The following is a 135251-nucleotide window of genomic DNA, read 5'->3' on the forward strand; positions in this document are numbered from 1 at the left end:
GGAAGACTTTGACTACCATGCTAATAAGTTCAGTAAGCTCTAGGGAGCCTTAGTCCTTAACTCCAATCTTAGCCCTACTCTTGGTTGCATTAAGCATCCAGACATTTATCAGGCACTGACTGTCTGCCGTTTATCTTGATATCCCTCATATTCTCTGTAGCATCAGCCAACAGCTCTGTAGCCCAGTCTTATGATGCACGCCCAACCGAGGTGCCCTGTCACGGCACTCACTTTCCTCACCCCGACCCCATAGCAGGAGAGCCTCACCCAGGGGCAGTCAGCTAAGGATAACCCACAGGAGTGAGAGATGCAGCAGGTTTGGGGGTGAAGGGAGGACCAAGGAAGAGAGGTGCTCAAGAAGAGAGAAAGGGCACTAATGGGGTGGGGGAAGGGCTCAGAAACCAGCTTCATGGCCTGCCCTTAGCCCAAGCTGGCCTTGACCTGTTCCCCCTATCTGTGCTATTAAAATCCACCCCCTGATCAATCTCAGTTCAGTTCAGTTCAGTCACTCAGTCCGACTTTTTGCCACCCCATGGACTGCAGCACGCCAGGCCTCCCTGTCCATCACCAACTCCCGGAGTTTGCCGAAACTCATGTCCATTGAGTCGGTGATGCCATCCAACCATCTCATCCTCTGTCGGCCCCTTCTCCTCCTGCCTTCAATCTTTCCCAGCATCAGGATCTTTTCAAATGAGTCAGCTCTTCACATCAGGTGGCCAAAGTATTGGAGCTTCAGTTTCAACATCAGTCCTTCCAGTGAACACCCAGGACTGATATCCTTTAGGATGGACTGGTTGGATCCCCTTGCAGTCCAAGGGACTCTCAAGAGTCTTCTCCAACACCACAGTTCAAAAGCATCAATTCTTTGATGCTCAGCTTTCTTTACAGTCCAACTCTCACATCCATACATGACCACTGGAAAAACCATAGCATTGACTAGACGGATCTTTGTTGGCAAAGTGACCATTCTTAGGGCTAAACTAAAACCTTAAATCCTGCTTAAAGTCTGAATGCTGGCTAGCCATGTGCTACTGTCCCCTGGCTCCAGAAACCTTTCACCTTAGCACTGACTGGCTGGTCCCCTCTGGGGATCTATTTCCCACTTGAAGAGAATGTGTGCCATTGTAAAAAATGAATAAATGTCCTAGAATATATTTCTTAGTTTTAATTACAAAAATAAGGGATTTCCTTGGTAGTTCAGTGATTAAGATTCCAAGCTTCCAATGCAGGGGACATGGGTTTGATCCCTGGTCAGGGAACTAAGATCTGGCAGGGTGCCAGATGCAGCCAAAAATAATAATAATACTCTAGATAAGTCAAATAACAGAAAAATGTGTTTAAAAAGTGAAACTTGGGAGTTCCCTGGTGGTCTACTGGTTAGGATTCTAGGCTTTCACTACCGTGGCCAGGGATCAATCCCTGGTCAGGGAACTGAGATCTCACAAGCCAAGGTGTACAGCCAAAAAAGTACAAAAAAAAAAAAAAAGAAGGGAAATTGATCATCACAGTGCTCCCATGCCTATTGATTGTCTGGAAGTAATACTTTTCTATAAAAGTAGTAATTTCTAGGTATAAACCTTCTGTACCCTGTTTCTGTGACTATACATACATATAGAATATATATTTATAAATATATATTACATATATGTGGGTAGCCATTCCTTTCTCCAGGAGCTCTTCCTAACTGAGGGATTGAACCTGGATCTCCTTCATTGCAGGCAGATTCTTTACCATCTGAGACACCAAGGAAGCCCATTATATAATACAAATATATATAAATAATATATGTATATATTTTAAAAAGGAGAAGGGGGCAGCAGAGGATGGGATGGTTAGATAGCATCACCAACTCAATGGACATGAATTTGAGCAAACCCTGGGAGATAGTGAAGGACAAAGGACCCTGGTATGCTGCATCCCATGGGGTTGCAAAGAATAGGATACAACTTAGCAAACAACAACAACAACAATTAATATATATGCACACAGAGTACCATATTGTTTGAAACTTTTTATCTTCATTTAATATACCAAGGACATTTTTTCATATCATGTCATTTAAGTATAACTCATTCTTTTTATTTCATTTTTTAAAATATTTATTTATTTGGCTGTGCTGGGTCTTAGTTGTAGCACACAGGGTCTTCCATCTTCCTTGCAGCATGCAGGATCTTTAGTTGTGGCATGTGGGATCTAGTTCCCCAACCAGGAATCAAGTCCAGGCCCTCTCCATTGGGAGCATGGAGTCTTAGACACTGGACCACCGGCAAGTCCCTAACTCATTCTTTGTAAAAACTGGATAGTATTCCTTAATATGATTAAACCCAATTTATCTAACCTTCCTCTATTGATGAATACTTAGGTTTTCCCCAATTATGTGACAAATTTTATGACAAACTACACAAAATTTGGTGACAACTGTACTAGAAACCAGGCTTCCCTGATAGGCTCAGATGGTAAAGAATCTGCCTTCAATGCAGGAGTCCTGGGTTCGATCCCTGGGTTGGGACGATCCCCTGGAGGAGGGCATGGCAACGCACTCCAGTATTCTTATCTGGAGAATCCCCGTGGACAGAGGAACCTAGTGGGCTATAGTCCATAGAGTCACAAAGAGTTGGACACAACTGAGCGACTAAGTACATCACTTACTAGAACCCACATCTTTATACATGTATTTGTGTGCCTGTGTTTATTTCAAAAGGAATTAGCATTGCTCAGAGAAAATGCAGTGCCTCAGAATGAAAGCCAAGCCTTCCTCCCCACATCACCCTCAGAGTCAGCATGAAGAGTCTGACCAGCGTGAGAGATGAGGCTCAGTGTGAGATTAGGCAATGGCATTCAGGGTATTAAGTGCAACGCTTAACAGTCTAATTTTTAAGCAAATACATATTAGGCTTCCCGAAGAATACAAAGATGGATGTGATGTTGACCCTGACCTCAAAGGCTCACTTTGGAGTTTATAACCTCCAGGAGGCTCGAGCCTCCTCTTGGACTCTTCATCCTGAGGCTAGAGCCATCTCCCTATTCTCCAGAGGAGGCAGGGAGGTGGGAGAATGACAAAGGAGGCCAAGTTTCCCAGCCAACTCAGCCCTCTTCCCTGGGTCCAGGTCTGCTTTAGGTTAGGCGGGATTGGGCTGGAGAGGCAGCCCTTAGTACAATCCCCCCTCCCCTTCCTGGCTTCATTTCAGTTCAATGTCTCAATCATGTCCGACTCTTTGCAACCCCATGGACTGCAACACGCCAGACTTCCCTGTTCATCACCAACTCTTGGAGCTTGCTCAAACTCATGTCCATTGAGTCAGTGTGCCATCCAACAATCTCATCCTCTGTTGTCCCCTTCTCCTCCTGCCTTCAATCTTTCTCAGCATCAGGGTCTTTTCCAATGAGTTACTTCTCATCAGGTGGCCAAAGTATTGGAGTTTCAGCTTCAGCATCAGTCCTTCCAATGAATATTCAGGACTGATTTCCTTTAGGATGGACTGATTGGATCTCCTTGCAGTCCAAGGGACTCTGAAGAGTCTTCTCACAACACCACAGTTCAAAAGCATCAATTCTTCAGCACTCAGCTTTCTTTACAGTCCAATTCTCACATCCATACATGACTACTGGAAAAACCATAGCTTTGACTAGATAGACCTTTGTTGGCAAAGTAATGTCTCTGCTTTTGAATATGCTGTCTAGGTTTGTCATAGCTTTTCTTTCAAGGAGCAAGTGTCTTTTAATTTCATGGCTGCAGTGATTTTGGAGCCTCCAAAAAATAGTCTGTCACTGTTTCCATTGTTTCTCCATCTATCTGCCATAAAGTGATGGGACCGGATGCCATGATCTTAGTTTTCTGAATGTTGAGCTTTAAGCCAACTTTTTCACTCTCCTTTTTCACGTTCATCAAGAGACTCTTTAGTTCTTCAATTTCTGCCATAAGGGCGGTGTTATCTGCATATCTGAGGTTATTGATATTTCTCCCAGCAATCTTGATTCCAGCTTGTGCTTCATCCAGCCTGGCATTTTGCATGATAGACTCTGCATAAGTTAAATAAGCAGGGTGACAATATACAGTCTTCACGTACTCCTTTCCCGATTTGGAACCAGTCTGTTGTTCCATGTCCGGTTCTAACTGTTGCTTCCTGACCTGCATACAGATTTCTCGGGAGGCAGGTAAGGTGGTCTGGTATTCCCATCTCTTGATGAATTTGCCACAGTTTGTTGTGATCCACACAGTCAAAGGCTTGGCATAGCCAATAAAGCAGAAGTAGATGTTTTTCTGGAACTCTCTTGCTTTTTCGATGATCCAACAGATGTTGGCAATTTGATCTCTGGTTCCTCTGCTTTTTCTAAATCCAGCTTGAACATCTGGAAGTTCACAGTTCATGAAGCCTGGCTTGGAGAATTTTGAGCATTACTTTCCTTGTGTGTGAGATGAGTGCAGTTGTGCAGTAGTTTGAGCATTCTTTGGCATTGCTGTTCTTTGGGATTGAAATGAAAACTGACCTTTTCCAGTCCTATGGCCACTGCTGAGTTTTCCAAATTTGCTGGTATATTGAGTGCAGCACTTTCACAGCATCACCTTTTAGAGTTTGAAATAGCTCAACTGGAATTCCATCACCTCCACTAGCTTTGTTCCTACTGATGCTTCCTAAGGCCCACCTGACTTCACATTCCAGGATGTCTGGCTCTAGGTGAGTGATCACACTATTGTGGCTTCCTCTGTGCCACATCATTGTGGCACCATTCCTGGCTTCTCGCTGCCTAAATCACAGCTCCACCCACAATGCTCACTCAGGGACCTCCCAATCCAGAGTTTGCCACCCACCACCAGGCACTCTACACCTCCCTCCTTCTTCCTCTCCTGACTCTGATGGGCAGAGCCTCTCATCTGCAGGACACACCTGCTCTGTTTCGGAGCACTCCCCTGCCCTCCACCCTCATAGCCAGAAGACTAGCTTCCTATCCTGAAGTCTCTGTCTTCTCACCCACCCCATACTCTCCTTCTCTGAGAGCTCTTTCATCTGCTCTCCATATGAGTCTCCCCTAACCTGCTTCCTAATACCATCCTCCATCAGAAGTCTCTCCACGGAACTTCCCTGGTGGTCCAGTGGTTAAGACGCCTTGCTCCACTGGAGCAGGCACAGATTCCATCCCTGGTTGAGGAAGTTCCATATGCCAAGGGGCAGCCAAAGAGAAAAATAAATGCATAAAGTAAAATACACCCAATGGAAACTAAATACCATTAGCAATTTGATAGCATCACCACCACAATCACACCTTTAAAAAAAAAAAAGAATAATAAATAAACATTTGGAAATTTACATCGTTCTTAAAAAATAATAATTCTCTCCACTGCATCTACTCTGCTTTTGTCTCCCTGCATTTATGCCTCTGTCTGCGTCCCGGGGGAATGACCCATCTCCCTCTTGGGCAGGAGATGCTGCTGTCTCTTCCTTCTTTCTGCTGACCCTCCCTCCACCTCCCGGTGCACAGAGTGGGTCTCTGCACTCACGGTGCCCCTGCAGGCAGTCAGGCAGTGACAGGTTAGGAGGGGAGCACCCCAAAGGAAAAGCCAGTCCTGTCTCTCCATCTTATTTCTGGTAAAGAGTTTGTTGGATGCTTTTCAACTGAAAGCAGATGATTAATTCAGCCCTGGCCTTGTTCTGTCTTTGATCACAGATAAATTAGTTTACCTGAAAAGAAACCTTTTCATTTATGTTTCCATGTCACCTGTGATTTCCCCTGCCTTTCACCCACAGCCCTGCCAGCTGGCAGGAAGAAGGTCAGCAAAGCTGCTGATAAGAGGAGTATAAAGAGGGCTTGGCTCATGGCAAGGGGGCAGTGGTCTACTCGCTGGCAACATGCTGCGCCTGCTGGTGTTCGCCTCCCTCGTCCTTTATGGTAAGTGGGTCATCTGGCCGGAGATCTGTAGGGAGGGAGATAGAGCAGGAGGGTCCGAAAGCTTTCACTGAGCCCAGGTCTTATCCTGGGGCAGGCAGGAGACTCTGCCTGTGTGTCTAGCAAAAACTTTACTCTCCTGGAGCTCGTGATAGAAAAGGTCAGGAACCCCTGGCTGACAGGTTCCTGAAGCAGAGAGGAGCCTCTTCCAGGCCCCAGGCTTCCCCATCATCCCCGAAGACAGGAAGACATCCTCAGCAGGTGCCTCGGGGCGTGTGTACTGCTGTCCCTGCTCCCTGGGGAATCCAGCTAACGCTCTGTGTGCGGGCAGGTGGGGGTGAGGTGAAGGGTAGAGGCCCTGAGTGAGGCTGAGACCACTGGGTCCTGTCCGCTGTGTGAAATGGGTCAGAGTTCTGGGGACACGTAGGGGAAGCAGAAGGCACTTGGACTTCCCTGCTTTCAAAAGGGACCCAGAGAACTCACAGCTGGGCCCCTCATTTGCTAGGGAGGAACTGTGAGTTTGCAGACAAAGCACAACCGCCATCCGCCCTCCCACCCTGAGCTGACCCCATGCTTAGTCATCACTCACTTTTCTTCTGCTCCACAAAGGACACAGCACCCAGGACTTTCCAGAAACCAACGCCAGGGTAGTTGGAGGGACTGCGGTCTCGAAGAATTCTTGGCCCTCTCAGGTGGGTGTTCCTTCACAGCCCCAGACTGCCGAGGAAATAAGAGTTGTTTGTGCCCAGATATACATTGTTATGTATATTTGTGCATATCCTTATCGAAAGGAAGTTCTCCAACTGCTTAGATTCTAAATGTTGACAAATGGGACCAGGCTTAGGAGTTTTTCTCTAAATGCAAAAACACCAACCACACTCACTTTCCCAGGCACACACCCAAACACAAACCTCATGTATACTCCCAGCGATACCACTTTGACCACACTAGCAAGATTGTATGCCAGGCTCACACAGATGCAACGCACCTTCACACACACACACACACACACACAGCCCTATCCATGCAGTGTGTGTCACACGTTTGGACACACCCTGCCCCCAAATAGAGCACCTTGTTCATGTGGCTATTTAAAGAGTTTCCACTTTCAAAATAAGGCAGCTAGGCTTTGATGCAAGCAATTCTAATTGTGGAAAACTGGCAAATTGACTGGTGAATAGCCATACTTTGAGAGGAATCACTGCAACTAATTCTGAATTAAACCCAATTTACAAAAGTTTGCGCCTCCATTTTCAGGAGTAGAGTTATTGTGTGATGAGAGCCACTGAAGGAGGAGGCGTGAACTGAAGAAAATGAACGCTCCAGTGGTGTTTCTAAACATCCGCTGAATGAAGGGCCAGGGTGTAACTTGAAAACACTGGAGGGGAGTTCTGGGGACCTCGGCTTGTGAATTAGGTGACAGAGCAATTCCATGGCTACATTTCCTTCCCAAGAGGCAATGGAGGTAGAAGGACCTGGGTTCTTGGCCCTTTGCAACAACCTAGTGTAACGATGCTAAATGCACTGTATGTTTAGCCCAGATAGTTGGCGGGTGTTTTGAGGGACGGCAGGAATTTAAGGAGACCTTGGTCTGGGACAAAGTTTTTTTAAAAACACCAGCCTACCCCTCTTTTCTTCTCTCCCCATCTAGATTTCCCTCCAGTACAAATCTGGAAGTTCTTGGTATCACACCTGTGGAGGCACCCTCATCAAACAGAACTGGGTGATGACAGCTGCTCACTGTGTGGATAGGTGAGAAAAACAAACCAGCTTTTCTGAGGCCCTGGGAGGGGAAGAATCTGGTCCTTCTAGAGGAATATGTATCCTGGACCACTCAGGACAAGACTTAAGAAGGGGTTTGGGGGCCTGCAGGGAGGTAGTAAGATGAAAAGTACAAACTATGTACTTTTCAAAGCCTGGCATCAGACAAGTTCACATTCAAATCCACCCTTCTTCTAGCTATGTGAACGTGGACGGCTTACTTAACTCCCTAAGCGCTCACTCTCTTATCTCCAAAATGGGCTAATAATACCTACTTTGTAGAATTATTGTGAGGATTAAGTAGATAAATATTTAAGTACCTAGTCAATGCCTGACCGGTAACCATTTTTTCATATTTATCTTGAGCAATGGTTCTTAAATTTGAGCATGTATCAGAATCACCTACAAGGCACAGATTGCTGGGCCCCACCCAGTAGAGTTTCTGATAGAGAACTCCAGGCTGAGTCCTGATAATCGGCGTTTCTAGCAAGTTCCCAGGTTCTACTGATGCTGCCGGTCCAGGGGCCATGTTTTAAGAACTCTTGGTCTAGAAGTTTATATACCTCTCAACATCCCTCTGTGGTCTGAGAGACATTCTTTCATTTATGCCCACCACACTTCTCCCAAGTTATGAGATATTCAGCCTCTGATGTTTAACTTAGTATATTGGGGAAATGAAGTTGATGGTAGTTTTTGTCACTTCCACAAGTTAGCAAATTGGGGATGAGAGGGCTGGTTACTTTTTCATCTGCCAGTGTTTTCCATATTCCCTCTGCTTGGGCCAGAAAAGATGAGTTCCTGTCCTAAAAATGAGATGGAAGATGCCTTCCCAACTTTTCTCTGAGAGGAGAAAGAGAAGGATCACTCAGGGGTTCCCTCTCTCCCTTCAGCCAAATGACCTTCCGTGTGGTGCTGGGAGACCACAACCTGAGCCAGGACGATGGCACCGAGCAGTACATAAGCGTGCAGAAGATCGTGGTGCACCCATCCTGGAACAGCAATAACGTGGCCGCAGGGTAGGGCAAGGTGGGGCTGGCCCGGGGCTGGGAGGTGGAGGGCTAGCTGCCCAGCCACAGGGTCTGGGCTTCCTTCATATTCATCCAGGAGGACTTTGAGAATTAAGATGTTGGGGGCTTCCCCAATGGCTCAAGTGGTAAAGAATCTGCCTGCAATACAGGAGACACAGGAGACCTGGGTTCCATACCTGGGTCAGCAAGATCCCCTGGAAGAGGAAATGGCAACCCACTTCAGTATTCTTGCCTGAAAAATTCCATGGACAGAGGAGTCTGACGGGCTACCGTTTATGGGGTTGCAAAGAGTCAGACACGAGTGAGCACACACTAGGGCTTGAGAACATTTGAAGGTCTTTGGGATTTGTTCGATCTGGACTGGTCTGCATCATTGGATCCCCTGAAGCTCCTTCTCTGCGGAGTTTAATGTTCCTGTTTCTGTTGTTATTTATTATTCATTTTATGGCACAGACTCCATTAGCAAAGGGCTTTCCTTGTAACTCAGTTGGTAAAAACTCCACCTGCAATGCAGGAGACCTGGGTTCCATCCCTGGGTCAGGAAGATCCCCTGGAGGAGGAAATGGCAACCCACTCCAGTATTCTTGCCTGGAGAATCCCATGGACAGAGGAGTCTGACAGGCTACAGTCCATGGGGTCATGAGAGTCAGACACGACTTAGCCACTATACCACCACCATTAGCAAAAACAGATTTCCTAAAATGAATCTTACAGTAAGAAAACTTCTGCAAGACTGATCTGTAAACTTCTGGAAAAGAAGTAGTTAAAAGGGTGGCCAGTCTATAGAGTGTGGGAGTGGGGATGGGCTCCAGTAACTGGGGTATACCTGCAGAGCATTTATGTCTTTCTTATTTGAGAACTCTTCTCCGCTACCAAGATCACAGCCCTCCACTCCTTTCTAAGCTTCACTCCCCGGGACTGCAAATCAGACCTAGTGACCATGCCAAGACCTCACCAGCAGGGGCTGCTATTACACATAGAATATCCTAGACTCCAAATGCGCAATTCCTCAAGTTTGAAGCTTGTTGAGTCCCCTCCTTCTTCGAAGTCACTGGTTTCAGATCCTGTGGGGATACAAGGCTTAGGGAGGGCCTGTCCCTATGCTGAGCTGAAGGCACTTCCGGTCGCGCGAGCGAGCAGTCTCCTTTCCACCCGCAGTTACGACATCGCCGTGCTGCGCCTGGCCCAGAGCGCTACCCTCAACAGCTATGTCAAGCTGGGTGTTCTGCCACAGTCGGGAACCATCCTGGCTAACAACACGCCCTGCTACATCACAGGCTGGGGCAGGACTAAGAGTAAGTCGCCTGTACGGGCACCATCCATCCCCCACATGGATACTGGTTAGGCAGCTGAGCTTCTGCAGCCCTTGTTTTGCGGTCCTAAGTGTTCAGAGCCGGAGGCCAGGAACCAGAGGAACCACCAGAAATAAAATAACTGGTGTGTGAAATCAACCTAAGAACAAGTCATGGAACAGTCAATTCAGAGATTCACAGATTCTTAGCAACAAAAGAAATAAGGCCTTATCTCAGAGAGTATTTTTCACTAGCCTCTCATTTTATATATGAGGAAACTGAGGCCCAAAGAAAGTAAAGACCTTGATCAAGATCACATGACTAGTTAGTGACTAGTTAGTACCTGGTTAGCTGGGGCCAGAACACAGGTATCTTGGCTCCCACTTTGGTGGTCACTACAGCATCATGCTACCTCCATAGACACATCACCAGGCTGTGGGTTTGAGTGAATGAGCCAGGGGAGGTTGCAGGTCCAATGAAGTCAAGGCAGAAGAGGCCTCAGCCCTCTTCTGGTCAATCATGGGAGGATTACTGGAAGGGAAAGTCACTGGATGACATGGAAAGGTGGGAGAGGCTATGAGCAGAGATGGTTAGCAAGGGTAGAGACAGCAGGCCTGGTGCAGAAGGCTGAGAGCCACTGGGCAGGATCTGAACTCTGCAGGAGAGGAGAGGTCTTGCTGTGAGCAGCAGGCTATTGGGAAAACCTGGGGCTGAGACAGACATGCTTCTAATCCAGCTCTGCTCTCGGTTCACTTAATGTCATTGTGGTTCAATTTCTTGATCTGAATATAACATGAAAGGGTTGTTGTAAGTATCAAAAAAAAAAAAAAAATCAGATAAAGGAAAACTGCACTAAGTTCTTAAGAAATGGAAAGAAGGCTGCCAGATCCAGTTCTACTCCATGGTTTTATGGTGTAAGGAAGAAGCAGGGCAGATAGGTAAGTTATTAACAAATAAGATCATTCTAGTTACTTAACTAAAGTAGTCATGAGTTAGTGGTTTGGAATCTGGGAATACCAGTCAAGGAAGGTGCCTGTACCTTTCATCTAAAGAGAAACAAGAGGACAATCTATGACATGGCAGAGAAAAGGAGCTTCCCCTGACTTCAGCTTTCATCAGAACTTGGGGAAGCTTGGTCAGGTGTGGGAGGTTTTCCCTGCACAGCATCGGGAGCTGACCTCTAAAGTTGTGTGTGATGTTCAGCCAATGGGCAGCTGGCCCAGACCCTGCAGCAGGCTTACCTCCCCTCCGTGGACTACGCCACCTGCTCCAGCTCCTCCTACTGGGGCTCCACCGTGAAGAACACCATGGTGTGCGCTGGAGGAGACGGAGTTCGTGCTGGATGCCAGGTGAACACAGGCTCAGAGTGTCAGAAGTCTCACCCCAGCTCCCTCTCTTCTCTGCCTCTCACCCCCTACCTTTTCCCCACCTCCTATTCCTCACCTACTCCCACCCTTATATACAGACTCAACTTTCTAGTCTAGTGTCTGGATGAGAATTATTCTGTGCTGGTAAGTCTGTATTCAAGGAATTTCAAAGTTGAAAGGAAACTTAAAATTCATCTTGCCTGCCTGATGCCCCCACCTCAAAAGTTTGTGTGTGGCCTAACATTTGTGTTAGTATATGTGAGTGTTCTTTAGAAGTTATTTGTGCCTTAGATGTTTAATGGCTGCAGTAGGGCTAGGCCTGGAGTGGTGGTTGTAACTGTGTATAAGGTAGCTTCCCTCCCATCAACTCCAATTTTTCTTTTTTTTTAATATTCTTTTTATTTATTTGACTGACCCAGGTCTCAGTTGTAACACGTGAGCTCTTCTGTCTGGGATCTCTAGTTGTGGCATGTGAACTCCCAGTTGCAGTATGTGGGATCTAGTTCCCTGACCAGGGATCAAACCCAGGCCCCCTACATTGGGAGCACAGAGTCTTAGCCACTGGACAACCAGGGAAGTCCCGACCCTAATTTTTCTTATAGCTCCTCTACCACCACCCTTTTGACCCAGTAGTATTGATAGCAATATATATACAGGTGAATACAGCAGGGGAAAGTATACTAAATAGCTTTATAATAGTATATATATAAACTATTATAAAATTATGTATATGTATAAATCATCTTCTATTTACACGAGATCAATCAGCAATACACCATCTTATAGAATTGGTAATGCAGCCCAATAAAATTTCTTGATTATCTGCTAAATGCTAGGCACTGTGTTTGATTCATCTTTGTATCAAAAATACAAAAGATACAAAGATGAACATAAAACACAGTCTAATGGAGGAATGGAAGGAGCAGACATAGGACAGAATATCTACATCGTGGCTAAGTGTTATAATAAAGACTTGCCTAAGGTGATACAGGAATCCAAAAAACAGGTCCTCCCCTCTCTACCTGCTGGTGTCAGAAAAGACCTGCCTTCCCTGAGAAGCTAGTGTTCGTAGTGAGTCACGAAGGTTAAACAGAAAGCCAAGCAAGAAAGAAGAGGAAAAAATATTCAGAGAGAGAGAGAACATGAAGAACGACACGGGCTAAGAACCTAGAACACACAGAGAATTGTAAGGCATTCCCTACAACTAGAGCAGCAGGCTACAGTCCATGGAAAGAATCAGACATGACTGAGCGACTAAGCATAGCACCGCACAGCCAGATCCCAGAGGAGAAGGAAGCGATGAACCAAGAACGCAGGTGGAGCTGGCTTTGAACAGAAGAGGGACACAGAAACATGCGTGGACATGAAAGGATGTACAGGCTGAGTAGCTCAAAGTTGGTGGGTGTTCTGTAATTGCTTCTACTTACTCATGAACTAGGAGTCAAATTAAATGCAGAAAATGAAGGGATAAAAAGGTCGTACCGATTTGGATTAATTAAGATGAATGGAGAAAGACTGGCCTCCATGATGTTGCTGATAGGCTGAGGTTAGAGACCATGCAATAATCATATGGGTAAATGATTCACTCCATTCAAAGATCTACTTGTAGGGAATGGATTAGTTCAGGGCTGGGTTTTCATGCATTATTGAAACATAAAGACAGTATTGCAGATCAAATGCAAGCTTTAAGCTAGGTGGAGGAGGAAGAGAAGTCAGAAGGAGACTGGTAGGCTGGCTGAAATAGCAGAATCAAAAATTAAAGGTTTTTTTTTTTTATGAGCACTTAGTACTGTGAAAGTAAAGTGACCAACTCATCCCAGTTTTCCCAGGACTTCCCCAGGGTCAGCTGAAAAAAAAACCCCAAACCACACAACCTAAAAGTTAAGAGTTTTGTTCTATTCAATGAACTTACTGAGGACTGGAAGACACCCTCTCAGACAGCTCAGAGGAACAGTTTCAAAGAGGTAAGAGAGGAACCATGGGATGTTAGAATTTTTGCTGGGAAAAAAAAAAAAAAACCACAAAGAGTCACCCATCAAAGATTACTGCTTATAACAAGAAACAAACATCTCAAGTGAATGGTTTCAAGTGCTTTTCTCTGTATGGGAAGATGCAAGAGCCTGGGCTCACAGAAATCAGCCCTTTGATAGTCATTTGTAACTATCTAGGGTCAGTCTCATTTTTCTCCATCCTGAAATCCCTTCAGGATGTGGAGAGCAGCTTCAGAGGCAGGTGGCTTGATAGTGGGCAACATTCACTGTTTCCCAGAATAGCAGGCAACACTTTGTTTACTGACAAAGCAGGCAACATTTTTTTGTCCACATCTAAAAGTCCTGTATCCTTGGAACGCTACCTGCAAGTTAGGGCAAAAAAAAAACCAACAACAATGATGCGGGACTTCCCTGGTGGTTTAGTGGCTAAGGCTCAGCGCTCTGAATACAGGGAGCTCTGGGTTCGATCCTTGGTCAGAGAACTAGATTCCACATGTCACAACTAAGACCCAGTGCAGTCAAATGAATAAATAAATGAAGACAAACACATAAGTCAAATTCTTCCAAGTCCTCACCAGCCAACCTCGCCTATAACCTCTTAAGGTTTAACCTTTCTGAGTTTAATTCACTTTCCCCTGCTCTCTCTCAAAGTCTTGAACTCTGAAAAACTAGAGTTCTTTCTTCTGGCTGACACTGCAAATCAGATATTCTCTGAGGCCATTGTGTCTCCACAGTCTCTTCCCACTGGAATTTCCCAAATATTGTGTCTTGGTTTGGGGGCTTTCAGATTTCTGTGTCCCCAGCCAGTCTCCTCAGAGGGGATTCATTAAACGCCTCTCACCTCAATCCACCCACTCCCACTGAGCTGTCTCCCAGCTCTTTCTTCTGCCCTAAAATCCTGAGCCATATCCTTCTTCACTACAGAGCTTTTGTTTCTTTTCAGGTCAATTAGCATAAGACAGTAATACGGTACACAATTCAATTACCTTCCATTCCTCTAGTTTAGAAATACTCTCAAATTCCTATTAGAATTTAAGTGGAAGATATTTAAACTGTTTTGTATTGAGTACAATAACCTAAAGGAATATATATCTTTCTTTTTATAAAAAGAATGACCATCTTTTTTTCCCAAATATAGTTAGGGTGGAGTATAGCTACTTCCTTTAAAAAAAAAAAAAATTAGCCCCAATTTGAACTTTTGGTCTCTTTCCCTAGTTCTTCTTTTCTTAAGTTTTAATTTTCATTGAATGATTACTTTGTTTAAGGTGGCAAATAAAACTCTGAGGCTTGATAGTGGGAAAGAACAGTCATTGTGTTTCTTCTACCACCTCGAGTTCTCCCTCCCTAGAGGGGACTGCTTTTAATTCTTGAGTTGATTTCTTTTATGTCTACCTCCAGCTCTCTAAAAGCATGTACTTATATTGCTACTTAATTTTTTCACTTCAGGCATTATGCAAGATATGGAACTTCTCTTCCTTTACATATTTATACTTGCCCCTCAAGCATGAATTTTTCTGATCCCCACCCCAACCTCCCTAAATAATTTCTGTTAAACTAACGTTTAGCATTTATTATAATTATGTAAAATGCTATTCCCTGAATAATTTTGTTTTCCCTGGAGTTAATAATTGTCTTTTAAAATTTGCATAATATATACTCATGGCAAATAGATGGGGAAAAAATGGAAACTGGCAGATTTTATTTTCTTGTGCTTAAAAATCACTGCAGATGATGACAGCAGCCATGAAATCAAAAGACACTTGCTTCTTGGAAAAAAAGCTATGACAAACCTAGACAGCATATTAAGAAGCAGAGGCATTACTTTGCTGACAGAGGTCCATATAGTCAAAACTGTGGCTTTTTCCATAGTCATGTACAGATGTGAAAGTTGGACAATAAGGAAAGCTGAGTGCCAAAGAAATGATGCTTTCGAACTGTGGTCCTGGAGAAGACTTGAGAGTCCCTTGGACAGCAAGGAGATCAAACCAGTCAGTCCTAAAGGAAATCAACCCTGAATATTCATTGGAAGAACTGAAGCTGAAACTCCCATACTTTGGCCACCTAATGAGAAGAGCAGACTCGATGGAAAAGACCCTGATGCTGGGAAAGATTGAGGGCAGAAGGAGAAGGAGATGACAGTGGATGAGATGGTTGGATGGCATCACCAACTCAGTTGACATGAGTTTGAGCAAACTCTGGGAGATAGTGAAGGACAGGGAAGTGTGACATGCTGCAGTCCATGGGGTCACAAAGAGTTGGATAAGACTTAATTGAATGAACAACAACCAAGCACATACTCAACTCATCACCAGTTCAGCCTTAAACTCTTCACTAATTTATAACTGACCTATTTTATCTTCTCTTGACCTTAGTGTTCTGTGTCTTGGTATGGGTCTATTTGCATTCATTTTGAGGGATACTTAGCGAGTTTTTTCATACTGGAAACTCCAGACCTTTGGTTCTGAAAATGTTTATTTATTGATGATTTCCTCCCCTCCATTTTCATTTTTTGTTTCTAGAATTCCTGTTACTCACAATCCACCACCTAAACTGGTTCTATTTTCTTATTTTCTCTCTATATAGTTTGTCTACTTTATCTCCTAGCCTAATATTTCATTTATACTATCACATTCATGTTTCCAAAGGCTTTTTGTTTTCTGAATGCTCTAATAGTTTGCTCTTCTTTTATCATGGATATAATACTAATATAGTTTTATTGTTTATAGTCTTCTCCCTGCATAATCTTGGTTGTCTTCATTTTTGGTTTATTTGTTTCTCTTTATTTTAATCTTTATTTTTTTAATTTTTTAAAAAAATTTTATTGGATATAGGTAATTTACAATGTCATGTGAGTTTCAGGTATACACAAAGTAGAATCAGTTATACATATGCATGTATTCTTTTTTTTTTCATTCTTTTCCCACATAGGCCATTACAGAATATTGAGTAGAAGTTCCCTGTGCTGTACAGTAGGTTCTTATTAGTGACCTATTTTACATATAGTACTGTATATACATCAATCCCTATCTCCCTATTTTTTCCTCCCCGCCCATTTCTCTCTCCCCTGATAATCATAGGTTTGTTTTCTATATCTGTGACTCTACTTCTGTTTTAGATTCCACATGTAAGTGATATCATATGATATTTCTCTTTCTGTGTCTGACTTACTTCACTCAGGATCTTTATTTTTATACTGAGGTTTTCTTCCCTGGTGACTCAGATGGTAAAGAGTCTGCCTGCAATGCAGGAGACCCGGGTTTGATGCTTGGGTCGAGAAGATCCCCTGGAGAAGGAAATGGCAACCCACTCCAGTATTCTTGCCTGGAGAATCTCATGAACAGAGGAGCCTGGAGGGCTACAGTCCATGGGGTCGCAAAGAGTCAGACACGACTGAGCGACTAACACTTTCTTCAGATGTCTGGTCATCCTTGACCATCTGCTCTTATTTCAGAGTAGGACAGTGGCAAGCTGACAGGTCCCTCTGAGCCGTAGGTGGGGTTCATCTATAGGGAACCGCTTTGTCAGGCGATCTGGCTAGGCCGTTTTGTTGGAGGGCTTCTAATGATAGTACCTCAAAGTCTTCCCTCTTGTGCCCGTCAGATTCTTCAGTGAAATAGCTTCCAATTTTATGTCTGGAATCACAGAACTGACATCTGGGAACTGAGTAAGCAAAAGAGTATCAAGGTCATAATCTGTAAACTCAGATTCTTTTGATTCTAAGCCCAAGCACGTAACCACTATCCATTACATTACTTTCTCTTCTCTTTACCTCAGTTTAGTTTAACATGTTTTGACTACCTACCCTGTTATCCAAATACTGTCTAATTAGACCCATTGGTCTGAATGCTGAGGGTAGATAAATCATTAAAACACCCTATTTCCCCCACCGTAGGTTCAATTTAAGTCAGTAACAGCTATTGAGCTTAAGACATTGAAAGTTCTATGCTAGCATTGTAGAGTGGAAATATCAGCAAGATGTAGTTCCTGTCTCAAGAAGCTCACAGATAAGCGTGGGAGTTAGAAACAAATTATGAAACCAAAACACAAGGCAGAACATGACAAATGTGCTGCAAAAGAAAGGAAGAAGTACTATAATTGTTTAGAAAGTGGGGATGCGAAGGAAGTAGGGATTTCAATTGGAGCTTTTATACCATACAGGATTTATAAACAGAGATGTGGGTGGGTAGGGTGTAAGCATAAACAAAGGCCCAAAGATCCAAAGATCTGGAGTTTTAGGACTCTGCTTCTCTTCCCCACAGGGTGATTCTGGGGGCCCCCTTCACTGCTTGGTGAATGGCGAGTATGCTGTCCACGGTGTGACCAGCTTTGTATCCAGCCTGGGCTGTAATGTCGCCAAGAAGCCCACAGTCTTCACCCGGGTCTCTGCTTACATCTCTTGGATAAATAATGTGAGTCCTCTCAAATGATGGAATGAAATAGTCACCTGGAGATTCACGCATTGACTGGGGTAGGGAGCAAAAGTCGGGCAGGAGAAGCCATCATCTTCCTCATCACCTTCAAATATTTATTTACCTCTTTCCCTTCCCCTCTAGTGAACTTTCCCCTGATAGTGTTGCCATCCTGAGTTCCTCTTCCCATACCTACTAAGCAGGCTTCATCATATTGTTTACTACTTAAGAGTAAGGTGGTGGCAATAGCAGACCTGAACCAGGTGCCTATCAGGGCTGTCCAAGTCAAGGCCAAGGGGAAAATGGCTTCAGAAAGGCCTGCACACTCCAGGCAAGGGAAGAGGCACTAACATTCTCCCCTACCAGTTCTTTCTAAGGGCATCATGAGAATTTGCTCTACCCTTTGGCAAGAGGTTTTACCATCTTAAACAATGCTTGAGGGCTAGTAAGAATGTATCTACACTGACCTGGTGGTAGAGCCTCACACCATCCCACCTGTGCCCTCCAACCTTCAAACACATTCTGCAGTCTTGCAGTATGAACCTTGACTTAAAACCAGTTCAAGGTCTGCCACTGAGTTCTGAGTATGTGCCTGTAGCACTGAATTGTCCTAGCCCAGTTAAGAACTGCTTCCTGCCTCCCACCCTCACAACTCCCCATAAACCCAGTACAGGGCCATACTCAAGTAGGAGCCCTGAAGAAAAAAGAAAGGAAGTGAGCAGAAGTTGCTGACTGGATATAACCGGTTTTTCCTTCAGGCCATTGCCAGCAACTGAACATTTTCCTGAGTCCAGAGGCCTTCCCAAGATGATTCTGGGATTGACAGCAGAACTTGAGGCCATCAAGGAAAAAACCATTCTAAGACACTATTGAGCCAGATGCGGAAAAGCAAATAAAATCAAATACACATATCACCCTGTGTCTTTTTATTTGTAATTAAGTTTTCTGAGGAAAGGCAGTTATAGGGCCTGAGTTGGATTTCACCAGATTTCTGGGGTGGTTCTTCCATTTGCTGCCATATCTGTCAGTTCACAAACTAAGCCCAAGTGAAAGTGGCCTTACATTATCCTTTTTGGATTATGTTAGGATCTACCCATCTGTTAATCTGCCTGTCTGCCCCTCTTCCCACGCATATTTGCTATATTCAGAGGCACAGAGGGCTTTAAAAATGTTCCAGAATAACAAAATGTGCCCTGACTCTCCCAGGTAGATTGGGGGCTCATCCTTCTTTTGGTTCTCCCTTCAGTGCCTAGAACAGTGCTCACCCCAAAGTTCTGAGTCATGCAACTGTGGGATACATTAGAGAGAGGAGTATAAGATTATGTGGTAGGTTAGATGCCAGCAGACAGTGAAAGTGAAAAATTAGAAAGGAGATAGAGAGGAAAGAATTGAGAAAATGAGAAAAGAAGATGTGGAACAAAGAAAGGAAAGGATTGAGGGGGAAATAATATGGGGCCTCAAGCTAAGTATGAGTCAGCACTTCAAGGTTGGACTAAAATAGGCAACTGGATCCGGGGTTCTATAAAAAACACAGAACTGGGAAGCTGATGAATCTTCCCTTTCCTGGCCAGGGCTCAGTTGGTTAAGAGTGGCCTATGATAAAGCAAAGAGGGAACTGAAAGGAGAAAGCTAAGGGGATGAGAAACAGTTTTTCATAGCAACTGCTGAGGATCAGACAAGAGGGATCTGGAGAGTTAACATTACATTAGAAGAAACTGTCTAAGACCGGTCTCACAATTTATAGGCTACTTTGTCAGCAGAGGCTTCTAGAACAGTGTGTACAGCAAAAGAAGCTGGGCAAGGGATTTCCCTGGTGGTCTGGTGGCTAAGATGTTGTACCCCCATTGCAGGAGGCCTGGGTTCAATCTCTGGTCAGGGAACTAGATCCCAGATACCACTATTAAGAGTTCACACAAAAAAGAAAAAAAAAAGAGTTCACAGTAACTAAAAGATCCTGCATGCCACAACTAAGACCTTGTGCAGTCAGATAAATCAACTACTTAAATAAATTTTTTCTTTTTAAAAAAAGAAGCTGGGCTTGACAGGACACCTGTATTCCCATCGCTGTTCTACTACTGACAAACGGTGTATGTGCTTGTGCCAAGTCACTTCAGTTGTTTCCGACTCTGTGCGACCCTATGCACTGTAGCCCGCCAGAGGAGCTGGATAACCCTGGACAAGTCACCCTTTCTGTTACTCAGATTCCCAACCTAGTTACATTCCAAAGATTTTTCCTGCTCTAATACTACATGATTTGGTGACTATCAATTTCAGTTCCCAAGGGATTGGCACTGAAGAAGCTTTTTTAGGAGGCAGTGGCTGGGCTGCATTGCTGAGGATGCTGTGAATTCCAGAGAATGACCCAGGTATTGGCCTCCTTCTGCTATTGACACATCTATGGTGATTACCATCTCTCTCAGTGCTCCCACAGCACCATTGTCCTCCCACTTCCCCCCACGTCTTCCCATCCAACATCAAGTCCTTTTGTTTTTTCACTTTGCCCCTTCTAGATCATCCCCACAGCTAGCATTATAACAGAATAAATCCTAATGACCTATTACCCCAAATTTTTGTACCCATCTCTAAAATCATCTGATTAACAACCTATCTCCACTTCCGGACTTTAAGCATTTTTAAGTCAAGAATCACTTTTTAAAAATTCATTCTTGGCTTCCCAACACCCAGCAATACCTGTTACATGGTTGATTCTGAGTGCAATATGGCTGTTTGGGGGAGTGATCTGGAAAATGATAGCAGAGAAGGCCTTCTGATTTTGTTTCAGGCGTTCAGCTTCCTTCTCCAGTCCTTAGGAAGTTTATCTTGACTTCATTTCCTCCTTTTGAGGAATTTTACTTGCAAAATCCTTGAGTAAATAGTTCCTCCAAACCTAGTGTCCTAATTTCCAGCTATCTTCTCAATCAGGTCAGGAAGCAACTTCCATTTGGAAACTTTCTACCTAGAGAAGCAACTGTTATAATCTCAGCAGTCCCATCCCAACTTACACAGTGTATTTTCTGCCTCCATCTAGTATACTATACTAATTCCTCCAGCTAGAAAAATTTGCTCCCCATGCCCAGCACAGGCTGCTATATCCAACTCTTTGGCCTTTTTTCTATAAGGTCCTCTCCTTTTCTAAGCATCTTCATTTCTACTTCTAACTTAGCTGCTCCTCTCTTTCAAGTCTCAAGATTTGGAGTCCTGTCCTCTTTGCTCAACTTACCCCTCCTCCCAGTTTAGGTTTAGAGTCATGAGTGAAAAAATGTTGCCTGACATATCAGTAAACAAAGGATGTTGCAGCCATCAAGTCATCACATTACAGCCCCATCCTCCCCATGGTGAGCACTGAGAGAGCTCAGGAGAGAGATAGGATGCTGGCCCTCAGGCCATCAGCCTCTGCAGCCACCCCTCAGTGTTGTACCCTGAGGAGACTCAGGATGAGAAAGTGCAGGATACTGGCCCCAGATAGTTGAGGTACATATCCAAGGAATGATTTCAGTGAGCCCAGACTCTTGCATCTTCCCCTAAATAGAAAAGTGCCAAATTCCTTGAGATACTTGGTTTTCAATTAACCATAATCTTTTGATGATTACCTATTGGCTCTTCCCTTACCTCTTCTGAGCAGTTTCTCAGAGCTGAGAGGCTGCATCCCAGGCTTAAGTCCTCAGTTTTGTCTGCTAAATAAAACATAATTCTCAACTTTTAGATTGTGCTTTTTTTTCCCCCAGTTGACAGAGCCAACCTCTCCAGTAGAGGGCTTCATCTTTAAAAACTGCACCCTGAAGCAGAAAATCCATTTTACTTGGTCATCCAGTTGTTGTATAGTCACTAAGTCCTGTCTCTGCCTCTCCACGAACCATATCCCACCAGGCTCCTCCATCCATGGGATTTCCCAGGCAAGAATACTGGAGTACGTTGCTCCTGCACACCTATCCATAAACACCCCATTCAACACTCTCACTGAGTGGAAATCACAAAATTTTCTTCCCTCCTGTTCCCGTTATTTTCCCCTGCTGATCGTTACAGCTGGTTAGCTCTCAGGGAACATTGAGTCTTGGCCCAGATTTGAAAACTCTTCGCGGCTTGTGTTCCTCCACTTCACGGGTAGAGGGTTTGAAGCTGGCCTGGAGGAAGCGCCGCCTGAAGGCAGGCCTGCGTCTCCGGCCTCCTGGGAACGGAACCAACCCCAACTTGAGCCCCACAAGTGCCCGCGGGCCCCTCGCCCATGCCCTGGGCCATGTCCGGGGCCGAACAGCCGTGGGCCTCCGGGGAGGGCGCCGGGGAGCGGCCAGCTGGGCTAGGCCGCCACCCTGGGCCTGTGTCGCGCAGGTCTCGGGCTGCGTCCCGCCCGGCCCGGGGCCTCAGGCGGTCCAGGGTGCTTCCCAGGTGACAACGGGGCGGGGTGAGCTGCTCGAGGCCCGCCTGGCCGGATGCGAGGCATGACGGGAACCGCACTTCCTTCTCTGGGGGCCTGGAGAAAACCACAGGGCGCCGGGCCAGGGCAGGCCGCCCCCGGGGGAGCCGGCAGGATGGCTGAGGGCCGGGCGGGCGGCGCTGCCGGCCTTTTCGCCAAGCAGGTGCAGAAGAAGTTCAGCAGGGCCCAAGAGAAGGTAGGCGGCTGGGAGCTGAGGCCGAGGCCCGACGCGGCCACAGGGTGTGCGGGGTGCTCGGGCAGAAGACCTGGGCTGGACGCAGAGGCTGACCTCGGGAAAGGCGGGCAGCGGTTCCCATGAAAACAGGCAGATTTGAGAGAAGGCAGAGAGCCTCGCCCAGTCTCGGACAGGGATGGGGGAAGCTGAGAGACAATTCCCACTGTCTGTCTCTCTTGGAACCTAAACAACGCCCAAGCTGACCCAGAAAAGGGAAAAGAAAGGAACTAAGCGTTGGTGACAGCTCTGTAGCAGATTTTGTCCTCGCCTCCCAGCGAGAGTGGTATTTTTCACAGATGATGAAACTGGAGGTTCAAAGAGGGTCATTTCCCACATAAGACAGCACTCACCAGCTGGGCTGGCAGCGAGTACCACCCATTAGCTGAGACCTGGAGTCCACCAGGACTAGAGTAATTCTGACAGATTCTCTCCATGCCTGACCCAGCCTGGCTGCAGGCTATTGTTTTAGCTGATGTAAGCAGAAACTCATATCTGCTTCCTGTGCCTCCATTTGGTGTTGGCGACTACTTGGTTCAGGGTGGCCTAGGAGCACCTCTTTTTGCACTGTGTCCTAAATTAGCTTTGGGTGGTCCTGCTCCATGGGGCTTCCCTGGTGGCTCAGATGGTAAAGAATCCCCCTGCTATGCGGGAGACCTGGGTTGAATCCCTGGGTTGGGAAGATCCCCTGGAGGGAGGGCATGGCAACCCACTCCAATATTCTTGCCTGGAACATTCCCATGGACAGAGGAGCCTGGAGGGCTGCAGTCCATGGGGTGGCAAAGAGTCGGACAGGACCGAGACTGAGTGATTAAGCATAGCACGGCTCCATCGAGGTAGACTGTCTGTCTATCTGTACCTTGCCCACTTACCTGGATGGTGTGACCATTTCTCCACACATTTCACTGGCATTTTTGTTTCTATGTGTCCAGAGTATTTTCTTTGCTTCTAATCTGAATCCCTGCTCTCCACCCATCGACACCCTGGTAGGTAAGATAGTAAGGAGAAATAAATAGGCTAAAAGGAGAATGGGAGAGAGAGAGATAACCAGGACCTAAGTGAGAATCTTGGTTTTCTAAGGCTTCATGGTCTTAGAAGCATTTGAGTGAACACCATATGCTTAAGAATTTAAATATTTGTATCATCTTCTAAAAGCAGAGCACTAGCTTGGGTGCTGGGAAGGATTAAAGGCAACCAGCTCTCCAAAGTGGGATTATTAATGGAGAATTGATGGAATATAGATTTAGTCTTTAAGAGGCTCACAATGGAAGGGTAGGGGGAATATGTGTGTGTGTGTGTGTGTGTGTGTGTGTGTGTGTGTGTGTGTGTTTCCCCTGTCTTTGTCTGAGGAAGCTGGGTCATGTGAAGGAGCAGAGGAAAAGGGAAAGATTTTTGTGTGGCTAGATTTTGTTACTTCACCTTAACCTAACTTCACCTTGATCGTAGTTTCGATCTCTCCAAAGGTTACAAAGCCTATGGAAAGGTCTAGTTAGAAGTCATTGTGGAGGAAAAGGAGGTACTAGAGAAGAGAAGGCTGGTTACTCTATGGGTTGGAAAAACAAAAAGAAATCGCCAAAGGCCAAAAATTTGTGGACAATAGTTATGTTTTACCTCACTCTCTCACCTTCTATCATCATCCAACCTATCAACACTATGCATGCATGCGTGCTAAGCTACTTTAGTCATGTCTTTGCGACCCTATGGACGTAACCTGCCAGACTCCTCTGTCTGGGATTCTCCAGGCAAGAATACTGGAGTGGGTTGCCATGCCCTCCTCCAGCAGGTCTTCCTGACCCAGGGATCGAACTCGCATCTCTTACATCTCCTGCGTTGGCAGGTGGGTTCTTTACCACTAGTGCCACCTAGGAAGCCCCATCACTATGCTCTTGCTTTAAGATTTTTCTCTCTCTCTTTTTTAAAAGCATGAACTTGAAGCCTCAGGTAAATAACAGCTCTGCTCTAGGCTTCAGATTCTGCATCTGTAAAATGCAGTTGATGTTCAGTGATTTGGAGACTCAATTTGGTAAGGACACTGAAGTGAGAAGGGGAAAGGGTTTCTTGAACCTCAGAGTCAAATACTTCCCAACTATCCAGATACACCCTGTGCTTCTTAGTCTGAGCCCCTAGAAGGCAGAGAGAGGAACAAACTTGAATCTGCCCCGAGAAAGTCCCAGGCTGTTGCAGAAAACACGGAGATACTCTGAACCCAGACTTAGACACAAAGGCAAGCAGACATTGAACTTCAAGCAGTACAGCTTGTACCCTAGAGGCAGTGGGTGTTGTCTGGATAGGATGGAAATGACCTGGGTTAGGAGAAAGAGTTCAGCTCAGTCTGTCAGAGTTTTTCAGTCTTGGGAAGTTATTGAAGGCAAAATAAAGATGGAGAAATTTACAGTCAAAAGAAAGGATTCCCTGGCACACTGCAATTTTACAATACGTGGGTGACTGTAATATGTAACAACTAATGTGTCAAATATCAAGTGCCTGCTATAGACAAAGCACAGGAATATAAGAAGGACATGATCTCTCCCTTTATGGAGCCCACATTCTCGTGATATGATCTCACTTCATCTTTTCAACGCTTTAAGCTTTGTGTTAGTATCCCAAATTTAGAAATGAGGAAATAAGGCTCAAAAGAGATTGGCAAGTGGCAGAATTATCACTGAAACTCAGGTGTCCTGCCTTAGGATCCCAATCTCAGCCTGCTTTCAATAAGGTTCCTGAAAAACCGCTCTAACATCTGTGTCTCCCCACTTCCTGCTGATCTTCTTGCAGAGTAAAGCTGGGAGTGAAGGTCTGGTGACTGTTAAACCAGTGGAGATGAAGCATCATCTTGTTTTATTTCCCAGTTCCTTCTCAGATTCAAGATGAGTCTGGCTTTGTTGTGTTTTTACAGTATGCTACATCTTCACATTTCACACGAATGCTTTCACCATCTGTTTGTGATTTCTCTGTGGCAAGCCTCTCAGATCTCCCCCCAAGAAAGGGCATTCACTGTTTACCACTCCTCTGTTGGTCTTTTTCTCTGTTAACTTTCAGTCAACTTGTGAGGGTTCAGTCAGCAATATTTACAGAAAAATCCCTTTGTCCAAGATATGGGCTGGATAACTCATCTCTGGAACTTAGAGATGGGTTGAGTTAAGAGGCATTCTTGCCTGCTAGAAGCTTACAATCTAGGTTTGTTTTTGTTTTTGTTTTTGTTTTTAAGTAAAATAAGTGACCTGAGAGAAATCCATGGGAATTCAGAAGACTTGAGAACAGAGCAGGGTTTTGTAGTGAAGGCTGAATTTGAGATAGGAATTATGTCTGATTAATAGTTCCTCAGGCAAGTGGTGAGAGAGCATTCCAGCTGAGGATTGCCAACATGAGCAAAGCTAGAATCTGGAAGTCCTTTTAGGCAAACTAGGGAGAAATGCCGCTGAGCTGGAGCTCAGGGATTGGTGGGAGAAAAAGTTGGAAAATATATGAGGGGATAAAGGAGAGCCTCCTTTAGAATATATCTTGACAATAAGGATTCCATAATATCTAATATCCAAGTCCTCTTCAAATTACTCCAATTGACAGAATTAACTAAAATATAATAAATGATTATAGGGAGGGGTCATAGTGAGGAACTACAGCTACCAAACATGTCTGCAGTGGCTTTTTTTTTTTTTAAACTTTATACTTGTAACTCAACTTATGTAAAAGGTAAAATAGGTGAATGAAAATTGCAATATTCTTCACCTATTTCACCAAGGGTTAACATTTTGCCACATTTACTTTTTTTCTTATCCCTGCTCTTTTCTCTTTAAATATCTGTATTCCAACTTCTCAGCTGCTAGGCCAGGCAAATTGGGGCAGAATTCTCAGTGCAGGACTTTAGGGATTAGCATTATATAGGCTTTCATTAGTAAGTGATCCAAAGGTAAAATTATTAATTCTTTCAACAAACATTTTTGGAGCACCCATACATCATCCTTTCTCAAGGAACTCAAGTTGAGGAGGAACATCTACAGCGTAGTTTAAGTGCCCTTAGACACGGCCCTATTGCTTAAGGCAACGAATCCTTTGGCTCCAAGACACTGGGTTATGTTTTCACTGCGATCATACTCATCTTTTCAATTTCAGAATTGAAGGTGGGCGTATTCCTTCAACAAACACACTCCCACACCCTCCAAGCTTTTTTGCCTTGAGCCCTTTGAGGTTTGGGGATATTGGTCTGCTCCCAGGTGTCACATTGACTCTAGACTGAATCGACTCCTCTCTCCTTTCAGCTCCCCACCCCCACCCCCAAGAACCGAGCTCCAGGCAGAGGAAGGGAGGGGTGGCAGGAAGGAAGTGAGAGCTGCGATTACCACTAAGCAAGGTGGTTTTGCAACTTTCTGGTAGAGGACAGTGTTTGGTTGAGGGGAGAGGGTGGAGCTGGGGAAGATGAGTGACTCTGCACACCCAGGGCCCTGTGTTAAAGTGAGGCAGAATAGAGACACTAACACAGATGGCTGCCCTGAAAAGGAAGTAAAGACAGGTATTTATAGGGAATAGAGTGGAACTCAGCACGATGATAGTGGATTTGTATTAACTATTCACCATAGGGCACCACTGTGAAAGCAATTTATGTGTATAATATCATTTAACTCTCCCAACAATTCGAGGAGATAGCATTATCTTAATGGAGGAAAGGGAGTTCTACAAACGGAGGCTCTAGAGTTTAAGTGATTTACCCAAAGGCTTATGGCCAGTAAGTAGAAAAGCCAAGATATAGGCATATATCAGTTTGGCTCCAGAGACCTTGAGCTTAACTGCCATAGCAAAAGCTCCAGAACCTCAGGATTAAGAATGGAGACACCTGAGTCAGAGTCTGCATAGAGCTGGCCTCACCCCCAAGACCTGGGCACTCCTTCATATGATTCAGAGTACTTCACAATGAGACTCCAATCTCCCTTTCTAGTTTCCTTACACATCACTCACTGTAACACACTCTAAACCAGTCATGCTGAACCATCTCATGAAAACTGCTGTGACTTTGCACACTTCTGTGACTTTGCTGATGTTGTCTTTGCCTGAAATCTTCTTTCTACCCTCACCCTTTTTACTTTATTCCAGTCTAGCAAAATCTTAAATTCAAGGCCCAACCTTTAGGTCCCCCCCCGTATCAATCTCGCTCTCCTTCCTGTTATAAGTATTAAGTATCTATTTGCTGGATGCTGAGAAATATAGATAAGTAAGGCAAGTGTCCAATCCTCAAGGAGCTCATAGTTTAGAAAGAGACAAAGATAAATGCAAATAAAAGAGAGGAATTCCTTGGTGATCCAGGGAAAACAGGCAACCAAAGATGAACGGTTTGAATAGAGTACCAATAACTTCCATCAACAACAGGTAATCTGGAGGGTGGGAAAGGGAAGCTTGGAGAAAGAAAGAAGGCATGAGGGCTGAATGGTAGAACAACAGCAGGTTCTGCAAATCACCTGGCAAGTTAAGACTCCATGGTTCCACTGAAAGGAGCTTGGGTTCGATCCCTGGTTGGGGAACTAAGATCCCACAAGCCACACAGTGTGACCAAAAAAAGAACAACAGTAATAGAAGTGTATACAGGTGCAGAAGTTGTAAGTGCTTAGGACAGACTGATTTAGCTTGATTAATGAGATGCAATAGATACAATTAAGTGTCACAAAGAATATAGAGTATGAATTTGGTCATTTTAGATAGTTGCCTGACGATAAGAAAAGAAAGAACATTCCAGAAAGAGGGAATAGCATCTACAACAAGCAACAGTACAGCTGATTAGAAAACTAAAAGCATGAGTAAGAGAGAGACCTGTAGAAAAAAGGAATAGTGAAAGCTGAGGCTTAATGAAGGGTCAGATCCTAGAGACCCATACATATGCTAGAGTTACAACTATAACTTGTAGATATATAATGGACATTTAACTAAAAAATTTGTTGAGCAGATGAATGGAGAATCATTAGAAGGTTTTAAGCAGCAACAAGATAGGTCTATTAGCACAGGCCAAAAAAAAACCAATGAGGCTGTGGACTAAAGCCATGACAGTGAGACTAGAAAACACGGGATGGTTTCCAGAGGTGGACATGGTGAGGGATTCCATGAAGGAATAGTTGAGGGAAACTCCTGATTCTGACTTGGGCCTGGGGGATGGTAGTGCCTCTTTCCAAACTGGGGGTTACAGGTAGAAGAGTCAGGGCTTTCTTACTTGTTATAAGGGAGTGTCCTCTAGGAGAAGAGAAACTGTATCTTTCTCATTTCTGTGTCCTTTGCATCAGCACTGAGACCACTATGATGGTTCTCTGGGTCCCAGGGGAGAGGAGGTAGCTATCGATAGCATTCACTTCTAGCTGAGTTTCAAATGCATAATATCAGAGCTTCTCAGTTTTCCTACAAGGGCCTTCAGAGAAAAGAGTCTCCTACCCACCTCTCTGACTTCATCTATCTAAAGGAATCTGCTGCTATGGCCAGAAGAGGGTGTCTCATGTGAAAAAAAAGTCTTCAAAACTTGTGTTTTTAGCCATGCACATTTTGTATTCTTCTAATTAATCCTTATTTCAATATAATACTCTTCCCCCATCCCCACAGAAAACCATGCTAAATAACAATTTCATACCTTATTTATTCTGAGCTTTATATATACTCTAGCACATTGCTGAATACCCCAAATTGAGAAGAACCATAAAACATAATTGACTTTTCAGCAACATGCTGTATTTCTAATTCTGTTGGGCTAATATATGTACATCCCTTTAGTTGAATCTGAGACTCTGAGAGAAGCCAGGGTCAAATGAGGCCAACAGATAAGAGAGACTTGACTATAACAGTGTGGACCTCTCTGATTTATATTCTCAGGTACTGCAGAAGTTGGGGAAAACTGTGGAGACCAAAGATGAACGGTTTGAACAAAGTGCCAGTAACTTCCACCAACAACAGGTAATCTGGAGGGTGGGAAAGGGAAGCTTAGAGGAAGAAAGAAGATGTGAGGGATGAGTGGCGGAACAACAGCAGGTTCTGCAGATCAGCAAGCATTCCTTCTAACCCATCTAGCCCCAGGAGTCAGGGCCACAGGGTGACCTACCTGCAGCTTATTCTTCCCCTGGGAACCACAGAAAATCACCTTTCCTGTTCCTCCTCACCCTCATTCATAGGGGACTGAGAGTGTTTTTTTCTCATGGTGATTCTCCCAGGGTATAGTGATATCACCAGGTCCTTGGACAAAAATCAAAACAAGTGCCTTCCACTTCAGTTTCTGGCATATTCTTTTCCTCAGGCTGCCTCTCTTCTACCCTAGCATCTTCTCATCGCAGTGGCCCTGTGTCTTGTTGCCTCTTTGTCCATTACATCTACCTCACCAAAGCCTTTTATTCTAAAATAATGCCTCCATCTTTTACCTGTCATTCTCACCAGCAAAACTCCTGCTCTCACTGTTGCATCTGTCTTCACTGGATGCTATGAGTAATTTTATGTAGAAAACTTACATTAAGAAGTGGAAAAGAAGGCACTGCAACCAACTCTGAAAATTCTATAGTGCATATGTGATTAGAACAAGAAACAATATAATTCATATATAGTAACATTAAAAAAAAGAGAAAGTGGGTAACACTTGGTGGCCTATGGATGGGGAGAGGCACCTGGCCAGTCATCAGGCCTTGGGGAGCCGTGCTTCCAGAGCTGCTGGATGTGACACCTTCTCCAGACCCAGCATGTGAGTGCCAGGTGACTGCCATGAACTAGAGAGCCATGAGAATCCATAGCAATTCACATTTCCAGGGTGGAGTCCATGTCAAAAATGAAAAAAAGAACAACCATCTTTGAACTTCCTGAAAACTGGTAACAAACCAGAAAAGTGGGGAAAAGTATTTTACACTGACTTACCTTCTGTCACCATATCTGAAAAATTGCAAAAGGACAAGATCTGGGAGAGTGAGTTGAAGAATTTCTCAGTAAAGATTTCAGTTACCTAATTTCAAAGAAAAAGTACAGATTTCTCCTTTTAGTAGTTGAAAAAACTAGTAATGACTGATTTTATTCCTTCAAATATATTACCAAATGTCATGGGGAGTAAAAATTCTTCATACTGATGACATAACATACTACATGGAACAAAAGAAAAAAAAATGGTATTTACTCAAGAAATCAAGAACTTCTGTAAGAGATGTGTGGAAAAGAGTAGGAACTGGCCCACAAAAAGCAAGAACAAGTAGACTCAAAAAGCCTTTTATAAAGGTAAACGACATGAGGCACATCTTATAAGTGGACAACACAGAAACTTTGCACAGAGTCAGTTCAGTTCAGTCACTCAGTCGTGTCCAACTCTTTGCGACCCCTTGAACTGCAGCACACCAGGCCTTCCTGTCCGTCACCAACTCCCGGAGTTCACCCAAACCCATGTCCATTGTGTCGGTGATGCCATCCAACCATCTCATCCTCTGTCGTCCCCTTCTCCTTCTCCTCCTGCCCTCAATCTTTCCCAGCATCAGGGTCTTTTCAAATGAGTCAGCTCTCCACATCAGGTGGCCAAAGTATTGGAGTTTCAATTTCAACATCAGTCCCTCAAATGAACACCCAGGACTGATCTCCTTTAGGATGGACTGGTTGGATCTTGCAGTCCAAGGGACTCTCAAGAGTCTTCTCCAACACCACAGTTCAAAAGCATCAATTCTTTGGCACTCAACTTTCTTTATAGTCCAACTCTCACATCCATACATGACTACTGGAAAAACCATAGCCTTTGTTGGCAGAGTAATGTCTGCTTTTTAATGTGCTGTCTAGGTTGGTCATAACTTTCCTTGTACAGAGTAATCACTATCAAGTTGTTGATGAAATTGTATCTAAGTTAGTTTTTGACTATAAAAACTGCAAATGTCCCGAAAAAGTCTGAATATAAAGAAAAGCTGGAACTGCAACATACGCCTCAGAAAGATATCAGGGAAAATAATGTATAGGTGCTTGACCAGAGTTTCCTGTATAAAGAAACCCAATAACCGAACAAAACTTTGGGTTTTGTTTCTCTCCCCTTCTTCTATTGAATTGAAAGGACTTGATGAGAAAACATCTAATAAAGGTTCCATTTATGAGAATGACATACAATTTTACCTATCTGCTGCTACATAAAAATGAACAAAAATGCATTCTGGCATTTCCGAGTGGAAATTAATTATACATGAAATGAAGAACTAAGGATAGATCACTGTCTGTGTAGGATACACAAATGTACACAAGTTTCTAATTTCAATATGGAAAAAACTGCATCTCAGCCAAAAGAAAAGTTAGATGCTGTGCACTTGCCAGTGTAGGATCTGAAGGAAAAGGACCATCATTCTGTATTTGGTCAAGATTCTTATTTGTTATCAGTAAGTAGTTCAGGGATGTGTGCTCAGTCGCTCAGTTGTGTCTGCTTCTTGGGACCCTATGGACATAGCCCAGCAGGCTCCTTTGTCCATGGGATTCTCCAGACAAGAATACTGTAGTGGGTTGCCATTTACTTCTCTGGGAGAGCTTCTTGCCCCAGGGATCAAACCTACATCTCTTAGGTCTCCTGCATTGTCAGGTAGGTTCGGGTTCAATCCCTGAATCAGGAAGATCCACTGGAGAAGGAAATGGCAACCCACTCCAGTACTACTCTTGCCTGGAAAATTTCATGGATGGAGGAGCCTGGTAGGGTACAGTCCATGGGATTGCAGAGTCAGACACAACTGAGCGACTTGACTTTCTTTATTTTCTTTACTACTAGCCCCACCTTAGTTCAGAGGAGCACCTACAATTCAGGCAAAGGCTCCAATCCCAGAGTTCTAGGAATCCAATGAATGTGATGTCAAGAATACAGAGCCTTTACCATCTGGTAAAATCCACTGGAGAGTGAAAATATTTTAAGGAAGAAATTTTATTAAAAATCTGGAACCAAAATAAAATAAAAATCTGGAACCAAAAAAAAAATCTGGAACCAAATGTGGAGTTTTATAGGAATACTAAACTTCTTACTATGCAGGAAGAAAACAGAATTTATAGTTCACAAATACAGTCTCATGAATTTGCGCAAGCTCTGGGAGATAGTGGAGGACAGAGGAGCCTGACTTGCTGCAGTCCATGGGGTCGCAATGAATCAGACACGATTTAGTGACTGAAAACAATGGTACAGTCTCTACTGAACTTATTTCAGACTAGTGAGAAGTCAGAATTTTTATGTTACACAGGTTACACTGAAAACAATGGTATATGTGATGTTTTAGATATTTGGGAAGAGGGAAATTCAAATAATCTGTTGTCACTGTTTTTCTCTTCTCTTTCAACCTCTATATTTAGTGGCTTTTAGACTTACAAAACTAAATTGCTTTCAGAAGTGATAAAAACCAAATTCTTGAAATTTTTATAAATTTATATAAAAATTCTTAAGGTTTTCTTTCTCCCCCCAAGTTTGTTTACAGAAAAAAATGTAAATAGTAACAATATTTTGTTTGCATTTTGCTGCAGAATTCAATACCTATTATAGAAAAATTATAGAATAAATTTGTGGTTCATCTTATTAAAAAGGAGAGAGAGAAGTGTGTACAGAGATTTAATCTTCTATGGGATATTGACTTTCTATCTATGTGTACCAGGCCTCACATTTATCTCATTTAATTCTGACATCGGTCCTGGAGCGTGTGATCTTCTCTTTATAATAGAAGGGAATTATTAACTTAAATGAATATCCAATTGCAATGCAATTCTGACACTCAATACCCAGAGTTAGTCCAAACATCACAGGTTGAGGGCGTACGTAGTTCCCCACCAAACAACCTTATTTCAGATACCAGCCACAAAGCTCCAGAATTCCCAGGGTGTTTGCATTTTTGACCAACTGGCTACAAATTTGGGGGTTCTTACTGGCCACTCTCTGTTCGTTTCCAAGGCAAACCATTCAGTATTACAGTAATCCAAGTCTGTGCCCCAACCAGTAATGCTGAAGAAGCTGAAGTTGAACGGTTCTATGAAGAACTACAAGACCTTCTAGAACTAACACTGAAAAAAAGGTATCCTTTTCATTATAGGGAACTGGAGTGCAAAAGTAGAAAGTCAAGAGATACCTGGAGTAACAGGTAAGTTTGGCCTTGGTGTACAAAATGAAGCAGGTCAAAGGATAATAGAGTTTTGCCAACAGAATGCACTGGTCACAGCAAACACCCTCTTCCAACATAACAAAGAAGACTCTACACATGTACTTCACCAGATGGTCAATACCAAAATCAGATTGATTATATTCTTTGCAGCCAAGGATGGAGTAGCTCTATACAGTCAGTAAAAACAAGACGGAGCTAACTGTGGCTCAGACGATAAACTCATTATTGCCAAATTCAGACTTAAATTGAAGAAAGTAGGGAAAAACACCAGACCATTCAGGTATGACCTAAATCAAATCCTTTACTATTATACAGTGGAACTGACAAATAGATTCAAGGAATTAGATCTGATAGGCAGAGTGCCTGAAGAATTATGGATGGAGGTTCGTGACACTGTACAGGAGTCGGTGATCAAGACCATTCCCAAGAAAAAGAAATGCAAAAAGGCAAAATGGTTTTCTGAGGAAGCCTTAAAAATAAAATAGCTGAGAAAAGGAAAGATATAGAATGCAGATTTCTAAAGAATAGCAAGGAGAGATAAGAAAGCCTTCCTCAGTGATCAGTGCAAAGAAATAGAGGAAAGCAATAGAATGGGAAAGACTAGAGATCTCGTCAAGAAAATTAGAGATACCAAGGGAACATTTCATGCAAAGATGGGTACAATAAAGGACAGAAATGTTATGGACCTAACAGAAGCAGAAGATATTAAGAAGAGGTGGTAAGAATACACAGAAGAACTGTACAAAAAAGATATTCATGACCCAGATAACCATGATGGTGTGATCACTCACCTAGAACCAGACATCCTGGAATGCGAAGTCAAGTAGGCCTTAGGAAGCATCACTATGAACAAAGCTAGTGGAGGTGATGGAATTCCAGTTGAGCTATTTCAAACCCTAAAAGATGATGCTGTGAAAGTGCTGCACTCAATATGCCAGCAAATTTGGAAAATCAACAGTGGCCACAAGACTGGAAAAGGTCAGTTTTCATTCCAACCCCAAAGAAAGGCAATACCAAAGAATATTTAAACTACCGCACAATTGCACTCATCTCACAGGCTAGCAAAGTAATGCTCAAAATTCTCCAAGTCAGGCTTCAATAGTACATGAACTGTGAACTTCCAGATGTTCAAGCTGGATTTAGAAAAGGTAGAGGAAACAGAGATCAAATTGCCAACATCTGCTGGATCATTGAAAAAAGCAAGAGAGTTCCAGAAAAACATCTACTTCTGCTTTATTGACTATGCCAAAGCCTTTGGCTGTGTGGATCACAACAAACTGTGGAAAATTCTTCAAGAGATGGGAATTCCAGACCACCTGACCTGCCTCCTGAGAAATCTGTATGCAGGTCAACAAGCAACAGTTAGAATTGGACATGAAACAACAGACTGGTTCCAAATTGGGAAAGGAGTACATCAAGGCTATATATTGTCACCCTGCTTATTTAACTTAAATGCAGATTATATCATGCAAAATGCCATGCTGGATGAAGCACAAGCTGGAATCAAGATTGCTGGGAGAAATAACAATGACCTCAGATATGCAGATAACACCACCCTTGGCAGAAAGTGAAGAAGAACTAAAGAGCCTCTTGATGAAAGTGAAAAAGGAGAGTGAAGAAGTTGGCTTAAAACTCAACATTCAGTAAACTAAGATCATGGCATCCGGTCCCATCACTTCATGGCAGATAAATGGGGAAATAATGGAAACAGTGAGAGACTTTATTTTTGGGGGCTCCAAAATCACTGCAGATGGTGATTGCAGCCATGAAATTAAAAGACGCTTGCTCCTAGGTCAAAAAGCTATGACCAACCTAGACAGCATATTCAAAAGCAGAGACATTACTTTGCCAACAAAGGTCCATCTAATCAAAGCTATGGTTTTTCTAGTACTCATGTATAGATATGAGAGTTGGACTATAAAGAAAGCTGAGTTCTGAAGAATTGATGCTTTTGAACTGTGGTGTTGGAGAAGACTCTTGAGAGTCCCTTGGACTGCAAGGAGATCCAATCAGTCCATCCTAAAGGAAATCAGTCCTGAATATTCATTGGAAGGACTGATGCTGAAGCTGAAACCCCAATATTTTGGCCACCTGATGAGAAGAAGTAACTCATTGGAAAAAACCCTGATGCTGGGAAAGATTGAAGGCGGGAGGAGAAGGGGACAACAGAGGATGAGATGGTTGGATGGCATCACCGACTTAATGGACATGAGTTTGAGTAAGCTCCGGGAGTTGGCAATGGACAGGGAAGCCTGGCGTGCTACAGTCCATGGGGTCAAAGAGTTGGACATGACTGAACTGACTGACTGGCCAGTCAGCTTCCATAATTCACTAGAATGACTCACAGAACTCAGGAAAGTGCTCTACTTACAATTACAGTTTTATTATAAAGGGTATAAACCAGGACCAGCCAAATGAAGAGACACACAAGGGGAGGTCTTGGAGGGTTCCAAGCATGAAACTTCTATGTTCTCAAGACATGTTACTTTCCTGGCCTGTTGATATAGGATTACCAACCAGGGAAGCTTACCTAAACTTCAGATGTCTAGATTTTTTATTGTAATTTCATTACATAGTGAATCATAGGCCATGTGATTGAACTTGATCTCTAACTTCCCTCCTCTCCTTTCCCCTGGAGGTCATGCTAATATCACCTATCTGAAAGCCCTAACCCGCTAATCACATGGTTCACATTTCTGGCCTGACCAGCCACCATCCTGAGTCATTTGTTTAGCATAAACTCATGTATGCTCTGAGAGATCCACCATGAATATCTTGGAAATAACTTGGAAAATCCCAAGAATTTAGAAGTTACTTCTCAGAAACCAGGGCCAAAGACCATTCAAATTCTTTACTGTCCTATATCAGTTAGCTGAATTATATGGAAAATAATTCTTTAAAATTAATTTAAAAGCATATTAGCTATAATCTAATTCAGTAGTTGACTGTGTCAGAATCATTTGAGAAATGATTGTAAATACAACATCTCCAGTAGTAGAGCTTGGGAATCCGTATTTTAAAACTTGTTTTAATGGAAGATTTCAAATATATACTAAGAAAAACCTGTTCCTTTTTTCATCTTGATACAGATGAAATCTTGTTTCTTCTGTATCTGCACCCACTTTCCCCATCCTTGATCATTATGAAGCAGATTCTAGATATTTTATCTATAAAAATTTTATTATCAGTCTCTAAAGATAAGGACTCTTAAAATTTCACCACAAAATCATTATCACACCTAAAAATATATTTTATAAAACACTCATTACAGCAATGAGTTTAAAAAAATTTTTTTGAGATATTTAAATTATAAATATCAAGCGAAAATTCCCTGATGGTCCAGTGTTCTCAGAGCCAAAGGCCCAGGTTCAAGCCCTAGTTGGGAAACTAAAATCCCATGAACCACATGGCCAAAAAAAAGAAAGTATATTAAGAAAAAAAAACGGATTAAAAAATAATGGTTTCACACCGTCCCATGCTACAACTACTGTTTTTTTATACTTACAATTATTTTGCTGTGTGTGTGTATAATCTCTAAATATACCCACAACAAATAAATAGGTTTAGAAAAGTGTTATTATTCCATTCATAAGGTTTTATAACTTGCCTTTTTCACTTAACAATACAAATATCTTTCAAGATATTTCAGGTTAAGTATCTGGCTTAAAACATATTTTAGCAGTATCTTAAAAATATCTAAAAAATTAGCAGTAATTGCTTAATATCATAAAATATATAATGCTCACACTCCTCGATTTGTGTCATTTTAAAAAAATAATTTGTTTAAATCAACAATTTGTTGACCTATTTAACAAATCTCTTAAACTGTAGGTTTCTTATCTCTCCTTTTTGCAGTTTTTTTGTGGATGATACTAGGTGGTTTTTCCTGCAGTTTGTAAATTTTGCTGATTGAATCTCCCTGATACTGTTTAACATGTTACTCTCTCTCTTGTATTTTCTGTAAATTAATAGTTAGATAGAGAGTTGATGAGATTCAGATTTTTGTTTTTGTTTGTTTTGGAAGCAAGAACACTTGTTATTACAGGTGTTACATTCTCCCGTTGGAGACACATAGTATGTGATTGTCTCCTTTTTTGTGTGATATTAACAGCCATAGGTGATCATTAACTAGAGTATCTGTTTTACATTAAGCTTCCTAAGTAATTATGACATAGCAGTGGGAGAACAGCATTTGGCCACCACTGATCTAGTCTAACTCCATCAAGGGGGAATAGGATCTGATTGAGAGGGAGGTAATTTAAATCAAGGTCACGTGACTTAAGAGCTGCAGAGCTAGGATTCAAACTTAAAAGCCTTTGCTTTTTTCCCCCGTACCTCACATGGAGGCCTCCCTGGGCCTCTTCTCAACTGCAGCTGCTGCTCTACTTCCAGCTCCGAGATAGGAAGCATACTTTGAAAGGTTTCTGACTCTCGGCCTATCTGGCCCTCAATTCTTTCTCTGCCTTATAGGGTGGACCTAGAATGGCAGATGTGTGGTTAGAAAAGGTAGGGGATGAAGGAAGAGTCATGAAGAATAAGAGGATCAGATGGGACAACCCCCTCAGTATTCTCTGTGTGAACCCACCAACTAACGGTCACTTGAGTGAGGAAATACATTGGAGAAATGAAATGGAGTTAAATTAGGAATAAGGGAAAGCATTTCTCCTGAGAGAAAGATGCACCTACAGTAACTGGTATTTGAATATACTTGGAAAGTTTAATTAACAACCATTTCACAGGTACTTGCTACATACAAACAATACAGCACACCTGTTCTCAAGGCTTTCACAGTTTAGGGAGAAAAACAGTGAATATACAGTCAGGTCTGAAGCTGGACTTGGGTGTCTAAAATGAACAGGAGGAAAAAGGACAAGCTTAAGGCAGTTGGGCTTCCCTGATAGCTCAGCTGGTAAAGAATCTGCCTGCAATGTGGGAGACCTGGGTTCAATCCCTGGGTTGGGAAGATCCTCTGGAGAAGGGAAAGGCTACCCACTCCAATATTCTGGCCTGGAGAGTTCCATGGACGAGTCGCAAAGAGTTGGACACAACTGAGCGACTTTCACTTTCACTTCCAAGGAAATTGAAAGTGAGTGAAGTTTTCCAGAAGTTGGACCAACTGGTCATGTGCCCTACCTTTCATCTGCAATCAGTTTATAGGTGAACTTTTTATTAATAAATATTACTCTCAAACTACCCAGCCAGAGTTCAAGGCTTTGACACTTGCCTAGGTGCTTGATCAAATTTTCATAAGTAATTTTTCTTTGAGGATTCTGCTTGTTTCCCCCTTTCCCTTTCCTCAAAATGTATCATACAGGAAGAATTATTTTCCTCAAGCAGCATTTTCATCTCTTATTTCTGGTGGTGACAGCTGCTTCCAATTCATTGCCTTTAAAATCACATCTAGGGACTTCCCTGGTGGTCCAATAGTTAAGAATCCCCCTGCCAGTGCAGGGGACACAGGTTTGGTTCCTGATCCAGGAAGATCCCACATGGCACCGGGCAACTAAGTCCGTGTGCCACAACTACTGAGCCCACATGCCTAGAGCCCATGTTCCACAAGAAGAGAAGCCACTGCATTGAGAAGCCCGAGCAACCAGAGAGTAGTGCCTGCTCATCACAACTAGAGGAAGCCCGCACACAGCAGTGAAGACCCAGCCAAAAATAAATAAGTAAATTTAAAATCACGTCTAACAATCTAGCTTCGTCTTTCCCTCCTGGACCTCTATTAGACCAAGAACTGTCAACACTTGCTCAGGATTGGTCATGCTCTTATTTTGCTGAGTGTTTGTGCTTCTCTGAGTCCGTTTTTCTCTAGCAAGTTGGGAACCCCAGGACGGACTTCTCCATCCTCAGAACCCCAGTCTGTTAGGACACAGCTCTGTCTACCTGAGTGCTTAGCACAAGCTTCCAGAGTGAGTGATTCATTAACTGAGGGCTGGGACTGTTTGTTTAAGGGATGGGAAGGACGAACTTGGACTCTTTATGATGCCATCAAGAATTTTGCAAGGATTTAGAGGCTGGGAAAGATTGAAGGCAGCAGGAGAAAGGTATGACAGAGGATGAGATGGCTGGATGGCATCAACGACTCAATGGACATGAGTTTGAGTAAACTCCAGGAGCTGGTGATGGACAGGGAGGCCTGGCGTGCTGCAGTCCATGGGGTCGCAAAGAGTTGGACACAACTGAGCAATTTAACTGAACTGAGAGAGCAGAAGCGATAAAATTATAATATTTAGAGCCAGAATTAACATTTAGAGCTAGGCTTAGTTGATATTTATAGATGAGGAAATTAAAGTCAGAGAAGTAGAATAACTTGCTAGTTGGTGGTAGAAACAAGTTTTTGACTTCCACACAAATGGGAGGCTAAGACTGTCAGAGCCCCATCTGTCCGGAGAGAAAAAAGATGCTGGGATTATTCAGCCTGGAGATATTATTTCAGGTCAAAGAAATAAAATGACACCGGTCCTGTCCCACGTCTCTAGCACCCACTACCACCACCGCACAAACTCTCTCTCTTCATCTCCCCAAAGGAAAGAGCAGGAGCATACAGGAAGAACTTAGACCAAGACACTAGATCTAAAACACAGAAATGGAGTTGGGCTTTTGTGAGGTGCAGTGGAGGGCAGAAGCATTCCCGCCTTAAGGACAATGGTATAAATAGTACCCTTAGTTTTGAACAGTGTACATATAACCTGCATTATCATACATGGTAGCCTTGATTACTGATCTGATTTTTCAGGTCATATAATATCTAATGGGATAAAAAATTAAGAATTTCATTTGTAGAAATTATACAAGATAGTTTAACAGTTTTTATTACTCACATTTGTATTCTGGAGACCAAATCTTCATGGTGAAGTAAAAAGTTGAGACCATGTTGTTTTCTTTCAAAAAAGAAATTAAAATCCTTGTTAACTTATATAATCCTCCAATCTCTTTCAAATCATGGTTATCACGTTTTCAAAACTCTCAAAGTTATACCCACCTACCATATCCATGTTTAAAACATATTACGTACATCTTAGACTGTTTAAACATTTTTCTGTGAATGACAAAGCAAAGAGGAAGTGAGACATCTTTCCTGGTGAATGCTGTTTCTGAATTTTGTTAACTGAATCTGTCTCTATCACGCTATTAAAAGCACTTTCTCAAGGTCACCCATGACCTCCAATTACCAGGTTCAGTGATTTACTGATTCTTCTTGCATTCTAACCTCTCTGTTGCATCTTACCCTTCTGTCAGGATGTTCCCTTGATTCTTGTTTGCTGTGCCACACATATGATCCCAGTTCTTCTCCCATCCATCTGATGGCGCCTCAGATTCCCTTGAGACCATCTGTGTCTTTGTGTCCCTTGAGCCCTGGCATGCAGCCCCTTGAAAAAGACTTTTAGCCTGAGGTATGGTCAAGAGTTTGAACTGGCTTAGAGGTGAGCTCTGGAGGCAAGAAGATGGATGATTATCATCTAGCTTCCTTTGTTTAGTTGACCAAGTAGACCTAGTTTTTCTGCTGCTGAAATTAAGTAATAATGATTTTTCCCACAAACAGTTCCACAGTTTAAAACTTTCAAATTATTAGATAGAATTTTCTGAGTTTTCATCTTTTTTCTCTTAACTTTTTGATACTCTTGGTATACTCAACAGCCTACCTATAATGAACATAAGCGAATAAAACAAGCAAACATGCTCACAAGTATTTTTATGATGTACTGCACAATGCCTCTTAGCTCAGATCATCTGAACGGAGGATCACTGCACGGGTCTGCAGGCCTGGCCCTGTTGGATACCCTTGACGTGGGCTGTCCATCCAGTCCCACACTCCAAATGTTGGGAGTGTCAGTCTCCAAAATGCTGATGGCCTGGGGTCAAAATTCCTTCTCACTCAATTCCTAGAAACTAGAATTCACACGGAGGAAGAAGTTCAGATGGAATGGGTCTCAGACAACACCATGAGGAACAATTGAGGAGGCCTATGAAAAAGAAGACCATGTGAAATATGTCTTCAAAGCTGTGTGCAAGAGAGACTAGTCTGCTCTGAATACAGAAGACCAACCTAGGACCAGTGGGCAGACGTTGTAAGAGAGCTATTTAAAAATGAAGTGCAAATACAACCTTGTAAATCAACCTTACTCCAATAAAAATTAATTAAAAAAAAACAACAACTATACTTTGGATAGTGGTAAACAGTTTGCCTGCCAATGCAGGAGATGTATGAGATGCGAGTTTGATCTCTGGGTAGGGAAGATTCCCTGGAGAAGGATATGGCAACCCACTCCAGTATTCTTGCCTGGGAAATCCCATGGACAGAGGAGCCTGATAGGCTACAGTCCATGAGGTCACAAAGAGTCGAAAACGACTGAGCATCTGAGCACACATGCACATACATTGGTCAAAATCTTCCTGGAGATGACACAGTTTAGTCTCATGACAGTGAACCTAAATTTTCATAAGACCTACATATAATTACACCTGGTAAAGAGTGTTGTTGATTAAAACATAAATACCAAAAGAAAAAAGGAAGTGCGGGGAAGGACAGGAATGGCCTGTGTCAGAGTACAAAGAAAGAAGGGAGCCTGGTGTCTGCAGAAAATGGTAGCAGTTTATCTACCCAGAGAGGACAGAGTCAGCCAGAGGGTCACACAAATAGCGTCACATAGGACCCTTGAATTCCAGTAGAGGAATTTGGGTGGGGGTTCTCGTTCACTGGGGAAAACAAACCAAGGAAAAAAGACATGCCAGTGCAGTGGGAGCAATTTCGCAACTAAAAATTTGTCTCAAAGCAGACAACCTACAACTTCTTGATAAAGAGACTAGAAGCTGATATATAGCATTTGCAAATGTTTGAAGAAATTCCAGGACTGATTTCTGCTTTTAACCTACTTTTCAACCTTGACCCCTAGAGCATATTTCCAGATGTATCTCTTTAGTTATCAGAGGCACTTCTTCCTTTCAGGCAGAAGGTCATAAGCTATACAAGGACCTGAAGAACTTCCTCAGTGCAGTCAAAGGTGAGTATCAGGGAGCACAGGGGGATCCAGATGGTATTTATGCAGCTAAGAGGTCTAGGGGATGGAAAAAAACCAACTGTACTCGGGCTTTTCATCACTTGCCTGTGCCTGACCCCTGGAACTTCGTGGACCAAGGAAGAGTAACTTTTCCTATCCAACCCCACCCAGCTTCCCTCACTGACAGCCCAAATCTATGGAGTTTGCCCTTTTGGATTAGCCCTGTTGATTCGCCTGTCACCTATATGATTATGTCAGACTACTTTATGGTAGCACTGAGTTCTCTCCTTTCAGTGATGCATGAAAGTTCAAAGAGAGTGTCAGAAACCCTGCAGGAGATCTACAGCAGCAAGTGGGATGGTCACGAGGAGCTGAAGGCCATCGTGGCGGTAAGAGTATTCTGGGCTTTACAGTTCTTCAAGTCACCCTACCCTCATCTCAGCCTCATCCCAGCTTCTCTGTCCAAGCAAACAGGAGAACAAAGGAGCCAATTCACACTGTTTATTTGTATAGCCATGGTCACAGGTGGTAGGAAGGAGCTGTAACTATGAAGGTAAAAGCAAGTTTTCTCTTATCTGTGGATTCCTCTTGTTTATCCTCCCCCTCTCTTAAAAACCTTAGAAAGTTTTACCTACACAAAACTCAGTTGGTTGCTTTTGAAAACTAACTTTATGCAGTCATTTGCTCCCAAACTTCCCTATCCAAACTCTAGAGTTCAAGACTGTTCTTCATTCTAAGGATTCTAATCCCTAGAATGTATGTCCAGTCTCTTATAGCTCTTCCCTGAGGAGGAGCTGTTTCTTCATCTGACTTTTCCCCAGAGTTCAAAATGACCTTTTAAAAATATTGGTGCTCCCTAAGGAAGTTTGTTGCAGGAAGAATTGGGATATTTCCCTGGAATGAAGTTGCTGTTGAGAAGCGGGCCCTTACCACTGCCTTCTGCCTCTATCCTACAGAATAATGATCTCCTTTGGGAAGACTATGAAGAGAAACTAGCTGACCAGGCTTTGAGGACCATGGAAAACTATGTGAGCCAGTTCAGTGAGATTAAGGTAATCAGTTTACAGCATCAAGGATGGGTTATGAGTGGCCCATGTAAGTTAGAAGACATGATCTCCAGGGAAGATCCCCTGGAGAAGAGAATGGCAGTCCACTCCAGTATTCTTGCCTAGAGAATTTCATGGACAGAGGAGCCTGGTAGGCACCGGTCCGGGGAATCACAAAGAGTCGGACTTGACTGAGTGACGTTTCTTTCACTTTCACTTGGGTAAAAATACAGGTAGAGTTAGAGCCTGTGGTTAGGAATGAAGTTGGGTAGGTTAGGAAAAAGATTGAAAGTTGAGGGTTTACACAAGAGGTTAGGGTGAAGAATTAGAGATAGTGTAAAGATTACATTTAGCTTTAGATTTCAGTGAACTAGATTTGGGCTGGTTTTGAATTAGATCCAGGTCAGAGCATCCCTTTTTGTTGTGAGAAATAACTGGTGGGACTAAAGATATTTATTGTAGAAAACTTAGAGGAGTCATAATAATTATCTTCAAATATTTGAAAGCCTGTTAGGTAAAAGAGGACTTCAGCCTGTTCTAAACTGTTCCAGAAAGTAGAATTAGAATTCATTAATTCATTGAACTCATATTTATTAAACATCTACTCTGTTGAGCACTGTGCTGGTTTTAGATTAATATAGGAAGAAATTAAAGGAAGCCTCACTTAAATTTCTCATAGCTAAAGCTTTCCAAAAAAGAAATGAAATCTACTGAGAGATAGTGAGTTGTCTATTCTCTGTTCAAGCAGAAGTCTTAACTACTTCTTATCTTGGATATTGTAGATAAGCTCTGTGAACTGAATAGGAAGTTGGGTCAGATAATTAACAAGATCCTTTCAAGTTCTGTGGTTGAGAGAACAAGACAAAGCCATTACCATGGTTTGCCTCTCCCTAGTGTAATTTGTAGTTGATATGAGTTTGAGTAGATAGATGTTCTCTCAGAGCTCATAATAGTTTGCCATTTTTATTATTATGCTTTAGGATTTTCAAACTACTTTATATTCAGCATTTGATCTTTAAAATAACACGATGGGGCAGCTGGGCTTCCCTGGTGTCTCAGTTCAGTCACTCAGTCATGTCTAACTCTTTGCAACCCCATGGACTGCAGCACGCCAGGCCTCCCTGTCCATCACCAACTCCTGGAGTTTACCCAAACTCATGTCCATTGAGTCAGTGATGCATCCAACCATCTCATCCTCTGTTGTCACCTTTTCCTACCACCTTCAATCTTTCCCAGCATCAGGGTCTTTTCAAACAAGTCAGTTCTTCATATCAGGTGGCCAAAGTATTGGAGTTTCAGCTTCAGCATCAGTCCTTCCAATGAGTATTCAGGACTGATATCCTTTAGGATTCTTAAAGAAATGGGAATACCAGACCACCTGACCTGCCTCCTGAGAAATCTGTATGTAACAGTTAGAACCCAACATGGAACAAAAGACTGGTTCCAGACTGGAAAAAGAGTACATCAAGGCTGTATATTGTCACCCTGCTTCTTTAACTTACATGCAGAGTATATCATGAGAAATGCTGGGCTGGATGAAGTCCAAGCTGGAATCAAGATTGCTGGGAGATATAACAATGACCTCAGATATGCATATGACACCACCCTTTTTGCAGAAAGTGAAGAAGAACTAAAGAGCCTCTTGATGAAAGTAAAAGAGGAGAGTGAAAAAGTTGGCTTAAAACTCAACATTCAGAAAACTAAGATCATGGCATCTGGTCCCATCACTTTATGGCGAATAGATGGGAACAGTGACAGACTTTATTTTGGGGGGCTCCAAAATTACTGCAGATGGTGACTGCAGCCATGAAAATAAAAGACACTTGCTCCTTGGAAGAAAAGTTATGACCAACCTAGACAGCATATTAAAAAGCAGAGACATTACTTTGAGAACAAAGGGCCATCTAGTCAAAGCTATGGTTTTTCCAGTAGTCGTGTATGGATGTGAGAGTTGGACTATAAAGAAAACTGAGCACTGAAGAATTGATGCTTTTGAACTGTGGTATTGGAGAAGACTCTTGAGAGTCCCTTGGACTGCAAGGAGATCCAACCAGTCCATCCTAAAGGAAATCAGTCCTTGGTGGCTCAGTGGTAAAGAGTTCACCTGCCAATGCAGGAGACATGAGTTCAATCCCTGGGTCAGGAGGATCCCCTGGAAGAGGAAACGGTATTCTTGCCTGAGAAGTCCTATGGACAGAGGAGCCTGGCGGGCTACAGTCCATGGGGTCACAAAAGTCAGACACGACTGAGCAACTAAACAACAACACAGGGCAGATGAGGCTACTGAGGCTCCAAAAGAGGCATGCCTTGCCCTGGGTGACAAGGCTAATAAATGGTAGTGTTGGGAGTAAAACCCAAAAACTCCTGACCTTCATTTTAGTATGTTTCTCGAGGCCATTTCTTCTGGGTGCTGAACCAGTTTCTAATAGAGTCGTAGGATATGTTGTAGTTCAGTGCAGGCTTCCAGGTGCTCTGGGGGATTGCCCTCTACTCTCTCCCCCTGAGAATTCCCCATTCTTTCCAGGTAATGAGGGAGATCCCTAAGCACAGAACCCTGTTAGAAAGTACAATAAAATTTGATAATAGGACAGGAATGCTGCCTCTGATACTCTGTTACCAACATCCTGGCCACTTAAGAGTACCAAGGTCCTCTGTCTTGACTCTGGGTTAGGAAAGAATTGCCAAGCGGGGCCGGAAGCTCGTGGACTACGACAGTGCCCGACATCACCTGGAGGCGGTACAGAATGCCAAGAAGAAAGATGAGGCCAAGACAGCCAAGGTAAGAAAAATACAAACCCTGGTAAAACCCTTCCTGCCCTCCCTTTCCCCACAATTGTGGCAGGTAATTGAGCCAAGTTCGGTTTAGGAAATGATAAATTCAGCCTCCAGTGTCTTGAAGGAAATCCTGTTTCCTCTGACACCAATGCTTTCAGGATAGTCAGACTCAAGGCTGGAGAGGACACAGGTCTGGGGAAGGAGAGGCATGTTTCCTAGTAAGCCTAGTCCCTGAAAAAATGCAGAAGAGAGAGGAAGCAATCTCTAGCTTTGGGTTCAGGAATAAGGGGAATTGGTCTGTCTCTCTTACTACCTAGGCAGAGGAAGAGTTCAACAAAGCCCAGGTTGTGTTTGAAGATCTGAACCAGGAGCTACTAGAGGAGCTGCCTGTCCTTTATAACAGGTAATGACTGAGTTTCAGAAGAGGGCTGGATCCCAGGCCCTGGGCAGCCCAAACATGTTGCCTCCTGAAAAAAGCCCTGGTTCAAGAATGGAATGTTGGTTCAGCCCTGCTCCTAACTTGCTGGGTTATTAGGCTCACCGCCTTATCTCTGGACCTTGATTCCTTCATCTGCAATTCAGAGATTCTTTGCCCTACCAGCTTTTGCGGGTTTAAAGACAAGATGTCTCTTAGGTAGGAGAGATCTTGGCAAATAAAGTGCTGTCATCATGCTTGCTAGGAGTATCTGATTTTATGCTTGAGTGTGTATTGTTTTAAACAAGCTTGGTTCGTGAACATCTAGATTCACATAGGAGATAAACCATGGGATGAGTGTTAACATTAATGAAGATGTTTTTGCTTCACAGTAGGTAAAAATGTTTTAGATATAAATTTCCCACATTGGAAGAGGAATCTGATCAGAAGTTCTATTTGTATCCAATTTTCTTTTCATTGTACAAGATATGCTTTAATGCAGTTGTAGTCAGAGTATTTTATATTGTCACTTTATATTAGTCTATGAATGAGGGATCCTTTATAATGACTACATGTATTCTAAAATATTAATTATGTGATTCCTAATTTAAACAGAATTGAAATTTAATAGTTTCTTTAAATGTAAACTTCCATAGTTCATTTACAGTAGAATTTCATTAATGTATATACAGCTGCATAGACATCCAAGTACCACATACTGAGAAAGAATACTTATTATAATTATAGCTGTATGGCCTTATACATCACTTCTAAAATTCTTCAAAGCACTTTCACATCTACTTCAGTATCTGAATAGCCTGAATCAGATAACTTCATTCACATATGCTAAGTCACTTTAGTCATGTCCAACTCTTTGCAACCCTATGAATTGTAACCCTTCAGGCTCCTCTGTCCATGGGATTCTCCACACAAGGATACTGGAGTGGGTCACCATGCCCTTCCCAGGGTCTCTTCCCAACCCAGGGTTTGAACCCATGTCTCCTGTGGCTCCTGCATTGCAGGCAGATTCTTTACCTCTGAGCCACCGGGAAACTTCATTCATAGAGATCTGTTATACTTTGGTGTCATGTCTCTGCTGCCTTCCCACTCTTTTGAGTCTAATGTACTCCTGTCCTGGCTCTGACGAATCCAGGTCCCAACATCCTGAGTCTAGGCCATGGAGTGCTTTTCTGTGAGGAGCCCGGCAGTGGCTGGCTTTGGCTGATGCATCTACCTTATACTTCAACAGAGACTTCCTTTACCAGCACTTACTGTATGTGTTTGTTCTTTTGCTTCCTGATAGTCGTATTGGCTGTTATGTGACCATCTTCCAAAACATTTCCAACCTGAGGGATGTCTTCTACAGGGAAATGAGCAAGGTGAGAAACATCTGGCCAATTTAGACACCTGAAAGTGTTAGTCGCTCAGTCATGTCCAACTCTTTGCAACTCCATGGACTGTAGCCTGCCAAGCTCTTCTGTCCATGGAATTCTCCAGACAAGAATACTGGAGTGGGTTGCCATTCCCTTCTCCCAAGGATCTTCCCGACCCAGAGATTGAACTCGGGTCTCCTGCATTGCAGGCAGATTCTTTACCATCTGAGCCACCAGAGAGCCCGTTTAGACACCTAGGAGGGTTTTTCTAATAAATACAAAGGTCACTTTAATTTACATAACTTCATTAAATATCCATATTGGCATCACAGATGTTTACTTTTTTCTCATGGTGAAATAACAACACTTGATGGACTGTGCTGCTCCATTAACAACTGAATGCTCCAAACTTGCTTCAGGAGTTTCAGGTGTACCAAGGAGATTAGGACTATAGAAGGAACAGCTGAAGTGGGGAACTAAATTGTGCAATCTTTTGTCTTCTGTTGCTGGGGAGTGGAGGCGGTGTTTAAACATAGCTCAGTTTCTCAAGTTATTGGTCTTGAAAAGGGCCAGTCCTATGTAGTGATGGGCAGTCATGGAACATGACCTCATGGGGTCTTTTGTAGTCCTGCAATTCCAAGACACCTTGCTGTTACAGTATGAATTATATTCACATCAATATCCACACATGTTCCTCTCCACAGTTTCTTTGGCTAAATTATGGTTTGCCTAGTTGATATTACAATGACTTTTTGTTCCCTGGGTCACCTGAGAGAAGCTAGAACGAATCAACATCAGATATCAAGGACCTAGCCTTGAGAGAACTGCCAGTGTGATGGAGAAGACAGAAATTAAGATACAACTGAGACACTAATGCAAAAGAGATGAGGAATTTTATCATTTAGGGTAGGAAGGTTTTATTTTGGGAGAGAAGGAATTTGTTGGTCCCAGGTTCCCACGTGGCTAATATCTCCTCTCTTGCTTGCTCCAGCTGAACCACAATCTCTACGAGGTGATGAGCAAACTGGAGAAGCAACATTCCGACAAAGTCTTTGTGGTGAAGGGACTCTCAAGGTGAGCTGCTTCTGAGACTCATTTCTGTTTGGTTTGTCCTGTGTGTGAACACATTCAGCACTCTCATCTCTGATCCCAAATCCTGACCTTTCCTTTGTGTCCAAGTATATAATATTGCTTTTTGTTTGTGCTACACCCCTAAATAAATTATTTTTCATTTATGAAATACTTCAATGATAACTAAAGATATAAAAAATAGTACAACAAATAGCCATATACCCATCACCAAATTTAAGAAATCAACTAATGAATTCCCTGGTGGCTCAGTGGATAGGAATCCGCCTGCCAATGAAAGGGACACAGGTTTGATCCCTGGTCCAGGAAGATCCCACATACTGCAGAGCAAGTAAGCCCATGTGCCACAACTACTGAAGCCCACAAACCACAATGAAGAGTAGCCCCCACTTCTCCACAACTAGAGAAAGGCTGTGTGCCGCAGCAAAGACTGAGTGCAACCAAAACTGAATAGATAAATAAAAACTTTTTAAAGGAAAAAAATAGTATATATAATTAAATCTCCCAGTGTCCCTTTCTCATTCACTTTCTCTTCCTGTCCCCCACCAAGAGTAACCACTGTCTTAAATTTTAGTGTTTATTATCCACATGCATGTTTTTTTACTTTGACTATACATATATATGAATACACAAAAATACTATTTTGCATGTTTTAAAATTTTATTTAAATATAATTATACTGTATGTATTCTTTTGTTCTCTTAGTATTGTTTTTGAGATTTACTTATCCTTGTTGCTACATGTTGTTAGCACTGATCTTTCCTTTTCATAATTGCTATGGATGTTACTGTATGGCTAGTTCACAATCTGTTTATCTGAACTGTTAGTGGACATTGACGTTGCCTTCCAGTTTTATGCTATTACAAATAATGGTGCGATGAATGTGTTTTACATTTCTCCTTGTATGAATATTATTAAGAGTTTCTTTAGGATGTACTGGGAGTGGAATTGCTGACTCACAGAATCTGTACATTTGGGTTCCTTCAGCCTTACGAGACATTACCATTGCCAAATTGCTCTCCAAAGCCATTGTCCCAATCTACAGCCCACCGGCAGTGAATTAAAGCCCCCGTTGCCCCATGTTCTTGCTACATGTGACATGTCAGACTTCTTAATTTTTCCAAGGAAATGGGTATGAAATGGAATTTTTTGCAGTTTTAATTACGTCTCCACAATGGCTGGTTAACTTGAATATCTGTTCATGTTATTGACCTTTTAAGGTTCCTGTTCTGTGATTTTCACGTTTATCCTTTATTCACATTTTTCATGTAGATTGTTTACTTTTTTTAAAAAATTGATTTATATGATGTGGGGTTTTTTTTTGTATATTCTGGATATTAATCCTTTAGTGATACACATTGCAAATACCTTTTCTTAACCTGTCATGACCTGCTTTCCTGTGTGTTTCAATGTGGTATGTCTGTTACCTTCATAATGTGATCACTTTCTTATTCTAAAGCCTTTTAAGTTTTATTAAGTTCTTTCTATGCACAAGATTTTATGCTGAGAGTTAGGGATCCAGAGACATAGGTGACTTGTCTTTTCCCTGAAGTGACTTACAAAAGTTGGAAGGACACAAAGTGTACCTAAGAAAACAAGACAATATAAAATTGCACATACTAAGCACCTAAGGAGACCAGTTAGGAATTCCAAGAGTTAAGTGATTGCAATATGCAGATAGATGGTCAGGGAAGACTTTGAGGAGGTGCTGAAATTGAGTTTAAGATTTGAAGAAAGGATGGGGCTCAGTAAGTTGTTTGTATTTGATATTTGTACTACTCATTTAGCAGTCAGTTACAGACTATTAAAAGGAATCACTAACGGGCCAATATAGACTTCCCTTTTCCAAAAACTCTATTTCTTCTCTTCCCAGCATTGAAAACCAGAGTTCTCTCTAAGTGTCCATTCATCTGAAATTAACCGTCACTTACACCAAGATGTCCTAGAACCTTGCAGAGAAATCTGATTTTTCTTGCTATATCCTGGGCCTTCTAAACCTGCTGACCCATAAAATGCTAGTGCTAGAAAGAACCTTATATCACTTAGCTTATCTTACATCAGAAACTCCCACAGGGCTGGAACTAAATTATTCCCTTTCTCTTCCTATCACTCTCTCCCATCCTTGAACCCAGGATACAGCATGTAGTTGCTACACATCAAGCAAATATTTGTGGGTTGCTTAATCAGGTAGTGGCTGGTACCCAGGAGACACTTAAGGAGATGAGTAGGAGTTAAGCTGATGTTGGCTGTAGATACTCAGCACAGTATCCAGCATACTCAATAAATGTTGTAGTCAGTTTTCATTGTTCATGGTAGTTTTGTTCTAGAAATCACCACAAGCACTGAATTAGTAAATACTGACCCACTGCTCCTAGGGAAAACATGGGGTTAGTTTCCTAGGAGCCCCTGGTCCCAATATTTTCATCAAGTGATCCATACAGAACCTTTCTTGTATATTTGTTTAAAGACATCTTATTTAATATATATTGTTGATTCATTCATATTGGAAGAAGGCAATGGCAATGCACTCCAGTATTCTTGCCTGGAGAATCCCAGGGATGGGGGAGCCTGGTGGGCTGCCATCTATGGGGTTGCACAGAGACAGACACGACTGAAGCAACTTAGCAGCAGCAGCCTTCATATTGAACCCACAGCCACCAGCACTATAACTCATGCCTGAATGAAGCTTATCTTAACATATGTATTTTCTCTGGAAGGCACATCACAGACTTTCTGATCTCAAACAGCACTTTGGCACTGTACTTGGAGGCCATTCTAAGTAGCAAAATCACCAAAGAAAAGCACAACAATGTGTAAAAACTTGGCAAACAGGACGTATTTACACTAAGAGAGTTAAAACAGGAAGGCAGAGGCTTGCCTTGTTAGACCTCAGTTGGGAGAGTACTGGTCAGGCAATCATTCTTCATAGCTGGCATGTGTCCGAGAGTGATTCTGAAAGTATCACAAGTATTGATCTTGAGGTGTAAATAAATTTCAGAGGGTAGATGAATTTGCAAATACAGAATCCATGAGGATCAACTGTATTTCACTCATGAACTGGTTTTCCCCGAGAAAAATACTTTAATATATTGACGAGTTTTTTTTCCAGTCTCTTTTTTCTTTATATATTTTTAGATAATCAAGATTGTGATATGGATAAAAATTCTATAGCCTTTTTCCACTTTATAATTTAAGCAGTATTGCAAATTATACAAACTTTCTGATGCCATTTTAAATTGCTTTTTTCTGTTTTATTATTATATGAATGTATCATTATATATTTGGGGTATTGGGGTTACTTCCAGTTTTTAGCTCTTCTGAATCTAAATGCCCTTCCTTTTTTTAGCAGCAACAGACGCTCTTTAGTCATCTCTCCCCCAGTTCGAACATCTACAGTCTCCAGCCCTCTAACCTCACCTACCAGTCCTTCTGCACTTTCCTTGAAGAGTGAGAAGGACTCCAGCTCAGCAAGTGAGGAAGAGCTGGCATCTGATTCAGCCCAGGGAGAAGACAACTCCGAAATTAAAGAAGAGCCCATAAAAGACAAGGAAACAGAGGAGGAGGCGGGGACAAGCTCCTCTGAGGAAGAAGAGCCTCTGCCAGCCTGCAATGGCCCCACCCAGTCCCAGCCCTCACCCCTCACTGAGGATAGAGAGTCCCAGGAGGAAGTTTTCCTTTGCTCCCCAGCTCCACCACCAGGCAGAGCTCTGACCCCTTCAGAGCAGGCTTCATCTTCCTCAGCAGTAGTCCTCCGAACTCGTACCTCAAGCGAAGGATCTGAAGAGCCAAAGAAGAGAGTCTCTGTGCAGAGGGCTTCAGCACCACCTAATAGGCCTCCACCACCCAGAGCCACTCCCAGTCCCAGGGCCTCCTTAGGGAACACGCCCTGCAGCCCTCCAGCCTCACCCACCAGCCCTCGGGCCTCCTCAGAGGCCTCTCCTGACCCACAGCCACCAGAGAAGCCGGGAAGAGCAAAGGAAAACACCGACAGTCTGAACCCAGAAGAGCTCTGCACGTCCCCTACTTTGATGATGTCTCAGGTGAGAACAGATCTGGCTGAGTCTTTATTCCCTTTTATAATCTCCATTTGGACCATTTTTGCTAGGCTCAGGTTACCCCACAGTAGATAGGATTTTACGTCATTATATTACAGTTTCAAGGATAGTCTTGGACACCTTTTTTGGTTCTGGTATTTCTTTCACATCATCATAGCAACTAATTTAGTGATCTGTACTGCTAGGGTAATTGACTTCTGCAAAGGGCTTATCTCTAATATTAGTATAACCAGATTGTTACTAATTCTTACTTTCTTTCTTTTGCTCCAAGTTCTGGGAGTTCCCAATATAAAGTATCTACAACTGACATCCTGATCGTTACCTTTTTTAATGTGGGGTAGGGAGGAAGGTCTCATTTCACTTTGTCATACTTATAACTATGGTAAATAGACCCCAAGCAAAATGGCATCAGCAAATTTCCAAGGCATTGTCTTTGATGAGAGAGGCCTAGAAGGAACTCATAGAGGACTGTAAAGCAAAAGGATGGTCTTTTGAAAAGTGAAAATTTTGATGAGAAAAGCATTGTGTTAAAATAGAGACATAGACCCTCTGTGAAAGATCTGGAAATCAAGTCATATTCTATTCAAATTACATGGAAAGTCTATCTTATAGCAGAGAGATTGACTTGTTCTTAAAGACTCCTTGAGGACAAAAAAAAGGCTCTATGTATAGTTTTTTTTTTTTTTTTAAGTACACTTTGAATCAATGTAGAGGAACTTTCAGCAATTAGCTCTGTTAAAAAATGGCACAGGAAAAAGCTTTTTTTTATTACAGGGAAAGGGGGCACCAGGGGCGTCCAAAAACCAAAGGATGAGCCACCTTGAAAAATAGTTCCTCTTCCTTGATGTTAGAAGCTTAAGCTATATGGTCACCTACCTGTCAGTTACACTGTGGAGAGTGTTATGGTGCAGCATCTGACTAGATGGCATCCAGATTCATTCATTCATTACACAATCATTCATTAAACCCTTCTATGTGCCAGACACTTTTCTAGGAAGTGGGGTTATTAGAGTGAAGCCAAACAAACTTCTCTGCCTTCCTGCATCTTACCTTTTAGTGGAGGGGAAAGAAACAAGAAACAGAATAAGTAAGTAAAATTACAGTTTAGTGTTAATAAGAGTTACAGAGAAAAATTAAGTAGGGGAAGGCACCAGGAGGGAGTGCTGAATTGCGGTTTTAAACAGTGGTCAGAAAAGGTGACACTTGAGCAGTGAAGGAGGCCAGGGCATGAACCATGTAGATATCTGGGAGTGTGAGATGTCTGGTACACCTCAGATCATAGCACACTACTACTGAATATGCCTACCTGAAGGTCGACCCGGCTATCTTGGGAGCTCCCTGCTGTCTGAGAGGAGCTAGCATAGACAAAGGACACAAGGCTGTGATGCCTGGCAAGACAAGGAAGATAGAAGACATGAGGACAATAAGCTTATCGCAACTGACTCCCCTGAGGTACTAAAATCTGAGTCATCAAGGGTGTTATATCCTTGTCTGGGAAGGATATTCACGTGACTCAATGTGAGATATTGAGATATTGAAAATCCTAACACATAGAACATAAAACTTGCCCTTGGCTGGTTTCCGGTCTGAGGTTGCTATTCTGTGTGAGAGAGATATGCAGGACATGTGGATAGTGAATAAGCCCAAGGTCAATGTGGGCTTTTGTGTAGTGAAGAGTAGAGCCACTTTTCTGCACTGAAAAAAAGCAACCCAATGTATGGAAAACCCAAAATTAAATTTGACTTTGTAATGTATGATTTTAGTGTAGAGGCAGCAATAGAATGACCTGTTTGGCTCAGGTGAATAAGTTTGCATTCTTGGAGTAGTTTTACTGAAGGGGAAATTCTGGGGGCTGTGATGCTGCTTGACTGTTTTGAGGAACAGGCTAGTGACACTATCTTCCTAGGGAAAGAGGTACAGGACACAACCTCCTCACATTTGAGATTTATATAATCTTTCCTTACTCCCAGCCTCTCCTGTGGCATTGCTTTGGTCAGTGGCTAAGGAGATATAGTTTTCTTGTGGAATTAAGCAATAGAGCATCTTAGATCCTGGCCTGTCAGCATCATCAGTCCTCTGAAGCTTGTGTCCCTATAAGATTTGTTCACCTCCCTCACAGATACATCATAAATCATATGTTCTCTCAAGCAGAACTATGGACCTATCACATATAAAAGTGGGTAAATAAAAAGATAACTGTGAGAAAATCTGTTCTTGCCCAGCTTTGAATCACCTGAGAGAACATGAAGATTTTGGTAACTTCCTTGGAGGTAGCACTTACTTACTTGGAGGTAGTATTGCTGTTGTTTAGTCACTAAGTCATGTCTGATTCTTTGCGACCCCATGAACTGCAGCCTGCCAGGCTCCTCTGTCTATAGGATTCTCCAAGCACGAATACTGGAGTGGGTTGCCATTTCATTCTCCAGGGGATCTTCCCAACCCAACGATCAAACCCGCGTCATCTGCCTTGCAGGCAGATTCTTTACCAATGAGCCACCATGGAAGCCCAGAGTTAGTATTACCTTTGAGGTAATTCATGGCCTAGAATCAGCAGAGGGATTAAGAATAAGGAAATTTTCCTGAAAGGAGAAATCACAGGATTTCACCTGACTATCATACTGTTAGGTTTTACTTTAAAAGGATGACTTTTATAGTGTATAAATTAAATTTCAATTTTTAAAAATGCTTTTAAAACCTTAGAGTGCCAAGGTCTTCCCCAGCTTAGTAGTTCCATGCCTCAGGCTCCCATCTCAGAACCTAGACCTTTTCCCAAAGAAGACATCAGGCCACTTGGCTCTCCTAACTGCCATGGGTTAGGATCATCTAAGTGTGTGCATTCTTGAGGAGAATTAGTCTAAAAGTGGTAGCTAGTGGTTTTAAGACCTATATTTGTATTCTTACAGACCATCACATAAATACATCTATACAGATGCATGTCACACAAATTATGGAAACAGTTCTGGAATTCAAAGGTCTGGTTGCCTGTCCCAGCAAGGGTCATTTCAGCCTTTAAATCTTGTTTTCCTAATCCAAGAGAGGATGACATAAAGCGTTCCCTGATGCTTTCAGGCTGCAGTGAAACAACTTTATATGTTTGCCCTTAGTATTACCTGTGACCCTTATAAAGTGTAAGGCACAAAAGACCCTTCTAAGCCGACAGGCTGGGAGGCTGAGCCATATCTCACCAATAGAACTCTTCTTTTTGTAGAACCAAAGTCTTCAGCTTCATGACTCTGCAGTTCCAGAAGAGAGCAATGTCATAGCACCTGAGCCTGAAGAAGAGGTAAGGAGGCCAGATGCTCAGAGAACACGGTGGTGAGACTGGGATTGGGGATGGACCAAGGCTTGGTTGCAGGCTGGAATCCTCACTGTGGGCTGCGAGGGGAACCCAGCAGTGAAAAGATTCCTTAGGGCAAAGTCAAGCAGGTAGGAGCTGGAAGAATCAAGAGGACATGAGGCTTCCTTTGTGCCCATTTCGCAACTGGCCTTGGATCTCCTGATCCCTTCTCATAGCCGTCTCCTAAGAATGTATTTAGTTATGCCTAAACTTATTTCAAAAAGGAGTTAAGAGACACAAAAAGCATACAAAAGGTAAATACACACACATACAAAATGTAGTAAAGTAGCGCAGAATTCTGTACATTAGCAATAGTGGCATAAAATGGAGCCATGAATTAGGCAAGTACAAAAATGCATTGTGTAAAATAGACTTACTAACAATAGACCACAAAATTGGTTCCAGACTTTCTAACATCCAAGAAGAAGAGGGAAAACCTGATCACTTCACCCACTTTATGATGCCCCTTCCTTAACAGAACAACTCCTGCTACTAAGATGAAAAGTAATCTCTTCTGGGACTTCCCTGGTGGTCCAGTGGTTGAAGATTTGTTTTCTATTGCTGGGTACATGGGTTCAATCCCTGGTCAGGGAACTAAGATCCCACATGCTGAAGGTAGCCTAAGCCGGAGCACCACAACCAAGACCCAACGCAGCTAGAAATAAGTAATTTTTTAAAAAAGAAAGAAATCTCTTCTGCGAATCCTCATAAAGAGATGGTGAATGAGATAGTGAACAGTCTCTGCAATAAGGCTTTAAAATAATCCCAATAGCCAGTTTCACATCCTCCTCCCCCGCCCCATAAAGGCCAGTGTGTTACACTAAATATATTCAGGAGAGGAAGATTGATTTTTTACTTCCCTTGAGTGGTTGGTGGGAGGGCAGGTCCACATCTAATGCAATCATGTTTACTTTCTAGGTGTCTACCATTCAAAATTCGCAACTCTGAAGAGGAACTGCCAGGACTTCCCCACATACACCTCCCCAGAGAAACTCCACAGCTAGAGGATGTAGGTCATAGGGACTAACGATCCAACATTCATTTCTGGTTTCTCAAACTGTGAATCCTGGCTGTCTCTAAAGACCTAGCATTAATGGAGGCTGAGGAGCAGACTTAAGGGAGGGAGGGAAGCAGGCTTGGGAGAAAAGACTATTGGACTTGGAATATTTAATTCAGGTTTTAGCGTTGTTAGAGTAATAAGACCTTATATACTAATTAAGTGGGGCTAAAATGATAGTGAGACTACAAAAAGCAAAAGCATCTGTAGACATAGACATCTGTCCTCATACAGACATATAACCACATATACTCAGAGACTTATGCACAAATCTTTGATTTACCACTCATTTTGCAGGACTTAAAACCAAAAGAACAGATTTTCAGATTGTTAAATAAAGTATTATTCTGATGTGTATGGGGTTTTTTGGGTTTGTTTTTTTTTCTTTTTGGACACAAGAAGTTGTTCCAGGCCAGCACACTGTTCTCCACTTAGGCAAGGTTATTGACTGTACCCCAGGTACAGAAAGCTTTAGTCACATCCCTGACCTCCAGCTCCCCCTACCTCCTGACTATAACACTTTGCTAATGCCTGGGGCCACAGGCTCCTCTCCTCAGTCTAGATGCATTATTGCCTACCTCCTCTACCCTTTATTAGTAAGCAAATATCCTTGGAAAGGGGTTTTATTTTAGAGCTGTGTCTAGTGTCTACAGATTGGTACTTGATGTAAGTAAGGCTCTGACCAGGATGGAAGAAGAAACAGAACTCCAAGTGAAGGGGAAGGATACATGATATAGGTACAAAGTGTAATGGAAATGTATGGAATTTGGAATCAGAAGTCTTAGATTCAAGTCCTATCATTTGCTTCTGTGAAAACATTAAAAACTAACTTTGAGCACTTCCCAGATGGTCCACTGGTTAAAAATACGCCTGCCAGTGCTTGGGACATGGGTTGAATCCTGGTCTGGGAAGATTCCACATGCCAAGGGGCAACTGCTGAGCCCAAGCACCCTAGCCCATGCTCTGCAACAAGAGAAGCCACCGCAATGAGAAGCCTTCATACCACAACTAGAGAAAACCCAGTGCAGCCAAAAGTAAATAAATAAATAATAAATTAAAAAAAAATTTTCACTTTGAAGTCCTGCCACCCTGATAAATATGCATACATATACAAGCGCTCATCCATTTTGGCTTTTGTTTCTGGGGGTGAAGGATGATGTTACTATTCGTTCAGTCATTCAGCAAGAATTTATTGAGTAGTCTGCCAAGCACTGCGCTGAGTACTAGAGACACAGTGATGCGGAGCGGGGCGGAGTGAGAACTTTGCAGAGACAGAATACTCAGCAGGGAGCAGAATAGGCGGGATTTAGCAATGAGTTGAGAGGGGACATGTGAGGAAGACTGAAGTTTTAAGGAGTTATTTTAGGTTAGGCTTGAGAGAGTAGAATTGGTGGTAACATTTCCTGGAATGGTGACTACAGGAGGAAGTGCATTATATATGAGTTTTCTAGTTTCAGGCAACAAACTAACACAATTCAGCACTAAAGGATGTGATGGAAGGATATTACGCAGCTCACAGAACTGAAGGACAGCCAGGCTGCAGAAAGAACCAGTCTATGGATGTCTGCAGCAGGAATGCATGGACTGCCCCTCCTGGCTGCTGTCATTGGAATACTCAGCTTCAGCTGCCTCCTGCCACCGTGTTCTTTCCCTGGAGAAAGACTCTGACTGACCCAGTTTGGGAGGAGGCATGTTAGTGTCTACAGGAATGACAGGAAGACCTGTGGTGACGGTGGTAGAGGGTGGGAGTAGTAAGGAGGGTGGATTACAAAGAAGGGCAAAGAAACTTTGGGGTGATTTGATTGGGATAGTGGTGATAATTTAACGTGTGTCCATTTGTCAAAACTGATCAAATTGTACCCTTTATGTGCAGTTTATTGGGTGTCTCATACAAACATTGATACAAAGAGCTTGAGAACTTGCAGGACTTTTCAGTAGACATATCGCTTAGGGAGCTGGAAATGCATATTCGTACTTAGGAGTCATTTTTCTAAGATCTAATCCTGTTATTCTTCCATTTAAAAAACTTCAAAGGATCTCTAATGGAGTGAGGTTGCATATCCCCCTATAAACGTCCTCCTGCCTATATTTTAATTCCTCTCCTAGAAGGCATCCCACTCCCCTGGCACTCAGTCACTGCTGTGGGTGATACTCCAGGACTAATGGAAGGGGTGGGGGAATGCTAGGAATACAGGCCTCCTGGCTGTCCAAGGCCCTCTAGGACCTGCTTAGAATGCTCCTCCCAAGGCAAAACCCCAGTTTAAGCCTTTTCTCTACTGTGCTTTCCCTGACCCTCATCTCCTAGGAAACTGATCCTCTTCGGAGAGTATGCCAGAGAGGACTTCTGGGGTCCTTGGTCTATTGGTGGGGAGATGAGCACTCAAGGTAACTTCCACAAAAGAGGCACAGATGAAGTGGAAAACTGTACTATGTGAGACTGACCCTCCACTTGCATATGGCGCTCCTGGAGGCTTCAGAAAGACTGGGGAGAGGGCTAGTAAGCTGGGCATGAGTAATCATTTCGCCTATCTAGGGCAGATGGTCCCAGTTAAGAATCAAATTGTTTATCCTAATTTGAAAAATGGTGAAGTTGTGGCTGGTTCAAAGGTAGTGCTTTGACAGAACTTATTAGACTAGGACTTAGAAGACCGCCATCCTGGCAGCAGCACAGGAAGGGGCTGAAAACTGGGCAGAGATGAATATGTCTTACCCTCTACCCGGAGGCCGCTGGAGGTCTGTTGCCATAGGATGGCTGCTCCAGCTTCTGAAGTCTGGCATTTAATACTTGGAGAACGCTAGTAGCTCACCACCACCTGAGGCATCATTCATCACCTATCTGTATGCATCTAGAATAATTGCAAGACCATCACTCAATCCCTGACTTCCAGCAATGTGAAGGAGACTATTGACAGACCAGGTAAAATATTCAGAGAATACTAGAGACAAGACATATCCAGGATATACGGGATACACCAGAGAGCAGAGGACACACTGCTTACAGTATTGTTTATTTTATGCTAAAGTGGGTGCTGAGCATGTGCATACATGTTGTTGTTCAGTCAATTGTGTCCGGCTTTTTGAGACCCCATACACTGCAGCACACCAGGCTTTCCTGTCCTTCACCATCTCCTGGAGTTTTCTCAAATTCGTGTCCATTGCGTTGGTGATGCCATCCAACCATCTCATCCTCTGTCGTCCCCTTCTCCTCCTGCCTTCAATTTTTCTCAACATCAGGGTCTTTTCCAATGAGTCGGCTCTTCGCATCAGGTGGCCAAAGTATTGGAGTTTCAGCTTCAGCATCAATCCTTCCAATGAATATTCAGGGTTGATTTCCTTTAGGACTGACTGGTTTGATCTCCTTGCTGTCCAAGGGACTCTCAAGTCTTCAACACCACAGTTCGAAGGCATCAGTTCTTCGGTGCTTAGCCTTTTTTATTGTCCAACTATCACATCCATATATGACAACTGGAAAAACCATAGCTTTAACTAGATGGACATTTGTAGGCAAAGTAATGTCTCTGCTTTTTAATATGCTGTCTAGGCTTGTCATTGCTTTTTCTTTCAAGAAGCAAGCGTCTTTTAATTTCATGGTTGCAATCACCTTCCATACTGATTTTGGAGTCCAAGAAAATAAAGTCTGTCACTGTTTCCATTGTTTCCCCATCTATTTGCTGTGAAGTGATGGGACTAGATGCCCTGATCTTAGTTTTCTGAATGTTGAGTTTTAAACCAACTTTTTCACGCTCCTCTTTCACCTTCATCAAGAGGCTCGTTAATTCCTTAAATTCTTCTTTGCTTTCTGACATAAGGGTATCATCTGCATATCTGAAGTTATTGATATTTCTCCCCACAATCTTGATTCTAGCTTGTGCTTCATCCAGCCCTGCATTTTGCACTATGTACTCTCTATATAAGTTAAATAAGCAGGGTGACAATATATAGCCTTGACATACTCCTTTCCCAATTTGGAACCAGTCTGTGCATGCATATGGATCCTATTTTTCTGCATGTTTACACTTTAAAATGAATGGCATGTACCTACATGGATAAAATCAGGTACCAGCAAACCTTTTAAGGTTACATTTTAAACAGAAAAAAAGATGCTTCTGAGAGACTATGAACCTTCACATTAAATTGTAAAAGTAACAGCAAATCAGTAGTCAGTTAGACTGGATGGTTTCTGAGAGTCTGTGGTTCTAACAATCTTCAAACATAGTGGAGGGACTTCCTTGGTGGTCCGGTGGTTAAGAAACCGCCTGCCACTGTGGGTTCAATTCCTGGTCTAGGAAGATCCACATGCCTTGAGGCAACTAAGCCCATGTGCCATAACTACTGAGCCCATGCCCCACAGGAGAAGCCCCACAATGAGAAGCCCGCAGAGCACAAGGAAGGGTAGTCCCCGCTTGCCGCAATTAGAGAAAGACCAAGCTAAGCCATGAAGACACAGCACAGCCAAAAATAAATGAATAAAAAAAAAATAATTTTTAAAGTATTAGGAAAAAAGTATAATGGAATATGCCATGGGGGAGACTGACCCAGATACAAGAAAAATCTCAACTTTCTCTGTAATTCATTGTCAGTTTGTCAATAAAAGCAAGTAGTTGTCCACCTCTGCAATTAACCCTTAGGATTTGAGTTTCCTTTTCTCTTCTATTCTTTTATCTGAGGACTGACCAGGCTTACCTTTTTATTAACTTACATACATCTTGCCTACGTGTTAACTTTCTTTGCCTTTCTTGGTTGGATTGGTAGTTTTCTCACACGTGGACTTTCTTTTTCCTCACTGACAACTGCTGTATCTTTGAATATATATTTAAGTAAATGAATTTAATCAACTTATTTTGTTTTTTCCTTTTTTTAACCAATCAAATTGTATCTTTGGGAATAAAAGCAACTATCTTTGCTTACTTATTATTTTATTTATTCTTTGCTTTTTTCCCCCCAAAACTTATTTATTTTTAACTGAAGGAAAATTGCTTCACAATATCATGTTGGTCTCTGCCATACATCAACACGAATCAGTCATAGGTATACATGTGTCCCCTCCCTCTTTAACCCCCCCCCCACCTCCCACCCATTCCCACCCCTCCAGATTGTTAGGGTATTCTTTGCTTTTTTCCCTCACTCTATGCCCCTATTCATGCTTTTGAACTGTGATGTTGGAAAAGACTCTTGAGAGTCCCTTGGACTGCAAGGAGATCCAACCAGTCCATCCTAAAAGAGATCAGTCCAGGGTGTTCATTGGAAGGACTGATGCTGAAGCTGGAACTCCACTACTTTGGCCACCTGATGTGAAGAGCTGACTCATCTGAAAAGACCCTGATGCTGGGAAAGATGGAGGGCAGGAGGAGAAGGGGACGACAGAGGATGAGATGGTTGGATAGCATCACCGACTCGATGGACATGGGTTTGGGTGGACTCCGGGAGTTGGTGATGGACAGGGAGGCCTGGCATGCTGAGGTTCACGGGGTCGCAAAGAGTCAGACACGACTGAGCGACTGAACTGAACTGAACTGATGGCCCTAATTCTCTGAGACTCTGTCTTTCAGTCCTTGTTTCCCAAATGAACAAGTACAATTCCTGTCTCTATCTGATTTATATAATATTGATTCCCAAAGCTAAAGAACTCCTTCCAGGAATAAGAAGCAAGCACAGAAGTCCGTAACACTGAGAGGGAAGATGAGTAACAGAGTTCTAACTCTTAAGTAGGAAGCCAAGATAACATTTACTGAGCACTTAGTACTGTGCCAGGTAAGCTTCTAATGCTTTAAATATATGAACTCATTCCATCCCCACAGTAATTCTGTGAGACAGGTACTGCTCCAGATAAGAGAAATGAAACAGAACTGTCCCAAGATCAAACAGCAGTGCAGATTCCAGAGCCCGCGTTAATACTAACATTACAGCCTTACTCATCGAGCTCCTCATTAACTGGGAACATTTCCTGCCACAAAGAAGTGAGTCAAGAGGTGACTAGAGTCTGGCATTAAGTCTCAAATGGAGGTGTTTCCCAGGTGGTAGAACCACACTGAAACGGCATGATTTTTCAGTCCCCCATTACAGCGATTAGGGATCAGATTTTAGAGATGTTAACTAATCTGCCCAAAGTCACACGGCTGAGAAGCAGCGGAGTTGGGACTGTTTGAGTCCAAAGTCCACGAGGCTCTTAACCTCTGCACTACATCACCTCAGAAGAATTCGGCATCGTTCCTCTCCCCACCGCACCCCACCTGCTCCCCGACCCGAGGTGTGCCCACTACGTTAGCTTGGGTTCCAAGCTTCTGCACACAGACCTATTTACGTAAATGACATGCAAACGCCAGTGAAATGTAACTTTTCATCTGCCGAAAATTCAAATAATGTCGGTGGCGGGGAAAGCGGATGGATCGCACTAACCCCGGGGCTCATCACATCCCGTGCCCTCCGGATCCTCGAGGCAGGCGGGGGAGGAAGCGGCTCCGGATGGAGAGTAAAGTGACAATCGGACGAGGAAAAACAGCCTTTCCTCCCGGGGGAGCAAGAGGCGGCCCGGCGGGCAGAGGGAACCTGCAGAGGGCGGTTTCTCTCCTCTTTTCCTGTCCCACCCAGTCGGCCGCCCCCACCCCACCCCCACCCCTACTCCCGCCGGCCTCGGCAGCTAACTCTGCGCGTCCCTGCTCGCTTCCTCGGCTCCGAGTCCCCAGCGGGTCCCCACGTTGCCTGCGGTGCCCACCCCCGTCGAGTTGAGAGGGACGCGCGGCGCCCGCCCGTCCCCGCCGCCCGTCCGACTGGTAAGGTGAGCACGCGGGGGAGGGGACTGCGCAGGGCGGGAGGGCCGGGCGCGCCGGGCGCCCACACTCACACCGCAGTCACCGCGGCCGCGGAGGAACTGAAACGCAGAGCGGCCGACCTTGGGCCTCGGCTGGAGCCTCCCGTCGCGGCGGCTCGGAACCGGTGCCCGGGACGGGCCGCCCTCGGAGCGCAGCGAGCCCTGCCTGGCGCGGTAAAGGGGGCCGGGGCGGGGCGGGGGGCGCGAGCCCCGACGATCGTGGACGCGGCGAGGGCCCCAGGGTGTCCCAGTCTCGGCAGGGCCAGGTGGGGGGCGGGCCCGGGGGCCCGGCCAACGGGGGTCGGTAGACCGCGCGGACGGCGCAGCGCACGACCGAGGGGCACTGGGGGGCGGCGAGCCGAGCCCCGACAACCGGCCGTCTCGGACGGGCCGGGGGACGGCGGAGGAGCCTCCCTCCGGTGCCCCGCGCCTGGCTCCCCCAGCGGGGCCGGTCCCTGCCCCCGCGCCGCCGCCAAGCCTGGGCCGGGGGCCTGCCCGCCCTGCGCTCTCCTGACACCTAGCGGACGGCTCCCCCCACTCGCGGGCTGGGAGAGAGCCGGTGGTAGGGGGGGAACCTGTCAACCGCGCCTGGGCGAACCCGGGCCCGTTGCTAATTTGCAGACTTTTACCTAACTTTCTCAGGCCTTGATAAACCTCCTAGGTAAATGTGCTGGCCCAGTGAGAGGATCTCGGGATAGGCGCTCAAAGGGGAAAGGGGTAGGGGAGGGGGAGGGGTTCCGGAAAACCTGGCCCCAGAGGCTTTCTTGGGATTTCCGGTCGTTTTCAGCCCCAGGCACGGGCCCACCCACCTCACGCTGGGCTTTGTCCCTTTTCCTGCAGGCCCGCACCTCCTACCGGTGCCCGTCCACCTGCCGCGATGGCTAGCTTCCCAACCACGCCTCCTCCACCAGGTGGGTGAGCGTCTCTCCCAGTTCAAGCCCCTCACCCCCAGCCGTGTTCCGGAATTCCCTGAGGCCTCAGCCCAGAAGGGAAGACTCTTCTACCAGTCTCCACCTGCCTGACAGCACAAAACCCGGGAGGAAGCCAAAGGCGACCTGATGCACACTTCAGTAGAGTTTGAATCTGGAGTTTCATGGACCTGGGCCGGTTCCTGGTACCACTTAGAGCTTTGAGACCTTGAGTGAATTATCTACCCTCTCAGTGCCAGTCTACTCGCTTGTAAAATGGGGGAAATAGTACATTAAGAGATTATCTGTGTGGGTGAAATGAGATAATCCATGTAAAACAGCACAGCGTCTGGTATTTAGTAAGCGCTCAAAAACGTGGGTTATTATTACTGGGTGCTTGTAAGAAAGTCCATCTATTCCAGGGAAGGAATTCTGCTTGTTTTTCTCCCCCTGGTCCTGTGTGGGATTTCTCCAAATCTCTGCCATGTGTCATCCTAGTTCCTTCACCAGGTACTGAACCTGGCCCCCGAGAGTGGAGGCGCAGATTCTTAACCACAGGACGGCCAGGGAAGTCCCTCTGCCTGCTTTCTAATTCCACTCCTCTGATGATTCACTCCAGCTTCAAAAACCCCTTGTTCCCTGGAACTGTTGTTAGCCCTTGTTCCTCAGGCCAGTTCTTCCGCTTCACATTGAGAATGGAGTCCCACTTTTCATTTCATAACCAAGCTTAGCTGGACAAACTGAGCTTGTTTTCATTGCATGTTAATTAGGATGAGGGAAGAATGAAACCTTGGTTAGTGTATATACGTTTGTTTTCATATACGGTCTCATTTGTCATGAGCACAGACATTCTCTGCTTTTCTGTTGTGGAAGTGAGTGAGAAGCCCAGGGGAGGTTGAAGACGCTGTCCTGTGTGGTGATGAACACGATTCAGACCTTTAGTTGTCTGCTGAGAGATAAGAAAAGGGAAAAGTGGGTAGCCAGCTAGATTAGTCAGTACAAGCTTCATGAGTGGGGAAGGGGATGAAGCGCTAACGCTTGAAGGATGCGTGAGGTTTATACAGGCCAAGAGGGGTGCAGCGGGGATTCCAGACGAAGGCAATGCCTCCTCTCGTGAGCCGCAGAGCCTGTGCTTCCCCTGGAGCGTATCCTGAGGGAGAGGACAGAGGGCCTCCAGAGTATACCTGCCTGTAGGGAAGAAAAGAGGTGCTTGCCTGGCAGCTAAGAAATTAAGACTTGGGCAAAAGGAGAACTATATACATTCTTCTTTTTTTTTTTTTTAAGTTTGTGGTAAGATAAACATAAATATTACCATTTTGATTATTTTTTGGCCTGTTGTTCAGTGCTGTTAGTATTGATTGACATTCACGTTGCTCTGCAATTATCACCACCATCCATCTCCAGAACTTTTCACCTTCTCAAACTGAACCTCCGTATCTATTAAATAATAACTCTTCATTCCACTTCCCCCACAGCCCCTGGCTACCACCATTATACTTTCAATCTGTTTGTATTTGACTAAGTACGTAGTGTAAGTGGAATCACACAAAATTTGTCCTTTTGTGTCTGGCTTATTTCAGTTAGCATTACATTTCCGAGACACATCCATTTTGTAGCATGTGTCAGAATTTCCTTCCTTTTTAAGGCTAAATAATATTATATACATATATATATGTATATATCTTTTTTTTATCCATTCATTCATCAATAGATACTTGGTTTGCTTCCATCTTTTGACTGTTGTGAATACTGCTGCTGCGAACGTGGTTTTACAAATATCTCTTTGAGTCCCTGCTTTCAATTCTTTTGGATTTATACCTGGAAGTGGAATTGCAAGAATGTGTGGTAATTCTGTTTAATTTTTTGAAGACCTGTCATACTGTTTCCCAGGGTAGCTGTACACTTCACGTTCTTACCAGCAATGCATAGGGTTCCAATTTCTCTACATCTCTACAACACTTGTTATTGGATCCTAGCATGTTGCCTGTTGTACATAGGGTGTAAGTTTCTTGACATTGTGGGCTCTGCCCACCCCACCAGATAAAGCCCAATCCCTTGCCACCTAATCACACTAGGTTGTCCTCACTCTAGATTAGACGCTCAGGGTTTTTCATCTTGCTTATTCTTCATCACAGTCCTGTGAGCACTTATTAAAAATTTATTTATTTGTTTATTTTTGGCTACACTGGGTGCTCATTGCTGTGCACGGGCTTTCTCTAGTTGCAGCAGGTGGGTGCCACTCTTTGTTGCTATGCACAGACTTCTCTTTGCGATGACTTCTCTTGTTGCAGACCATGGGCTCTAGTGTGAGTGGGCTTCATTAACTGTGGTGCATGGACTTAGTAGCCCTGAGGCATGTGGGATCTTCCCAGACTAGGGATCAGTCCTGTGTCCCCTGTATTGGCAGGCAGATTCCCAACCACTGGACCATCAGGAAAGTCCTGTGAGAATGTTTCATTCTCATTTTAAAGAAGCAAAAACAGGTTCAGAGAAGTTAAATGTTCAGAGGTTAAGAAATTCTCCCAAGGTTAAGCAACTGATAATGGCAGAGGCAGGATATTGAGCCAAGTCTGATTTATTCTAAAGCCTGTATTCTTTCCATCATAGTGTACTGTTCTTAGCCACTCCACCCCGTGGCTGGGGCACATGAAAAAGAAGGAAGAAGAAAGGAAGCAGAATTCCAGGGCGGGTTCCCATGGAAAGGAGAACTGGGGGAGCCGCCCTGTGCTGGGCAGGGCTAGAGCAAATAAGTAGGTTGGTAGACTCAGGTGGCAAAGGATCTGATGTCTCAGTGATAAGAGATTTAGCCCAGGAACAAGGGCCACAAAGAAACCAACCAGTATCTAGGTTAACTATAACAACAAAGAAAAAAGGTAGGTGAGCCAAATAGATCTTAAAGTTCATTTACTGTAGGTTAGGATTTGGGTGGAGCCTCAAATCTCAAATCTTGTGGTCCTCAGCCCCAGGCCTCCCTCCTTAAAGAAAATCAGTGCTACAGTCTTTCCATGTCTAAGAAGGGAAGGGACAAAGTAGCATTCTTATTCCTTTGTTTGGAAGAGGAGACAGGAGAGAAACCGGAGAGGAAAAGGAGATCATGGAAGTAAACCGTTCCTTCCACTTAATGCCAGGTTTCCTGAACTTAGTTTATTTCGTTGTTGTTGTTTTTTCATTACAAAGCTATTACATCCCCCTCAGGGAATAACCTTCTAGACTTCTGTGTGTGTGTGTGTGTGTGTGTGTGTGTGTGTGTGTGTGTGTTTATAGTTTTATTTTAACTTGCTTTTTCTTTACAAACATGTAATCATAATACACATACTGCCCTAGCAATTTGCTTTTTTTGTCTAACCATATATTCTGTTCCAGTAATTGCAGATCTACCACATTCTTTTTAACAACTGTGTACTATTTCCAGAGTGAATGACCTGTCATTTATTTAATCATTCCTCTGCTGATGGACATTCAGATATGTGTCACTCTTGCAAACAGTGCTTTTGAACACCCTTTCCATCCTGCAGTCAAGCTCTTGAGAACCAAACCCAGTGGACAGTTCAACAAAATGTTCAGGCTGGAGTGAACAGGGATGGTTCCAGACTTTGGAGAGAACCTTGAAGTGAGGAGACAGATTTGTAGCCTGGCCCAGCCAACTGCTGAGTGACTTGGGGCTGGTGGATGAAGCTTGCTGAGCTGCCTCAGTTTTTTGGCTTGTCCGTAGTGATAACATGAACCCTAGTTACATCACATTCTTGGGGTGGAGATAAAATAGCGTATGTTTTGTGAACTCTAAGTCATAAATATAGATTACCATTGTGATACTTGGGCTTCCCAAGTAGCACTAGTGGTAAAGAACCCGACTGCCCATGCAGGAGACATAAGAGACATGGGTTCAAGTCTTGTGTCAGCCCAAAGGCCCCAGCTCATTCACTTGAACACCCTGTGACCTGTAGTCTGAGAAAAATTCTTCTGCAGAGAGTTGAGTTCAAATTTTGGTGGTTTTTTTTGGCTACACGACCTGACGTGTGGAATCTTAGTTCCCTGACAAGGGATCCAACCTCTGCCTCATGCAGTGGAAGCTCAAAAGTTTTAACCACTGAAGCGGAAGCAGAGTCCCTGATTTTTTTTTTTTTTGAAGTATAGTTGATTTACACTGTTGTGTTAGTTTCTGCTGTATAGTAAAGTGAACCAGTTATATACATAAACATATACCCAGTCTTTTTTAGATTCCTTAAAATTTTTTTATGTTTTTAATAGACATTTTACTTTGGAATAATTTTAAGTTTATAGAAAAGTTGGAAAAATAGTACAATACCCTTCAGTTACTTCAAATGTCGTTGGTACATTTGACATTGATACAGAGGACCACAGTATGTTTGTGAAGACCAAGAAATTAACACTGGCATGATACTATTAACAAACTACAGATTTCACTGAGATGTCACCAGTGTGAAAATTTGATTTTGAAGAGAATTCTGATAAAACACTTCAAATTTTCAAAAATTCTAACATTAAGACTGAGAAAAATCTTGGAGGGTCAGCTAGTTCAGCTGCCCTTTCTGAGCTGGAATTCTCTTTCCCGTTCCCCATGAAGCATCTGTCCAGCTTTGCCCTTCATTCTCTGGGGGAGACACCCATCTCCCATTAGTTTCTGCCACTAGTCCTCTTGTACAAGTTGATATATTCAAAGACAGAACTCAGGTCCTAGTCTTTGCTTCCTGACCAGCTTTTCACTCTGAGCTTTCTTTTGCAAGCTTTCCTTATCTGATGTGGTTTCCAAGCCATTCACTGTGTTGGCTGCTCAACTCAAAGACACCCAGACACAACTCAGCAGCCTCGGAGTAGCACAGAGTGGAACTACACTGCTGATATCATTATTAGAGGCCATATTTATATTCAGGGTGCCTAAAATAAGAGCAAGTTTTAAATATTTCAGGATTATAAAAGTCATTATCATCATGAGAAATTTGAAAGATAAAGGAAAAGATATAGAAGGAATTAAAAAGCGTCCAAAATCCTACCATCTCCCTGTCGCTTTCACTGCTGTTTTGAGGTCTGTGCTTCCAGCATCAATGAGTTTCTAGTGATCCCACTGTAAGTCTTTTATAGATGCTGCCACTCAGCTGTGGCTTCCCCCTGCTTTATTTGTGAGTAGTTGATTTCCTGGACCTAAGAGCAAGGAGTCTGTTGAATTCTCCTCTTGTTAAATCTGGCCCATTTCTCCAGTCATTTTTAATCTCTGTTTATCAACTTATCAGTGGCTCCTCTAACTTTGTGTCTTTCACAAATTTGCCAAAACTTCCCTGGGTCTACTGGGATCTATATTTACCCAAAGGACACTAAGCCGTCCATTCTAAGCCTGTGTGGAAGGCCACCAATAAGGCAGAACACTAAAACAAAAGCTCTTGCAAAGAATTTGATATTTACTTTTTGGGGGGCTGCACTGCCCAACCCGTGGGCTCTTAATTCCCTGAGCAGGGATTGAACCTGGGCCCTCAGGAGCAAGAACACAGAGTCCTAGCCACTCATTTATGTATATTTTTTAAAATATTTGTTTATTTTTATTTATTTGGCTGTGCTGGGTCTTAGTTGTGGCATGTGGGGTCTAGTTCCCTGACCAAGGATCTAACCCAGGCCCCCCAGCATTGGGAGCATGGACTCCCAGCCACTGGACCGCCAGGGAAGTCCCCCTCACTATTTTTTAAACACTAGCAAAAAAGCTGAGTTGTTACCATTGGGGAAAATGTATTATTGGACTTTGTTATATCTGTCTTTGGATTTAACAGTTTTATTTTGAATTACATTAAGGCCTTAATTTGGCCCTGGCATGGTCTGTCATAATAATATCAATTCAAAAAGAACTAAGGTCAAATCCTAGCGGAAGAAGCTCTGTTTAGACTGGCATCACTCTGTTCCTTGATGGCCAATTACTACCCCACTTAGTCCTTAATAAAGCCAGGCTGTGTTAGTCCACAGAGATATCGTAAACACTCTTATGTGTTCTGGGATGAGATGCTAGCTACTCAGACAGCACCTTCAACTCCCCTAACCCACCCCCTCCCCATCCTTACTCTTAAGCTGATGACCTTCTATTTTCTGGAGCCAATTAGAGTTCTCAGAACTACCAAAGGCTCCCCTGCCCCCATCTACATACTACCCGCCTCTGTGCCCACGTGCACATTCATCATGAGTGATCTCTGCTGTCCGCAGCCAATCGCTCCATCTGTGCCCTGGATCCTGTCCCTTCAAGAACATGGCTCCAGCCGTCAATTGTTCCCTCTCATCTGAGTCATTCGTATCCATACATAAACATTCTGTCATTTCTCCCATCCAAAAAGCAAAACCAAAAACTTGAACTCTCTTCCCCCCTCCAGCTATTGCTCTATTTCCCTGCTCACCTTTGCAAAAAATGAGTTTATATTCTGCCTTCAATGCCTTTCCTTCCCCTTTTTTCTTTCTTTCTTTTTTTTTTCCCCTTTTTTCTTTTTTACTGAAGTGTAATTATTGACTTACACATTGTGTTAGTTTCAGGTATATAGCAAAATGATTCAATGATTCAGTTATTCAGTAGATACATATATATCTATTCTTTTTCAGGTTCTTTTCCCTTATAGGTTATTAAAAAATACTGAATATAGTTCCCTGTGTTATACAGTAGCCCCTTGTTGGTTAATTATTTTATGGATAGTTGCATGAATATGTTAATCCCAAGCTCCTAATTTCCCCCTCTCCCCTTTGGTGGCCATAAATTTGTTTTCTGTGTCTGGGTTTATTTCTGTTTTATAAATAAGTTCATTTATTTTTTTTTAGATTCCACGTATAAGCAACATCATATCATGTTTGTCTTTGGCTCACTTAGTGTGATAATCTCTAGGTCCATCCATGTTGCTGCAAATGACATTATTTCATTCCTTTTATGGCTGAGTAATATTCCACTGTGTGTGTGTGTGTGTGTGTGTGTGTGTGTGTACGTACCACATCTTCTCATCCATTCATCTGTCAAGTGACATTTAGGTTGCCTTCTCTCTTTTTTTTGAACCCCCTGTAAACCAGGGATTTATACTCAGCACTTGCCCAAACTTCTCTTGTCAAAGTGACTCATGACCTTTGCACGACAAAGCCTGGTAGTCCTTCTACTTGGTCTGTTTGGCTGCTACTCCTCAGCCTCCTGACCCTCCCTGGGCTCAGTCCTTGGTCCTCTTCATCTATACTTACTCTCTTGGTGATCTCATTCAGTCTCATGTTTGTAAATATGCTGACTTTTTATTTATTTATTTATTTATTAAATTTTTAAAAAATTATTTATTTATGACTGTGCTGGGTCTTGGTTGCTGTGAAGGCTCTTCTCTAGTTGTGCTGAGTACTCTTCATTGCAGTGCTCGGGCTTCTTGTTGCAGTGGCTTTTCTTGTTGCAGAGCACGGGCTCGAGGGTATGCAGGCTTCAGTAGTTGTGACTCCTGGGCTCTAGAACACAGACTCTGAGTTGTTTTCTGCAGCATGCAGGATTTTTCCGGGTCAGGGATCGAACCTGTATCTCCTGCATTGGCAAGCAGATTCTTTACTACTAAACCACCAAGGAAGCCCTGTGCTGACTTTTTAAATCTCCAGTCCAGACCTCTTCCCCAGATTCCAGTTTTTTTATTTATTTATGGTTGTCCTAGGTCTTTGTTGCTTTGCTTGGGCTTTCTCTAGTCACAGTGAGCGGGGTCTGCTCTTTGGTTGGGGTTCTTGGGCTTCTCATTGTGGTGGCTCCTCTTGTTGCAGAGCACAGGCTATAGAGCATGGGGTCAGTAGTTGTGAAGTTGCCCCAAGGCTTGTGGAATCTTCTCAGACCAGGGATTGAACCCATGTCCCCTGCATTGGCACGTGGACTCCCAGGCACTGGACCACCAGGAAATCTCAGTTGTTGGGTTTTTTTTGGTGCACCATGCAGCTTGTGGGATCTTGGTTCCCTGACCAGGGATTGAACCTGCACTCTCAGCAGTGAAAACTTCGTCACCTCCCTGGTCACCCCATTCACAGTCCAACTCCTGATTCCCTTTCCTACTTTTATTTTCTACATAGCACTAACCAAAGTCTAATATAGTACAATCTTTACTTCTTTATCTGTTTGTGCTCCATCTTCCTCCAATCAGGATGTAAATTGTATGACAAAATGTTTTTTTTTTAATTGTGGTAAAATTAGACACAACATAAAATTTACCATTTTAAAGGATGCAGTTCAATGGCATTCTGTGCATTCACATTGTTCTGCAGTCATCACCATCATCCATCTCTAGAACTTTCTTGTCATCCCGAACTGAACTCAGTACCTGTTAAACAGTATCCCCTCATTCTCCTCTCAGCTGCTGATAACTACTTTCTGGAACCCAGAATTTGACTATTCTGGGTACCTCAAATAAGTAGAATCATGTTGTATTTGTCCTTTTGTGACTGGCTTACTTCAGTTAGCTTGATATCTTCAAAATTCATCCATATTGTAGCATGTGTCAGAACACCCTTCCTTTTTAATGCTTCGTAATATTCCATCATGTGTGTGTGTGTGTGTATACACGTACACATGTATGTGTGTGTTAGTTGCGCAGTCATTTCTGACTCTTTGCAACTCCATGGACTGTAGCCCACCAGGCTCCTCTGTCCTTGGAATTCTCCAGGCAAGAATATAGGAGTGGATAGCCATTCTCTTCTCCATGGGATTTTCCCAATGCAGAGATCAAACCCAGGTCTCTTGTGTTGTACCATTTGAGGTACCAGGGAAGCACGCGCGCGTGCGCGCGCGCACACACACACACACATACACACACACACACACACACACACACACACACACACACAAACAACTATGCCATCTTTTGTTTATCTGTTCATCTGTTGATGGACATTTGAGTTGTTTCACTCAATAATGCTGCTGTTAACATTGGTATACAAATAGCTGTCCCAGTTCCTGCCACACACACACACACACACACACACACACACACAACTATGCCATCTTTTGTTTATCTGTTCATCTGTTGATGGACATTTGAGTTGTTTCACTCAATAATGCTGCTGTTAACATTGGTATACAAATAGCTGTCCCAGTTCCTGCCTTATTTCTTTTGGATAAATACCCAGAAGTGGAATTGCTGGATCATGTGATAATTCTATTTAATTTTTTTAAGGAACTGAATGCATGAGTTTTTGCCTGTTGTGTTCACTAATCTATAACCTAACTAATCTATAATCGAACAGAGGCTGGTCCAAAGTACACACTCCATAAATACTTGTTGAATTAACTTTTTAATTTCTCATTCTCTGGACAGTCTAAAAAGGCTCTGCGACTTGTCTGACCTAGCTTGCTCCTAGTGGTCTCACGCTAACTCTTAATGCTTGTGGTTTCAAGTTCAAGACCCCCAAAGCAGTCCCTTATAACTGGTACTAGAATTTTGCTGGGAATGATAAGTTTCACCAGTTGTTTATAGAACCCACCCCATTCTGTGGCCCTTCAGGCTTCTGGCCCCTCTGTCTTTCTCAAAAGCTCCTATGTCGCCAATAACTGTCCCATGTACGTACTCTTCCAGTGCCCTTGACTGTCACCTAACTGAATCCCTTTTAGATTAGCCTGGTGCTTTTTGCTTCGCTTCTCTTGAACTCACTTCCCCATGTCGCCAAGGCTCCTACTACTCTTTTAGTGCAAAAATCTCTCGCTTTGATAGACAGAGGCAAAAGGGGCTGAGAGAGTTCTAATCTCTCTGTTACCTCCAACCTCTTAGCTTCAGTGCCAGACAGCAGACATGTCCCATTTCCTTGTTTTTGCTCCAAATGTAACACTTTTTAAATTGTCCTTCCAGTGTCCTTTGCCAGCTGGAGCTGTGTAGAGTTTCCTGACACGGTTCTCCAAGTTTCTGCTATTAGCTTTTATGTGCATTTTATTTTCAAAGACTCACCTTCTGAAATCACGTTACTGGAAATGGGCTTATAGGAAATACAGAATTGGGACAGAACACTCAAAACTTATGTAACTTTGTAACAAGAACCCTAAAACCACAACAGCAATCAATTTAGCAGTCAAATCTCTGCTAACAGTCGAATCTCGAATCCTTGTCCGTCCTAGACCCCTGTGCCCTGGGGAGTGTGCTTCCTCCTAGATTAGAGGTAGGTTCCAGAGAGATGTCACTTCCAAGACTGTTTTCATCAAAATTTAAAATCTGATATAAGATCTGCCTTCTTCTAGTGCTTTTTGCATAGAGATAAATTTTATACAGACATAAATTTCGTATAGGGGTCTCCCTTCATCTGATGTATTGTATAGCGGGAAAATTTTTTGTACCACTTTCGTTTCCATTTATTGCTTCACCAGATGGCTTAATGTAAGTGGAAACCAACTGATACCTGCATCCAAGGAAGGTACTTACCGTGAATTTTATGTTTCTTAAGGTCTTCCTCTGTTGCTAAAATGTACTCTTTAGTTCGTGGCACTAGTGGAAAAGAACCTGCCTGCCAGTGCAGGAGCCACAGGAGACTCGGGTTTGATCCCTGAGTCAGGAAGATCCCCTGGAAGAGGCCATGACAACCCACTCCAGTATTCTTGCCTGGAGAATCCCATGGACAGAGCAAAGTACTGGGCTACAGTCTGTGGGTTACAAAGAATCAAACACAACTGAGCAGCTAACACTTTCACTTTTCACTCTTTAGTTGTAGAAAGCTTGAAGTTGTACATGAACCAACATGACAGGTATCATTGTGATATCATTCCCTGTTCACCAGTCGCCTGTGAGCAAGTGCACATTAAAAGCAATCTTTGTAGCACAACAGTCTGTATTTGGTTGTGGTCCTCTGTTTTTGTTTTTGTTTTTCCTGAATTTGTCCATATCTTTTAAAACCTTGCACTTTTGGAAATCTTGTTGTGCTACCTCATAGTTATCTTTCACTACTTTTTCCTTTTTTTCCCTGTTGGAAAAAAGATGTTCCCTAGTGGCAGGAAGGTTTAGTATAAATGGCTTGCTTGGGGGGACTTACCAGCGGTCCAGTGGTTAAGACTCTGTACTTCCAATGCAGGGGGTGTGGGTTCGGTCCCTGATCAGGGAACTAAGATCCCAAATGCTGTGTGGTGTGGCCAAAAAAGTATTAAAAAAAAAAAAATACCTTGCTTGGGCTTTGAGAGGGGTAGTCCTGGATTCAGATCTTGACTCCTTCCACTGTTCCTTCATGAGTAACACAGGGCATGTCACTTAACTCTCCCAGGAGCTTTGGAGTCCACATTAGCAAATAAAAACGCCTGCTGTGAAATGATTGGTATTCTAAGGATTAATAATTATGTGTAGGAAGTACCCAGCACAGAGTAGGGACTTAGCAAATGGCAATTGTTATAACTGGGATCATCTGCAGAATTTCCCAACTAGGAATCACCTTCCCTCCTGGATTTTCTTTCCCAGTACTCTTATACATCTGTTCTCTGAACCTTCACTCAGCTCCATGGTCAGGGCCCTGGGGGGACCGCATCACTGCTGCTTTCCGGGCATCTATGACAGGGCCTGGCACATGGTAGATGCAAAGTGAATTGTTGATTGATTGAATTGAATCCTATTCATCTTTATATTGAAGCTTCTGTACATACATTATTCTTCTTGGTGCTTCGTGTATCTTAAGTTCTCACATGTTTAAGGAAGACAAAACTGAGAGCACTCTAGATCAATTGTGGGAAGATGGCATGCAGCCCTGGGATGTGTAGGCAAGGAGCAGCAGTCTGAGGCAGTGACCAGGTGGATAATTTGATGGAATCTCAGAAGTGGCAGCCCATCACTTTTACTGCATTCTGTTTGTTAGAAGCAAGTCACTGGATCTGGCCAACACACAGAGAGAGGGGCTTACACAAAAATGTGAACACTGGGAGGGGATGGATCATTGGGATTCATTTTAGAAACTGCCTCCCACACTCTTATTTTACAAATGCAAAAGATACAGGCTCAGAGAGGTTTAGTAACTTCCCCAAGGTTATCTAGGACTTTACTGGGGCCGGATGCAAACACAGAGCAGCTTTCCTTTTGAATCACTGAGCATATAAACAAGGTCACCTTAAATAATATTTTGAAAGAGTTTTTTAGTGTATTTATTTTTGGCTGTGCTGGGTCTTCGTTGCTGCACAGACTTTCTCTGGTTGTGGCGAGCAGGGGCTTCTCTTTGTTGCAGTGCACAGGCTTTGCATTGAGGTGGCTTCTCTTGTTTCTGTGCATGGGCTTCATTAGATGTGGCACACGGGCTTAGTGGAATCTTCCTGCACCAGGGATGAACCTGTGTCCCCTGCGTTGGCAGGCAGATTTTTAACCACTGAACCACCAGGGAAGTCCTTAAATAATATTTTAAGTAGTAGCTACTATATATGCTTGCCTGCATGTTTTCTCATTTAGCCTTTCCAATAGCCCTGCAGAGCTGGTTAATATAGTTCCCATTGGTTACAAATGAGAATGGATGGAGAAGGGTTTGGTGTGGCCCCGAGAGGGGGAGGCGATCCAGGCTGCCCACCTCTGCTTTCCTTGTGGCCTGTGTGAAAAAATCTTTCATCACCGTTGACCTGTCTTTGCACTGCTCCCAGGCCCACCAGACTATCACTGGTGACTTCATTTCCCTTGTCCTGGGTGGAATTCCTATCTCAGACGAGATAGGAATCAGGCTCACTCCCTGTGCTCCAGCCACACTGGCCTTCAAGTCCTCTCGTCTCAGAGCTTTGAGCAGGCTCTTCTCTCTGCCTAGGATGTACTCCATATCTCGCCCCTGTCACCCTGAAAACTCCTACCCCTGCTTCAGCTTGCAGGTCAAATCCTGCTTCTGGGGAGGCTGTTCTTGCCTGAAGACTATCTCAGCCCCTCTGCCACATGCTCACCTGCATGTTGCCTTTGCCACCTGAATCGCAGTTCTTAACTGTGAACTTGGCATGGTGGTGGCTGAGCTCCGTGAAGGTAGAAGGTGTCTCTTTTGCCCACCCCAGTGTACCTGGCACATACCTGGCAGAAGGTGAGAGTTAACGAGTGCTGCTCTTACTGTTTGGGCTTCCCTGGTGGCTCAGCGGTAAAGCAGCAGCCTGCCGATGCAGGAGACCCAGGTTCAATTCCTAGGTCGGAAAGACCCCCTGGAGGAGGAAATGGCAACCCACTCCAGTATTCTTGGGGAATTCCATGGACAGGGGAGTCTGGGGGGCTACAGTCCATGGGGTGGGAAAGAGTCAGACACAACTTAGCAACTGAACAACAACTATTATTGAGAGCATGTTGAGATGCCTCTTGTGGGTGCTTCCAGGGTCAGTCAGGCTATTTTCCCTGGGATATCACTGTTCCACAGTCACATTAATTTTTTTTTTTAATAGACATTGAAAGAAATGTCTGTTGTCAGCAGGAATGGAAATTTTTGTTTATTTATTGTTTACTGCATTTAGTTATTTATTTTGGCTGTGGTGGGTCTTCACTGCTGTGTGCAGGCTTTCCCCAGTTGCAGTAAGTGGGGGCTTCTCTCTCGTGGCAGTGCAGTGGCTTCTCTTGCAGAGCACGGGCTCTAGGGCACGTGGGCTTCACTAATTGCAGCACAAAGGCTTAGTGGCCCCGAGGCATGTGGAATCTTATGGGACCAGGGATCAAACCCATGTCTCCTGCATTGGCAGATGGATTCCTAAGCACTGGACCACCAGGGGAGTCTCCAGTAATACTTCCTTAACTGTTACCTTTCAAACCCCTACATGTTAAGTCACTTCAGTCATGTCCAAATCCTTGCAACCCCATAGGCTGTAGCCCACGAGGCTCCTCTGTCCATGGGATTCTCCAGGCAAGAATACTGGAGTGGGTTGCCATGCCCTCCTCCAGGGGATCTTCCCGACGTAGGAATCGAGCCAGAGTCTCTTAAGTCTCTTGCATTGGGAGGCGAGTTCTTTAGCACTAGCGCCACCTGGGGAGCCCTTACAGTAAAACACTGACTAGGAGAAAACGGAAAGGCTTCCTGACTTCTCATGGAAACGGAAGCCTGGGTAGTGACTTTTTAGAAGTGGGACTTCCAGGCTCTGAAGGACGGATAGACCAATATAGCAGGAGGAGGTATGGGATATATTTTAGGATAGGAGAGGCCTTATTTCAAAAACTTTCAAATTGCAAGGCCTACTCTGGAAGTGTAGAAAAGGGTTTTAGTAAGGGAAGGAGAAATGTCTTCATTATTTTTAAATAATGTTTACAAAGAGTTTGTAAGAACAATAAAGAAATGCATGTGCTGTATAATATAAATACATGTACACATATATGCATTCATTATTTGATTTCATTTATGTAAAAGTATATATTCCTAACAATAACATACCCTTATTGAATTACTACATGTCACACAACAACCCTATAAAGTAGGTTATTATCACCAGTTTGCAGATGCACAGATGGGCTAGGTAATTTTCCAAAAATGACACAGCTAGTAAAAGATAGAGCTCAGATTTGAACCTTGCGGGTGTATATGTATATGTGTGTTTGTGTGTGTGTATATTTTTTTGCCAGGCAGTGCCATTTATAGAATCTTAGTTCCCTGACCAGGGATCAAGACCCGGGCCCTCAGCAGTACAAGTGCAGAGTCCTAACCACTGTACCACTAAGAGATTCCAGAGCCCATTCTCTAACTATGTTAGACAGAGAGGAGTCTATCAAAGTGTTCACTGTGGTGGTTTGTTTTCTCCTCTGATCTCCAGGTTTTTCTATACAGATGTCCTATAAGAGTTAAATGATTAAAGTTTGAATAGGGAAGAAGGGGGTGGTGGTGAAATTGAAGGACAAATATGTATTTTAGAACAAAAGAATCCACCCTATTTCCTTTTCCACTTTGTTAAATTTTCCAGAAGAACTGATGGCTACCACAATTCTACAGGCCACTGAGGCCCTGTCCCCGGAAGCTGAAGCCAGCACAGCTCTCATTGCAGGTAACAAAGACTCTGAGTCAAATCCAAGGGGCCTTCTGAGCTCAGGGGCCCTCTTGCTCCAAAGACAGCCAGGAAACCAGTGTGATGGACTAAGATTCTCCCTATACAGAACAGCACCACAAACTAGAGACCAAGTCTATCAATGGGTTCACTTTGGCATGTAAGTTAGGCTTCACATCAGAGGCACTGCCAGTAAATGAGAGGTTGGGAGGTGGCCACAAATAGATGCACTGCCTACGGGTGCTGCAGTCGGGTGTGGGGGTAGGGATGAGGGTGTGTGTGGTTTGTTGAGTGGTAAGAAAGAGGATGGGAGGGATCAGAAACCCCTACAGGAGGCTATGGATTTAAAAACTCTTCCTGTTGGGATAAGCGATTTCCTGTTTCCCTCCTTCCTGTTTCTATCGTAATCATCAGGAACTAGTTGAGAGGGAGCTCATTTTGACAGAAATCAAAAGTCCTTAAGCCCAAGGAGACTCTGGATATCATATACTAAGGAAGTTGGGCTTGGTGGGAGAATATGGACTTGGATGTGGACGCTAGTTAACAGCAGGAGGATCCTCATTAAGAGTGAGGGAATCGTCTAAAGCAGGGGACCCCAAGAGTTACTGAGACGCCCCAATCCTGAAACATGTCTGCATTTTCCCTCTCCTTTCCAAGTTGTTATCACCGTGGTCTTCCTCACCCTGCTCTCAGTCGTGATCTTGATCTTCTTTTACCTGTACAAGAACAAAGGCAGCTACGTCACCTACGAACCCGCAGATGGCGAGCCCGGCGCCGTTGTCCTGATGGAGAATGACTCAGCCAAGGGCAGGGAAAAGGAAGAATATTTCATCTAATATTTCCCAGGCCCCAGGGAGCTTATCCAGGTTCCAGTGCTAACACACTATTCATTAGGTGAAAGTTTTACCTGAAACCGGTGAGGAGCATCCATTGATATGGGTAGACCTGAGCTGCTTCCAGGACGTGGGCCTAAATGCCAGCATCACTGTCACCATGGACTGGGGACACGAAACCAGCTGCTCACGTCTCTGGCCAGGCCTGTCACACAGCTTCTGACTCATGAGTGAGATGGAGCCGTACTGGGCAACACTGGCTGGAGTATACGCCTAGTCATCTTCACTTTTTTCTGCAGGCTGAAGGGAAGAAGAGTCGGGGATCTCTGGATGCTCCTCTGCCCTTTCCTGGTCACCTAGTGACCACCCAAGTGGAAGGAGTACCCTTGGTTATTCCCAGAGGTGGGACACCACAAGGAAAGGCCAGGCCAGCAGGGCCAGGAGACCGTGGAGACCTCCCTCCTGATGAACATGCCACGTCCCTTAATCTGAGCCCTTCCTCTCCTTATGCCCCAACAATCCAGACATATGCTATTTTTATTAGAATTAAAATCATTTGTTGATACAGAAATCAGATTCTCATGTGCCGGACATCCTCATCTTTGTACTCTGACTTATCTCTGCTCAAACTTTTGAGTCTGCTCTGTTGTTCAGCCTCTCAGTCATGTCCGGCTCTCTGTGACCCCATGAACTGCAGCATGCCAGTCTTCCCTGTCCTCTGTCTCCCAGAGTTTGCCCAAGTTCAAGTCCATTTTTTGCTTACTCAACTCTTACCTGTGTCTTCTCCCAAGCAAAGGGGGCCCCAGGGAAGTTTTAGAAGTTCCCAGAAAAATCTCAGGGGTTTGCAAGAGATGGTCCTGGGAAGTTTGTCCTAGAAGAGGGTCATTAGAAACAAACCCTGGGAGGTGAGTTGTTTAGCCTCCATCCTGGCAAGGGCCAGGATGTCCCTGATCCATTCTGTGTGCACACAGAGGGAACCTGGAACAACCTGTGACTTTTCCCACCAGTGCCCTTTCTATCAAGCCAGAGAGGCTTCTGGGATCTCACTTCATCCATCTCAAAATCAGGCATATTTAAAAGGTACAGTATTTTGGTAGAATTCACTAACTCTCCATGCATTGTTTACTTTGGAATTAAACTAAACCTCCTTCAAGGTCTTAACTATATTGTCTTCATTTTTCAAGCTCAAGTCCACCCAAGGTAAGACCCAAGAGTTGAAAAATTCATCTTAGCAACTTATATTCCAGTTTTCAGCATTTCTCCAAACAGAATTTTGGAAAAACCGAAGATTACCCTCAACTTACAACTTAACAAGTTGTCCAACTAAAAAACATTTTCCTCAAGTCAAACTTAAGGGCAGGAGGAGACTCCTCCAAATGAGGAGACTCAATCGTTCTCTTATTTCTAAGTTTATGTTCTGAATTCTTGTGGCCTAATAGGCTTTTAAGAACCTGAAAGCACTTAGGGAATAAAATGGAAAAAAGCTAAACATCTAGAATGGAACTCATGAAAATGGTCAAATCTTAGCCTTGTACTCCTGCATTTATTTCAAAGAAAGACTTCATTAAAAGAAAAAAAGATGATAGCAGCACTTATCTGAATTCTAGGTGGGATATAAAAAACGTTATATACAGAAGAGATCTAAAAACAAGTTGAGTAAAGAATCCTTGAAGTGAGGTGTAATGCAACTTCATCACTTTATTCAAATCTTCAAAATAGTCTTTATTCTACATTTTTAGTATAAAAAATCCACAAGTTAAGTGCACCACAGTGTAGAGAGAGACATACAACGCTGAACTTCCATAACAGTCAATGGTACAGTCAAACATCACATGTACAGAACACAAATTTAGATGAACTGAAATTATAAGATAAAATAAAATAAAATCCAATTTTAGAAAACAAAAATCAAAATATTAAGGATCCCTGAAATATTCTTAACCCTAATGAGATTTCACTGGACTCAAGTCATTTAGTAGTGAGGCATTCACAATATGACCCCATTAACCCAGCTGAGGAATTCTTGGGAGCCATGAGTGGCTACATCAGACACTGACAAGAAATGGTAACCAATTTCTGATCTGCAAACTCCCCTTAATTTGGCTCCAGAGTCATCAGGCTTTTAAATGCATCCTCCTCCTTGTCCCTCAAAATTTATAAACTGCTGTTTACAGTACAGTTTGCACTGGTATCCTTTGTTAAAACAAGGTTCAGTTTTTCTGGCACCAAAACAAATTTGGGTTTGGTTCATGTCTGAAGAGAAAACCTATGAGGAGGGTCCAAAAAGCACCCTCCGCTTTTGCCTGAGGAGATGCAAAAGCAGAAGAAATGGGTCCTGTGCTTGGGGCACAGAGGGGGGTTTCAGAGGATCCTTTGTGAAAGACTAGTTAAAAGATGACAAGTGGGGGAAAGTGCAAGGAGAGAAGGAAATTAGTCTGACTGGCTTTCTGTCCTGCACCATTGATTCAATGGAGATTGGTGGGAAAGAGTGGAAGACAAGGATTGAGGGTAGGACCAGGGGCAAAGGATGGAAAGGAAAAGGCAGACAACTAATGCGGTTTGTTTATAACAAGTAATATAAATCAAAGACTTAAAGGAGATTAAAGACCAATCAGAATAATTTGGCAACTTTAATTCTTAGGAAGATCAAAGTTCCCTCCAAACCTAATTTGATGTTTTATTACTAAAAGCAAAGACCAGTATGGTACAGTATTACTCCAGAGGAATTAAAGGAAGATCCTTAGGGCTGCTTTACCCACATTCATTTTATGAATGGATACCTCCCCTACCTCAAAATGCTTTAGAGAGGTACTGCTACCATTACATGGTTCCTTATTAAGTTTGAAAAGTGCCTGAAAGTTTGGGCACCAGAAAGACACCCCAACAACATGTGTCTAAACTGCAACTTCAGGTTAATATGACTAAAGCAGTTACATTGTGAGAAGTGCTGAAGGTATGTGATGTCTTTCCCGGCATAGAGATGGCCTTGGTTCTTCACCAGATGGTGTAGCCACCATCTGAGCCACCCATGAAGAAGTTTCCCTTCCGCTGAGTTACGAGGACGTTGGCTCCCTGCATGACTGCCAGCTGAGCAGCATTGGGAGGGCATCCAGGGGGAGGCGGCTGCAAGGGAAAGACAAGGCTGAGTGGGCAGAGGGCAGCTGTGGGAGGAAGTGGACAAAGTAAAAGAGGCCCAGTCAGGAAGACGGCAGTGTGCTAACCAGTGGCATCTCAAAGAGCTATCTGGGCCACCAATCTGAGTCCAGCAGGTCGACATTCTTTGTGAGCCCAAAGATATAAACAGGGAACCCACTCATTTAAAGGGTTCTGGGCCAAAATAAAGCCTATGGATACCTTCTGAGTGTGGGAAGTCCAGACTTGTAGGCATTTTCAGTGTAGAAAATCACTCCTATTCACATCCCAAAACACAGAGTGGGTACCAGGTCCAGGGATCTATATCACAGGGTCTGACAGTTTTCAAATAGCCCTGGATAATCTGAAGGCTCTACCTGATGACAGCATTTTCACTTCATCCCTAGTCTATGGTTATTGAGTAGATGATCCTAGCAAGGACCATTTGGGCTCTAATTCCCATACATAGGGGAACTAATCAAGAGACATAGCTAAAATCCCTAGTATCTCTCTAAATGCAATTTAATAGGGATTATGCATTCTGTTGCCATGCTGATGGCACATATTAAATAAATGCTTATGGAATGAATGAGGAGTGTGATTAGACTAGTATCAAAGTGAACTGGAAAAGCAGCAGGCAGGACTCTTAAGACAGGAAAACAAAGGAACCTGATAAATTCTGACATCAGTGAGTACGCCAGGAGTTACTGACTGGCCACGGTTCTCCTGCCCCTTCAGTGCTTTCTGCCTGACTACTGGGCGTCAGTGATTACACCGATACCGGCAACTATTACCCAGGGATGATGAAAGGATGACCAGTCATTTCAGGAAGTTAAAATACACAAGGGTTGAGCTTTTTTGTGACCAAGTCATACTCACAGGAATGTTTCCAGCAGTAGCGCCAGCTCCAAATCTGGCCCCTGCATCATACCCTCCTTCCACCAGCACTGTTGAACCAGGTGGATAGATGGGACCAACTGGATAATAAGCCATGGGGATTGTGGAGCCTAAAGGTCCAACAGCCACAGACTGGGCCATGGGAAGATACAGTGAGGCTCCAGGAAATGCAGCTGACATGGTGGGGACGGTGGCAGCCCCTGGGTGCACAAAGCTCGGACGATACAGCTAGAAGAGGCAGAAGAGAAGGCAACAAGTTACTTTATGACATTCCTATTTCAGATCTTATTTTAATGAGTCAAGTCTTAATTCTCCTTGTGCAGATTACACTCTTTGAGTTGTAACTCAAGAGTTACCTTGAGCAACACAAGTTGCCTTTCCACTGCCACTCAATATTCTCCTGGATCACTTCCTGCTATAGCTAATGTTAGGCTCAGGGAATGCAAACTCATCTTCTTTTTTTTTTTTCAAACTCATCTTCTTAACTTCAGCCGGTGCCAAATAACAAAACAATCAGATAATGCCTTCTCAAACCCAACAGAAATGGCTAAACTATGTCACGTTTTAAACTGATTCATGTGAGCACTCTCTCCTGTTTGTGGGAAGTAAATAAATGTGTGGAGCCAGACTTGGCCAAAGACTGAAAACATGATCCAAGAGTATTCCATTATTTAAGTCTAGTTAACTGGAAGCACCTCTGAGTAGGCAGGTGGAGCATCAGTATAAGGTGGAGCCTGAGGAAGATGCAAGGTCTGAGGGTACACAGGGTTCCCAGGAGGCTGCACGGGGTAAGTTGGCTGCGTTGGATATTGACCTGGAAAACAAGGGGGTAAAAAAAAAAATGTTGTCTACCATACAGAGTCACCAAAACAAAGCAGGACATACTGGGTAGCTAACCTAGCCGGGATAAGCCAAAAGATTTCCAGACAGACTGCCCTAGAGGGCCTGATTCCTGGAGTCAAGAAAATAAGCATTCTCTTTGCATCCTTAAAGCTGAAGAAGCTGGATTCCAACTGGACATCCAGTAGCAGACTGCTGTCAGGCGCAAGTCAAGCTGGGCCCAAGATCCTTTCAGAACGCAGGGCAGTTCTGGGCACCCCCTCTAACCGCTATTTCCACGGTGTGTCCTGTTTTCCTGCCCTGCGTGGTCTCCAAAGGTCTCGTTGTAACTGACCAAGACCTCGTGAGTAACGGTGGTTGTGGTCATCGACCTCACAGGTTCCTACTCAAGGTCGACTTCCAAATGAAGAGAGTGAGTGATGGACGTGAACACTGAGATCGGGGAGGTGGCTGAGGGGAATGTTCTAATACAGAAACCGGGAGACTTTCTGGCCGCCAGCGAGGGTAAGGGGAAAGAGACCCCCTTCGGGCCCAACAGGCCCGCCCACCAGCGCGGCAATTCACTAGTTAAGGCCGAAGGCCTGCCTGTGGTTCCGGAGCGCGGCGCCCCGCCTCTGCCAGTTCTCCATTGGCCTACCCAAATCTCGCCTCCAGCTCCCCATTTGCTCCTACATATGCCCATCACGACAAACCTTCTCCCCCCCCCCCCACCCACCCACCAGCCCCCCCACCCAACCCGAGCCCACAGCTCCAAACTGCGCCACAGAGATGAAGGGAGAAAGGGCCGTGAGGGAGCGAACGGCCGTAGTTCGGGGATGACGAAGGTGTCTGGCGCAGCCCCGGCCACTGCAGCTGGCTAAGGAGCGCGGCGCACCTCGCCCCAGGCCTGGCGTTCGGTGACCCTGGGCTCCGGGCCCGCTCGTTCCGGGCCAGCACTACTCCCCCCGGCGGCCTCAGCCACCCCCTGTCCTTGCCTTTGCTGTTCATGGTGGCTGCGGGTCCGGCTCGACTCGGCGTCGCGGACGGTTATTTTTTTCGTCCTCTTCCTGTTCGTAGTCACTTCCGTGTCACGTGACGATCTGTCCGCCTAGCGTCACCCGACGCCCGAATGCCGCTGCCACCGGAAACCCCGCCCCTCCGCTCGGCCTCCGGTCGCTGAAGGGAGGGCCCGCGTGATGCCGTCCTCTCCCGTAGGCCCCGCCCACCGGGTCTTGTCCTCCAACCCCTACCCTTGTCCCTCGGCTGAAGGAAAACCAAATACAGGTATTGTCTCAAAACGGGGTCTTTTCTCTCTTGGACGCTCGGAGGCAGTAACATTAAACTATTCTCTGGAGCCTTTTTCCACCTACGTTCGGCACCTCAAGGTCACCTCACCTTGACAGCCTTTCTACAAGGGGCATGCGTGCTTGCTAAGTCGCTTCGGTCGAGTCCGACTCTGCGACTCTGTGGACTGTAGCCCGCCAGGCTTCCTCTGTCCATGAGATTCTCCAGGCAAGAATACTGGAATGGGTTGCCATTTCCCACGGATCGAACCGGCAACTAACACACACACAAGGGGCATAGATTCCTACAGTCTTATCTAACTGCCTGAGATGCTCCGCAACCCTAGGTCTATCACTCGCTCCCGTCACTCAAGTCTTCGCTGCCTTTCTATTCTACCGATAGACTGTTGGTATTTTATTTCTGTGTCGCTTTCTCACCGACAGGAGGGGTATGCTGTGCCCCGCCCCCACCCCCACCCACCCCCGCAACAGCTAGCACTGAAACGCATGTTTTTGGTACCCAAGGAGTACCCATGCCCTGGCCCTTACTTTGATACCTGTCACAAACACTTTTTTTTCTTTTTTCACAGACCCTTGTGTGGTACCTGATGTGTATTTTCTCTGTGTATCACTTCTAACTTAATCGTTCTTAAAAGCAAAGATGCTATCCTTTAAGACAACAATTGCTTCCATTCTTTAAGATATCTGCTGAACGCTTGCTGTGTTCAGGTACAGAGATGGAGCTGAACAAGACAGCCCAAGGCTATTTTCTCATGGTTTACATTCTGTAGTGTAGGAAGAACATTAGAAAAGCATCTGGAAAGAAAGCTTTGAAAAGAAAAACCCTCGGTAAACATTAGAAACTTGATAAATATTTGCTGTTGAATGACTTAAACCACTGAAAAGGCCAGTACTCACTTCATCAGCAATCCGTTGTTTTTCTCTCCAGTATCATATTACAGTTTGCAGAACACCGTTAATATGCATGATTTTATGGAGTCATCACAGATCTTCACAACCACCCCGTGTGGCAGGCAGGGCTTGTTTAAGCATTTCTGTTTTTCAAATGAGAGAATTGATTAAAGAGATTTGCCCTAAGTCACACAGTGAGCAGGTTACAAAGTCAGGCGTGTTATCTTTGGTTCCCAAATCAGTGTTTTTGTTTTGTTTTGTTCTTATCCCTTCACTCTGCCTATGGCTAAAATTCCCTAAAAGCGCAATATCTAAGGTTATATTTGGAGTTCTTGTAGGGTTTTTCCCTTTCATTAAATTCATATTTATTTGGTTCAGGCTGGTATTAGTATGAGAAAGCCTCTGATATTTACCTTTTCCTGTATTTCTGACTCTAATCTTCTTGAAAGCAGGCACAGTGTTAGATATTCACTCATTGAACAGTTCTTTGGAGAACACTTAAAAATCCCAAGCACTGTTCTAAAACAAAACAAAGCTCTTGCTCTCCTGAATTCACCTTCTGGTAAAGGGGCTTGCAAAGTTTTTTGACCAAAATTCACAGTAATTTAAAGTAATATACTTTAAATCATGACCCAGTACACACACATACATATATGTAACTATATGTAACTGGAAATTTTATGACCTGATACCTATCCTTCTGTGTACAATGCACTGTCATATTTTTCTAATCTCTCTTATTTCCTTTTTTCAATTCTGGTTGTGATTTCACATCCTACTAACAAGTTAGGACTCACACTTTGAAAAACACTGTTTTGGGGTTTGTTTAAGTGGACTTTTACTTTCAGGGTTTTGCATTTTTCTTAGCATGAAATTTTCAGTCAGTAATTGGTAAATTTGAAAGAATAAGTCCTTGGAGGTCAGATCAGTCAATCTTCTTCCTTGTAACCTAACTTTTACAAGTTAGATCCTAAACCACCCGAAAGCCTGAAGCTGGAGAGGTCACTAATCTATACCCATCCTACCCTGTTCCCAGCGCCTCAGACAATACAGGAATGAACCTAAGAAAGGAACTGCCCTTATTTCTCTTTGTGGACCCTCAGTTAGGAACCCTGAAATTGTGTTGACTATAGCAACCCATGCCAATGAGAGTGTAGGAGAGGGATGCTAGTTCTGGTCATCACTGTGTCACCAGCTAACTAACTTTGGTCCTCATCTTCTCTGCTTCTCCTTGTTCCTTGTCATATAGGAGTCAGAATCTACACCAGGGTCCTTGCAGATGCTATGCACTTTATGTCCATAACAGACAGGAAACATTCAAGCAAGGACACTGTATTTCAGAGAGGTTAAATAGCTGAACTAAGTTACACTGCTACAGAGCCAGTGTTCAGTCTAAGTTCTGCTTGATGTACAAGCCTTGTTTCTAATATTTATTAATACATTGTTTAATCTGTTTACCTTGTTTTTAATCTGTTGCCTCCCAAGTGTCTCAGTTTCATCCTCTGCCAAAAAATTCCCATGATTCTTGTGTCACCTCCTGCTCTAAATCTAAACTCTGTTTTGGGGAAGGAAAAAAGCAAAGAGGAGCCTGAGAAGGCAGAGGGGAAGTGGGCCAAGCTGATTATCAGATTGTAAATTCTGGTCAGGCCCTGTGTGTGTTAATCGCTCAGTCATGTCCAATGCTTTGCGACTCTATGGATTGTAGCCCGGCAGGCTCCTCTGTCCATGGAATTCTCTAGGCAAGAATACTGGGAGGGTAGCCATTCCCTTCTCCAGATCCTCGCAACCCAGGGATCCAACCCTGGTCTCCTACAGTGCAGGCAGGTTCTTTACCATCTGAGCAACCAGGAAAGCCCAGTCAGGCAGTATCAGGTGTTACAAGGATAAATACAAGTACTTCTACTGGATGATAATCAACCACTGCCCCAAGCCTTCTCCCCAAATACCCTCCTCTACTCCAGCCCTTCACTGAAACCCCTCCTCCACAGACCTTTCCATAGTCTAGTGACTAAAGGGTTAACTCTTTGACATCCAGGAAGCCTGTAGGACTTAGCTCCAGCTAAGGCTAACTGCTTTCAGACTGATCAGTCTTCATCCTCCTCTACAGGTTGTTAGGTATTTTGCTTAATGCTTTCAGGGACCTGGGTCTCCTGAAAACCAGGGCAGAGCCAAATGAGATTACCACCGAAAAGAAGGAGTTGCAAACCCTTGTTTTCTCTGGCAGGTGGGATTAAGGAGCATATGGCTACTTTCTTGGACAGGCATCAAAAGCTTTTTTATTTTCTTCATTCTCCTGGGTCCCCCAGTGAGACAAAGATACCACTCAGTTATCAAACATCCTTTTCCAAATTAATTTAACAGCTGTTTATTGACGGACTTCCCTAATGGTTCAGTAGTTGGGAGTCTGCCTGCCAATGCAGGGGACACAGGTTTGATCACTGGTCTGGGAGGATCCCACATGCTGTGGGACAGTGGGGTCCATGCACCACAGCTACTGAAGCCCATGTGCCTAGAACCTGTGCTCGGCAACAGGAGAGGCCACCACAGCGAGGGCCCGCGCATCCAGGAGAGTGGCTCGCACCCACTGCAGTTGGAGGAGGGTGTGAGCAGCAACAAAGACCCAGCCCAGCCAAAAATAAATAAATGTTAAAAATTAAGAAAAGAATAACTTTAAAAAAGCCTATTTATCAAGCACCTGTTATGTGCCAGGCCCTGTAATAGACTCCAGGGAAACAGTAATGAAGAAGCAGACTTGCTCCCTGTCCTCATGGAACTTAGTCTACCTAATGAGAGAGAGAAAAGTAAACAGAAAGTCAAAGTAGAGTGTGATTAGTGCTGTCATAAGGACAGTTTGGGGCCTCCCCTGGTGGCTCTGCCTGCAACACAGGAGACACAGGTTCAATCCAGGAAGATCACATGTGCTGTGGAGCAGCTAAGCCCATGTGTCACAACTATTGAGCCTGTGCTCTAGAGCCCTTGTGCCCTAGAGCCTGTGCTCAGCCACAAGAGAGCTACTGCACTGAGCACTCCAACTAGAGAGTAGCCCTCGCTCGCAGCAACAAGAGAAAGCCCACACAGCAACAAAGACCCAGCACAGCCATAAATGAATAAATAAAATTATATATTAAAAAACCAACTGGGGGATTTCCCTGCTGGCCCAATGGTTAAGACTCTGAGCTCCCAATGCAGGGGGCCCAGGTTCGATCCCTGGTCAGGGAACTTGATCCCACATGCTGCAACTAAGACCTGGTGCAGCCAAATAAATGAATAAATATTAAAAAAAAAAAAAAAAACTTAAAAAACCAACTGGACTAATACTGAGGTTAATGTTCTGTATTAATTAACAGGATAAATGTCAGGGATAAAAACTCCATAAAGTTAAAAGAAAAATGACAAATTAGGGGAAAAAATTGTAATTTGCATCACAAAAGGCTAATCCCCCTAATTATTAATAACTCCCAAAGATCAATAAGTATATGACCAATTATTTGAAAAAGTACCTAGGAGCAGGAGGACTTAGATGAAGGTAGTCAAAATGTACAAGGATGTAACATACAACACGATACAGATAATTAACACTGCTGTAATTGTAAAGGAAAGTTCATAAGATAGTAAATCCTGAGTTCTCATCACAATTAAAAATTTTTTTTTCTATTTCCTTAATATCTACATGTGATGGATTTCACTAACTAAACCTATTGTGGTGATCATTTCATGGTGTTTGTAAGTCGATTTATTTTGTTGTATACCTTAAATTTACATAGTTGTTGTTTAGTCACTAAGTTATGTCTGACTCATTGTGACCCTATGGATGTAGCCCACCAGGTTCCTCTGTCCATGGGATTTCCCAGGCAAGAATACTGAAGTGGCTTGCCATTTCCTTCTCCAGGAGATCTTTCCAGCCCAGAGATCGAACTCAAATCTCCTTCATTGGCAGGCAGATTCTTTACCACTGAGCCACCAGAAAAGCCCAAACTTACATAGTGCTGTATGTCAGTTATGTCTCCATAAAACTGGAAAAAATTTTAAACAAATTAAAAAAATTGTTAGATAGCAAGTGATATTTACAGACGGTCCACAAAAAAGGAAATATGAATGGCTTCTCAGTTCAGCTCAGTTCAGTCGCTCAGTCACGTCCAACTCTTTGTGACCCCATGGACTGCAGCATGCCAGGCCTCCCTCTCCATCACCAACTCTTGGAGTTTACTGAAGCTCATGTCCATTGAGTTGGTGATGCCATTCAACCATCTCATCCTCTGTCGTCCGTTTCTCCTCCCACCTTCAATCTTTCCCAGCATCAGGGTCTTTTCAAATGAGTCAGCTCTTCAAATCAGGTGGCCAAAGTATGGGAGTTTCAGCTTCAGCATCAGTCCTTCCAATGAACACCCAGGACTGATTTCCTTTAGGTTGGACTAGTTGGATCCCCTCGAAGTCCAAGAGACTCTCAAGAGTCTTCTCCAACACCACAGTTCAAAAGCATCAATTCTCAGCTTTATAGTCCAACTCTCACATCCATACATGACTACTGGAAAAACCATAGCATTGACTAGACTGATCTTCGTTGGCAAAGTAATGTCTCTTCTTTTTAATATGCTGTCTAGGTTGGTCATAACTTTCCTTCTAAGCAGTAAGCTTTTAATTTCATGACTGCAGTCACCATCTGCTGTGATTTTGGAGTCCAAAAAAATAAGGTCAGGCACTGTTTCCACTGTTTCCCCATCTATTTGCCATGAAGTGATGGGACCAGATGCCATGATCTTAGTTTTCTGAATGTTGAGCTTTAAGCCAACTTTTTCATTCTCCTCTTTCACTTTCATCAAGAGGTTCTTAGTTCTTCACTTTTTGCCATAAGGGTGATGTCATCTGCATATCTGAGGTTATTGATATTTCTCCGGGCAATCTTGATTCTAGCTTGTGCTTCCTCCAGCCCAGCATTTCTCATGATGTACCCTGCATATAAGTTAAATAAGCAGGGTGACAATATACAACCTTGACATACTCCTTTTCCTATTTGAAACCAGTCTGTTGTTCTTTGTCCAGTTCTAACTGTTGCTTCCTGACCTGCATAAAGATTTCCCAAGAGGCAGGTCAGGTGGTCTGGTATTCCCATCTGTTTCAGAATTTTTCACAGTTTATTGTGATCCACACAGTTGAAGGCTTTGGCATAGTCAATAAAGCAGAAATAGATGTTTTTTTGGAATCTCTTGCTTTTTCGATGCATGGCTTCTAAATATATGAAAAGAAGTTCAGCCTCATTCTTAAGAAGGCAGATTAAAACCACACAGATACTACCATCAGATCGGCAAAAATCCAAACATTTACAAACTTTAATTGTGAGGCTGTGGATAGGCAGACACTCTTTAATTTATTGACGGTGGGAGTACAATTCCTATAGGGTTAATTTGACAAATGTCAAATTTTATGATCCCCACTTCTAAGCATGGTTCCTACAGATACATTTGCATTCATGAGAAACACTGTGTATATAAGACACTGCAGCATTATTTGTAAAGCAAAAAATTAGAAATAACCTATATATGTCCATCAGTAGGAAAATGGTAAATTAAATCTTAGTACATCCATATAATTAAACACTGCATGGCTGTGTTTAAGAGAGCCATGAGAATGAGAAAGCTCTCCAAAATATTTTTTAAATGAAAACAAGGCTAGGTCCAGAATCATGTGCTTAGCATGGAGTCTTCTGTGTAAAAGAGCGGGAAAACAATATTCATTAGTATTTGAGTAAAGAAATTCTGGAAGATTACACATGATACCTATAAAAGTGGTTACTGAGTCAGGTTGGGGACAGAGACAGGAGTGACTTTTCACTGTATACCTTAAAAAACATTTTTAAAAATTTTGAAACGTGAATGCTTACCAATTCAAAAACTTAAAACAATGTTGGCACACCTATTTAAATGGTTAACATTAAAAAGACTAGCTGGACTTCCCTGATGGTACAGTGGATCAGAAGCTGCCTGCCAATGCAGGGGACACAGGTTCAATCCCTGGTCTCCACATGCCACAGAGCAGCTAAGCCCGTGTGCCACAAATACTGAAGGTTGCATGCTTTAGGGTCCAGAGCCACAACTGCTGAGCTCTGGTGCTGCAACCATGACACCCGTGCCCCTACAGCCTCTGCTCCACAGCAAGAGAAGCCACTGCAATGAGAAGCCCAGGCACCGCAAATAAAAAGCAGCCTCCACTGTCCATAACTAGAGAAAGCACTTGCGCAGCAATGAAGATCCATCATAACCAAAAATAAAATAATTTAATAATAATCGTAAAAGACTGACTATTTCAAGCCTTGGAGAATATGTGGAGCTATTTTTACTAGAATTCTCATACACTGCTGATCAGAGTGTAAAACAGTACAACCACTTTGAAAACAGTATGGAGGATTTTAAAAGTTGTATTGGGTTATCAGTCCTTTCACTCCTATTAACCCAAGAGAAACGAAAGAATATGGGCACACAAAGGCTTGCCTGTGACTATTACAGCTTTATTTGTAACAGCCAAAAACTGGAAACAACACAGATACCCATCAACAGGTCAATGGATAAATACATTGTGGTATTAAGGAATGAACTGTGTATCCATGCAACATGGATAACCACAATTATGTTGAAGGAAAGAAACCAGATAAGAGTGGACACTCAAGGATGCCATTTATATAAAATTTTGGAGAATACAAACCATAGTGATAAAAAACAGATTAATGATTGTCAATATAAACGGAAAGGGAGGGACAGGAGAGAAGAGCTGGACTTTGGGAAGGTTTGAGGGGTGATGGATGTGTTCACTATTTTGATTGTGGTGATAGTCTTCTTGGGTATGTCAGAATTTATCAGCTTGTACATTTTAAGCATATGCAGTTTATTGTATGTTGTGTGTGCATGCTCAGTCACTCACCTGTCCGACTCTTTGTGATCCCATAGACTGCAGCCCACCAGGCTCCTCTGCTCATGGGATTCCCCAGGTAAGAATACTGGAGTGGGTTGCCATTTCCTACTCCAGGGGATCTTCCCAACCCAGGGATTGAACCCAAGTCTCCTGCATTGGCAGGCAGATTTTTTTTTAATCACTGAGCCACCTGGGAAACCCTTATTGTATGTCAATCATGCCTTAATAAAGGTGTTTTAAAAAAATTTTTGGTGATACCCTCCCCCCCCTTTTTATTATTTTTTTGGCCACAGTGCGTGGCCTGTGGGATCTTAATTCCCCAACCAGGGATTGAACCCATGCACCTGTAGTGGAAGATAGAGTCTTAACCACTGGACCACAGGGGAAGTGCCAATAAAGATGTTTAAAAAGAAATAATGTTAATGTTGGGAGGACTTCCTTGATGGTCCGGTAGTTAAGGATCTGCCTTCCAAAGCAGAGGATGTGGGTTTGATCCCTTGTCAGGGATCTAAGATCCCACATGCCATGGCACAACTCAGCCCGTGCACCACAACTAGACAGAAGCCTGAGCACCACAAGGAAAGGTCCCGTGAGCCACAGCTAAGCCTCAACACTGCCAAACAAATAAATATTTTTTAAAGCTATTTTTGGCCGCACTGGGTCTTCTTTGCTGTCTGTGGTCTTCGTCTTGCTGCAGAGAGTAGGGCTACTCTCTAGTTGTGCTGAGTCTTCTCGCTGTGGTGTCTTCTCGCTGTGGTGTCTTCTCTTGTTGAGTCACACCGGCTCTGGAGTGTGGGCTCAGCAGTTGTGGTGCAGGGGCTCAGCTGCCTTAAAGCACGTGGAATCTTCCTGGACCAGGGATGGAACCCATGTCCTCTGCTTTGGCAAGTGGATTCTTAACCCCTGGGCCACCAGGGAAGTCCAATACATGTTTTTTAAAAGTAAATTTTAAAATTGTTGGGATGAAGAAGAGAGAATAGCCAAGAATGATGGCTCATGAACTCTTAGTGTGTTTGGGCAAGAGAGATGCTGAGAGGAAAATCACAGAACTCAGTAAGCACTACAGTGGAGATGGATAAACTGCCCTCCGAGGGTTCAGAGATTGACGCGCCTCTTCCTGAAGGTTCTCCTGTGTGTGTTAAGTCATTTCACTTGTGTCTAACTCTTTGCAACCCTATGGATTATAGCCCACCAGGGACCTCTGTCCGCAGGATTCTCCAGGCAAGATTACTGGAGTGGGTTGCCGTGCCCTCCTCCAGGGGATCATCCTGATCCAGGGATCGAACCTGAGTCTCTTTTGTTTCCTGCACTGCAGGTGGGTTCTTTACCACTGAGCCACCAGGGAAACCCCAAAGGTTTTCCTAGTCCCAGTTAATCAGGCTGATAAGAGCTTTTTTGGGCTATGCTGGGACTTCATTCATTGCTTTTTCTCAGGCTTTCTCTAGTTGCAGCAAGCAGGTGCTGCTCTTCCTTGTGATGTGTGGGTTTCTGATTGCAGAAGCTTCTCTTGTGAAGCACAGCCTCCAGGCATGCAGGCTTCAGCAGTTGCAGCACATGGGCTCTAGAATGCAGGCTCAGTAGTTGTGGTGCAAAGGCTTAGCTTCTCCAAGACACGTGGAATCTTCCTGGACCAGAGATCGTACCAGTTTCCCGTGCACCTTCAGGTGGATTCTTATCCTCTGTGCCACCAGGGAAGTCCCTGATTAGAGCTTTTTAAAGTACCTTTATTGAACACCTACTCTGTGTTGGACTCTTCACTTCTATTAACAGAAAACAAAAACACCTATTTCCCAGCCCAAAGAGGGAGGGTGGAGGTTTGTGGAAGAATCCAGTCAGGCTCTGAAGCAACCTTTTCAAAGCTTTGGCTGGTCTTTGTGTAACTAAGGGAACAAAGATTACAAGATACATGACTCAGAAATGGATCCTCTTTTCTTATTGCTGGCAATCCTTTGTAGGAGAGGCAATAACACTGCTCTGCATAATCATGTCAAGGCCTAACTCCACTGTAGATGAGGAGCCTAGTAAATCCTGGGACACCTTCTCTTCTTTTGGGGTTCTGAGCAATTTTTATCCCTGTGAAATCCCAAACCACTTGTATCAGAATCACTTCAGTTCAGTTCAGTTCAGTTGCTCAGTCGTGTCTGAATCTTTGCAACCCTGTGAATCGCAGCACGCCAGGCCTCCCTGTCCATCGCAAATTCCCGGAGTTTACTCAAACTCATGCCCATCGAGTCGGTGATGCCATCCAGCCATCTTATCCTCTGTCGTCCCCTTCTCCTCCTGCCCCGATCCCTCCCAGCATCAGGGTCTTTTCCAACAAGTCAACTCTTCGCATGAGGTGGCCAAAGTATTGGAGTTTCAGCTTCAGCATCAGTCCTTCCAGTGAACACCCAGGACTGATCTTTAGGATGAACTGGGCTGGATCTCCTTGCAGTCCAAGGGACTCTCAAGAGTCTTCTCCAGCACCACAGTTCAAAAGCATCAATTCTTCGGCGCTCAGCTTTCTTCACAGTCCAACTCTCACATCCATACATGACCACTGGAAAAACCATAGCCTTGACCAGACAGACCCTTGTTGGCAAAGTAATGTCTCTTCTTTTTAATATGCTATCTAGGTTGGTCATAACTTTCCTTCCAAGGAGTAAGCATCTTTTAATTTCATGGCTGCTGTCATCATCTGCAGTGATTTTGGAGCCCAAAAAAATCAGGTCTGACACTGTTTCCACTGTTTCCCCATCTATTTCCCACGAAGTGATGGGACCAGATGCCATGATCTTAGTTTTCTGAATGTTGAGCTTTAAGCCAACTTTTTCACTCTCCTCTTTCACTTTCATCAAGAGGCTTTTTAGTTCCTCTTCACTTTCTGCCATAAGGGTGGTGTCATCTGCATATCTGAGGTTATTGATATTTTTCCCAGCAATCTTGATTCCAGCTTGTGCTTCTTCCAGCCCAGCGTTTCTCATGATATACTCTGCATATAAGTTAAATAAGCAGGGTGACAATATACAGCCTTGACATACTCGTTTTCTTATTTGAAACCAGTCTGTTGTTCTTTGTCCAGTTCTAACTGTTGCTTCCTGACCTGCATACAGATTTCTCAAGAGGCAGGTCAGGTGGTCTGGTATTCCCATCTGTTTCAGAATTTTTCACACTTTATTGTGATCCACACAGTTGAAGGCTTTGGTGTAGTCAATAAAGCAGAAATAGATGTTTTTCTGGAACTCTCTTGCTTTTTCGATGATCCAGCAGATATTGGCAATTTGATCTCTGGTTCCTCTACCTTTTCTAAAACCAGCTTGAACATCTGGAAGTTCTCGGTTCACATATTGCTGAAGCCTGACTAGGAGAATTTTGAGCATTACTTTACTAGCGTGTGAGATGGGTGCAATTGTGCAGTAGTTTGAGCATTCTTTGGGCTTGCATTTCTTAGAGACTGGAATGAAAACTGACCTTTTCCAGTCCTGTGGCCACTGCTGAGTTTTCCAAATTTGCTGGCACATTGAGTGCAGCACTTAGTGTTTATTAAAAATGCAGCATAGTAGGGTGATTCTACCACATGACATTTGCTGGTTTGAGGGTTAAGCTTTCATTTTATTCTTCAAGGTGTGTGTGTGTTCTGTGTGTGTGCTCCAAAAGTTATTTTCCAAAGGGCAGTCAGAAGAATAGAGCCTCATCTACATCTCCATCTGGCCAAGAGACTGGAAGGGGTCTGGACTTGGGGTGCCAACCTTCCTTGGACAAATTTTCTGGGTGGATTGTGTGCTAGAGTTCGTAGCACCCACTCCATCCCTCACCCTCTGCCACACACTCACCTCTTCCAGACTGAATATGTCAGATTTAGGGAAATGTACTTCTGAATACGGGGCTCCCAGGTGGTGCTAGTGGTAAAGAATCCACCTGTAACGCAGGAGACTCAAGTTTGATCCCTGGGTTGGGAAGATCCCCTGGAGGAGGAACTGGTAACCCACTCCAGTATTCTTGTTTAGGAAACCCATGGATAGAGGAGCCTGACAGGCTACAGTCCATGGGGTCGAATAGAGTTGGATGCCACTAAACGACTGCGCACGCACACACTTCTGAGTAAAGGTGAGGAAGCAGAGGGAGGAAGCGCCTGGCCCCTCCCAGAAAGGAGTGGAGGTGTGAAGGAGGCCTTCCTAGGGAGGAAACTGACCTGAGGACAGGGAGTCAGAGTAGGGTTTGGGGTCCAGGCATGCAAAACCTGACTCGCTCATAAAAACTGAACTTCTTATCTGGTTTTCATCTGAATCACATAGAAAGTTAAAATAAAAAATTTAATACTTTCTCTTATTCATTGGAATTCTCTTTAGCTTTTTTCCCAACTCCTCAATAAAGAACAACCTTGAGGGACTTCCCTGGTGATCCAGTGGCTAAGACTCTGCACTCCCAATGCAGGGGGTCCAGGTTCGATCCCTGGTCAGGGAACTAGATCCCACATCCCCCAACTAAAGATCCCTCATGCTGCAGCTAAAATCTGACACAGCCAAATAAATAATTTTCTTTAAAAAAAGAACAGCCGTATTTAGTCATGCTGGGGAGAACTCACAGCTGTGCCCCACTGTGACTACAGCTGCATTTCATCCAGAGGAACCACACCAGGCAACTAGCAGCCAGGTGAGTGATGCAGGACAGACGGAAACACAGGATCAAGCAAAAGACTTGGGGGCACAGGCAAGCAACAAGCCTTGCCTTCCATTCCATTTCCCCAAATATATATACAGTTCCCACAGGGTATATTGTTCTAGGATCCACCACCCCCCGCTTTACAGATACCAAAATCCAAGGCTGCTCAGATCCCTTATATAAAATGGTATTTGCCTAAAGCCTCTGCATATTTTGCTGTATAATTTGAAATCATCTCTAGATTACTTATAATACCTCAGTTCAATTGCTCAGTTATGTCCGACTCTTTGCGGCCCTATGGACTGTAGCCTACCAGGCTCCTCCATCCATGGAATTTTCCAGGCAAGAATACTGGAGTTGGTTGCCATCTCTTTCTCCATACAATGTAAATGCTATGTAAACTGCATAGTTTTAAATACTATGTAGTTGTAGATACTATGTACAAAGTTTGATTTGCAGCAAATTCACCTTTTGCCTTTGGGGACTTTCTGGAATTTATTTTCCAGATATTTTCAACCCTTGGTGGACTGAATCCTCTGATGCAATACCCATGGATAGTGGCTGGCTGGCTGTGCTAGAGAGAAGGGGCCTTTAAAATAGAGGGAAGTGCTGACACTGGGTTTCATATACATCATCTCATTTAATTCTTAAAAAACTCTAGAAGTATAATCCCCATTTTACAAATGAGAAACTACAGCCTAAAGAGGCTGTCTTACCCCCAGATGAAACAGCTAGTCAGTGACCATAATCAGATCTGAACGCAGATCTGTAGATCTGGCTGAATTATAATATCTCTTCCTGGCTCCTGTGGCAGAAGAGTTTGGCGATCGTGGCAGTTAACTGCCTGTCCATTTGTTATTCTTTATTCTATAGAACTTTGGGTTATTTGATGCTTTCAAGCCTGTATTGCTTCTGAAGTTCACAAAAATAACAAAGATACTAAAAAGAAAATAATAAAATTAGTGGTTCTTGGAAAACAATGTGAAATGCCTCTGAGAGTGGTAGGTTTCATTATTCCAGAGAATTTAGGAAGACAGAGTATAAAGAACATGGAATGTGGAAGAAAATGTAGGTCCCAGTCCTGCTCTGCTCTCCAGCTGTTTGGCTTTAGACAAATCACTTAACCTTTCTGAGCCTGAGTTGTCTCATCTTGAAATTACTCCTATCTCACAGACATGGTATGAAGGTCAAATAATAACATAAATGGTACTACTTCTTGGGCTGCAGAATGCAACCTGTATCTTAATGTAAGTATGAAGTCTAAAAAAAAACTATCAGATTTACTAAAGCTGCTCCTTTGTTGCAAGAAAGGAGATTCCTTTTGGACACTTCCTGGACACAATTTCTGTGGAAGCAGGAGTCAGAGGCCTTTAGCCAAGTTAAATGTATGATGGTTGATTCTGCCAACTTATTTCCTACTCCGAGTTTTCTTTTCCTCTTATCTACACATCTGCATGTCAGGAATAAAATTTTTCCCCTATGATATGAGTTTTTTGATGGAAACTTCCAGATTTAGATGGGAGAAAGAAGAAGGGGGGAACAAAAGCCCACGTTTCTTCAGCATTTCAATCAACAACCTCATTTTCTTCTAACAGTTGAAGTGAACTTCTTATGAATAATGGATGATAACCTGATGAATATGCACACAGCCTATTATGCCTGTGAGGTTTGGTGAATAATTTATGAGCTAAAATGTTCCTCACCTTGTTACTGTACAAAAATTATGGGGAAAAAAAATCCATATTTACCCTTTGAGCTGGTAAGGTGATCTGTCAGAGTGACAGCAGCCTAGCAATAATTTTACATCATTGCTAAAATTAAAGTAAATAGATAAAATATATGCATTTCAGGGTGGGAAGTCTATAAAAAATGGAGCATGCCCAACCACACTCCTTGCCAAGCAAGTATTCCAGAACTCTGACTTCCACCTTTAAATAGCCCTGCATTGTTACCAGCACTCAGGGATCTTCTCTTTGATGGTCCTATTCCCCTCACAAGGACTTCAATATAACCAGTCAAGGTGAACAATAGCTTATTTTATGAAAGCTGGCCAACTACAAGCCATGATGTAAAATTTAAGACGTCAGAGATTTTTTAAAAAGAAAGTCCTAAAAGCTTTCAGAGAACAAGCAGGTAAACACAGTGGGGGTGGGGAAAGACAAAAAAAACCTGGCCCAGAAGCACTTGAAAAATGTATTTGCATTGCTGTCTTCTCTCACAGCTGAAAGGTTTTTTCCCTTGCTGTATCATCCTTCAACTCACTCCCACCTGCCCAAGCCTCCTTCTCTTAGCAACAGCAAAGATGCCTCTAACCTGGTGATTGGCAGGAGGACGGGCAAGATTAACTTGGCAGTTAAGGAAGGTGTCTGGGAAAATATATGTGGATCCTGGGGAAATTTGGTTGCTCCAGGGCAACTTTTGAAGATCTGAAACTGAGTCAGTCCTCAAACCACGCAAAACAGGATTCTAGAGATTATCTACTTAGATTCCAAGAGCTTTCTAGGAATAGAGTGCAGGGCCAAGGAAGACTCCTACTGTCAACAGAGCATCCCTGATGCTTGGAGGAGACTCAGGTAAAAGAGGAAACACAAGGCCCTGTCCTACATCTGTTGGGTAAACCAATATATTCTCAGGAAACAGAAAGGGCTATTTACTACAAATTATGAGGTTTTTGAAACAATGATATAATTTAAATAATAATATTAATTTGAACAATTTAGTATTATTCAAGAAGGCTACTTAGAGGGGGTAAATCCTGAGGAGAGTTTGCAAGGAAAGAACAGCCCCAGCTGAATGGGAAGATTAGAGGTACATATGGCCAGGCCTTTCTGATTTGGCCCCTGCCTACCTTTCCAAGTTCATTTTGTGAAGTTCTTCCCGTCACTTGCTGTGCTCCAGTTTCTTGAACACCAGGTTCTTTCCTGTCTTATCACCTCTGCTGTTCCTTTGGTCTCCTGCCTATTTCACTTTTTAAAAGTATCTATTTTTATGTATTTAATTGACTGCACCAGGTCTTAGTTGCAGTATGCAGAATCTTTAGTTGTGGCATGTGGAACTGAGTTCCCTGACCAGGAATCTAACTCAGGCCCTCTACAATGGGAGTGCAGTCTTAGCCACTGGAAAATCAGGAAAGTCCCTATTCCATCTTTTAAACTTCGCCTTATATGTGACTTCCTTAGGGAGGCCTTCCCTGCCCCCCAATGTGATTCTTTCTCATATCACCTTCTGGTTTCCTTCATTGTCACATGTAGTGATATATTTATGTGCTTATTTTTTGTTTAACATGTGTTTCCCCAGAAGACTATAAATTTCAATAAAGCTGTTTTGTTTTCCACTGGACACTTACCATCCAATCTAGTAGACAGTAATATTTTTTTTAATAAATGTAGGCTGAGAGGCATAGGAATTGGGAGCAAAGGAGAAAAAGAAAATGTGCTGGGCTGAGGATACTATTGACAAGTTTTCTTTGGCACAGCATGTCACTGGTGACAGCTTCTCTCTACTTACTCATGGAAATATTTGTATTGTTGGCTTTTTTTCTGACTATAAAATGTGTACTTATTCCAAAAATCATATATTGCAATATTGAAAAAAAAAGACTATTTCAAGCATCAGTGAGGATGAAATAACTAAGACTCTCATAGATTACTAGTAAGGATATAAACTGGTTCAGACATTTTGGGAAAGTATTTAGCAGTATCTGTGTTAAAAGTGTTAGTGGCTCAGTTGTGTCTATTCTTTGTGACCCCATGGACTGTAGCCTGCCAGACTCCTCTGTCCATGGAATTTCTCAAGGCAAGAATACTGGAGTGGATAGTCATTTCCTTCTCCCAGGGGTCTTCCCAACCCAGGGATCAAACCAGGTCTCCTGCATTGCAGGCAGACTCTTTAATGTCTGAGCCACCAGGGGAGCAGTATCTATGGGGTTAACCAAAAAGTTTATTCGAGTTTCTGTAAGATGTTACAGAAAACCCAAACTCAAAGTTTTTTATTGGCCAACCCAATAAAAAGTTGAACATATACCCCAAACTTAGCAATTCCACTCCTCAATATTCACCTAGGAAAAATAAGTACATGTATTCATTAAGAGACTTATACAAGCATGTTTAGAGCAGCTTTTATGCATAAAAGACAAAAAGAGAAACTACTCAAATGCCCATCAATAGTAGACTGGATAAATTGTGGTATAATTATACAATGGAATGTATAGAGCAGTATAAAAGAACAAGTAATAAACTGTTAAACACAACAACATGGGTGAATCTCAAAAACATGTGTTGAGTAACAGAAACCAGACACAAAAGAATACACATACTGTCTGACTCCATTTAGATGAAGTTCAAGAACCAGTAAAATTAATCTATAATGATAATTGGACGTTTACCTATCAAGGAACACAGAGAAGTCTTCTCAGGTGTTGGAAATGCTCTATATCATATTGTGGGTGGTGATTTTGTATATGTTTATAAAATATATATGTGTGATATATGATAAAATGTAATTATTATAATTATGCCCAGGGTTCCCTCATTGCAGGCAGATTCATTACCATTTGAGCTACCAGGGAAGCCCCAATTGTTATAAAAAATATTATGTGTAAATGACATAATCTATTTTATATGTAAATAATATGTGTAAATAATGTAATGTGTAGATAAAAATAAATATTTTACGTATATATAAATAATTCATCAATATGTACATTTAGGGTTTGTGTACTTTACTGTGTGCATGTTATAACCGATAAATAAAAAATTTAGACCAACAAAAAAGTAATATATGTTCAGCATCAAAAATTTAGGCAGAAGAGTATACAATACAAATTTAAGGCTTCCTTTTTCCAAAGAAAACCACAATTACCATTCTCATGTCTGCCTCCCTGAACCCCTTTGATCACATCTGTTTCTTCATACTGTCCCTGATATGATGCATTTGATTTATCTGTGTGTAGCACCAAACCACGTCACATAGACTAAGAGTTTTGTCTTCATGTGATAACATTCAATAGCAATACTGGGCCTCTTCTTCACATAAACAGCAGTAGGGAATACAAAAATGAGTTGTCACCATCTGTGCTCTCAAGAAATTTACAGCTTAGGCTGTAAGGCAAGGGACCACAGGGACAAAAGACCAAACAAAACCTCCGCGAATTGTCATATTGTCGTGTATCAGCTTCACAAGGCCAGTTTAAACAGATTAAAGCTACTGCACAGGTAATGATACCTTACAACTGTACCTCAGTTAGAGTTTTTCAAAGTTCTTTCACATACAAGCTCACACAGGTAAACTTCTTGACCCTGCGAAGCAATGATGATAGAAAAGTAAGTAATGAAGTTAAATTACCTGCCTGAACTGTTAGTGGAAGGGTAGGGGCTAAACCCTAAATATTCTAGCTTGGAACCCATGGGTTACTCATAGATGTGCCGAGTGCAGGTAAGGTTCTGGAAGTGTGTAGAGCCGATCTACCACCTGGTGCTGCGCCGCTCTCCTGCTCCCCCCTCCCCTGCAGTGTCCTTCCATGGAGGTGGGGGCGCGGGTGAACAGACTCCGGGGGGCCGAGGGCTCCCCTTCATTCTCCTCACATTACCTCTAACTCGTCTGTGCTTACCTCATCAAAAGATAAGCCACCAAATCTGGCGGTGGGGTCGGGGGAGGCGGGCAGTAGATGGCGGGGCAGAGGGGAAGCCGCCCAGGCTGGAGGCAGGCTGTCTCTAGGTCTCAAAGCTGGGACCCACAGTCCCTGGGTTTACAGAGCCTCCTCCCTCCCCAATTCTTCCCTCATTCTTTCTCTTCCCCTTTGTTCTTCCAACTCCTTCCTCTTTTATTTGCCAACGACGTCTCGGTCCGTTTTCCCTCAGCCTCAAACAGTGCCTCTCTCTATCCCTTCCCCTTTCCCTACCTTCAGGAGCCTCTTAAACCAGACCCTCCCCGACATCACCACCACCAAAGCAGAACGTTGGGTTTTTCTTTTTGCTCCATGCCACAGAACTTTGTCTATTTTTTACATTTCCTCATGTACTTGGTCAAGAAAGCAGGCAAGCTAGTCTCTAGACAGCGGCTATTGAGGTGCGTATATGGGGGCTTTCGGGCCTCCCACCTCCCCACCCCGCTCCCCCCGGGTGAGATGGAGCTCGGGCACAGCTGCTCCGGAGGTTGGTCGGGCGGGGGTTTTGGTCTGGCTGAGTTCCCTCCCTTTTCTCACAGTGGGGGCCCGGCCTGGGACTTGGGAATGGACACGAACTTGACTTTCAACGTTGAGCAGGGCAACTGACCAAGCTAGAGAGGACCGGGCGGCCGCTGGGAGTTACCGCCCCAACCCTAGGCTGACGGGAATGTGGCATAGGGTCCCCAGTTCGGACTTCTGTGCTCCCTACTCTCGCACCTTCCAAAATGAAACGACCTCAGGATGCTCCTCGGAGCGGGGCTGCGTGACCCGCCCCATCGACTTTCCACTCCGGTCCGGGGAGCTAGCCTGTGGGGCCTCTGGGAGCGGGGGTGGCAAGGGGTTGGGGTGCCCCCACCACCGCTCGTTCTCGGTTCCCCAGATCCCCTCCCTTCCCTGCCGGCCCGCCCAGCCCGCCGCCCCCGGCGGCTGGCGCGCGCGGTGCAGCATGCGGCAAAGCTCTTTGCATAAATTATGCTCATGACGCAGCAGCTAAAAAAATCCAAGTAGCAGAAGGAGGGAAAAAAAACGAGGGGGGGGGAGGGAAAAGGGGGGGCCGTGGAAGGGGGGAAAGGAAGAAAAAAAAAAAATATATATATACCTGACCGCCCCCCCACCCACCCTGCTTCCCCTTCTCGCTTCCCAGCCGTCCCCCCTCCGCCCAGCGCAGCCCGCCGAGTCCCTTTCGGCTCTGGCCAGCCCGGGCTGGGGGCCCGGGGGCGGCGGCGGGTCCCGACCGGCTCCCGGGCCGAGCCGAGCCCAGCCAAGCCGTACTGGCTTCTTTGTCTGCGGGTGGCGGCTGCCCCGGCCCCCGGGCCCCGGCCCCCGGCCCCCTGGCCCGAGCTGTGAGATGAATCTCTAATCGGTGGCCGCCGGGCACCCGGGGCGAAGGCAGCTCGGGCTTGGGCTCCGGTAAGTAGCGGGGTCCGGGGCGGGGAGGGGTTTGCACAGAGGGGGAGGGGGCCGGGCAGGGGAGGTTTCGGGTTTGGTTAATATGCAATGCCCGTAATTAGCATAATTTATATATTTATGATAAAGAGAAAAAAAATGCCGCGGGGCCGGGGCGCCGGGATGTTGGGCCGGGGCGGCGGGGAGCTCCGGGAGCTGAATGGCGTGTGGCCGCTCGCCGGAGGCCGGAGACCCCGGGGGCCGCGCCCTAGCCTTCCTGCCGGCCCGCGGGGACCGAGGGGAGGAGGGGGCGGCCGCCAGGTGGACCCCGTGGGGAGCTTGGACCTGGCCCCTCCCCATTTCTGCTCCGGGAGCCCAGGTTGGGTACCGACCACGGGGACGTTCTTTACCCAGCCCCCGTGGCGACCGCGAAAGGATTGTCGCCCTACTGGAGAACCCGGACGCCTGGGTTCCCAGCAGCCAAGGTCAAATGTGGCGGCCAGAGCCACCTGTCACAATTCTCTCCAACCACCATACACCGGGAGGACTGGTGGGACTCGGGGTTAGGGACCTGGTGCTGCTGGAAGGGTGGGAGAGTGGTGAGAGGGTCACCGTCTAGCCGAGCACAAGCACTTCATAAATATTTAATAACAATATTATTATTAATAAATAGTCATCATAATGGACCCGCTATGTGCTCCCTGGGCATGCTCACCTGGCAAGGCCAAGGGAGCCGCAGGGCGCCTTGCAACCTCCACTTTCGCGTTGAGGTCCCCTACTCATTTGTCATTGGAAGCCCCAAATCTTCGCAAAACAGCCTCCGCAGCCGGCTGTGGGGGAAAATAAAACGCGGCTGTAAAGCCTGCCTCGCTAATGGAAAGAAGCTCTTTGCGGAGAGCTGGGATCTGCTCTTTCAAATTCCTTGATCCCAAAGTAGAAGGCTGGTCTTCAATTGTTCATGAACATATTTCCCACCTCCCTTTTCTTGGTGATCCAAGGCAGCCACCGTTGACCAACAGGGCCTTCTGAGGAATAATTCCATGTATTTCGTTTTGATTGACATCCAGCTTCTCAGGGTGTTATTTGATCTGGTATTTCTTTGCATATCTGCTGTAGACCTTCATTTATTTGTTCATTAGGGCAACAAAAATATTCACTCTGTGCCAACTCTGAACAATGCAGACAGAATTTGCCCTGTCTTGGAGTTTTAATTCCAGTTTGGTGGATGGGATGGAGATGGGGACAGGCAGATCATAAACATGAAAAAAACAAGATAATATAGAGTGATTGTGCGTGTGTGTGTGTGTGAGAGAGAGAGAGAGAGAGAGAAGGAGATGGGTTATTCTCTTCTTGGAACTACTACCTAGCAATTAAGAGATGACTCAGAAGAAATTTGCTTTTCTAAGGAGTCTTGGCATTATGAAGGAACATGGAACAAAATCATATCCCCCCTCCCCAAGATTTGCTCACTGTAAAGTCGTAGTAGTAATCTTACACTTTTTTTTTTATAACACTTTACAATTAAGAACAGTGCTTTAAAAAAAAAAAAAAAAAAAACAGTGCTTTACTTCAACTAAGCAATTACGTAGTGTTTTCTGTGTGCCAGGCCCTGTTCCAAAAGCTTTACATAAATCTTAGTGATTTAACAATAGCCCATAAGGTGGGCACTGGAATTTAGCCCCATTTCACAGATAAGGAAACAGGCTGTGAGTTGTTACCTTAAACAGAAGCAATACTCAATCTGAGTCTTCTGCGTTTGAACCCCAAGCTCTTTCTGTGTCAAAATGAGGGTCATTGAGGCCACAGAGAGAATGGAACTCGGGAGAAACTGGTCAAATGAAGTAAGGCTTGGGAATGAGGAGCTGAACTGGCACATTAGGAGAGGATGGGTGTGACCGGGTTTCTTAAGAACTTAATACTACTTCTTTGAAATCATTTTTAAGTATCCCTAGTACTGAAAATGAGGGCATGAAATTTGAAATAGGCTGTGTATTTTGAGGAAAAGATAGGAAATATGAGGAGACTAAAAGGGTATGATCTGATATCATAATTTATGTTTTCAGCTCATATTCATTAACTTCTGTTGTGTACCAGGAATTTTATGAGGCTCTGGGATATGATGGTAAGTGGATATGCTTTCTTGGTCCTTAAAGTCTAATAGAGGAACATACTTCTTCTTTTTTTTCACATTTACCCCCTCTATTCACCCTGCCTGGGATGAATCAAGTTTGGGCACAAGGGGGTGGGGGGTGGTGCAGGAGGAGAAACTAAATCTAAATGTGTCTTTATAAAACAGGTCTTTACTGTTTGACTATATATGTCTAAAATTTACAAATGGTTGGTTGGGAAAGAAGTAAGTTTGTTCACTACTGTCCTGTCTTTCACCCTTTCCTCTCCTTCTGGCCCATGTGTGTGCGTGTGGCTAGCTAGTCTACCAATAGCTTGGCAAGTCATTTATCTCTGTCCATGAATTGGGGTTGGGAGAGGTAAACTGATTAGTGTTAGTTGCTCAGTCATGTTCAACTCTTTGTGACCCCGTGGACTGTAGCCCATGAGGCTCCTCTGTCCACAGGATTTCCCAGGCAAGAATACTGGAGTGGGTTGCCATTCCCTTTTCCAGGGGATCTTCCCAATCTAGGGATCAAATCTGGGTCTCCTACATTGCAGGCAGATTCTTTACCATCTGAGCCACCAGGGAAGCCCCAAAATGAAAGTGTTAGTTGCTCATTCATGTCCGACTCTGTAACTCCATGGACTGTAGCCCGCCAGGCTTCTCTGTCCATGGAATTCTGCAGGCAAGAATACTGGAGTGGGTAGCCATTCCCTTCTCCAGGGGACCTTCCTGACCCAGGGATCAAACCCAGCTCTCCTACATTGCAGGCAGATTCTTTACCATCTAAGCCATCAGGGAAGCCTGTTTTTATTTCTTGGCCACACCTCAAGGCATGTGGGATCTTAGTTCCCTGAACAGGGATTGAACCCACACTCCCTGTGTTGGAAGCTCAGAGTCTTAACCACTGGAACGATTTGGAGCAGAATTGAGAGCTTCTGCTTTCCACTGTGTCCTGATCCCTGGGGGCCAGAGCAGCGCCCCCATCAGCCTTCCTCCCATTTTCTGAATGAAGGCTTGGTGTGGTGTCAGGAGAATAGAAATCTGGGGCAGGTGATGTGACCTTGAAGTTTTAAAGGTCATGGACTGTGCCCTTGAGCAAGTCACCTGACCTCTCTCCACCTCCATTTTCCTATAGATAAAGATGGGGATCTTCGTAAGAATACAATGTTAAGCATTTTACTTGCATGATCTCATGAAAGAGTGAAAGTGTTAGCCACTCAGTCGTGTCCTACTCTTTGCTACCCCATGGACTGCAGTTCACCAGGCTCCTCTGTCCATAGAATTCTCCAGGCAAGAATACTGGAGTGGGTTGCCTTGCCCTTCTCCAGGGGATCTTCCTGATCCAGGGATTGAACCTCGGTTTCCCACATTGCCGGCTGATTCTTTACTGTCTGAGCCACCAGGGGAAGCTCTAATCTCATATCACCTTTATAACAACCGCATAAGGCTTGCCTATTTAATCAGCATTTTAAAGATAAGGAACTTAAACTTCAAAGAGATTCAGTCATTTGCCCAGGATGGCACAGCTATTTCATGACCAAGCTGGGATTTGATCTAGGTTTTTCTCCTAAGCCTATTCCATTATCTCTCTTTGATCATCAACTTTCTCTTCAACAAAAATGAGGATTGTAATAGCTAATTGTTATTTGTGCTTTATACAGTAATTCCAAGATAAGCTCTCTTATTATTTATCCCTGAAAAAAACGGAAGTAATCTGCCTACGTGTCACTCAGGTGGTCAAGCTTTACTATGCGTTTGCTCTGTAGCCTCATGGGGCTGGTGTCAAAATTGAATAATAGTTAACAGTTCGTATTTATTGAACCCTTACACAATTTATTACAACGCTTAGTTATTCCCGTTTCAAATATGGTGACCGAGGTAGAAAGACCTCAGTTACCAAACCTAGGTTCCTAACTGCTGTACTAAATTTAAATGAGATAATATATGTAAGGGCTTCCTTGGTGGCTGAGATGGTAAAGAATCTGCCTATAGTATAGGAGACCCAGGTTCAATATCTGAGTCAAGAAGATTCCCTGGAGAAGGGAATGGCTACCCACTCCAGTGTTCTTGCCTGGAGTATATGTAAATTTTTATAATAGCTACCATCTTCTCAGCACTTACTATGTGTCAGTCATTGATCTAAACTTTTTATGTGCATTAATTTATTCAGTCTTCATAATAGCCCCATGAAGTAGGAACTATTACTCTCATTTTTACAGATGAGGAAACTGAGGCAGAGAGGTTAAATAATTTGCCCGAAGTCCCACAGCTAGGGAATATCAAAGCTGAGATTGTGAACCCAAAAGTCTGTCTCCAAAGAGTGCTCCAAAGATTGCTCCAAAGAGTAGTCCTATGCATAAAGGGGCTGGGTCCCCATAAACTATTTTTTAAATTTATTTTTAAATTAAAGTATAGTTGATTTACAAAGAGTGCTCAGTGTAGTCCTATGCATAAAGGGGCTGGGTCCCAATAAACTATTTTTTTAATTGATTTTTAAATTGAATTATCTTTGATTTACAATGTTGTATTAATTTCTGCTGTATAGCAAAGTGACTCAGTTATACACACACATACCTTTTTTTTTAATCGTCTTTCCCATTATCGTTTATCCCAGGACCAACAAACTAGTAATAATGATTAACAGTTTTTTATTATTCATTAACAGTATTTTTATTAATCATTAATAATTACTTTTCAGCAGATGGGAAGGGAAATCTATGTCCTGGGGCCAGAAATGGAGAAGGGTGGGAGAACATACAGAAAATCCACCAAGCAAATGAAAACTTGAAAGATGTAGCAATGCACCTGAAGATTGATGGTTTAAGAACAGAGCAGATGATGCTTGCATGCAAGAGGGGATGTCATCCTGTGTTCCTTTGCATCAGGTACAACTACATGGACCATGATGGAAGTCATAAGAAGTGGAGGGACTCTGAGTGCACTGGAAGGGAGAGTCAACAGGATTTGAAGAAATCAATATAGATGGAAACATAAGAGCAAAGACAAGGATGACAGCAAGGTTTTCAACCTGAGCATCTATGGAAGGATGAAGCTGCCATTTGCTGAGATGGGGAAGGCTGCAGGCAGGTGGAGCTGGTTTGGGGTGCAAATCAGGAGTTTGATTTTGAATATGTTAAGTATAAGATCTTATAAGCAATCAGTAGGTAGTTGGATTATATGAGTCTGAAGTTCCCAGGTGAGGTCTCAGCTGGTGGCTGTCAGGATAGGTGAGACCACCTCAGGAAACTATCCTTGTCTGGATGATCCGGCTCAACTCCAACTACCAGTCTGTACTAATCTCCTGCTTCCTGTCCTTTTTAGATGGCAGCCCTGCAGGAGGTAAGTTGGTGCACAATTTAAATATAGAAGTGATGTAGAGCTGGAGATGCTAATGTCAACAAACAATCTCATGTGAGAGGATTATGTCAAAAATTTGAAAGGTAATTTCCCATAACAAATGTGACTTTCGATTAAATACCAGTTAAACTCATTCCATTCATTCCTTTAATCCACGCGGAATACTCTCCATCCCCCAAAATGACTATAGTGAGAGGTACTTTACCTCTTGGAAACCTCAACCACATTAAAGTATAAAGTGATTAAAATCACAGAGATGAGTCTGCATTAAAAGTCAATCTCATACAACAAATTCCATTTTCCTCTATATGTCACAAGATGCTTCATGTATTATCAAATTTTATGTCTGAAACACATGCCACCCTGGAACAAGGGGCAAAGGACCACATAAAAGTGCATTAGATATCCCTTCAGTGTATCTTCTGTCACCCTCTATTCATCCAACATGACACTTAAACATACTATATTGTCATTATCTTTTTATTTCCTTGATGCCCGTATTAGACTGTTGACTTCCTGACAAAGCTGGGGAACATGGTTTTTCCCACTGTATCCCAATGCCCAGCACATAGTGGCCATTGAAGTATTTGTTGAATAAACAAAGGACAAAGCATTTCAGGATTTTTCTTGTAGGATCTCAGGCTATTCTAGGGGGTTCTGACTTGTTTTAGACTTCATTGCTCCTCCTGGGTGTCTTGGAAGATTACCTTAAACCCAAAGCATTTCCCAAAGGAGAATGATAAGTAGAACCAGGTCCTCTAACTCAGTTTTTCCACTTCGAGTCCTGGATGGTCCTGGACCTCTGGATTTGTGGGTTGGAGACACATGCCTCAGTACCTGCTGTTTATCCTCCCTCTGAGGCTGCTCAGATGTCCTCAGATGCTAGCACAGGGAAGCCAGGGACAAGTGAGCTATCTGTTAGCCTTGCCAGGTTTGATTCAGGTATTTTTCAAACTCAGCTCACTGGAGAAAGGAGGCAAAGGGGCATGTTGTGGCTGGCACTGGCTCCTGTCCCAGCTTTAACCAAAGCAGCTCTGCTCTGACCTATGTATGCACCGGGGTTCTACTTCTAGGGTAATCATAGGAGCCCCTTCTCTCAAAACTGACAGGTAATCGTCACTCTTCATTGCTCTCAGGCTGTGGACACTGCATGACATTATGAGCTCAAAGGAGGCAGGCCATCCAGATGTGCTATTTATTATAGTCATAGGAGTGAAACCCCTAAAACCCCTGGGGTCAGCCAGCAGTTGCACTCCTAGGTATATACCCCCAAATTGAAAACAGGTGTTCCAACAAAAACTCGTATACAAAGATTCATAGATGCACTATTCGCAGTAGCAGAAAGGTAGAAACAACCAAAATATCCATCAGCGGATGATTGAATAAACAATATATGGCATATCCATACCATGGGATTTTTTTTTTTTTGACATATAAGTTTAATTATGTGCTAGACTATCTAGATGGAAATATGTGATAAGTGGATAGAAACAAGAGTCATAAAATAAGAGAGGCCAGCATTTTTAGACCCATTTAAGTTTAGACATTTATCAGGTTGGACTGTTTTTTAACATTTACAGTAAAACTTTTTTTTTTAACCACAATAGACAGAACAATGTATTAAAACTGACTTCCAAAATTGTCCAAATTATTTTTTAATCACTATTAAAAATTTTCACATATTTATTTAAATGTTTCCTTTGGCAGATTTCTCAAGAATACTGAAACCTTATTTTAGAACTTGGTTTATATTTGGGTAATAACAAGCTTCATAAATTGGTGTTCATCAGGATACCCTTCTCTAAACTCTAGTGGCTTATACCTTCTCTTTAAAATGTGCAAGTATCTTTTTTTATTATGTTGTCATTCTCAGAGATTCTCTGGAGAAAGAATTATGAATGAAACTCTTATGAATTCATCTTCATTTCTGTTACAGTGGAGCAATTTATCATCTTACCCACAGTGATCTATCAACTGGGTGAGGTTCAGTTTCTTGTTCTTTTGGGACTTAGTTGATTGCCCCTCACAGAGCAACATCTAACTACAGTGTCTTTGCTTCCTTATTAACAACTGTAACTGAGACAGATCATTCTTTGAGTGATACATTTTGACTAGTTTAAGCCTCTGAAGATCTTTCCCTGGAATCTCCTTCACCAATTTGGCTTTTTCTTCATTTAATCTTTGTTTGGAAAGATTCTCATTCACAAAATCATTTTGGAGGACCTTGCATGACCCAGTATCCAGTGATTTAGATTCACATGCATCATTTTTTGTTTGTTTTTGGTCTCGCTGTATGGCATATGGGATCTTAGTTCCCTGACCAGGGATCCAACCTGCACCTGTCTCCCTCTGCCACCCCAGACTGGAAGTGCAGAGTCTTAATCACTGGATCACCAGGGAAGTCCTGCATCAACATTCTTTGAAGTATTTTTCAAATATAAACTTTCTTCTAACTCACTGTGTGTTTAAAATTTTCTTGAAATTCCAAACAGTTTTTCTTTTGCTAAGGGTCCTGTCTTCTCTGAAAAGATCTGATTGTTCTTTTCATTCTCAATTTTGAGATGCTTTACCACTCCATTTATTTATGAGAATTAGATGAAGATCTTGTTTTCCTTAATTGCCCTTTAAGTGTTGCACTCATAGTTTGTTTTCTTGAACTATTCGTATGGGGAGGTGGTTGATTGGCATAGACATGCAGAGTGCTGGGTAAAGTCACAGCTGAGTCTGATGGACTTTCCATCTTGGAAACGAACTCTTGACTTACCTGTGCCTCTGCCTTCCCTGGAGAGTGAAAGAGCCTGTACGATGAAATTTTATCCAGCCATGTAAAGAAATGAAGCGCAAAAAAAAAAAAAAAAAAAAAAAAGAAATGAAGCGCCAATACATGCTACGGATAAACCTTGAAAATATTCTGCAAAGTAAAAGAATCCAGAAACAAAAAGGCCCCCTGTCAAATGATTCCATTTATTAATACATGAAATTTAGTGTTAATCTCTCAGTCGTGTCTGAGTCATTATGACTATGGACTGTATCGCTGTAGGCTCCTCTGTCCATAGAAATCTCCAGGGAAGAATACTGGAGTGGGTTGCCATTCCCTTCTCCAGGGGATCTTCCCAACCCAGGGATTGAACCCAGGTCCCTGCATTGTAGGCAGATTCTTTACCATCTGAGTCATCAGGAAAGCCCATGTGAAATACTGAGAAGAGGCAAATCAAAAGAGAGGAAGCAGATTCATGGTTGCTAGGGGCAAGAAAGGAGAGTAACTGCTAATGGACATGGAATTTCCTTTTGGAGGATGAAAATGCTCTGGAGCTAAATAGTGGTGATGGTTGCACAACACTGTAAATGTACTATAAATGTACTGAATTCCATTGAGTTGTACATTTAACTTGATGTCATGTGAATTTTACCTCATTAATCAAATAACAACAACGAAAGGCAGCCCAATGAAACAAACCCAGGGGTAGAAGAGGAGGAGGAAGAGAAAGGTGAGGTATCTAGAACACTTCTCCAAGCAGAGGGTCCTCATCTATAACATGGTGATGCTAATGTTCCCATACCCCAGCTGGCATAAGTAGTATGTGAATTAGTATTCCATAAAATGCTTAGCACAGTGGGCACTCAGAATAAAAATGTTAGTTGCTTCTTCTCTATTTCAGCATCTAAAACTAGTTGTCCAGTTATCACCTTTCTTTCTTGTGACTGTGGTTAGTGGCTCCAGCCAGCCCGTTTGTCCTCACAAGTCTTCTCTCACCCCCCACTGCATGGGGCAGCTGCTCCAGCATCTGGTGTGTTGTCCTGCCTCCCATGTTAAAGGCCAGTGTGGTTCTTGGGCCACTGCCACAGAGACCCCTGAAGGACCCACCTACTGAATCAGACTCCCTGGAGATGTTTGCTCTAGGAAAATCCGGGTGGGGGAGTCTGCAGTTTTAATGTGTTCCAGGCACATTAAAGTCTGAGACAACTGTTTCGATTTATTCCTATCTTTGCCATCTCTTCCAGGGAAGTCTGCTCAGACCCCGCGCCTGAGAATTGCTCTGATACCCAGAGTGCTCCTTACTTGTGTCTGGTTCTGAGTGTCTGGGTTCTGCTGGGTCTGGTCTCTCCCATTGGACTGGGGAACTCCTAGGGACAGACGTCTGGCCACCACCTCCCCCCGCCATTCCTCTTGTTACCCTGGCTCCTCCTGAGTGTAGGTTGTCCTAGGATATTGTAGGAAGTCAGACATTTTAATTTAAAATCCTTAGAATCCTATTTCCTTCACTTCTGCACATACCTGAGAGAACTTAGCTTCTCTCTCTTCCTACCATTCTACTTCTGACTTTCTGAGATGATATGGAAATGTCTTACATTGTCACATCAGCCTTTGCTTTTCCCATCTCATCTCACCCTGCAGAATGTGTAGGTGTGGGCCAGCCCCCACCCCTCCCTGACAAGTGACCATGGATCCTGGAGCCGGGCCAGACTCATCTCTGACTGTCAATGAGCAGGTATCTTTTGGAGCAGGAAGAGGTGGGGGTGGGAGGGGGAGGGGGATGGACTGAGGGGTGTGGGCAAGGAGGAAAACTCCGTAGAGCCTCTTGTTGACTGTTTCTTACCAACGTTCACGGTCACTTGACCCATCCAGATGTGGCTGCCAGCTAGGATTTTTCAGGGGCTGGGTTTGGGGACTTTAGTTGTGACTTTAAAAAGTGAAATATGTATAAGTTAATATGGGGAAAGATATGGGTATCAGGGAACTTATTTATTTTTCTTGGTTATATATCATTTTCTAATTTTTCCTTCAATGACCTTTTATTACTTATGTAAAATTTTTTTTTAATCAGCCATGCCTGTAGCTTGCAGGATCTTAGTTTCCCAACCAGGAATCGAACCCAGGCCCCTGGCAGTGGGAGTACCAAGTCCTAACAACTGTACCACCAGGGAATTCCCTTATGTATTTTTTTATGTAAAAATACTTACGTGTTTTTAAAAGGAGAAAAAAAGATGAACAGCTCTTAAAATGTAATTGGAGTAAAGTTTCTCATAGTCAGGTTTGATTCAGAAAGGGACCTGCTTGGGAAGGTTATTTCACTCATAGTCCCCTGATGGGTCACGTAATTGCTTTTTTCCAGTAGAGTCTCTGGCTGTATCCAGTTTTCAGTCCCAAGGAGCGTATTGTGGGAGTGGCTTTGGGCCCAGGAGAATTGCAGGGAAGGCCTGATGCAGAGCTTTTTAATGTACAGGGTGTCCCTGATTCTTGAATGACCCAAGTGGAAGCCTGTCAGTGCTGGAGGTAAAGCACTAAATGCTGGCTGTCTGAGCAGGAAGGAAGACCCAGTGTTCCGAGGAGGCCCAGGGGCCACCCGCATCACTTTGCATGGGGCTCCCCTCAAGGAGGTGCAAGGTTAGAGCACGCACACACCAGATGGCACGCTGGAGCTGCAGGTCTGCAGGGTACAAAGCTCTAGTCCAGGAGGGCCAGCGAGAGGCCATGCCCTCAGAATTCCTGACCCTCGCTTCAAGAAGTTAGCTTGCAAGGCAATTATGGCCTCTAACCTCAGGGTTTTGGACATTAAGGAACCATGAACTTCAAAAGTTCCTCAGCATCCTGGAGCATTCATTTTCCACTCCTGTAATGTCTGGAGGGACATGCAGAGGGATTCCTGTCTTGTCCCAGCTGAAGCTGTGGGTCCTGTGTGAGGGGTCGTCATAACCACACTCCAGTATCCTAGCAGCCAAGGAGACATCCTGGCAAGGCTCTGGGTGAGGCCATTTACCGGTCCCTGAACTGAGAGCAAGAGAGTGAGCAAACAGAAATGTCTGCAAGTGGTTTCGCTCAGTGGGACTTTTTCTAGCTTGTGTCAGACCCTTCCCCCTGCCCCCAGGGCCTGCTCTCTCCTACACTTCCTTCCCTGGAATCAGGGAGCTCCGGGCTCTGGGAATTTTCACAGAGCACACAGCCCTCAGGACAGGAGATCTGCAACCTGAGATGCTCTCTCCTCTCTGCCTCAGTCACACCTAGAGCTCTAGCTCCCTAGAGGCTGTATCCCTCGCAGCCTCTTCCCCCAGCAATGTCCCTCTCCTCTGTTCACAGGTCATCGTGATGTCAGGCCATGAGACCATCCGAGTTCTGGAGGTTGGAGTGGATGCCCAGATCCCTGCTGAGGAGGAGGGCAAAGCGCTGGAGGCTGTGGCCACCGAGGGCTCCCAGAGCGGAGACCCTGCTGAAGCTGGTGAAGCTGCTGGTGAAGCTGGCCCAGACCACCCAGACTCCTCCGTGGAGGCAACTGGTACGAGGCCACTGCTCCCAGGGACCATTGCTCCACCTGAGTCCCTTCCCGTGTTCCCCCTGGGGAGCCAGCATGAATCCCAGGGGGGCTAGGTGGCTTTAGGGGTGTGTTGTCTTCCTGTCCATGGGGCAGGCCTCTGGTCACAGCCTGTACCGCTGTTCAGCTCCTAGGCCACTCCTCAATCCCTGGAATGAGGGACTGTTTTCAGTTATTTATAGACCTAAACTGGGATGGGTCAGGGTGAGGTGGGAGGAGAGTGGTGGGGCTCAGCTGAGGGGATTGCATTTTCTTTATTTTCAGACAAGGCTTTCCTGGGGCCCCTGCTGCAGCAGAGGGAAGCGGGAGCAAGCAACAGGTTCCCTTGCTTGCTCGCTCCCTGAGGGAGGACCAGCTTGTTCCTTATATGGGGTGAAGGTAGGGATGTGTCCAGGGGTCAGGCTGGTGGGGTGGCTTAGGTATTTTGCCCGTCCCTTAGGTGATGTGTGCAGGGGGCCCGTCCCTTAGGTGATGTGTGCAGGGGGCACGCGCAGTCCTCTGCTTTTGCTCTAAGCTCTTCAAAAGTGGCAGTTGGGTTTTTTGATCTCTTTGTATCTTTTGTTCAGAATTTGCCGTAACTGCACGTGCACACAGAGGTGATTGAATTAACCTCAGAGAGGGCTCCCAGGTCTAAACCAGACCCTCAGGCTCAAGGCAGAGAGGACTTAACCTTTAGCATACTGCCAGCCCTTGCAAATCAGTACCTTTTATGGTGGAGCTGGGAGGTGCCAGGAGCTGGGGATGGAAGGGCATCTTACCCACATTGGGCTAAGAATGTGTGTTACGGAGGGCCTTGTAGAATCACAGCTTCTCACTCCTGGCTAGACTGACATGCATCTAGCCTGGTGGGCTTATCTGGGCTGTTTTTCTCCAAAGGTGACTTTAGGGCATGAGTTTGATTCTCCTACATGGGGAATGATTGACTCACACTGTCTCCCCTAATGACCCTACAGTACAGCTGTGAGACGGCCAGGCTGTTCTAAAAGCTGGCACTGGTTGTAGGCACTGCTTTCTGGGCACAGGGCACCCTTTCATTGACTTTCCTCATTTACACCTTGCAGAATAGACATCTCTTTTTGCAGAAAGCCTGGGGCCTCCTTTGCCAGTTCCCCCAGAAAGCCATGGTTCATCTCGCCTTGCCTTCTGCTGAACTTCACCGCTTCCCTAGATTGGTGATCCGGTTGGGGGAGGTGGGTTGGGCCAAGAGGAAGAGCCATGAAGAGAGCAAAGAGATCAGAAAACAGGCGAAAACACTTCGAGATCTCACCTCCCTTGCTGTACTTGCAAATCAGTATATAGACCCATTTGGGACCCTGGTATTTTATTTTTTCTCCTTTGGATTAAAGGAATGACAAGACACATGACCATTTTCCCTAGCCTGGCAATGTTCTGCTTCCTTGTTGAGGAAGTGTCCTGGGCCAGTGTCCTGGTGAGCGGGCAGGAAAAACAAGGATTCTCCATCTTGGCCACCCTTTCCATTCCTTTCCATTGTGGGGATGGAGCCCCTTTTCAGGAAACCTGGAAGGTTTTCCAGGTTTGTCCACAGTTCGTGTGTGTGTGTGAAGTTGCTTTAGTCATGTCCAACTCTTTGTGACCCCATGGACTGTAGCCCGCCAGGCTCCTCTGTCCATGGGATACTCTAGGCAAGAATACTGGAGTGGATTGCCATGCCCTCCTCCAGGGGATCGTCCCAACCCATGGATTGAACCTGGGGTCTCCTGCGGCTCCTGCACTGCAGGTAGATTCTTTACCACTGAACCACCAGGGAAGCCCCCCACAGGCTTACCTTTCTTTTTTATCCTTTTATACATCTTCCATATGCCTTAATTCTATTCCTTACCCAAAACTTACTCACAGAAATGGATCCAAACCCAGTAATTTACACCTTAGCATGAGTGTTCATGGTAGTGTGCATCTTCTCCCAGAAGTTTATCTAATTAAGCCTTTCATTAAAGTCTTCTTTGTAAAGTAAATTTAGTCACAGTCAAGCAGGTAGGGGAGGTATGTTGGTAGTAATTCCTAAGAAGTTGCCAGCTTAAATTGTAGCTTTGATAGAACATTTCTGCATATGAAATATTGAGAAGAGTTTCCTCTTAAAGCTAAGTAATAGGAAACTTTTTCCTAATGGAAAAAGAATCTAGTGGTTTGTGTCATTCTATTACCCAGACCTTGTCACATATACATATTTTTATAGGTGTGGCCCCTGAGGGCAGGCTAACTAGTATGACACCTTCCACCTTATTATTTCATATTCTGTGTCCTTTATTAACAGATTCACTCACTGATTTTGGCTTTGGCTATTATCAAACTCCCTGTTTTTTTCATTGTCATAAACAGCTGGTTTGAATGGCCCTTTAATTCTATTTTTCTTTGAGGTGTAGTCCACTAAAATTCCTTTTGAAGAGAAATGAATTGTTTACCCAGTAGGAAATCATGACATGGAAAAACACACAAAACCTTGCTATCAATGAGAGGAAAAGTAGTCGGCCAAGAGGTACCATCTATGCCTCTGAAGCCAGAAAAAGAAATCGTGATAAAATCTAAACTGGGTGATGCTGTGGAGAAACAGGTACATTGTTGATGGTTCCACAAATTGGTTCAATCTTCCTGAAAAGCAATCTAGCAGGAAGCCAAAAAAAAAATATATATATATACCTGGAAATGTATCCTAATGAAATGACTTATTTCTTCAGATGGTAAGCTTTCATCACTCATGCTTGTTATATTTCCATTTCCTCAGTTCCCGTTATAGGTTTCATCACAGTTTTTAAAAAAATAAACAACAGCTGGTATTGTTGCTTGTTTTTATTTATTTATTTGGTTGTGTCGGGTCTCAGGTGCAGGACATTGGATCTTCGTTGGTCCTTCACTGTGGCGCACGGACTCTCTAGTTACGGCACACAGGTTCAGTAATTGCAATGCCCGGGCTTAGTTGCTCCACAACACTTGGAATCTTAGTTTCCCAACCAGGGATTGAACCCACGTCCTCTGCATTGCAAGGCAGACTCTTAACCACTGGATCACCAGGGAAGTCCCGGTTTCATGACACTTTGTCAAGTGAAATATTTTTTAAATTCTCAGAGGTTCAGATTATCCTTATCGTCTCTGATTTTTATTCAATAGTTAGACATATATTTCCCTTCACAGTGGACATAAATCTGCCGTTTGGTTTTCTTTGGTATTTTTATATGGTTTTTGTGGTTGTCTGTCTCTTTCATCCTTGAAGCAATCTGGATTTTTAAATTGTATACTGTGAATAGTCCTGGCTTAGGTTGGTGCCTTCCCAGATTAAAACAGGAGCTGGGAATGCAGGCTTGGAAGGTTCTCTAGTTCAGTGGTTCCCATTTTGTCTGTGTGGTATATCACAAGGGAGCTTAAAAGAAAAAGAGAGAGATGTGAGGTTGCCAGCCTCCACTCCTGGACATTCTGACTCAGTTGGCCTAGAATAGGATCTGAAAACCTATGCCCAGCCACCATTAAGAAGCCACTCATCTCGTCTAACACCCAACAACTAGACTCCCTGTAATGTCTCACTATATATTAAATAACCCTTCTCCATATTGTTATGTGACTTTGAAGAGTTTTTCTGGTAGGCGTCCCTACCTAACTAACTCCAGGTAGTGAGAGAAAGCTCTCACTTGGTTGAAAAGCTACAATTTATGGGAAGCTCCTTTAGAACCTCCTAAAAGCTGCTCATCAGACTTCAGACCTCAGGGAATGGCAGAGAAAAGTTATCTGGCCTGGAGACCCCCTGGGATCCTGAGTGTGGCCATGACATGTCACTTCCTAGGCTTCAACTTGCAGAAATCCTGCCCCTTCCCTGAGCCAGCACTGCATCCCCAAAGTAGCTTGGAGGTAGAGTGACCGTTGATCCAGTTGCTGGATGAACCAATCAATCCCATTGATTCTGGCTCCTCCTCTCCCTGACACATGTTCATTTCTACTGCTGGTTACGTGATAGGTCCTAGCATCCTACCAAGCCAGGAGACGAGAGGCTTATACGCAGCTGTGCCTGGGTCTGCATTTTTGTCATCCACATGTGGGACAAGGGTGGTCTACCTTCCAGGTCCGGCACAGGGCTCTCCAGCCTCCCAAGCTCACTACCAGTAACTTTGGGGAAACTCCCTATTTGGGCCAGGGAAGACCAGAGATCGGCCTCAGGTTGTGCAGAAACGCAAGGTGGCACTGAGAGTTGTCCCACTCACGCCAGGTTCACCCCTTGTCCCTCTCTCTCCCAATGCTGCATGAAGTGAAGTCGCTTCCGGGGATGCCTTTGAGCCCTGCCCCTGCCGTTGCCACCTTCAGCCAAGCTCCATGCCAGCCTCAGGCATCACAGACCCTGACGCCACTGGCTGTACAAACCGCCCCCCAGGTAAGGGCCACCCCAGGGAGCTAGACAGAGGGCAGTGGGCAAGGGAAAGGCAAGGGATAGCCACCGTGGGCTGGCCGTGGGGTCTGGGAACTTCATAAGGCAGAGCAGGGAAGGGGCTGTGGCTTGAGGGAGGGAACCTCCTACTAGGGACCCCTGGCCCAGATCAGGCCCCCTGGGGAAAGTAAATCTGCATTTGTCAGGAAATCCCCTTGGGTCCAGCGAGGATTATAAGAGTACAGTAACTCCTTCAAGTCATCTAATGATTAATTGAGTGAATACCCTAGTCAGCCCCTCCAGGGGGTGCCTGGAAGAGTTAATGGCTCCTCATTTAGAGCAGAGGGCAGCCCCAGCACAGCGAGAAGCTGCTCCAGGGGCCTCCAGGCAGACTGAGCACCCTGTGACATCTTTCACTGCACACACATATCCAAGGTGTCCATCAGGAGTGTCTTCCATCATAGCTTCCCAGAGGCCTCTGTGGGCCTTGGTGACTCAGCTCCACCAGCCCCTACCCCTGCTTCCTGGTCACAAAGCAATGGTCTCGTGGGCAAAGACCCAGGGAGGGCTTGGGAGGCAGCCGACCACGGTGGGAGAGACCTGTGACCCTTTCTGATCCTGGGGCAGGGCTGGGCCCTGCCCCTGATGTGGGCTGCTTCTCCAAAGATGGGATAGTCCAGTCCAGGTCCCTTCTCAGGGATGGGCCTCCAGTTCAGGGCTCATCTATTCCCTGCCCTCATGCAGCCTTCCCCGCCTGCCCTCAGAATGCTTTGTGTGTGCTCAGCTGGGTCGACCCAGCGTTTGCGCTGTTGATGTTGATTTTTTTATTTTTTCTTTTCTTTTTTGAAATCTTGTTTGCTTTTGCAGGTCTTGACTCAGGAAAACTTAGCCACAGTTCTGACAGGAGTTATGGTTCCAGCAGGGGCAGTTACTCAACCTCTTCTTATCCCCATCAGTATTGCAGGTCAAGTGGCTGGTCAACAGGGGCTGGCCGTGTGGACAATTCCTACCGCAACCGTGGCTGCCCTCCCAGGACTGACCGCTGCTTCTCCCACGGGGGGAATTTTCAAGCCACCTTTAGCCGGTCTCCAAGGTAACGGCAACTCTCCCCAGGACTGCACCAGGCCCCCGCCACCTTCCACTACCTTCCCTGCTCGTGTGTTTGCCATGTTGGACTCTGAACCCGCGGCCCTCCCAGGGCAAGAGCCCTGGAGTCTGGATCTGGTGTCCCAGGCCCCCAGCCAGAGAGCTGCTGCACCATCTCAGGACTCTAGGCCACGACACCACGCTGGCCCAGCAGGCCTGTCTTCCTCCAGCTGTCTGGACTGCCCTCCCCCCTACGCCAGACCTCACCCTGTGACCAGCCTCCTGAAAAGGACTGCAAGAAGATTCCACTTCTGGTTCTGAACCTACACATCTCCAGGCCCTAGGGAGGGGGGATGAGAGATGTTGGCATGTGCCACCCCTGCAAGGATCAAGGGAATAACAGCAGCCTGTGCCCCCACCCCAGTGCCCCGACCCCCGTCTCGTTCTTGTACCAGATCCCTTGGGATTGGAGCTGCTCTGGCCTGCGGCTAGGCATTTGAGCGCCTCTGTCTCTGCCTTGCTCCATAGCAGCTGCTGTGCTGAACACCGCTCTCCCAGCACCTGTACAAGCCGCCCCACCGGCCCAGGCCTCCTCGCCCGCCCAGCCCCGACCACCGGCCCAGCCCCAGACGCTGTTCCAGCCCCAGCCACTGCTGCAGACCACACCGGCCATTCTACCGCAGCCCACTGCTGCCACCGCCACTGCCCCCACCCCCAAGTCTGTGGACACCCCCACACAGATCACCGTTCAGCCTGCAGGCTTCGCATTCAGCCCGGGAATCGTAAGCTGCTGCCCTCACCCAAGGCTCACCAGGGATGGACCGGATCTCTGGCCAAGGGTGAACCTGACCCTTGCCACGGGGGAATATGGAGGTGGAGGACCAGCCCCTTGAATGCGGCTCTTTTCCAACACTTCGGCAGAGATGGGCTCCTTCCAAGGCAGCTGTCAGCCCATGCATCCCAGCCAAGAGCAGACAACCTCTGCCAAGAGGGCTGGCCCAACCTTCCAGAACCTGGACCATGGACCAGCCTTGGAGGGTGGGATGATGTCTGGGGATTGCAAACGTGAGCTGCTGCTAAAGTGGCGCTAGAGGCTCACGGCCCCATGCCAGTGTCTCTATCCAGTGTGGCTCCTGGCTTGGTAGTAGAGCTGTTAGGCGTGAATAGATGGCCTCTAGTTAGATGTGGCTAGAGTCACATCAGCCCCTCCAGCCTGGCCCTTCTACTCTCCCAGGGCTGGCCTGAAAGATTAGCCAGAGTTACTCCTCCATGACTGTGGCCCCGCCCTTCCCTGCTTGCCTCCTGCAGCCCCTGGCCCTGGATACCATTCAGTTGGTGGACTTGGGCTTGCAGCCCACACTCATATCTGCCCAGCATCAGTTACCCCCTCCCCCTGCCCCAGTACCCTCAGCCCTCTTCCCTCTGCCTTGGGTTCTTTCTCGCCCCATTGCCTCTGAGCAAGGCTCTTCCTCCACCCACAGATCAGTGCTGCCTCCCTCGGGGGACAGACCCAGATCCTGGGCTCCCTCACCACAACTCCGGTCATTGCCAACGCCATTCCCAACATGCCGGGGATCAGCAGTCAGATTCTCACCAACGCTCAGGGTCAGGCAAGTGGTCAAAGCCAGGCGGAGGGGTGGGGAGCGTGGAGATGCTGGCTCTGGGGGAGGGCACATGCGTGGGAGGACTGGGTCATAGAAACTCAACCAGCGTGAGACGTTGCTGTTCATTACTGCCTGTATGACAGCTCTCTGCTGACACTGAGGCCAGGCGGGGGCATAGCCCCCACCCCAACCCTGGATTGGGTGCTCACTCTAGTTGGGGGTTTTCATTTAGGCAGACCTTAATTTATGGCCAGGTTCTGTGCTAGGTGCTTTCTCGTACATTATCCCACTTCATTCTGAGTACAACCTGTTGGGTGGAGATTTTTGTTCCCATTTTACAGGGGAGAAGGCTGAGGTTTGGAGAAATTAAGCTAGTTAAAGTGTGGCAGAGCAGGACTTCACATGTAGACCCACTCCTGCTCCCTCAAGACTCTGGAGAGAGAATAGAGAAGCAGCCCCTAGGGTGTGAATCCTTCACTTTACTTTGAGGATACAGAGGCCCAGAAGGGTTAGGTGACTTGTCTAAGTCCCTTCCTGCCAGTGTGGGGATTTGGGTTTGGGGTGGAGCTGGACGCTGCCCTCACACGTGGGGTCCCTGTGTTTCCTCCCAGGTTATTGGAACACTTCCTTGGGTAGTGAACTCGGCTAGCGTGGCGGCCCCAGCACCGGCCCAAAGCCTGCAGGTCCAGGCTGTGACCCCCCAGCTGTTGTTGAACGCCCAGGGCCAGGTGATCGCGACCCTGGCCAGCAGCCCCCTGCCTCCTCCTGTGGCTGTCCGGAAGCCAAGCACTCCTGAGTCCCCTGCTAAGAGTGAGGTACAAGGGCTGGGTTGGGGGAGGGTAGCAGGCAGTGCTGTCAGGCATGAGCGGCCTCCCTCCAGAGGGTGGGCAGGACAACATTATTTTCCAAAGTCCCTGGGAAACCAGGATACCTCCCCAAAGTGGAGGGAGGTGCAAGGTAGACGGTCCCTTTGGTTCACACGTGCTCTGCCCGGAAAAACACCACCACCACCCCGACCCCTTACCGCCATACACCAAATATGTGTATATGTGTCCTCAGAGGCCAGTGCCATTCTGAGAAGGCCAGGGAAGGGTAGTCAAAGTAAACTGGGCCTTGGGACTTCCCTGGCAGTTCAGTGCTTAAGACTCTGTACTTCCAATTCAGGGGACACAGGTTTGATCCTTGGTAGGAGAACTAAGATCCCACATGCTGCAGGGTGAGAACAACAACAAAAAGTTAATTGGGGCTCAATCAACTCCAGGGTGAACAAATTGCTGGAAAGGCCCTGGGAGGTTCATTCTGCACCTTCCTCCTCTTCACCCCTTCATCCCTCCACTCCTCCTCCACTCTGCACTGTGGCATCGATTATTCACTCACGTGTTCATTCTAGGAGTGGTTTTTGAGTGCCTACTGATTTTTTGAGTGCCTACTGTATTCCAGTGCTGAAGATATAGAGATGAATAAGATGCCCTTCCTTGCCTTAGGTAGCCCAGCATCAGAGACAATTAAAGTCAGTGTGGCAAAGGCTCTGATAGGGGCAGAATAAGGTGCTTTAGGAACCCAGTCTGCTGACTGAGGAGTTTGACAAGGCTTCACAGAGTACGACGTTGAACTAATCTAAAGGGATGGGTTGGATGAGAGATTCTTCTACTTCCACAGAACTGCAGGCAGTAGAGTGTGCCAGAGCAGGGGTTCTCAAACTTGAGTGTGCCGAAGAATACCTGGAGGGCTTGCTAGGATTCAGGTTTCCAGGTCCCACTTTGGAGTCTCATACAGTAGGTCTGGAGTGGGGCTGAAGGATTCACATCTCTAACAAGTTCCTAGGTGATGTTGAGGCTTGTGGTTCTCAAATATGATATCCTGCTTCCCAGCTTCATTGAATAACCTCAGCCTCATCTGTAGAAGGAGAAGGCAATGGCACCCCACTCCAGTACTCTTGCCTGGAAAATCCCATGGACGGAAGAGCCTGGTAGGCTGCAGTCCGTGGGGTCACTAAGAGTCAGACACAACTGAGCGACTTCACTTTCACTTTTCCTTTCATGCATTGGAGAAGGAAATGGCAACCCACTCCAGTGTTCTTGCCTGGAGAATCCCAGGGACGGGGGAGCCTGGTGGGCTGCCATCTATGGGGTCACACAGAGTCGGACACAAGTGAAGCGACTTAGCAGCAGCAGCAGCATCTATAGAATGGGAATGATAAGTGTACCAACTTAAGTTATGAATGTTAAAGGATACATTAAACGGAAAGTTGGTACACAGAGTAAAATGTGTAAAAAATGGTGCTTTTATTGTTGTTACTAATATTAGGTAACAGGGAGTCACCGGAGAGTTCTTAGCAGGGAAGTGGCTAGTTATATGTGTATTTTAAAAATTCCCTTTGCTATCCAGGTGGAGCCGAGAGAATTGGACTGTGGTGAGACTTGAGTCCTATTTGTTGTTGTTGTTCAGTCACTCATTCGGGTCCGACTCTTTGCGACCCCATGGCCTGCAGCACGCCAGGCTTCCCTATCCTTCGCCATCTCCCAGAGTTTGCTCAAACTCATGTCCATTGAGTTGGCGATGTCATCCAACCATCTCATCCTCTGTTGCCCCCTTCTCCTTCTGCCCTCAATCCTTCCCAGCATCAGGGTCTTTTCCAGTGAGTCGGCCCTTCGCATTAGGGAGCCAAAATCTCAGGCTTCGGCTCTAGCGTCAGTCCTTCCAGTGAATATTCAGGGTCAATTTCCTTTAAGATTGACTGGTTTGATCTCCGTGCTGTCCAGGGGACTCTCAAGAGTCTTCTCCAGCACCACAATTCAAAGGCATCAATTCTTTGGCCCTCAGCTATTAGGAGACAGCCTAAAGAATTCTAGCCAGAGACAAGGAGCTCCAAACAAGGCCCTGGGGATGACGAAGAAATGACTTTAAGCTACCAGGAGGCAGAATTCAGGGAACAAGGCCCATCCTAGAGAAATCTGTACTTTCAGGAAGCTTAAAAAAAAGTCATACTTCAGATACTGATTTCATATATTTATAGTTTATCCTGATTATAAACATGATATAAGCTGTTTATTAAAATTCCAACATTATGTGTGATGTCAAAAAGTAAAAATCCCTTCTAACTCCACTTCCAGAGATGACTTCTGTTGATACTTTGCTTTATATGACTCCAGAATTTTTTTTCTTGGAAATTCGTATTTTTTTTTAAGGGGATTATTCCATAAAAATTGTTTCTCACCTTACTTTTTTTTTCTTTCACTTAGCACTGTGACTCAGAGGTCTTTCCATAGCAGTTATTAAGAGATATTCTTTTTCATGGTACAATGTCTTAATGTAGTGAGGCCCCAAAAGTCATTTGCCAGTTACCTATTAATGGATATGGGATTTTCCCGGTGGTTCAGAGGTAAAGCATCTGCCTGCAATGTAGGAGACGCAGGAGACTCTGGTTCAGTCCCTGGGTGGGGAAGATCCCCTGGAGGAGGGCATGGCAAGCCACTCCAGTATTCTTGCCTGGAGTGTCCCATGGACAGAGGAGCCTGGTGGGCTACCGTCTATATGGTTGCACAGATTCGGAAACGACTGAAGCAACTTAGTATACATGCTCACACGCGTTAATGGATATTTGGGGCGTGGTGGCTCTAGGATCAGGTTTAGGTTTCTCCTTTGAGGGCAGAGACTTGAGAGCAGTTATTTCAAGGGGGGATACTTGGAGCTTTGACCAAGTAGGTGGAACCTTTCTGAGCCTCTGACCTGCCCCGGTCATAGACACCTACAAGGCCCCGGCTTGGTGGGGCACACCCTGTGCTTATTCTGGAGGTCATCATCATTGGGTGCATGCTAATACATAGCTTCCAATCTTGCCTTCTGATGGGGCACAGGTAAAAGTGTGCTGGGTGAGGGAGGATTCCATGCCCGCTTTTGCCCTGCCTCCGGACTGCCCAGAGACTCCACCCTGCTAAGCCAGGCAGGCGGGCAGTGGGGGTTTGTTGGCTCTCCTTCTCACAGGTGCAGCCCATCCAGCCCACACCAGCCATGCCCCAGCCGGCCGTGGTCATCGCCAGCCCAGCCCCAGCGGCCAAGCCTGCTGCCTCTGCTCCCATCCCCATCACCTGCTCAGAGACCCCGACGGTCAGCCAGCTGGTGTCCAGTAAGTAGCTCCAAGGGAAGGGTATGGCGAAGGGGTGAGGCATTTGTTCAGACACCCTGACCACATTAGATGATGCTCCCCTTAGTAAACTTTCGGGAGTCCAAAAGGGAAGAGCAGAGGCCCATTGCCAGGAACTGACTTTCTTATTCTCATTCTGCGGAGCTGGATTCTGTGCATGAGCATGGTGGAGGCTGCTTAGCGGGCTGTCCGGCTGCTTCTCTGAGAAGCCAAACCATTGGCTGTCTCTCCTAGGGTCTCTCACCAGTATTTGAAGAATGTGGCTAGCTAACAGGTGTGCGTGGGGCCAGCCTGGGGAGAATTAGGGAGGGTCAGCAGTTAGAGCTGGAAGAACTTAAAATAGACCTCTATCTCCAGACACCTTGGTCCTGGCCTATTGCTCCCAAGTCTTATTTGTCTTGGGGACAGGAATGATGAGGGTCTTAAGGGTACACAGGCCTTTTGTCAAATGTCCTGATCCCTCACTACTCACCAGGCTAGGCCAACGGGCTGGAGATTGTCTGTCTTACACACTCACTCCTGCCCCCTTCCTCTGGCCTAGAGCCACATACCCCCAGTCTGGATGAGGACGGGATCAACTTAGAAGAGATCCGGGAGTTTGCCAAGAACTTTAAGATCCGGCGGCTATCCCTGGGCCTCACACAGACCCAGGTGGGTCAGGCTCTGACTGCAACGGAAGGCCCAGCCTACAGCCAGTCAGCCATCTGCCGGTGAGTAAGACTGCCTGAACAAGGTCAGGACACTCACAGGAGCTCAGGTATCTGGCGCTTAGACATGAACACCTGCAGTAGTCATAGTCTTTCTGGGGGCCCTCTGAAGTTTATCCTCCAATCCTGAGCATTTGTATTGTCTATTTAGGAGGAATCCAAGATTCTAATCCAGTTAGGAATCCTAGAGGGACAGGGGTACAGCTTATGAAATTAATCACAAGAGTGGGAACTTTCGTTCTGGCTTGGTTCTCAACTATAACCCACCATCACCTCTATCATGCTTCCACCTCTCCTTTTTATGAGACACGATTCTGAAGTGATGTAACTGACTTTTCTGTGTGCAGGTTCTGGTGCCTGTATTATAATTGATTGTAAAGTGTAAATCAACTATTCCAATTTTTTTAAATGGTGAAAAGAAAGATAAAATAAACAGCACATCCCTAAGCCATGTGCTTTTTCAAAAAAGCACATGGCTTAGGGATGGCCAAAAGGTTTCATCTGCTTGCCAACTCTATATATTAGACTAGAGTGATTATTATGCTACAGTGTCATGTTGGGAATTCTGTACTCTCATCTGGGCTCAGCCAGAAAGAGTATTCTGACTTAGTGATGCTGCAGTTGGAGGAAGACAGCACTTAGGACATCTATTTGCCATCTTTGGAGGCCTCTCAACATGACTCCTCAAAGTACCTCACCCATTTGGGTGTGAACGTTTTAGAATGGTGTTCATAAAGCAGCTGCCCTGTTAGCATTGCACTGTAAACTGAGGCCATGGGAATGGTCTCCCTGTTGTGACCTGGGAGACAGGACTCTCAGGAGTCTGGGCTGGGCCGAGCCAGGGGATCTTAGTGGGGGTTGTAGGGGTCTGCCAGCCCCAGGAGGAGCAGCCCCCTGTGGCCAGCACTCACGCCCGGGGTGGGGAATAAGACACTGTCACTGTCCCTTCCTGGGCCTGGGTCACCCACAGGTTTGAGAAGCTGGACATCACGCCCAAGAGCGCCCAGAAGCTGAAGCCAGTGCTGGAGAAGTGGCTACATGAAGCTGAACTCCGGAACCAGGAAGGCCAGCAGAACCTGATGGAGTTTGTGGGAGGCGAGCCCTCCAAGAAACGTAAGCGCCGAACCTCCTTCACCCCCCAGGCCATAGAGGCTCTCAATGCCTACTTCGAGAAGAACCCGCTGCCCACCGGCCAGGAGATCACCGAGATTGCAAAGGAGCTCAACTATGACCGGGAGGTCGTGCGGGTCTGGTTCTGCAACCGGCGCCAGACACTCAAGAACACCAGCAAGCTGAACGTCTTTCAGATCCCTTAGGGCTCAGCCCCAGCCCTGTGTCCCAGCACTTTGTACCTCCCTTGGGCATCCGGCTCCGGCTGCCACCCTGCGGCATCTGTCATTCTGCTGCCCGTGGCTGTGTTTGTCCTGGGTTGTGAGACTCCATCGTGCACCTGTGTGTCAGCTGCCTCCCTCCTCTTCCCCGGGTCGTCTGCATCCCAGGGAGGGCAGTGGGCCCCACCTGAGACCTCCAGGTTTGGGGCTGGTCATGGCGAAGGAGGGGATTTGTTGTGTCACTTAAAGAAGCACTTTGCTGATGTGGGTTTTTGAAGGGTGAGTTCTGGCTGGGAACCAGAGGCTCCCCATCTTTGGGACGGGGCTGTAGTAGCCTCTAGGACCACTGGCCATTAGCTCTTGTGTTTGATGGCACTCTCTCCACTGTCTCTTCTCTGTTCCTCTGTGTGAGCGTGGCAGGTATAGCAGCTCATCCAGTGGAACCACAGCCTCACCCACCTGCCCTCCGCCTGCAGTCACACTGTCCCCCGACAAAATCCAAGAGATCTTGTTCTGAAAAGTGTGATGTGATGTGCAGCTCAGAAAGTCAGATTCCATGTATGCCTTGACCTCAAGGTCGGAAGGTTTCCACAGACCTGGGGCCAGAACACATGATCATCCCATCTCTCCTTGTCTCCTATGTAGGGAAAATGGCACTAAAGCAGAATTCTTTCTTTTATACATCATGTCGGAAGAAATCAGCAGTGAACTCTAGCTGTCCTGGAGTTGACCTGGGTCTATAGCAGGTTGTGAAGTGAAAGTCACTCAGTTGTATCCAACTCTTTGCGACCCATGGACTGTATAGTCTGTGGGATTCTCCAGGCCAGAATACTGGAATGGGTAGCCTTTCCCTTCTTCAAGGGATCTCCCCAACCCAGGGATCAAACCCAGGTCTCCTGCATTGCAGATGGATTCTTTACCAGCTAAGCCAGCAGATTGGGAACTTGATAAATACGGTATCTCTCCCAGATTTTAATCTGATCTCTGTCCATGTCCATCTCCGCATCAGAATGTTGTGGTTAAGAGAACTTTCAGCCTAGAAAATCCCCCTGCCCAGATGAGCAGGCACTTGGGGGAAAAAAAGAATGAGGAAAGGAATGCTAAGTCTCTCTTGCCCTCACATTCACCTCCCACCCAGTCCTGGGGTCTTCTCAGAAGCAGCAAATGAAACAACACCGGACAGGAAGGCCCTGGGAAAAGCCCACATCCATAAAGAGCTGACAGCAGCCTGGGAAGGTCCTTTGTGGAAGGTGACTTAACTAATTTCCTTTGTAACTTGCAGTCTTGGATACCAGAGGAGATATCTAATTTTGTCCAGAGTCTTAGACCATGTGTTTGTGTGAACAAGCCCCCTAGAGTACTTCTGAGTTAAGAATACCCCTAGAGCAGGCTGGGTTTTGCCTTCAGAGAGGGTATCTGTGGTACACTGGAGCTTGGCATCTCATGCAAGATGTTCAGTGAGTTTCCCAGCCTCCCTGCGGCTGGGTGTCCCCTGGAACTCAGTATGTGACTCAGGGAGGGCAGGAGGGCACTGGGAGGTTTGCTAGAGGCGCCCAGACCTGCTATGTAGACTAGACTTAAAGGTCACACACAAGTCACAGGGGTCAGCCGCCCCCACCTTTCACAGCTCCTGTCCTTACAGAACCTGGTCTCCAGCAGCTGCCCTCCAACACCCCTCCCACGATAAACCCTGAAGAAGTGACTGCCGTGTGAGGGCATGTTGCCACCTCCTTGGCACACTGGTGCAGAGCCCAGCCTTGCTTCCTCTGGCAGACTGGGTTTCCTTTCCTACCTGAAGCCGGTGCGTCCCAGGCCTCTCAGGGCCGCCAAGACGGTGGCCCTGCCAGTGAGGGCAGTTGTCTGTCAAATTGCCACATACGCGCACACACACCCCACACCACTGCATTCTGACCAACCAGACTTGCTCACGTGTGGTGGGGGATGAGGAAGCAGGTGGGCACCTCGCTTGCCGCAGCCTCCCAGCAGAGAATACGCCTCCAAGGGTAAGGCTGCACGCTCAAGTTCAAGGTTATCCACCCGAGTCAATGAGGTGACAGGTTCACTTGAGAGGGGCACTTGAGAGAGGTGTTATAAACAAGTTTTCAGTGAGAATCAAGGACCAGAGTTTGTGAAGGATTCAGTGACTTACAGTTCAATAAATTAGAGAGATACAGGTTTTTACCCTCAAGCCTTTGCATTCAGATATGCTTGCTTTCTTGGGAGAGACAAGTGGGTCATGCCTGGTGCATGCAGGAGTAGCATGTGATCCAGGGCGTGTCCACGGCAGTGGATATGCAGGAGGACACCATCTGTCCTGTGTCACGGCAGGAAAAAACTGCTCTAAATTAGGCCTGGACATGCTTTCTTAGCTCCTCCCGCATCTAAATCTGTCTTCTCAAGGCTGGGCTAGAACGAAAGCTTTTCTTCTGCTGGAATGATGGGTTGGTCTTTCAGAGAAACCAGCCCGGGGGGAGGGGGGCCAGAGTGTTTGCAAGCTGAATTCCCCAGGCAGGGGCTACGGGGTGTCCCTGAAGTACGCACACAGCAGAGCTCACCAACCTGATCTCTGCTCTTACTGCCCCACCGTAGGGCCCCCTGGAAGCAGCTGTGGCCCTGAGGTGGGGTTTTGTTTTGTTTATATCCTTGTTACGAGCAGCATCAGACTCTGAAGGGAGTTGATACTGATTTTGTTTTAAAAGCACCTTTCTGGTTACCAGCCAGAGCTCAGTGGCTCCTTTGCCATGGAAAGGCAGGCGAAAGGGCAGAAAAAGCTTCACTGTTTGCATGTGGTTTTGTTTTTGTTTCAAAGAGCAAAATGTTCTGTGGCTTAATGAATCGGCTGGGGCCTTTGACCCTGCACTAATCATGGCATTTTATCCATGTGGGGTTCAGGGAGAGAACTCAGCCAAGTGAATTAAAGAACCTGTTTGAATTTGGAATGAGAGGCCCTGGCTTTTTTGTGTGTCCTTGGAAATTCAATCACCTTCCTATGCCTAGATTCCCTTCCTGTCTCACAGGCCAGGCTCTGACACCAAGGTTCTAACTGTTCCCGGACATGGACAAAGTCTGCTGAGAGCTGGAGTGAGGGGTTGGGGGGGGGGGAGGGAGAATGGGGGGAGGGGGCAAGCACTTGGTGTAGTTGTGTGGAATAAACAGTATTTTTTCTTTTGTACTGGTCTGCTTGTTTCTCTTTTACCTCTCAGGGTGATGTAAGAAAATCAGGGTCAGAGACCAGAGAATGAGCTGCCTTTGCTGGCAGAGCCTGTGGCCTGGAAAATCCCATTGCGAGAGGAGGAGGATCAGTGTCCTGGACTCTACTTCCCTGCCATGATCTCCCTATGGGTACAGGGTCAAGGGGATGTGACCTTTTTCTTTCCAGATCACCCCTGATACCTAGGACCCCAGAATTCCCTGCCAAGGGGGCAGCTGTTTGTCAGAAAGCTGGGTGGATAGAGCTTGGCTGTGCAGGCTGGATGCCTCTACATATGCACAAAGCCCTTTATGGCGTGAGGTGGAGCTGCGAGGGGGTT

General features: G+C 44.7%; 5 protein-coding genes, 1 non-coding gene and 3 pseudogenes across 21 annotated transcripts; 7 read left to right on the forward strand and 2 right to left on the reverse strand.

Annotated features, from left to right (window-relative positions):
* The first annotated feature begins 5846 nt into the window (after nucleotides 1–5846).
* CELA1 (chymotrypsin like elastase 1) lies at nucleotides 5847–18632 on the forward strand. The gene is made up of 8 exons (XM_065935060.1): nucleotides 5847–5886; nucleotides 6493–6575; nucleotides 7535–7635; nucleotides 8535–8660; nucleotides 9831–9967; nucleotides 11168–11313; nucleotides 17582–17731; nucleotides 18490–18632. The coding sequence occupies exons 1-8, from the start codon at nucleotides 5847–5849 to the stop codon at nucleotides 18505–18507; spliced, it is 801 nt and encodes a 266-aa protein (XP_065791132.1). The 3' UTR covers nucleotides 18508–18632.
* Nucleotides 18633–22178: 3546 nt separating this feature from the next.
* On the forward strand, nucleotides 22179–58596 carry BIN2 (bridging integrator 2). 2 transcript variants are annotated; one of them, XM_065932106.1, is made up of 12 exons: nucleotides 22179–22338; nucleotides 29212–29292; nucleotides 42409–42463; nucleotides 42755–42849; nucleotides 43417–43512; nucleotides 46178–46285; nucleotides 46599–46684; nucleotides 48000–48075; nucleotides 49061–49143; nucleotides 52505–53198; nucleotides 56422–56496; nucleotides 57469–58596. In XM_065932106.1, the coding sequence occupies exons 1-12, from the start codon at nucleotides 22258–22260 to the stop codon at nucleotides 57496–57498; spliced, it is 1560 nt and encodes a 519-aa protein (XP_065788178.1). In that variant the 5' UTR covers nucleotides 22179–22257; the 3' UTR covers nucleotides 57499–58596. The 2 variants fall into 2 exon arrangements, with proteins under 2 accessions (XP_065788178.1, XP_065788179.1); XM_065932107.1 differs by having other exon boundaries at nucleotides 52508–53198.
* On the forward strand, nucleotides 30085–30612 carry LOC136166366 (protein DBF4 homolog A pseudogene; annotated as a pseudogene).
* On the forward strand, nucleotides 31221–31829 carry LOC136166370 (protein DBF4 homolog A-like; annotated as a pseudogene).
* A 5348-nt stretch (nucleotides 58597–63944) lies between the features above and the next one.
* SMAGP (small cell adhesion glycoprotein) lies at nucleotides 63945–82604 on the forward strand. 3 transcript variants are annotated; one of them, XM_065934381.1, is made up of 4 exons: nucleotides 63945–64377; nucleotides 65256–65326; nucleotides 80154–80234; nucleotides 80892–82604. In XM_065934381.1, exons 2-4 carry the CDS (start codon nucleotides 65293–65295, stop codon nucleotides 81068–81070), a joined length of 294 nt encoding a protein of 97 aa, XP_065790453.1. In that variant the 5' UTR covers nucleotides 63945–64377; nucleotides 65256–65292; the 3' UTR covers nucleotides 81071–82604. The 3 variants fall into 3 exon arrangements, with proteins under 3 accessions (XP_065790453.1, XP_065790451.1, XP_065790452.1); XM_065934379.1 differs by having other exon boundaries at nucleotides 63957–64382; XM_065934380.1 differs by lacking the exon at nucleotides 63945–64377 and adding an exon at nucleotides 64424–64589.
* A 136-nt stretch (nucleotides 82605–82740) lies between these two features.
* Nucleotides 82741–87055, reverse strand: DAZAP2 (DAZ associated protein 2). Of its 2 annotated transcripts, none has more exons than XM_065934378.1 (4): nucleotides 86911–87055; nucleotides 85792–85910; nucleotides 85156–85324; nucleotides 82741–84190 (listed from the first exon to the last, which is right to left on the reverse strand). In XM_065934378.1, the coding sequence occupies exons 1-4, from the start codon at nucleotides 86921–86923 to the stop codon at nucleotides 83868–83870; spliced, it is 624 nt and encodes a 207-aa protein (XP_065790450.1). In that variant the 5' UTR covers nucleotides 86924–87055; the 3' UTR covers nucleotides 82741–83867. The 2 variants fall into 2 exon arrangements, with proteins under 2 accessions (XP_065790450.1, XP_065790449.1); XM_065934377.1 differs by having other exon boundaries at nucleotides 83912–84190; nucleotides 85079–85324.
* Nucleotides 87056–99383: 12328 nt separating this feature from the next.
* On the forward strand, nucleotides 99384–99456 carry TRNAG-CCC (transfer RNA glycine (anticodon CCC)). The gene has a single exon. It is a non-coding gene; the product is annotated as a tRNA-Gly (tRNA).
* A 5968-nt stretch (nucleotides 99457–105424) lies between these two features.
* POU6F1 (POU class 6 homeobox 1) lies at nucleotides 105425–134796 on the forward strand. Of its 12 annotated transcripts, XM_065934386.1 has the most exons (14): nucleotides 106442–106729; nucleotides 108769–108827; nucleotides 112140–112157; nucleotides 114112–114153; nucleotides 116572–116665; nucleotides 118252–118447; nucleotides 122734–122855; nucleotides 123717–123942; nucleotides 124464–124717; nucleotides 125417–125545; nucleotides 126151–126354; nucleotides 129524–129665; nucleotides 130225–130393; nucleotides 131361–134796. In XM_065934386.1, exons 5-14 carry the CDS (start codon nucleotides 116618–116620, stop codon nucleotides 131704–131706), a joined length of 1836 nt encoding a protein of 611 aa, XP_065790458.1. In that variant the 5' UTR covers nucleotides 106442–106729; nucleotides 108769–108827; nucleotides 112140–112157; nucleotides 114112–114153; nucleotides 116572–116617; the 3' UTR covers nucleotides 131707–134796. The 12 variants fall into 12 exon arrangements, with proteins under 12 accessions (XP_065790461.1, XP_065790458.1, XP_065790456.1 ...); XM_065934384.1 differs by lacking the exons at nucleotides 112140–112157; nucleotides 114112–114153 and adding an exon at nucleotides 111704–111905; XM_065934391.1 differs by lacking the exons at nucleotides 112140–112157; nucleotides 114112–114153 and adding an exon at nucleotides 111704–111901 and having other exon boundaries at nucleotides 122694–122855.
* LOC136167125 (swi5-dependent recombination DNA repair protein 1 homolog) lies at nucleotides 114045–115029 on the reverse strand (annotated as a pseudogene).
* Nucleotides 134797–135251: the final 455 nt, after the last annotated feature.

The sequence above is a fragment of the Muntiacus reevesi genome, chromosome 4, assembly GCF_963930625.1.
Source record: "Muntiacus reevesi chromosome 4, mMunRee1.1, whole genome shotgun sequence".
NCBI lineage: Eukaryota > Metazoa > Chordata > Mammalia > Artiodactyla > Cervidae > Muntiacus > Muntiacus reevesi.

Coding starts and splice junctions, on each gene's coding strand:
- CELA1 (XM_065935060.1), top strand. CDS start 5,847: ATGCTGCGCCTGCTGGTGTTCGCCTCCCTCGTCCTTTATG. Junction 5,887..6,492: donor CGCCTCCCTCGTCCTTTATG/GTAAGTGGGTCA, acceptor TGCTCCACAAAG/GACACAGCACCCAGGACTTT. Junction 11,314..17,581: donor GAGTTCGTGCTGGATGCCAG/GTGAACACAGGC, acceptor TCTTCCCCACAG/GGTGATTCTGGGGGCCCCCT.
- BIN2 (XM_065932106.1), top strand. CDS start 22,258: ATGGCTGAGGGCCGGGCGGGCGGCGCTGCCGGCCTTTTCGCCAAGCAG. Junction 43,513..46,177: donor GCCAGTTCAGTGAGATTAAG/GTAATCAGTTTA, acceptor ACTCTGGGTTAG/GAAAGAATTGCCAAGCGGGG. Junction 48,076..49,060: donor TCTACAGGGAAATGAGCAAG/GTGAGAAACATC, acceptor TGCTTGCTCCAG/CTGAACCACAATCTCTACGA.
- SMAGP (XM_065934381.1), top strand. CDS start 65,293: ATGGCTAGCTTCCCAACCACGCCTCCTCCACCAG. Junction 65,327..80,153: donor AACCACGCCTCCTCCACCAG/GTGGGTGAGCGT, acceptor TAAATTTTCCAG/AAGAACTGATGGCTACCACA. Junction 80,235..80,891: donor CAGCACAGCTCTCATTGCAG/GTAACAAAGACT, acceptor CTCCTTTCCAAG/TTGTTATCACCGTGGTCTTC.
- DAZAP2 (XM_065934378.1), bottom strand. Junction 85,325..85,791: donor CTCCACCTGCCTACTCAGAG/GTGCTTCCAGTT, acceptor TGCCTCTTCTAG/CTGTATCGTCCGAGCTTTGT. Junction 84,191..85,155: donor TGGTCCCATCTATCCACCTG/GTTCAACAGTGC, acceptor TTTCCCTTGCAG/CCGCCTCCCCCTGGATGCCC.
- POU6F1 (XM_065934389.1), top strand. CDS start 116,618: ATGGATCCTGGAGCCGGGCCAGACTCATCTCTGACTGTCAATGAGCAG. Junction 122,856..123,716: donor CTGTACAAACCGCCCCCCAG/GTAAGGGCCACC, acceptor TTGCTTTTGCAG/GTCTTGACTCAGGAAAACTT. Junction 125,546..126,150: donor TCACCAACGCTCAGGGTCAG/GCAAGTGGTCAA, acceptor GTTTCCTCCCAG/GTTATTGGAACACTTCCTTG.